This window comes from Malania oleifera, chromosome 2 (assembly GCF_029873635.1).
Source record: "Malania oleifera isolate guangnan ecotype guangnan chromosome 2, ASM2987363v1, whole genome shotgun sequence".
In the NCBI taxonomy this organism is placed as follows: Eukaryota; Viridiplantae; Streptophyta; class Magnoliopsida; order Santalales; family Ximeniaceae; genus Malania; species Malania oleifera.
The window spans coordinates 142116628-142253165 of record NC_080418.1 but is presented as its reverse complement, the minus strand read 5'-3'; the positions used below and the strand labels follow the sequence as shown (position 1 = coordinate 142253165).

Below are 136538 nucleotides of genomic sequence, written 5' to 3'. Positions count from 1 at the left end.
GAGAGGAGAGAGAGAGAAGTTCATAGGGGGGGCTATCTCTCTCTGTGCAGGGATAATAATAATAATATTATTATTATTATTATTATTTAATTAATATTAATAATAATATATTTTATTAATAAAAATAAAAATAAAAATAAATTTAACTATTATTTTTTTTCTTTTTATAAATTCAATTATTATTATTATTATTATTATTATTATTATTATTATTATTATTGAGAATCACCCCACTAATCTTGTATAACCCTTTTTGGGGTTATTACATTCTCCCTGCCTTATAAAAATTTCATCATTGAAATTTGCTGTTCATCTGCTTCTCATCCTTAGAAAAAATACTCCCAATTTTATTTATTACCCTCACTTATGGTAGAGGAATACTGTGTTTACAACGAGGGTTTTGGGAGATTACAACTATTCAAAATTCTCTCAAAGTCATTCATGTTCCAAAATTAAAAACTCTATCTATCCTATGTTACACTATACAAATAAAAATACACAATATTATTCCTTTTATTCTTACTGGCTCAACTCTAAACTCCACTGAATAAGTGTGGATATCTCTGGCGCATCTGGTCCTCTATTTCCCAGGAAGCCTCCTTAATGGCATGGTTGCACCATAAAACTTTTACAAGTGGAATCTTCTTCTTGCGTAGCTCCTGCTCCTTCTAGTCAAGAATTTGCACTGGCACTTCCTCAAAAGCTAAAGTATCACCCAACTCCAATACTTCATAGCTGATCACATGGGAGGGGTCTAAAACATATTTCCTCAGCATAGAAACGTGGAATACATCATGGATCCTAGACAGGATTGGTGGTAATGTCAATCAATAGGCAACTAGACCCACTCTTTCAAGAATTTCGAATGGTTCAATATACCTAGGGCTCAGCTTACCTTTCCTCCCAAACCTTATAACTTCCTTCATTAGCGCCACTTTCAGGAATACGTGATCTCCTGTAACAAACTTATATTCTCGCTGGCGAGTATCTACATAATTCTTCTACTGACTCTATGTTGTTCAGATCCTATCTCTGATGAGTCTGACTTTATACTAAGTCTGTTGTATCAACTCTAGCCCCACTATCTGTCTCTCCCCAATCTCATCCCAATATAACGGGGATCGGCACCTCTTGCCATACAACGCCTCATATGGTACCATCCCAATGCTGTTCTGATAGTTGTTGTTATATGCAAACTTGACCAATGGAAAATACTGCATCCAACAACCTCCAAAGTCCAGCACACATGCTCGCAGCATATCCTCCAAAATCCGTATTGTCCTCTCCGTCTGCCCATCTGTCTGAGGATGAAAAGTTATGCTGAACAACAATTGAGAACCCATGGCCCCTTGCAGACTCTTCCAAAAACGAGATGTAAATCGTGAGTCTCTATCTGAAACTATGGAAACTGGGACGCCATGGAGCCTAACTATCTCCTGGATATATAACTCAGCCAATCTGTCCATGGAGTAGTTAACTCTGACCGGCAAAAAGTGGGAAGTCTTTGTCAGTCGATCCACCACTACCCAGATAGAGTCATGTCCATGCAATGCCAGCGGTAATCCTGTGACGAAATCCATCGCTATATGCTCCCACTTCCACTCTGGAATGCGGAGTGGCTGCAATGATCCCACCAGTCTCTGATGTTCAGCCTTTACTTGTTGTAACGTCAAACACTGATCCACATACCAGGCTATCTCCCTCTTCGTGTTACTCCACCAGAAGGACTCTTAAAGATCTCTATACATTTTAGTGCTACCTGGGTGTACAGTATACAGGGACCAATGCACTTCCTCCAGAAAGTAGCAATTTATGTTTTTCATCCCAGGTGACTTGTTGACGAAAAGGGGTAATTCGTCGACGGTTGATGGCAATTCATCAACGTTTCAATGCCATTGTCGACGATTAACATTGGGTAACCTGAAAACATACGAGCTTCAAACAACTATTTTTCTGTTTGTCTTACATCATTAAATGCTCAATGGCTGAGACAACAGCTAGCTCATCCCTTTGCCCATAAATACTAGCTCTTGCATTTATTAAAGATTGATTAGTGATTAAGTTGGTAGTTGCATCCATTCAAAGCTTTCATAGTTGCTCAAAAACTCTCTTGCTCATTTATTCTTGTCACTTATCATTTGCACAAGAGAGTAGTGTGAGGATTGATATTGTATTATCAACTCAGAAGGAGCATTCATTGTAATCTCTATATTTATTGTGATTGTAAATTGGTTCTAGGTGAATCAGAGGTTCTTGGTGAACCACATTGAAGGAGGTTCTTGGTGAACTCTGTGTATCAACTCTTGGTGAGCATTAGGGACTTGTTCCAAATTTGTAAAGGCTTCTCTATCTTTAAAGGAGATTGGATAGTGGATTTTGCAATCCTTGAGTTGGTCCCAAGGCGTGAACGTAGGCGGGGTACTGAACCACGTTAAAATATCGATGCCAAGTTCTTCTCTCTCTCATCTACTTTATTTGCTCTTGTTATTTACTCTGCAATTAATTGTGATAAAAATCACTTGTATCTTGCCAAGATTTATTGTTTTGTAGAAAAATACACTATCCGTGAAAGTTGTCTATTCACCCCCCCCCCTCTCTAGACACACTCTTGGGCCAGCAATATCTTCCCCTCGCATAGCTGTACTCTCGATCCCACCTTTGATAAAAGCAAACCCAAACTACTAGTTCCTTAGCCTTAAGATTAATCTAGAGATAAATTAATATGTAGTAATTAGGAGAACTAACTGCACCTAAGAAAATAACAAGATAATGGCAACTCTATTGAACTATTAGTATTATTATCATCCCTCGTCATTCCGGAGCCTTCTCCAAGACGTTGCGACACTTATTGACATGTATAAGATAAAACATATTTTCACATTGATATATGCATTTTATTCTTATTATTAATAGTTAAAGTAGTAATCAAGATCTATTAATTAAAGTAACATTTTAAAAATGAAACAATCAAATGATATGTGTTTTTGGGGTGTCTTATCAACTATTATTATTATATCCCTTACTCTTTAAGGTACTTCTTTTAATAGTTTTTTTTTTTAAATTATTTTCTTGGATAAATAGTACCTATTCTAAATAAATTTATTTTATAGTAAGAGTGTGTGTGTGTATAAGGAGATAATGTTATGTTTAATATAGAAGATCATAATAATACACAATCTCCTCTCTTTTATTTTTCTTCTTTATTATTGATTATGTTTTTTTTTACATGATAAATGTTTAAGCATCAATTTGCTCTTTTTAGCCTGTCTTTCTATTGATGCGCCAATAAAATAAAATTGTTGCAAGTAAACTTAAGTCCGTTCTTAAAGATTATGTTAGTAATTATTATATGCAAATAAGGAGATAATACGATCTTACGAACATCAATTACCTTGTATAACTCACGCCAATCCACATTATTTTACTTAAATATTTATTTATTTAAAAGTATGATATTGTTACTTTTATTGCACCTATGCAATATTTTTTCAGCAATCTAAAGATAGAAGTTAATTTTTAGAAATACAATCATAGAGTGGTGTATGTTAATTTTTAGAAATATAGTCATAGATTTAAATATATCAAATTTATTTGAAATTAAGAAAAAACTTACTAGTTGACCGTCAACTAAATAAAAATAATAATTTTAAAAATTTGAAATAACAAATCATAATTTATATAACTATTTATAAAAAAATTATTTAGATTAACGTGACAAGATACATAATTCACTTGCAATCTCGTGCACACATATACGCGCGTGCGCGTGTGTGTGTGTATGTTTATATAAATATATATATAATAAAATATAAAATTGACTACTAAAATAAAAGTGCTATCTGTTATAAAAGATGCAGGAAAATAAATAGGGATGAGATAGAAATTTTACGTGGTTCGGCTATGCCTACTCCATGGGCAGATGGGATCAAAACTTTACTACCTCGGGAGGAATTACAAGATGATTTGGAACCGGCCTTGTACAAAATATCTCTATTCTCTCTATCTCTCCTCTTCTCTCATCCTTTCTATATGTCTACTTACTTCAAGCATTCAATGTGTGTTAAAATGCGAGGGAGAGGGTGCCCTTTTATAGGGCAATAAGGATAGAAATGAATTTATGGTGGCGGAAAAGCGAACGGGTGACAACCGTTAATATATTATGGTTTTCATAACACTCTCCCTTGGATGTCACTCATATATTAACTCCTTCTACTAAAATCTTTAAGATGTCTCATTTCAATGAGATGAACCGATTTTTTGAATGTTGTAGTAGACAAAGATTTGGTGAACAAATCTCCTAGATTATCACTTGATCGGATCTGCTGAACATCTATATCACCATTCTTATGGAATTCATGAGTATAGAAGAATTTTGGAGAGATATGCTTCGTTTTGTCACCCTTTATGTATCCTCCTCTTAGTTAAGCTATACATGCAGCGTTGTATACATATAAAACTGTTGGAATACCCTTGATTGATTGAATACCATAATTTGATTGGATATGAGAAATCATTGATCTAAGTTACACGCATTCTCTACTAGTTTCATGAATAGCTAGTATTTCAGATTGATTAGAGGATGTTGTTGTAACCGTCTGCTTTATTAATTTCCAAGATATAACAATTTTTTCATAAAGAAATACATATCCAGTTTGAGATTTAGCATTGTGAGGATTAGATAAATATCCAACATCTACATATCTTACTTATTGAGACTTGGAATCAAGTGAGTAGAATAAACCCAAATTAGATGTACCTCTCAAATAGCGTAGAATGTAATTAATTTCATTCCAATGTCGTCGAGTAGGAGTAGAACTATTTCTTGCTAGTAGATTTATAGAAAATGCAATGTCGGTCTTGTACATTTGACCAGATACATCAAAGAGTCGATAGCACTTAAATATGGTACTTAAGGACCAAGTAATTCCTACCACCCATCATGAGGTCGAAATGGATCCTTCTTAACATCAAGTGATCACATCATCATTGGAGATCCCAAAGGATGAACTTTGTCCATATAGAATTGTCTTAATATCTTTTCAGTATATTTAGATTAATGAACAAGAATTCCGTCATTTAAATGTTCAATCTGTAGGCCAATCCATCATTAAATAATTAGCAGCTTTAGTGAGCTCTTTAAGAGTCCAAACGAAATTCAAATCATCAACATAAACATCAATTATAGCAAATCCAGATTCTAATTTTTTAATAAAAAAGCATGGACAAATTGGATCATTTGTGAATCCTTCTTTCACAAGGTACTCACCTAATCAATTGTACCACAAGCGTCCAGATTGCTTTAATCCATATAAAGAACGTTAGAGTTTAATTGAATATAAATTTTTGGGTTTTGCTTCAGGCAATTAAATCCTTTAGGGACTTTCATATAAATTTCACTATCCAACGATCCATATAGGTATGCTGTTACTACATCCATAAGACGTAAGCTCAATCGTTCAGCGACTGCTAACCCAATTAAGAATCTGAAAGTAATTCCATCCATTATAGGAGAATATGTCTCCTCATAATCAATTTCGAGTTTCCGTGAGGAACCTTGTGCCACAAGCCTTGCTTTATATCGAGTAACTTCATTATTTTTATTTCACTTATGCATAAATACCTATTTGTATCTAACAGGTTGAACATCTTCTAGTGTCTAGACTACAGGTCCAAAAACTTCTCTTTTTAATAAAGAGTTTAATTATGATGCAATAGCCTCTTTCCATTTTGGCCAATCACTTATATATCGACATTCATTAACATATTTGGGTTCAGTATCCTCATTATTTCTGGTAATGTCCATAGCCACTGCATATGCAAATATGTTGTTAACAACAACTTTATTTTTATCCCACTTTTATCCTGTGTAATAAATTGAGATCTCATTATTATTTCTAGGTACCTATCCCTTTTCAAGGGATGTCTCTTCAGGAGTTTTCTCTTCACGAGATTCCTCTTCAGGAGGTTTCATAATAGGGATTTCATTTTTAGGAGAAACGGGTTTGTGAATGTTAAATAGATTATCCACCTCTGTAACCTCTTCTGGAGTGTTTTTAGATTTCAATTTTATCCTTTTAGGAGTTTTATCTTTTGCACCAATAGGCCGTCCATGCTTAACTAGCGATTTAGGTTCATTAGCAGGCTATTGTCCTTTAAGGACATCAATACATGCTGGAATATTTATAGCAAGTACATGAGATTTTAGTATGGCCTTGGTATTTACAAAAGAATCTAGTAACTGATTTGCAACTCCTTGCAAATATATAATCTTCTGAACTTCAAGTTCACGAATCTAAATAAGATAAATTCATAGCATTTCATGTGATTTCATGTTGTGCTTTAGGCACTGACTTTACTCCCCCTAATGTTGGCAATACTGTTTCATCAAAATGACATTCTTGAAACCGTATTTAAAAAAAAAAATCACCTGCTAAAGGTTCAAGATATCTAATAATAGAAGGGGAATCAAAACCAATATAGATAAGAAACTTATGTTAAGGTCCCATTTTAGTTCTTTAAGGAGGAGTAACAGGAACATATACTGCACAACCAAAAGTTCTTAAATAAGAAATATTAGGTTGTTGCCTAGAAACTAATTGCATGGGTGAAAGTTTATTGTAAGCAGTTGGCCTTATACCAACTAAACATGTAGCATGAAGAATAGCATGTTCCCAAACGGATAAACGCAATTTGGTTGTCATAATTATAGGTCTAGCAATGAGTTGAAGTCTTTTAATAAAAGTTTTAGCTAAATCATTTTGTGTATGAGTATGAACAACAGGATGTTCAACATCTATTCCATGTGACATGCAATAGTTATCAAAAGTTTGGGATGCAGATTCACCAGCATTATCGAAACGAATTGATTTAATTGGATAATCGGTAAAATAAGCTCGTACTCTAATCAATTGAGAAAGAAGTCTAATAAATGCAATATTACGAGTAGAAAGTATAAAAACATGTGACCATCTAATAAATGCATCAATTAAGACCATGAAATATCTAAATGGTCCAGATGGTAGATGTATTGGTCCGCATATATCACCATGAATTTTTTGTAAGAAACTAGGAGATTCAATACTTACCTTTGAAATGGACGGTTTGACAACTAATTTCCCTTGAAAGCAAGCAGTACATATGAAATCACTTGATAAAAGAACCTTCTGGTTCTTTAGTGAATGACCATGTGAATTCTCAATGATTCTACGCATCATTACATCTCCAAAATGTCCAAAACGATCATGCTAAAGTGTAAATAACTTTGGGTCATTGCATTTCTGGTGCAAGACATTATATGATTCAACTACTTTAATCTTTGTGTTAGACCAAATAGTTAAAGGTCTTTCATTCCTACTATGTTTTGATGTTATCAACCCATTAGCTGCTCTCAAGGTCACTAACGTTTCTCTAAGATATGTTTCAGGTATACAGAATGGCATCTGAACCAACAAGCAGTCAAAACAACTCATGTCATGACCAGAAGCACAAGTCTCTCAAAGCATTCATGAACAATAGAACAAATGTACAAAAGTCATCTGAAAAATGAGTGTGTAAAATAAGAGAGATATTATCTTGTAAATATCTTGTACATAAAGTGAAACTCAATACAAAGAGCAAGAAAGGGGCATATCACACACGCACAACAAAATACTAGTAAAGTCATTTTTTAAGTATATAAAGAAACCCCCAAAATGGACAAAAACCTTCTTAGAAACTTAAAAGGTCAAAAATTTAAGAAGGAGGATCTTGTCGACGAACACAGGGCTTCATCGACGAACACAGGGTTCTCGTCGATGAAAAGATACCGAGGGGCATCTGAATTCAGAACCACAACTCGTTGACGAACACAGGGCGTCGTCGACGAATTACATAAAGGACTCATCGACGAAAATATACCGAGGGCCATCTGAATTCAAAACCAGCAACTCGTCGACGAACACAGGGCTTCCTCGATGAACGTCGGGCAGTAGGGAACATTAAATGCTACGAACGGCTATTTTTGAATCTTGTCTTACATTCATAAATGCCCAACAGCTCTCCAGCGTTGACCTCCTCCATTCAATGTATAAATAGGAGAAAATGGCATTTTACTAAATATCTAGAGAAATCATATTGAAATAAGAACATTCATTAGTGTTGTCATCTCTAGGGTTTACTCACAAACTCACTTCCCCTCCTCTTGCTACTCTTAGTATTGCATTCACTCTATTGACAAAGGATCTTGAGTAAGGGGTTTATTGGTTTAACTACGTAAAGGGAGTATTCAAGCTTACACTTAATCTTCATCTACCTTTTTGTAAACAAAGACTCTTTGCGGGCTGTTTTTGGGTGTCTCTATGTGAGCACCTTGTTGAAGCTCTTTGTGAGCTGGTGTGTATTGGCTTCTCCACCCGAAGGAGGATTTTAGTGGATTTTGGGAATCCTTGAGTTGGTCTCAAGGCGTGGACGTAGGCGGGGTGCCGAACCACGTAAATATCAATGTGTTAAGCTTTTCTTCTCTCTTATCTCATTTATATTGTTATTGTGATTTGCTACATTTCCTTTCACACAACAATTTTATGCACTTGCTCTTGGTAAGATTTTTGTGTTTATAGAAAGTAATCTCATCACCGAAGAAAGTCTATTAACCCCCCCCCCCTCTAGACATACTACCAGGCCAACACTTTGTACAATACAATCCAAAAGATAAAGTTGACAGTTTTTCTAAAATTTGTTTCTTCCCAAAAACGATAGAAGTAATATTAAGGAGTTATTTATTGCCTTCATTTGTAGTTTCAATGTGATATCCATTAAGTCTTAAATCTTTAAAACTTAACATATTTCTTTTGGATCTGCTAGAATATAAAGTTTCATCAATTTGTAATAAAGTACCATTAGGTAACTTTATATTAGCTCTTCCGGAACCTTCAATCAAATTTGTAGAACTCGATATTATTTTTACATTTTTTGAAGATATATTCAAGTATGGAAATATTTCCTATCTCGAAGAATTGAGTGTGTTGTAGCACTGTCTGTAGGGACCCGAACTTGGAAAAGAAAAGAATATAAATAAAATAAGAGAGAAATAAAGGAAATGAAAGGAGAAAGAGGAGATGGTTTGGCACAGGACCAAACCATCGACGGTTTGAGTGGCACAGGGAAAATCGTCCATGGTTTTTCTGCAAGGAAACTACCGAGAGCATTTACGAGTATTTTGGTTTGGCAAATGGCCAAACTGCGACGATTTGAGGAAAATCATCGACGGTTTCCTGCGGGGGCAGAGTCTATAAGTTAAGTTTCTTATATTATTTTTCATTTCACACTCATTCCTCTCTCTCTTTCTCTCTCTCTCTCTAACCTACGGTTTTGGGAAGCTCTCTCTCTCTCTCTCTCTCTATTAAGCCTCCCAAATTGATCTTAGGGGTCTTCGATCCTCTCTTCCTCCTCCCAGGACATAGGTCGTCGATCTTTGGCAGATTTGGGCAGCTAGGGTTTCGTGTTCTGAAGGTTTTAGGCACTTTCTTCAGGAACAGGTAAAGGGATTAAGTTATGTCAGCTATTTTTGATATATGAACCGATTAAATTAAAGTAGGTGTTTAAAGAAATAGTATATATGATTTTCTGAACGAATCAAGCATATGAAAATGGTTATTTTGACTATTATATGATTTTGGGGAAAACTAATGTGAATGGGTCAAACATATCCTATTTTCAGTAAAGTATATAGTTTGAGTTAAATTAAACCCTGTAGATGGTCATACCTCTATTTTCAGTAACTTGTATGTGTCCTAGACAATTTATTATGTTTATGATTTATCAGATAATAATTGTGTGGCATGGGAATGGTTTAAAATGGCCTAAATGAACAGAATGTTTAAACAGATATGATACAGTATGATATGATGACTATAATCCGAGATGTGATATGATGAATATAAGCCGAGTTATGATATGCCGGTTTTATACCGAGACAAGATATAGCAGATATTTTATAGAATTATGAACAACTTATGTTTTATATATTTTTATGAAAGTGAATTCATGATTACAATTTTTATTATGTAAATTGTCATATATGATTTAAGAACCCTAAGGAATCATATGATATGTTATGAGCACGGTACTATAGCTATGTTTTGGTAGGGAGTGCAATGCCACTGGGATGATAGTGTAATGATGGATAATCGATTTGTGGTCTGGGTACAATACTACTCCCGATGTAGTTTCGGGTGACCCTTCCAATGCAGTTCTAGGTATAGGGTAGGCATAATCATACTTACTACCTTTTCTGACTTAGCTATGGTCGGCTGGCCAAATGCTAAGTCCAGCCTTGGGGCCGCACAACCCGTCATGAGGGGAAGCATGTCGATGAGAAAGCATGACGAAACTAGTTTAACAGTACAGGGTGTTTCTTTTATGCATATATGGGCAAATTTACTATAAATGGGCTATATTGAGCCAACAATATTATATTCAAAAATTATATATTTTCAGTTATACAGGTTAGTGCAATTTTAAAATGTCAATTCAAATACAATGAAATTATGAAAGTAATATGTTTACACAAAAACTCGTACTAGCAACACTCTGATAATAACCTAATCTGTCTTACTAAGAAGTGTCTCACCCCATTATCCATCTCATTTTTCAGGTTCTACAGGGAACCGTACCTAACTTACTACAGGGTTGGGATTAGACTTTTGGGAGTGGTAGACAGAGTTGATGAGACACCAGTTATTATGTTTTGATATTTTTGGGTTGTTTGATATTGATAGGTAGCTTTATATGTGTATTTTGGGATAGTTAGAACTCTGGTAATGTAATTGAGGTGTTTTCTTCCACTGTATGATTTTGTTATTAGTAATGACAGGCGAACCCGAGATTCCTTGTTTAGGGCGGGTTTGTAGTATTTATGGTATCAGAGTGTTTTTATTTCAAATAACACCCCGGGCCCCCACTCTCGGGTTCGAGGCGTTACACTGTCAACGAAACAAACTTCTTCCAAAGACATATTAGAATCGATTAAAGTTTTAATACAATTCACACTACTACATATATTTTAAATGTAGTGACCCAAAGAATAATAGCATTTTAATAATAATAAGAGGGAGAGAAAATAGAAACAGAAACAGAAGAAGGTAAAATAAATTCAAGAAATTACAAGGACTCGTCGACAAATACAGGGCTTCGTCGACGAGAAAATACAGAGAGAGGTTTTTGGCTGCTCTGAATTTCGTCGACGAATACAAGGCTTCATTGACGAATTTTATGAAAGACTCGTCGACGAGGTGACGTGTCTCGTTGACAAATCTGGCAGTATAAAAGGAGGGAAACTGGGATATTTTTCATTTCTCACGCCGCTCTCTCTCTCTCCTCTCTCTCTCTCTCTCTCTCTCTCTCTCTCTCTACGTTTCCCTCTCCCTTTTCTCTTCAATTCCGGCCCCACCAGTCGCTGAATCGACGATCCAAAGCTACTGCATCACTCCTGGTGGAGTTCTCTGCAAATCTACCGGAGCGGATTGTCAGAAAAACAAAGTTGGATTTCATCCCAAATTCAGGGTAAGGTCTTTTAGCTAGTTTTTGGTTTTCTGATAGTTATAGGAAATGATATAGACGAAAAAATACTTATATTTTGTTCTGGTATATGTTGGTTTCAGGGTGTTTTGTAGGAGGCCATGCGGGTGTTAGGCTTGTATTCCCTAGGGGTTTTCCAATAGTCAGGTAAGGGAAATATGCTATGCTAGGTATTTCTTAAAATACTATACAGCTTATTTAATTATGAAAATTATGTATTTATGTATGGTGTGACTTGTGAATATGAATATGGTACAGGTATATGTTTTACGAATGCTAGTTTCATGATTTTACGAATTTCAGTATTATGATTATACGAATTTCAGTACCATGATTTTATGGATTTTAGTACCATGATTATACGGATCTCAGTACCATGATTACACGAATATCGGTATTATAATTATGCAGTTTCAGTGTTATGATTATTCTGTTTTCAGTATTACGACATATGAATTACAGAACAGTTATGCAGCATCATGGTTATTACGAATACTTCGAAATCATGGTAAATCAGATAAATATGTATAGAAAAGTATTATATGATATCAGACCCTGTTGGACTTGCAGCTACAGAGCACGGTACCATTACTACAGATATTATGTTACTTATTTAGTACAACCACATATTCAGATAATACGTGATAAGGTCGATCACCTAGGCCCTTGAAGAGGTTAGGCTCCCCATCCAGATATGGGTTGAGGTGGGCAGATCGACTAATGGAGTTCAGTAATTTATTCCTAGTTGGCCAGCCAGGGTAAATCCAGCCTACGGGCCGCACAACCCTGTCATGAGGGGGGCAAGTCATGACACACAGATAGCCACAGGGAACAATTTCAGTTACTATTTCATACGTACGGATTTACAAAAACAGGGACCATATTTATGTACACTAGAAGTAATTTGAATTATAATCTATAAAACTGCTATGTTAAGCAACATGGGAAAAAAGGTGGTGTATTTTATTATTGGTGCTGTACTTTGTATTCAGTTATTCATGTTTATATGGAAACAGATTTCAGGATATATATATAGTAGTTCATTTGCCACACACTAGTAATAACATATTTCTCCTTGCTGAGCGTTGGCTCATCCCAGTGTTGATATATTTTTCAGGTGATCCAGGTAGGCGAGCAGACCAGGCTCACAAATAGAGAGGCTTCAGTAGTGCCCTATCAGAAAGTGAGTAGATTTTTGGGAATGTTTTTGTAAACCCTGGCTAGTTGAGGGTATTTTAGGGAACAAAATATATGTGTATATTTTGGGAAAAAAACATGGTAGTACTCTGGTATTTGTATTGTATGATATGGATATGTTTATTCAGTTTATGTTTTTCGTTGCTTAGGTTAATAATTGGGTTTTTCTACAGTATGGTATCAGAACATGTAAAATATTATAGTATGGAAAAAAAAAAAAAACTCAGTTTATTAAGAAGGTCGTTACATTAAAAACCCATTATTATAATTGATCATAGCAACAATAAATTCGATAATTTATCTATTGAAATTAAACTAAATATTGCTTACTTTATATCTTAAAATATTACATCATTATTTTCGTCTTGATTTACAAGGAAATCAACAATATCAAGATAAGCAGAGTTCGATGGTCCAATAATAAGATCTATTAGAACAACATTATCAGCAAAATTTATTTCAACTTCTTTACTCTTTTTCTTTTCTTTTATAAAGTCTTGGTATAGATCTACCAAGTGTTTGGGCATACGACGGGTACGCAACCAATGGTGTTTTCCTCCGCAACTGTAGCATTTATTTTCATGATAACTGGGTCATTGATCCTAATCATTATCCCACTTCTAGGGGTCATCCCTTTTCTGGGGGATTGCAATCTCATGTCGTAGTTAGTGATTATTTCAACCATGCCTGCGGTCTCGTCCTCGACCACGAGATGTATTCATATTCACTTCAGGGAATGGGGTTGAGCCAGTTTGAAGAGTTTGGTGATTTTTCATCAAAAGCTCGTTATTTTGCTTAGTAATAAGAAAACATGATATAAGTTCAAAAAATTTAATAAATTTTCTCTCCCTATATTACTACTGTAAGAGCACATTAGTGGGATGGAAAGTAGTAAATGTCTTTTCAAGCATGTCTACATCAGTAATATTTTCACCACACAATTTTAGTTTCGAACTAATATTATGCAGAGCTAAGTTATATTCACTGATTGTTTTAAAATCTTGCTACCTCAGGCCCAATCATCCATATCGAGCATTCGGTAAAATCATAGTCTTTTGATGATTAAATATATCCTTTAAATTTTTCCATAAGATAAGTGGGTTTTTTATAGTGAGGTATTCAGTGTTTAAGTCTTCATCTAAATGATGACGGAGGAAGATCATAATTTTGGCGCAATCCTGTAAGGATGCGATATTTCCATTTAAAATAGTGTTTCCCAAGTTCATTGCATTTAAATGGATATCAACATTAAGAATTCATGATAAATAATTGTTGCATTTGATATCAAGAGGAACAAATTCAACTTTACTTAGGTTTAACATCTGAATAAATTAATAATAATAAGGCAATTTAGAAAAATAAAATATAAAAACTAAAATAAAACGGAGATAATAATAGACACAATATTACTTCCACCCTTCCAAGGATACTTAAATATGTTTCTTCAGGAACATTATTATTATTTTTTTTCAATTTGTACTCTTCAAGAATGTGATTTTCAATTACAATATGAAAATGGATAATAATTTACCACCTCTTTCAGAGGTTAAATGTACTACCTCATATGGAAGATAAACGTCTCACCTCTTTAGGAGGTCGACTTTAACATCTTTTCGGGAGGTTAAAAGTATAACCTCTTTAGGAAGTAAATATTTACCATTTCTCCTGGAGACTAGATACATAACCTCTTCAGGAGGTCTATCTTGTAATGACCCCGAAAATGTATATACGATTAAAGTATAATAATAATAATAATAATAATAATAATAATAATAATCATTAAGTTAATATCAATACGAATGTGTTTCTTCGTTAGGATTCTTGATTCCATATTTGATGCCTAAAAAAGAACTTATCTTAACAAGTACTCAGAGACCATTACGGTTCAGTCGCTCCCTCGAGGTTGGCCTGATCAAAATGGAATTTCGTAAGATAAATAGGGTAAGCACTATTTGTACATATAAATAAGTACATATATATAAAATAATGTTTTGAATAACATAATAATAATAATAATATAGGTATCATATGCGGGGTCCACTAGATTGTATAGGGCCCACATGAGTCTCGAAGCCGTGTGGGGTTCACATGAGTCCCGAAACTATGTAGGGCCCATAAAATCGTGTGAGGACTATTAGAGTTACGTAGGACCCACTTAAGTCTCGAAATTTTGTAGGGTCCACAAGACCATGTGGGGCCAACATGAGTTTTCGTAATTTGAACTTAATTCTTTTCAAAAATGTATATATACTAAAACATAAATTGAAAATTATAACAATGATAATAATAATGATTTCAAAAAATTAATTAATTAAGCACTCCCATTTTGCCCACATGTACCCCCATGCTCATCTCATGCCTCACATCTCATGCTCATCTCATGTCCATTCTTTGCCCATTTTTTTATTTTAAAAAATTATAATTTTACCAATTTCCCTACACTTTTACAAATTTCATTTTCTTCTTGAAAATTTTCCTATAAATAAGAAGTTTTCGACCTTCATTTTTCACAAAAATTTTTCAAAGGAAGAGAGGATTAGTGAGTGAAAAAATTAGTAGTGGAGGGAGAATTTTTTTTTTAATTAAAATTCTCACTCACCCACTTTTTTCGATCTAATTTTTTAGAAATATTCGTTGTGATCGTATAACAAGATTAAGTAAGAGGTAAGTAAATTTTGATTATGTTAGATTTTTTTTAAAATTTATACTCGAATTTATTTGTAAGTAAATTTTGACTATGTTAGTTATTTTCGTAAAATTCTCCCGAGTTTATTTTTACGCATGTTTAATTAAACTAGTTTTATCTTTAATATACTTGCGTTTATTTTTTAGTTGAGAAATGTTCTAAACCTCTCGGGTATTTTGTAGCTTTAATTTCTATTCAAGAAAATATATTTTTACACGAAAATTGTGTGGTATGAGTTTATTTTTACGTTACATATTTCATGAAAATATGAGTAAAGATGACATGAGTTGATTTTTACGTTACGTATTTCACGAAAATATGAATAAAAATGAGATTTTCATGATATTATTTTAATTGTATAAATTATATAATAAGATGTTTTCAAAATCCCTTATGGCTCAGACGATACAGAAAATTATGAATACTCGGTACCACAACTTAAAATTTAAATGGATTAGAGTACACCCACATTATTTATAAAGTGATTTTATATGGTAGTGAATTTCTCTTGAGTGCACACCTGGGTCGAACCAGGATTTAATAGGGAAAATCTCATTTAATGATTACGTACGTTGATTTAGTTTGGTCAGTCAGTCAATTAAGTTCAGTTTTCGGATCGCACAACACAGTCATGGGGGTAAACATGACTTACGGCTAACAGACCTAAGGGTAATTTTTTTTCAGTATATGTATATACATATTTAATTACGTGTATAGAGTTATTGATGATTTGAAAGAAAAATATATGTTTATGTGAACATGACCATTTTTGTACCTAAATGATGATCTAAAGAAAACGTGTAAGGAAAAATATATAGGTATATAATTAAATATTATAATTATAATTTTAAAGTTAAAAGTTTAATTTAACAATTACAGTATATGATTATAAAATTTTATTGTTGTAGTTGATAAAAGTTTTATGTAAAAATTTTTGAATTCACATTTATTTTAAAAGCAATTTTGAAGTTATAGTATTAAATATTATTTTACGAAAGTATAATATTATGAAAGTTCATTTAGTCACACACTAATAATAATCTTATTTACTTATTGAACGTCGTCTCACTCCAATCGTTATTTTACATTTCAAATGATTTTGAAGAGTATACTAGAAATCTGACATAACAAGTGCATGAGCGGGAATAGAAAGAACATAGTAGAATAAAAATTTAGTATAATACAATTTAGAATATGTTTGTATATTTTGGAATTTTAAAAATTTTCATTTTAATAGTTGAGACATATATTTGTAATAAAACTAATTAGTGCTGTCGTAATAAAAATAATTTAGATTTATGTGCGTCCGCTGAAAAATTTATACGTAAGAACCCACTCAGGTTCAGGTCCTTACATATCTTATATCATCTTTTCTGAAGATTGGCACTCTTTAAACTTTAAAAGACATATTCTCTTCTAGAAAATATTATGCTATTGTGGAGTAAAACTTATAAGAAATAAATTAAATACGATTTAAAGAAATATCTCAGATAGTTAAAGTCTAGTGTTGATAATGTACTATAAAAGATGTAAAAAAATAAATAGAGATGAAACAAAAATTTTACGAGATTCGGCTATGCCTACTCCACGGGCGGATGGGATCAAAACTTCACTATCTCGAGAGAAATTATAAGATGATTTGGAACCAGCCTTGTACAAAATATCTTTCTTCTCTACATCTCTTCTTTTTACTCATCCTTTCTATATGTCTACTTACTTCAACTACGTAATGTGTCTTCAAGCATGCAATGTGTGTGTTAAAATGAAAGAAAATTGGTACCCTTTTATAGGACAATAAGGATAATAAAGAATTTATGGTAGTGGAAAAAACGAAAAGATGACAACCATTAATCTCTTATGATTTTCATAACACTATCACCATATTTTGTTTCTTTTTATTGTATAAAATTAACAAACAAAAAAAAAACAGAAATGAAGCCAAACACAATTTTGTATTGTGTTGGGTTCCGTGCATGCATTAATGTGCTAAGTAATCGTCAGCCAATACGTGAAAACTCAAAACTATTGAAATTTTTGATAGAATGGTATGGTTGACACTGAACAGAACTTTTATGTATATTCGTAAGCACTTACGTCACCAATCAACTGGGTGGCGAACTCCCTGATGCAGGAATCAAACCAGCAGCCGCACATAAAACCCACACAGCACTACAGCAGAATCAGAACACCACACCCAAAAAATTGCAGAGAGAGAGAGAGAGAGAGAATGAGCGGAGCAGGGAAGGTGGTGTGCGTGACTGGTGCGTCCGGTTACATTGCTTCGTGGCTGGTGAAGCTCCTTCTCCGCCGCGGTTACACTGTCAAAGCCTCTGTTCGTGATCTAAGTAATCTCTCTTGCTCTGGATGCATGGTGGAATCTTAAACACCAAACATAATCTTATACCCAGATGGTTATTCATTTTTTTTCTTATAGATTCTGGTGGGTTATATGCATAATCTATTGATATGTTGCTGCAGATGATCCAAAGAGAACAGAGCACCTGCTTAAATTAGAGGGAGCCAAGGAGAGACTGTTCTTGTTCAAAGCGAACTTGCTGGAAGAAGGTTCTTTTGATTCTGTGGTGAATGGGTGTGAAGGTGTTTTCCATACAGCATCCCCCTTTTTTACCAATACCACAGATCCAAAGGTACCTTAATTCATCATTATCATCAATCCCTTCTTATTGTTTTCTTAATTACTTTGCACAACAGATTGGTTTGGATTTGTGTTTATACATTTAAAGTTCAAAGCTCATGCTTATCATACACATGACTACTTTTCTATAATTTCCTTGCAGGCTGAATTGATTGATCCGGCAGTAAAGGGAACACTAAACGTCCTGATATCATGTGCCAAAACCCCATCTGTCAAAAGAGTGGTGGTGACATCTTCCACGGCTGCGGTTTCATACACTGGGAGACCGCGAACTACTAATGTGGTTGTTGACGAGACTTGGTTCTCTAATCCACAGATTTGTAAGGAATCAAAGGTGCCTGCCTATATCTGAATACTATACCAATTCAGTAATTTGAACCAACCGATAATCAAATGCTCATTTCTTATATGTTGAATGTTTCTTGTTTTCTTTCCTTTTTCTTTTCTTGCTTATATATATATATATTTTGGTGGGTTCTTTTAGCTTTGGTACGTACTTTCAAAGACGCTGGCTGAAGAGGAAGCCTGGAAATTTGTGAAGGAGAAGGGCATTGACATGGTTACCATAAACCCAGCAATGGTGATAGGTCCACTTATACAGCCCACACTAAACACAAGTGCTGCAGCAATTCTGAACTTGTTAAATGGTATCCCTTTTCTCATCTTAAGCAATTTATTTTACTAATATAAATTAACATTAATATTGATTGTAATAGTAATATTAAAATTTCAGGAGCACAAACATTTCCCAATGTAAGTTTTGGTTGGGTAAATGTAAAGGATGTGGCCAATGCACATATTCTAGCATTTGAGAATCCTTCAGCCAATGGAAGATACTGTTTGGTGGAAAGGGTTGCACATTATTGGGAAATTGTGCAGACTTTACGCCGGCTCTATCCTGGCCTTCCCCTTCCAGAAAAGTGAGGTTCTTCTTGCCCTTTCCTAAGATTAACTTAAATTTTCGAGGTTGATATCAAATGTTGCAAGTGTTAACTCTGTCCTCCTTCTTGTTGTCCTTGTTGTCATTGTCTATTGTTTTTCATTGTTCTTGTTGGTTTTGATAACCTTGAGCAGGTGTGAGGACGACAAGCCCTTCATGCCAACATATAAGGTGTCCGTGGAAAGAGCAAAAAGCCTGGGCATTGATTTTGCTTCCCTTGAGGCCAGCCTCATGGAAACAGTTGAAAGCCTGAAGGAAAAGAAATTTCTCAGTGCATAGTGTTGGATTTATCTTAGGAAAATTTTCACCAAATCAAATAAATGGTTGATGCCAAATGAGTCCTGCTTGTATGTGTGCCTTGGTTCTAAGTCTCTCGTCATTTTTTAAACTTATATTTGGGTGAGGACAAGTCTTTTATCTTGTCAAGAAGTTTTACTAAACTTACAGTAAAATCATTTCTGGAGATGAAAATTCGAAATTGATGGTGTTTATGACAGTGGTATATTTTCCCAGTAACTCCTAATTAAATGATCTTGGCAGGAAAGCAAAATCAGCATTCAGCAATATGTGAACACATGACAAAAATGGGGATCAATTAATCAAAATAGTGATAGCATCAATTCCGTAGTATACATCATCCCCTCACATTTTATAGTACCTTGAACAATTAATAAATTAACAGTTTGTAACAACATTTCAATATAAAGATACATTCAACAAAATGCTCTTGGTCTTGGCTTACCCAAAAAGCACAATCTAATAACCTGCTGGATTCACTTGTGCATGCAAAATGGAGTTGGGCTGGCAGTGAAATAGAGTTGCAGGCTTGCAGTCCCAGAAACTTCAGCACAGATCCATCATAATTCTGTTCTATCTGTTCTTCCTCGCAGCACCGGCTTCCATAACTTCTGGAAGATACAATGTTAATGTTTCTGGCAGAGCACTTTGTGATTATATATATTATTTTCACAAGACTGAACTGGCTCTTCCACCAGAAAGAAAACTAAAGACCTGCTTCAGATTTCCTCTAGAAGGTCGGGCCTTTATTGCATATCTGCATATAAATACTAGTCGCCGTCTCATCTCCCACTTTGTAATACATGTCTCATTGAAGGATTTCCCATCATCAAAGGTTCCTAAGCAAAGAGTTCATTAAGTTAAAAAGATACTTCAGAACACAGAAACAAAGTAATTCATTTCCATTTTTTAATCAGGGCCATAGAAAGAAGAAAGCAAGATTAATAAACACTGCATCAAGACAAAAATAGCGGTTGCATATCAATATTGGATGCTCTGATAAGTCCAAGAAAATTTGAAATGGATGATCTACCTTCAGTTCAGCCTAAAACCGAGAAAAAAATGCTTTAAAAAGAATAAATAAGCTACCTGTAGAAAAATAAATAAATGAATACATGCAACACAGATTTTGAATCACAAATAACGTTCTAAATACCTTCCCTCATTGAACAACAACAATAAAAAGAAAATAAAGAAAAAAAAAACATTATTTCAAGCCCAAATAAAATCTACTAAAAAGAAGTTATCCTACTTGTTTTTTCTGTCATTATTTCAAGAATAAAAAGTGACCATAAACAGCTCTGTTTTATTATGAAAGCTTTGCTCTATAAATACAGCAACCTCTCTTCTTCTATTTATTTTCCCTTTTTGACAAAAGGAAAGAAGAGTATGATGAAGAAAGAATACAGCATAATCTCAAATTTTTTACCAACAAACAAATTCTTACCTCCATCATTGAATAACGATGTGAAGATCGCTAGACAAACACACACACTGATATCTTCCCCTGGGAACAAAGACACAAGGATCTATCAACACTTGTTTAAGGAAACATTTGTGCACCAATGGTAAATGCAAAGAAGACCAATCCATACTAAACAAAGAGCAGAAAAATATGAATAAGAATCAAGGGACAAAAAGAAAAGGAATGTCAAACACAAATAAAAAATGGTCGCCACAAAATTTTAGAGTAAAAAAAAATGATAATAAAAAGGAAAATGTAACTAATGTTCCTGAAATCTTACAAATGATCCCCATGCAATGGAACTCAAATGCAATATTGAAAAGCAACCAAAACACAGGGGATTGAATAGAAATGTCATGCAAGATACAACATAGAAATTGTCTCATTGGCTTTCTTCAAGCACATCCTTCATTCCGGTGCACCCAAATCCAATCAGGAACACAAGTTATACCAAAAAAGTTTGGCTTTCAAAAGCATTCTGCACTTACCATTATGACAGCAAACCAAAAGACGTTTTCCTTTGCTCAGGTTCAACCTAGCAAAGTCTAGCGCAGCGGGGAGATTGCTTAGCAAGGAAAACCGGTCAAATTTTGAGGTCTGTTCAGCAAAATCTAGAGCGAGTGAAAAAATATTCCAAATAGAAACAATTATAATAGCAAATCCCTATGCATTGATTTAATTTTCTACATACCACAATCAGAAGATGCAAGTGTGTGTCAGCATTTGAAAGACAGGTTTGGACCAGCTCCCGGTCACAGTTCAATATGCAATCAACATTAGTCACATTTGCAGCTGCACTAAAGAATACAAACTCAGAGTAAGCCATACAAACAAGAACAGGGAATCAAAGGTTTTTGGTTTTTCTAAAGATTTTTCTTTTCTAGCAAGCAATTCCAGAAACACATAGGGTACTTTTTATACTTAAGAAATCAAATATTTTGGGCAACTTACAAGCAAATTGGACACACAATTGGAGAAACAAATATAGTTTATGACCGTCCATAAAATAAGTATTAATGGATGCCAATATGTAGAAATTATCAAATCAGCATACCAACTCCAGTTGATCCCACTGCAAGATTAGTTGAACCCAACCAATAAATTGCAGCATCTTCGATAAATGATTTCGCATCAGTTCTAATGTTTGAAATCCCGAAGTGTTGTCGCTGTTCTTCGACCGAAAGTTGGCTAGTGGTCCCTAACAACTTTGAAGGCCTGACAGATACCTGAGGGGCATTCTGTCCCCTCTGAGCATGATATACTCTATCTTTTTCAACTATATCGGCAACCTTCTGGTTACACAAATCAGGCCCTGAGGCAATGAGATCGAAGGCATGATTCCAGAAAAGGTTAGGTGATAAGCCCCTTGCCCAGCTTTCTTCATCATCTCCAGCCCCCGATATATAATTCCAGCTAAACTCTGAAGTTGTCCTATGTTGAACAATGCCATTTGAGGAGGATGCAGAGACGAGTATGATTGGAGTGAAATCCCATGAATCATAGTCAGGTACCTCGTTTAACCAGATTACAGTTCTTTGGGAAATCCATAGAGGGCATAAGGGCTTCTTCAGCAATAACGCAAGGGAGGCAATATCCGCACCACTGGCTTCCAACTGTTTGGTCCATTTTTCTAAACAATCCTCAATAGCTGCTTTCTCTGTTTTGGAAACCCAGAGGGGAAGATGCAAAGAACAATCCCAATCATAAGACATGTGTACTGAAGTTTTTGCATCTTGATTAGAAGTATACAATTCCTGTCAAAATAAGTGGACGCCAGATAGAGAAATACATGAATACCAACCAAAACATACAAGGTGTGACACATTAATGACCAAATATATGGCAAATTCAGTAAATTATTAATCATGACATTGTGTAGAGTAGTGTGCATTGAACGCATAACTAAAGAGTCCAAGAAGACCATATCAACAGTTATAACAAACCCAGCTAAATTCCAACAGATTATTCCTCTCTGTTTTGCAACTTTCTGTTTTGTAACCATTTTTTATTCTCTTTTTGATTCCCTCTGTAAGTGTATATAAAGAGCTTCACATATGAATAAAATAATCACTGCACAGCCACTGTTCATTGGCTTCTTTCATGGTATCAGAGCAGTCAAGATCCATGGAGGTATCCTCTTCTTCTTCTATCCCTGCATCCTCCTCAGCTTCTTCTCTCTCTCACATCATCACAACCAAACTCACCACAGAAAACTATCTTCTCTGGAAAGCTCAGGTTGCAGCATATCTACGGGGCCAAGATCTCTTCTCCTATGTTGATGGATCAACCTCCTCTCTGTCGGAATTTCTCCCTGGCTCTGCCGGACAACTACCTAGATCTAATCCTGCATACGTGGTCTGGTGACGCACTGATCAGCTGGTTCTCAGTGTTCTGTTCTCCTCACTCTCCGACTTGTACTCTCTTCCTCAACCTCTCGAGACCTTTGGTGCTCTCTCTCTACCATGTTCTCCTCTCATTCACAAGCCAGAGAGTTTCACGTCAGATTTCAACTCACCAATCTTTCTCGCGGGGACCTATCCATCTCAGATTTTTTTGGCAAAGTCCGGTGTCTTGCTGATTCCATTGCTGCAACCAGAAATCCATTGTCTGACAAAAAGCTGGTTTCATACATTTTAAATGGTCTTGGTCCCTCCTACGAATCCTTCGTCACTTCCATTACCACCAGAGCTGATCCCGTGTCCACTCATGAACTATATCAACTACTTCTCATCCATGAAAATCGTCTTTCCCACGTCTCCACAGTCACACCTCAGTCTTTAGAACTCTCTGCAAATTTTACCTCTACTGCTGGTTCACGAGGTCGCCCCTTTCATCGTGCTGGTAGACATGGTCGTGGCCGTAGGAGACACTTCTCTCACAATCATGGAACTCGCAATACTGTTAGCCACTCATCCCAGCAATTCTCCACCGCTCGCCCAACTTGCCAGATCTGCAACAAGCTTGGGCATATGACACTTCAATGCCGAAACAGATTCAATCATGCCTTTCAATATGACTCACCTCATGGCAACTTCTCAGCAAATTTCACTGCCTCAGATTCACCTTCAAACAATATATGGTATCCTGACTCTGCTGCCACTCACCATATTACCCATGATTTATCGAATCTAAACCTCTCTGCAGAACAATACCATGGTGCTGATACCATCAAGGTTGGAAATGGCTCCGGACTTCCAATCCACAATTTCAGTGACTCCTCTCTTTCTCCTTCTTCTCCCTTTATTCTCAAAAATCTCCTTCATGTTCCATCTATCACCAAGAATCTCATTTCAATTCTTCAATTCTGCACTGATAATAACTGCTTTTTTGAATTCCATTCTTCTCATTTTTCTGTCAAGGACTCGCAGACAAAGCAAATCCTCCTCACCGGGCCAACTCGTGACGGACTCTATGTTTTTCCTCCCATTCCGCCATCCTCTCCTTCCACTCATGTCAGTCAGCACACCTCCCTCCAGCAATGGCATCGCCGATTGGGTCATCCCTCCTTAGCTCTCGTCCGTCACATTCTACACACCAACTGCTTGAAGTATTGCACCTCTGAAGGCTCCCTCTTATGTCCAGTTTGTCCCCTTGCAAAGTCCCACCAACTCCCCTTTACCCCCAGTCAGATTGTCTATCAGCGGCCCCTTGCATTAGTCTGTTCTGATCTTTGGGGCCCATCCCCCTTTCTATCTCGTTTGGGTTACAAGTATTATGTTTCATTTGACCATATTAAGCATAATCTATCCTTTCAAATGCGTTCAATAGATGCAAAGCCAAAGCATATCAATTAAACAGCAAGTTTCATAAGAACCCAAAAAAATGTCATTCCCTAAGCCTAACCTCTTTAAACCTAGGCCTTTAACCTATTTAACCAAAAACAATACCGTAATCCTTTCCTCCAATGTTGTTTGGATAATTGAAGAGAAAAAAAAGGATTTAATATTATTATACTAGATTGATCTTTTATTTTTTAGTTAGATGGTAAATTTTCTTGACATATTTTTTAATAAATATTCTAAAGTTAGTCTCTTTTCTCACCAAATTAAATTTCTCCACTTTTGAAGAGATTTGAAAAGAAGGTTTCATGGGAATCTACTCTTCCTCTCTCCCTTTCTCTTCATTTATTTTACAAAGTACAATCGAAACCAGTGATTTGGAGACAAAGAACCACCTTTCTTTTCTTCTCTCCAAATCACTCAATCCAAACGAAGTGCACATGATGGAATTTGCAATTTCATCATGCTGTCGAAGGTTCTCACCCGTAAAATATATTTCGCCCCTTTTTCGGGGCTTACTGAATACAAAAAATCAGCTACGAACTGAATCACAAATATAATCTAATATTCAAATCGCCAGCTCTCTATGAAATATAAAGTATGCAAACTGATCAAGTACTCACCCCCACCAGTACAGTGCCATTTTTACGCATTCTGTTAGAGTAATTGGCAATAGCTCGATTCAGAACGCACGCCCAAATGGGTATCGTCTTCGACATGCTGTCCGGAAACCGCTTCCCTTTCCGAGTCGAATCCACAATAATACAACCCCCTTTCTGTCCTACCCATCAGCGAACAAGAAAAACATAAATGAACGTTCCATTCAGAGAAAGAGAAGGGGTTGTGTCGTAGTGTACCGGCAAGGAGGGCGACGTGGAGATTGAGGCGAGAGGTGCTGAACGAGCAGTTGTTGGTGTGGCCGTCGGTGGATTTGAAGTAACAAGAAGAATGGAATTTGGGGGAGTACCAGAGGCCGCATCGGAGGTTGGCAAGGAGGGGAAGGCCCGGCCATAGCTCCGAAATCTCTCCCACGAAAATGGAGTCTTCGTAGATCGATCGTAGAGCGTTGTACAGCGTGTTCTCTCGCCGCTTTATGGTTCTGGAAACTCTGTATATGCTCTGCCTCTCATCCTCCATCTTCGCCCCCAGTTTATAGGGGTCTTGTATAGTTAGGGTTTTAGGTTGAGAAATAGCGTGGAGGAGAGAACTGCCGACGTTCTGTACAGCGGCGAGGCATTGCAGAGAACTTGACCGGGAGGGGATGGTTTTTAAACGACGCCGTTTTAAATTTTGTCAGATCCAAACTAAATTGAAATTGTGTTTAGAAAAAAGCGATTCTATCAGAATGCATAATAAACATTCGTGTCTGGAAAACGATTTCAAGAACCACTGCTCAAAATAGTACACTAAAGCGTGGAATTGAGGGAGTGCAGTATCCCTAAAATCGCGTGTTGAACCTTGAAGTACACATTTTAGAGCGAATGCCGAGAAACTGTCACTCTTAAGAATGATGATAAGAATGCCGAGAAACTGTCACTCTTAAGAATGATGATAAGAAGCTAACGAAATATATATATATACATATATATATATATACACACATAGCTATCCATAAAATTGTGTGTTCAAAGAGCACATTTTGAAATCACTCTTAGGAATGATTGTGAAAAGATGGGACAAACCTTTTTAAAAATCTAAACAATTTGATAAAATCATTTAATTGGTTAAAGTAGAGTAAATTGGAAATTTTCTCCTTCTAATATTTCTTTAATCAACGATACTCAAACTAATGTAGTATAAATAAATATTTTCCAAACTAATGTACTTTGAAATGTCTAATCTTTGTATATCATCTTCTTATTTCTTTCGTCGCAGCTCAAATCCATCGCTTGAAAAGCGCTTCAAAAGTCATCCCCAAAGTCCTCCAATAGTTCTAAATTTGTTGTCACGAATTGTTAAAGAAATTTATAGTCGCTAATTGAAAAATTGAGCAGCATTTTATCTAAGGGTTTAAGCACACTTTCCTCTTAAAATCAAAGCATAAATCTTTAATTAACTCTAGACACCCAAAATAGTTCGGGTCTTATATAACTAAAATAAAATAAAATAAAAGTATTTTATTTATTTCATGAAAAAATACAAATACAAGGGGAAAAAAGGGAAATATAGGGGAAAAAAAACAAGATGATTCAAATATTTACATAACAAAAAGGAAAAATACAATAAAAGAATAAAAGAGAAGGAGATGGCAATCTTTAAATTTGTAGCAAGTTTAAACTTGCAAAGAAAAGAAAAAAAAAGTACACATGTGCAAAAATTAAAAATAAGAGGTGGTTAGCAGTTTAATTTAGAATTGAAATTTTGATTGAGCACTCAAAAGTGATTGGTTAAATTAAATTGAATGCAAATCACTTCTCCAAGCCTATAAATAGAGGCTTCTGAAATAGTGAAGACACGCAATGAAAAATTCATATAAGAGAGACAAGCATACAAGAAATTGAGAGATAGAAAGCAAGGAGTTCTCAAAGTGTGGAAATTGATGATTAAGGTTGCATAAACGAGTTCCAAAGCCAAGATTTGAAGCTTGTGTTTTTAAAATTTAAAATTCAAAATTCATAGTGGAGAATTGCAAGGAAAAAAAAAAGGATTTGAAGATTGGAGGAGATGAAGACCAAATATTGGTTTTTACTTTTGTGTTTTATTTTTTCTTATTCAATCCAGTAAAGGCAAAAAAAGTGTTTTGAAAATGACCCGAGGACTCAGATCCAATCGATGGATCCGATCCATTAAATCGGGTCCATTGACCTAATCCACTAAACCTGGGTTGACCCGACCCATCCGACTGGTGGATCCACAGACCTGAGACCCAGGTCCAATTTGGATATGAGTCCATTAATACTGAAGTTTATTTGACCCAAGTTTCAAAGCCCAGGTCTTCAGCCCACGTATAGGACTGAGCCCATGTCTTCACTTAAAGCCCAATACCCAAATGTTTTAACCCAAATAATTGGGCTAAGCCCAAGTTCATTTTAAGCCAAGACCAAAACCACCACAGCTCGGTAGTTAGTCTAAGACAAAATCCCCTACAACCCATTAGTTAGTTTAAGGTCCCCAAGGCCCATTAGCTAGTTTGAGCCCAATCTCTGTTAGCTTTGGTGTATTCCCAAGAAGGGGGTGAATTGCGTATTTAAAAATTTTTCTCCTATGTCCAATTAACCAGCAGTAGTATTACACAAACTTAGGGTCTTTTTATATAATCATAAACTCAATCAACACATGTACAACATATAATGAATTAAACACAAAACATACATGTGCTTAAAATGAAAGTGCAGAAAATAAATTGCGAAAATATAAAGTACATGCACGATATGTTATCGGGATTTAGCAAATACTGCCTACGTCCCTGCCTCTAACTCACAAGTCTGAGAATTCCACTAATACTCACTTAATGGGTGGAGCGGCACCATTTACAATCAGGTCAATTAATGGGACTAACCTCAACCTACAACCGCACCTTACCAGGATGGTGCACCTAACTTTCCTAACCGGATTTAAACCAGTCCGGAGCTATTCAACAGGGTTAGTCTCCCTCTTCAAGCTCACGCCTGGAATACAACAAATATGAAAATTTTCGTACAAACAAACGCTTCTTACACAAACAAATATGTACTATGATACAATCCAGATAATATGCAAGCATGGATGATAGTAAATATGCTCAGTGCTTAATATTGTGCTAAACACTCAGTCTAATGTAAATCAACAATTAAGATCTAGAGTGTATTTCCAAGTAAACTTTGAAACAAACAATCAATGTAAATCAATCACCACAAGTTTCAAAGTGTTTTAACAATAATATTCAAAATATCGCAAATAAGATTTTCTCAAAATTAATAGCTCAAGAGATATTTGAAAATGTATAAGCTTGTGTAAAAATATTATTACAAATCAAATATCACAAGCTTGATGAGTCTTGCAATCAAGATGCAAAGACTCACTAGCTGTATGGGTATTTCCACTCAAAGATTTATTATTTAAATCGAAGAAAAAACTCTAACTAAGAACTCTCAATAAAAATAACAATCAATGCAAACAAGGAAAATTTTAGCAATATGAATCACTCAGTAACACTCTTAGGAACTTGAACTATCAAGGGAATAGCAAAATAAGATTTTTTTTTTTTAGAGGAAAAAAGCATAAAACGATCAAAATGCATAACTCAGGGGGAGCATTTATCCTTCATGTCTATTAAATTGAAATGCTCTCATAATCTAATATCATATTATGTCTAGATGTTCATATGCACTATCCATATTACTTTAGATGATGATATATATATTTGTTGGACAATTTTATCATATATGGTTTAATGCTCTTGTCTACTAAAAGCATGCTTGTGTTGAAAGCCTCCTGTATGGCGGATGCATTGTATTGTGTATTGCGTGCTAGTAGTGTTTATAGGTTCTCGCATGTTCAAAACTGGATGACATACTGTTTGCGTGAATCCTTTATGCAGGTTAATATGGGAAATGTCTTGTTTACAGACGGCATGCTACCTGATTTTTGTTTGACATTTTCCTAAAATATTCAAGCATTTTCTAAAATGGATGTGCTTGTAAAATCTGTTATTTTTGGACTTCAAATTTATTGCACTGAGCTCAATTTAAATTGAATCATCTGAAGCTTGTGCATATATTTAAATGTTTTGTAATTGGTAGGTGCTTATGAGAAAAGTTGTATTTTTAAACGAAATGCTACCAAAATTTTTCCAAATTCACTGCACACACATCCTACAATCTTATAAAAACTGAATATTCTTGAACTTAGGTTGTGTCTCTAGAACACCATTTCTTGTGCATCATGATTATCTTAAATATGATTTGTTCTAGTTTACTTCACTTTTTTAGCTAAGCTAAAATTCATTATCTTTTGGACAATTGTATTCCCAAAACAATAATTGGTATCAGATTTATAAAAGGGGGTTTCCTTTAAGAAAAACACATATTATGTCTTATTCTAAAAGATAATCTTTTGTGATGCAGTATGTTTATAAGTTTTTAAAACACTTGTGTATTTTGTTCAAATTATAAGTTTAAAGAAGAATGCACAATCTAAGGGGGAGCCACCTTACTTTGAAATGTACGGTTCTAATAAAATCAAATGTATTCAGTGCTAAAATGTTATATCTTGTGGGAATATATAAATTTCAAAAATTGGTAACATCTAACAATTGGTATCTAACAATTGGTATTCTTAAGTCCTTTGTGCTGCATGATCACATTAGCTTATTGACTTTATCAATATTGAACTATTTGAGTTGTTGGATAAAAATAGCTATATATTGATTGTTGAACTCAAAACAGGTCACTTAGGTACAAACTTATTTTAGGAAATGCTCTATTTTCAAATGGCATACTATCGAATTTTTCAAAAATCTTCCCAATTTATCTTTTGTATTTAAATGATTGTTGCCTTCATACTATATTTCTTAGTCCTTTTTGTTGTTGCCAAAAGGGGGAGAAGAGGCAAAATTGCGTACATTAATAAATAATTGAGCTTTAATTCTCTTTATGCATGTAGTCAGAGGGAGTCTTTCTTAGCTGTACCCACTTTTACATAAAGTATTTGTCATCATAAAAAAGGGGGAGATTGTTGACCTAATTGGTCATATCCCGGTTTTGATAATGACAAATACAATTGGTACTGATGTTTGTCATGAGCTTGCATACAAGTTCACTCTACGCATGAAATTGGACAGATTGTTATATCATGATGGCGTATGGTGATCACATGGAAGATTGAAGAATATTGTGATGTATTTGTAATTGTTTTATTATATTATTCATTCAGGATTGTAATTTAATTATGGACTGTACCACAATATGATCTGTAATAATATGCATCATGCATGGTAGAATGATATGCTCAAAATGACCTTAGTTGGACCTTAGGTTCCCACACTTAAGTGTACAAAAGCCCTAGCATAGTTCTTATATTATTAGAGGATATTTCAAAATAAAGAAAATGACCTTAGGTAAAAATCAGAAGGTATTCGGGCGACCAAACTGTTAGCTTTGGTGCAATCCCAAGAGGGGGGTGAATTGAGTATTTAAAATTTATGCTTAGGTTAAACCAAATAAACGATATTACTAAATCTAGGGTATGTCTATGCAAATGCAAACCTAATCATTCACAATATAACATACATGTGCAGTAAATAAATTGTGGAAATGTAAAGAACATGCACGATATATTATCGGGGTTCGGCCAACTGTGCCTACGTCCCCGCCTTGGCCACACCAACACAAGGATTACCACTATAATGCTCACTTAAACAGGTGGAGCGGCACCTAATACAACCAGGTCAATTCAAGGGGCTGACCTCAACCATCACGCCTTAATAGAATGGTGCACCTAACTTTCCTAACCGGATCTAAGCCAATCCGGGACTATTCAACATGGCTAGTCTCCCTCTTCAGGCCCGTACCTGAAAATACAATAGATGTGTATAAAATTTGTACATGGAAATATGCTTCTAGAAAAGCATATGTGTGCACCAATACAGCTCAATCAATAATACAAACATGAATGATATGTAGATATGCTCAGTGCTCTAATGTGTGCTAAACACTCAATCAAGTATGATAATTAATCAAGATCTAGAGTGTGTATCTAAGCAAGATTTGAAACACAATATTCGAATATCACAAAATCATATCAGAGTTTCAAATATGCTAAGTAAGATAAATCAAACAAACTCAATAGGATATTTCAATGTCTAAAGCACAATGGAGTTGTTTGAAAGGCTAGCTTTTTGTAAAAGGATTTTTGCACATAAATTTAGGTTTATGTAACTTGCAACTATAATGCAAGAACCACAACCCTCAAAGTCTTCCAACACAAGATTTATCAAATGAAATCCGTGGAGGGAACTTTAGGTTATACTCTCAAATAAAATCAATCAAACTTTATACCAAGAGAGAGTATTAGCTAGAGAGATTACGCATTATAATCTTATAGAAATACTCACAATGCTTAGAGAAATCAAGATTGAAGAGTATGTGAGTGTTTACAAGAAGTATTTGGCTAATATAGGGTTTTGAGAGTTGAGAAAGTTTTGCACTAATCAAGTTTGCTAATTCTCTCTAATTATGACAAATGAACAAGTATTTATAGGCAAAGAGGATTTTTTGACCGTTGGGGATACAATGGGTATAATTAGAAAAGATTAATGACATTTTAATTATTTTAACCCTGTTAAAAATAGTTAACCACTGTAAAAATTACAGGGCAACCCCAAGAGCACCGGTTGACCACAATGGGTTCGGTCGACTGAAGTTAATATGGTTCGGTTGACCGGGCCAAAAGTGATCTTTAGGGTCGGTCGACCGGACAACCATGTTTGAGGCGATTTTTCAATTTAGCGCGATTCGGTCAACCGATATATTTTGAACTGAGAAGTTTGGTCGACTAGGTAGTTGGGGCATCTCTCGAGGACCCTCGATCTACCAAACCGTTGGCGCTTATTTTGGGCTCGATCGACCAAGAGGTCAACAAGTTGACTCAAAGGAAGTTCGATCGACCGGGCATAAATGAACTCTATCAGTTCGGTCGACCAGATTGTGGTCAAACTGTTGACCTAGTTCGGGTTCGGTCGACCGATAGGTAATGAACTAAGAAGTTTGGTCGACCGAGCCATGGTCAAACTATTGACTAGACACTAGTTTGATCGACCAGGCTAAAAATATACTTGATGGGCCGGTCAACCGAGTGTGCACATTTTGGGCATTTCGGTCCTATTTCATGCAACAAACACCCTATTTAAAATTCTAACACATGCATGTGCAATAGTGAGTGTCCTAGGGTCATTTTTTGGGTCCTTTTGAAGACACCGAAAAAATTCGGTGTCAGTCAATCCAACTAAGGTCGATTTGAGCATACCTACCTGTTGATTAAGGTGTAATCCCAAGAGGGGGGGTGAATTGGATATTAAAAAAAAATTAATCCACTTAATTTCCTTTTACTCACTTCTTATCAATTTACCAACTACTTCTTGTTACTCAATTATGTATGTGTGTGGCAATCCTATCTATGCATGCAATATACTCAATTTAAATATAACGCGGAAAATAAAGAGTAGAGGGAAGAGAGAAGACAAACGCGATTTTACGAGGTTCAGCCGACACGTCCTCGCCTTGAGCAACCACTCAAGGATTCACTAAAAATCCTGCTCCTTAAAGTGGGACGGAGCTTCCCTTACAAACCGCTACTTACAAGAGGTACATTTCCTTCCTTATCCGCTGCTCACAAGAGGTACAGCTTCCTCCTCACACCTGGTTCACAACCCGAACCGTGTTTACAATGAAATCTGAAAATAACACTCAAAACAATGCTTCTAACAAAAGATAATGAGTACAATTCAATTTCCTAGCACATTAACATATGATATAACTTGAAGCTCGTGAATGTATGAAAACGATAAACTCGTTTTATATATGATATGCCTCAACACACGAATCCCTTTTTAACCAAAACTTTCAAGTAAAGATAAATTCAAAACGTTTTGGAATAATCTAGGGTTCTTGGTTCACTTTACAAAAATGCACACTTATATAATTGAAGTGAACTCGTTGGCAAAAACTTTGTCTTGAATATACACTCAATCAAAATCACAACATTTTTATTTCAAGTACTCAACCACAAAACTGAGTATATTAATTTGCAGAAAAATATCCCTCTATTAAAATTATATTTATAAGTATCAAGGATATTAAATCAAGTTCTAATGTATCTAAAGATAGATCCTTTTAGAAACCACACACTTGAATCAAACCTTTTAATGAGTTACACACCATAAAACAAATAATGATCTTGTTTAAAATAGCTTGGTATATATAAAGATACTTTCAAGATCACTCTTTTAATCAAAAACTAGGTTTTTCAATAAGAAGCTCTTTGAGAAAATATATGTATATTTATATACTCGTGAACCAAGATTTAATCTATCAAGTTAGATGAACTTTCTCAAGTAATGATCTCTTAGAAAATTATTTTTTGTACGAAAGGCACACTCAAGATCAATACTTTTCAATACTAGTCAAGAACAACCAATGAGATGATATGTAAAAATCACAAGACTAAAAACTTGAAAGATCAAACCTCAATACTAGATTAAAGTACAGTAGAGTAACCAAGTTCCCTTTGAAAATCTGAATCGATTTGCCCAAGCTTGAAGATATGAGATTGATGTACAGGCAAATGAATAGCACTAATCAACAAACTTGCAACAAGGTGTGTTCTTCTCTTTCTTGTGTGTCTCTCACTTTTCTAGGGTTTAGATATTCATAATATATAGTATATTATCCTTAGAATTAATCTCAGCTGTTGGATCAATAAGATACCTGGCGTGTCTTTTTAATAAAGAACTGATTTTTAGGCTTTCCCGCGAATTCAGGCAACTGAACTCGACTTCAGGCTCCTAAAGTGTCAACTTCAAGTGCCCGAGGTTCCAAGCTCAAGCGACCGAGATACCTCTGCCAGGTTCTTTCTTTCCCATTTAATTCTTCAGACGACTAAACTTAATCTTCAGGCAACCAAAGAAATTCTTCAAGCTACTGAAGTGAAGTTCAGGCTACCGAAGTCCAAATTTTTATTTCCTTTTTCTAATTTTAGAAAATGCTTTGCTCTTTTTCTTAGACCTTTTATAAAACATATTTTTCATGATTTCAAAAACATTTCTAAGTCCATGAAGGTTCCCTAATGATATACATGAAATGCATGAATCCTAAAATCATTCTAAGTTATGTTGAGCCTCAAGATAAATCATACGAAAATATAGATACATGAGTTCTAAATACCCTTTCCCAAGATATTCTTGAACTTTGCCACTTGCATCTTGATTCTCGTACTCTTTGAGTTCCATGGATCTTGCCAAGATTTGTTAACTCTTTGTGCATGCTTAGTGTAAGTCCTGTTCACAAACTCAATGCACAGATCAAATATCAAGTGATTTGTCATTATCAAAACAAGATTGGACTCGTAGAGTCAACACTACCTATAATGCATGATGTAAATTATTACAAGTCATATGGGTGTATAGTTCATAATAAAATTACATCCCGGAATGAAGAAACTAAATAATAAATACAAATGCAGCACAAGGTTCTTCATTCATCAGCACGAACACCGCACGCCATCATGATAATCTATACTTGCATATTATCTGGACTGTATCGTAGTACATATATGCTTGTGTAAGAAGCGTTTGTTTGTACGAAAATTTTCATATTCGTTGTATTCTAGACGTGGCCCTGATGAGGGAGACTAGTCCTGTTGAATAGTTCTAAATTGGATTAGACCCGGTTAGGAAAGTTAGGTGCACCATCTTGGTAAGGTGCAGTTGTAGGTTAAGATCAGCCCTATTAATTGACTTGGTTGTAAACGGTGTCGCTCCACCCGTTAAGTGAGCATTAGTCGAATCCTTGGGCTTGCGAGTTGGTAGGAAAGTTTCTAACACAGGTTCGGTCGCCCGCAGAAGATACGTTCGTTTTTTGTTCGGTTTGCCGAACTCAGGTAAACTTTTTGACTCGTCCACGGTTCTGTCAACCGAGGCAATTTGAACTGTCAGGTTCAGTCGCCCGAATGCCTTCTGATTTTTACCTAAGGTCATTTTTTTTGCTTTAAAATATCGCCTGATAATATGAGAACTATGTTAGCGCTTTTGTGCACTTAAGTGTGGGAACCTAAGGTCCAACTAAGGTCATTTTGAGCATACTATCCTATCATGCATGATCAAGATTATTATAAACCATATTATGGCACAGTCCATAATTAAATTACAATCTAAAAAAAAAATTACAAATACATCACAATATTCTTCAATCTTCCGTGTGATCACCATATGTCATCATAATATAGCAATCTGTCTAATTTCATGCGTAGAGTAAACCTGCATGCAAGCTCATGACAAACATCAGTACCAAGTGTATTTGTCATTATCAAAATCGGAATATGACCAATTAGGTCAACAATCTCCAAAACCCAAAATCCAAGAGTCTCATCCCACATATTGGATTGAGCCCAAACAAAAGCCCAAGTCAATCTCCAGAACCCAAAAAACAGAACCTAACTCAAATTGATTCGAATTAAAGAACTCTGTTTGATTTCGAGAGAAAATAAAGGAAAGTAAGAGAAATGGAACTTATCTTGATCTTGTTTTGACTATGGAGGCTTGAAGGCCTCTATTTCCTTCATGTAGATATGGACCTACAAAATATAAATAAAAACAAAAAACAAAAATAAAATGAAAAATTGAAGGAAAAAAAATGAGAGAAAAGGCATGGTAAGAAGATTAGAAAAAGGATTTGCAAATGAAAAAAATTGCGAAGAGTGAGAGAGGAAAAGAAAGAGAGAAAGACAAGGGAAGAAGAGAGTGAGAAAAGAACAGAGAGAAGAATAGAGTGAGAGAGAGACTGAGAGAAGAAGGGAGGAGAGGAGAAGATTGAGAGAGGAGAGAGGAAGAGAGAAGATGGAGAAGAAGAAGGGAAGAGAGAGAAACAGATTGGCAAAATGAGAGAGAAAGGAAAAATTGGGTTTTTATATGTGAAGATAATGGGACGCGTGTCAAGTTCATATGATGACACGCGTCACGATCTAAGCAAAGTATTTTAGGGGCGATGTGGCCTAATCTCAGTCGTCCAATATGTGTTTTCTCCAGATTGTTGGATTGCTGCCACGTTAGCAACCCCTGTCATTTGTCCCAAACCACTCAGAAAATGCCATGTGGCATAGTGATGTCATGCTAACGTCACCCTATGTCACGAGTTAAGCTTGTTCAGGGCATTATACTTGCTTGTGACTGCTTGTCTAGTGTGCTTGAGATGAGTTTTCATCATGTAAATACTAATGTAGGATTATTTTCTACTAGTAGTGTCTTTATATGCTAAATAAGGCAGTATGACTCCTCAGTCACTTTGATGTTTCCTAGTGCTAGAGTGAGAATGACCTTGAAAGTTCTTTAGGGGAGAGTGAGTGTTCATTAGTTATTGTAAAACTCACTAACTATTGTCAACGTGTTTAGCCTATTTGCCTCCCTAACTAAACACGCGATGTCAACGAAGATGTTGTTAATGAATCGTGTAAATTCAATGTTTATTGCTTGTTCGCCATTATTTTCATGAATGCTTACTGTTTCCGCTGCCATTTGATTGAATGCTAATGAAAGTGTTTCGTGGATGAATGTTGGTAAACGATAAGTTGGTTAGTTAAACAAGAGTGTTTTAACTAGCGCCACATGACCCTTTCACAATGATGTGAAAATAGTCGGATCGTGACACCCTGCTACAATGAATTAAAAAAAAAAACAATAAATAAAAGGGTGTCATGTGTCACCACTTTTGGCGGACACGACAAAAAACTTAAAATTTTGATTACATACGTAAAAAAAAAAAAAAAAGAATTTAGCTAGTGCGCTTGTTTCTCCGAAATCATTTATCAATCTATTATTAACATTGAATTTAATTAAGTATAGATTTTATTTGATATCTAACTTTTTTGATTTTCTTTAATGATTTCTTGAAAAAAAAAAAAAAAAAAGGAAGATGATCTCCTGATTTTTAAATTTTATTATTATTGTTTCTATGATAAAAGGACAGGTGACTTGTTAACTTTTTAATTTGAATATTTTTTTGTTCGTATTTTGCATATAAAAAAGCATGGGATGGTTCCCTTCCATTCACCTTTGGAACAGCTACTTACCTGCATCTCGCATATGATACTCTCTTCTTCTCAGTGAATAGAATTTTCATTTTAGTTCTTGAAAATTAAATTTAAGGCAAATCACCTCACAAAAATTAATATTATTTCATCTTCTAAAATGACTATTTATTTTAATTTTTTTAAATAAATTATTACCTTCATATACAATTACCATTTTATTTTTATCACATTCTCAAATGTGATGTCACTCCATATTTATTGGAATGAATTTTAAAAATGGCATTTACTCATTTTTATCCACTAAAGTAAACAAAAGAATAGATCCCCTAGAATATGGAATTTATGCTCTGACCCCTTTCTATAAAAAAAAATTGCCATCCTAGACCAACTTTTACCTAAAACAATTCTTTTTCTTCATCCTTTTTTTTTTTTTTTTTCTTTTCTAGCCATGAATGGTTACAATTTACAAAAGCAAAAGGTCTTTCAGCGCAATTTTTATTTTTTATTTTTGGCTGGGGTTTAAAATATTCCCTTCTCAACTCCACGTCTGCTTTCCATGAGAATTGATTCTCATTTCTCTCTCTTTTTCCAGGGGTGTATTTGAATGAAACTTGAGCAATTAGTGGATAAACTGTAATATAGGTTAACTAACGGGGTTAAGGTGTAAATTACATATGTAAAATATAATTGCCGGAAAACGGCCTCAACAACAAAAACCTGGCCCACGACGAATTCCCAGCTTGCCGGGCCTCATCGTCGACGACCACGTACATCTCACGCGCCTTCAAGGTCGTGCACCCCACACTCCCATTAACCCCATGCTGGTTTGGAAGATGCCATGACCTTTTTCCTTTTTTTTTTTTTTTGAAAAAAATTCATTAAAATAAAATTAAACTCAAAAGTCTTGTAAGCGTCAAGTCATAATCATCCTAAATTATTTAAAAAATAATTCTTAAGCATTATATTTTAAGTATTAGAGAGTGAATATTTTCAAAACTTTAGAAAAAGTCATTGTCTTTTTATCAAAACTGAAGGGAGATAAGTATCTTTTATCCTAATAAAATATAATTTTATAATAAAAAATAAAAAAAAAATTATGCAAACCTGTTTGAACAAAAAAAAAGAAAAAGAAAGATCCAGTTCATGAGTTTAACTTGTTTTGTGAAGAGCATGTTAAGAAGAAAAATTCATTGAAAAGGATAATAGATAACTAAAAAGATAAAAAAGAATGAGAATACTTTAATTATAAAAATGCCAAAACAACCTTTGCTTTTGTTCCACCATTAATTTTTAAATGGGCTAGCATGTGAGTTCTACCACAAATGTGACATCTACATGTGATGTTCATCAAATTTGATTTTCAATGTCTATAGCAGGAATTATATGATTTTATAATGCTATTGTGATACCCTTTTCTTTAATCTTATGAAAAAGAATGATTCATTTGTGTGATTTCTAAGACATAATCTTAGGCAAATTTAATTAGCTTATGTTGTTTTTATAATAATTGTTTAGTTCAAAATTTTTTGAATTGGCAAGTTTTAATTAGTTAGAAATGATACCGAAATAGAGAAATTTTGCATTTCCAGAGAATAAATTTGAAGTTTTGAATTTAAATTTATGTTCATTTGAATAAAATGTAGTATAAAATTATGTTTAGGTATATTTGAATTTAAATTTTTGCACATTTTATTTTAAGTTAAAAATTTGGCTAGAAGTATTGGAAATGGTATTAAAATAGATAATTATACGTTTGAGGGTATAGATTTCAAGTTTTGAATTTAGTTTTATGCATATTTGGATAAAATGTAGAATAAAATCGACTTTTTTCCCTTTAAAATCAGCACAAATTCAATGCCCTCAAATTCATATTTCCAAACACAACCTATGTGGTATTTTATCATGTTGTATTTTGTTTCTTGTTACTCATGTGATGTTAACTCCACAACATATTACACGATACTCAAATTCATAGGATTCTAATTCAACCCCTAATAAAGTTTTTAAAGTTTGACATGTGATCTTAACTAATTACCTACTAAATTATACTTTTAAAACAAAGAATTACTTTGTTAGAATAAATAATAACCGTTATAGTTTTTAGTTATAGTTATTGTTGTTGCAGTTCAGATTGTTACATTTTATAGTTACAATCACTATAAGAAAAAGATTAAAACTCGATATTTTAACTAATAATTAATTTTTTGATATTATTATTTTTATGATTAGCAATTAAAAAAAGTTAGTATCGAATATATATATATATATATATATATATATATATATATATATATATAGTTTATAACCTCTAAGGACAACTAAATACTTATTTGGTTAAAATATTGAACACTATCTTAAAGTTTTCAAACTATTAAACCAATGAGCATATGGACATGAATACATGATAATCTATCTTAGTATAGAGCTATTATTGCTAGGCTTTACTATCCATGGCTCATGTTAAGACATGTGTAAATTCTTGTCTCACTATAAGAAATAGACAAATTGCAATTGTTCTTATAAAAATATTTTCATTTTCTTCGATAAAAATTAAAAGGGAATAATTAGTTTATGACATTATTTATTAAGCCATATCCACTATAAACTAAAACTTCATGTCTGGTATGTAAGAAAATAATGAAATAAAAAACAATGGAATCAAAATTATCGCTTGATTTTGTTATACTATTCATTTTATTCATTTCTTATATTGTTTCATTGTTCAAACCAAACATGACAAAATGGACGAGTTCATAAATAAATTTTGACTTATTTTTAAAGTTTTATTATACAAACTTTAGAATACACACTCACTCATTACTATTGAAAGTGATAAAATGAGTTAGGAATTAAAATTTAATAAACTTAAATATTCCCAATTGTGATTTATGATTGGTGATTTTTTTTTTCAAATTATTATTTGTGATCTAATATAAATTATTGTAACATAAAGAGATTTTTTAATAAAAAAATAGAACAATTATGGATTTGCTATTTATAGTAGAAATAGCAAAGATTATTTTAAAAAGTTTCTAATACATAAAAAATATTTCAATTGATAGAATTTCTTTGTATTTGATGGACTCTTAAATCAAATGATTACATTTAACAAAATAAGAAAAAAACAAAACAAAAGAAAAAGACTTCAACGCCTTTGCACGCTATTGGCACGTGAGGCCCACGCAACCACTTTCACAGTTCACATTTTACAAATTCAAAAAATTGGGAGAGTGCTTCCAACCGTCTCTGTTGCTCGTGTAGGGTTTGCAGTCTAGAGAGAGAGAGAGAGAGAGAGAGAGAGAGAGCATAGCGTAGCAATGGCGATCACTGCAACTCTCTCCTCCTCTTCTCGCTCCTTAGGGTTCTCCACCTTCAATACCCACCGTTCTTCCTACCTGCCATCATCAGCCGGCGTCGTCACCTTCCGCACTACGACTACCTCAAGCATCCCTACTATCACCGCCGCATTTCTCTCGTACCCCGAAACCCGTATCCGGCACCGGGCAGTGGTAGCTTGCTCCGGCGGTGACGGCATTGACGGCGGAAACGGCTTGAACGGTGGCGGTGGTGGTGGCAGAGGCGGAGGCGGAGGCGGTGGAGATGAAGCGGGCGATAAGAACAAGGCGGAGGCACTTCTGGCGCTGGCGGAGATCGGACGGTCGTTGGAGAGTGTTCCGAAGGATTTGGCGACCGCGATCGAGTCGGGGAGGATTCCGGGATCCATTGTTGTGAGGTACTTTGAGCTGGAGAAGTCGCCGGTGTTCCGTTGGTTGTTTCAGTTCGGAGGCTTCAAGGAGCGGTTGCTGGCGGATGATTTGTTCTTGGCTAAAGTCGCCATGGAGTGTGGTGTTGGAATCTTCACAAAGGTTTCTCCCCTTCTTTCTCTCACTTTTTGTATTTTTTTGGTTTTTTTTGGGGTGATCATTGCAATGTGTTGTGACCTGTTTGATCCGTTGTGTATACTTTATTTTGATATACACAATGTTATTGGACTTGTTACTTAAAAGCTCCATGCTTTGTATTGTTGTTATTATTATAATTTAGTTTTGACTATTTTTATTTATATGATCCTTACATAGAAGTTGGCAATAATAAAGGTACTCTGGTATGGAAGAGCATAGCTGGTATTCGCCAACTGTGTTAGGACCAACCTTACAAAAACTCAGAATATAGATGGAAGTGTCAAAAATAGCTTTTCTTCTCAGATGGGTGTGTCGATTGGGGTGGAGGGGGTTTATGTCTTGGATCTGAACGACAGCAGGTTTGACCCAAATAGATAATTGATATGATATATCAAATTTAAAGTGGAGATAAAATTATCTTCCCGTCTTGTTTTTATATTTTTATGATGCATATAAGTGCTTGTCAAGTAGCATACCCCAGCTAGCAGAACTGGATGCTTGGTTGTTGTCATATATTCGTATCATTTGTGCTTTTCAATTTTCTTTCGGTATAATTTAACTTTTAGCTGGTTTTCGAAATGAGAGAGTATCAACAAGGTGTGCCTTATGATATTAGTGGTATGAAAAATGGATCTATAATTAACTTCATAATTCTTGGGAAATGAGCGTACTTTGAGACAATTGTTTGCACTTGTAAAGGTTCAATACATAATGCTAGCGCAATAAGCTTTACTGTGATTGTGGGTTAAGATGGTGAAGAAGAAACTTGGCGCCTCATGGTTTGATAGAGGATTCAATTCTTGATATTGCTAGATAGAAGTTTCCTTTTGATGCTTATTGCTCCAAAATGCTTAGTGGGAGGAGTTATGTTGGGTGATGGAGTGATGGTTCTACACTCCCCCCCCCCCCCCCCCCCCCGGGGGCCCCTTTTCTGGTATGAAGGACAGCTAGGTAACATCCCTTATTATAAGTTTGGGCATGTGAACAGGAATCCCAGTTTTTAATGTCAGAATGTTTCTATTTTTTGTGTTTCCTTGAAGGTTTCTTGGTAAAGGTTGAAACAATAGAATCATTTTTTTCCTCAAATCGAGTACGCGTGGTTAGTTTTGTATTATGCTTCAGGATTATTTCCACTTGGGAATAAATATTCCTATCATTTCAATAATGAAGCTCAGCCTCAACCTCTCTCGATCACACACACACTCACTAACACAATAAGAATTCTGGTTGTTTACAAGCTATGCCAGGAAACGTTTTTCTAACTTCTAGCTATTTTGCTTTGAGAAAAAGACACTACTTGGAAGACAATTTGTCTATGGCAATGTCTGGAATATGTTGTGTGACTTTTTTCAAACAATATCCAATATTAATATCTTCTTCATTAGGTATGGACTGGAAAATTGTTTTTCAATCAAAAATATATCTTAAGATTGTGCCTAAGAAGAATTGATACCGACACAATACCACAAAATACCAACACTGTGATGCATCAATTTTGAAGAAAATTAGATACAACAGGGCAGGGATACTCTTATTAACTAATATATGTGTGTGTGTATGTGTGTGTGTGTGTGTGTGTATAACTATATATCTATATATATATATATATTCCTTTTATATGAGAAATATTGAGGTAATTTTAAGTTAAAATGAAAGATATGCATCTTTCCTGCACATTCAACAAATAAATCCCAGGTACAGAATTAAATTTATACATTCATTAGCTACATTCATATCATAGAATAATCAACACAAAAAAAGTTGGCCCAAAAATGAAAAAGAAAAAAATAACACGGAACATAGAGAGGCAGTCAGACAGAGAGCTGAGAGGTTCTCTTCTGCCACACATTGCTGATGCTGGGTGATGGCTCATTTAGAAATTAAAAGCACAAGATCAAACAGAGAGTGCCTGATCTGTCAGGAGAGAGAGAAGAGAGAAGCTCAACATACCAGTAGGCTCGAACTGAAGAAGGAAAATATTTTTCAATGAGACATTCCTGCTGCCCCTCTGATCTGTCACTAATCCAGTGACTCCCTTTGTTGCTGGTCCAGCAGTGCAAGGAAGATTGGAAGGTCTGCTGGTGCTAGGCAGCGAGGGGCTAGGGCTCAAACACTACTGCCTCCATGTTTGTAGACTCACTTTTGTGTGTTTTTGTGTGTGTGTTTTCTCTATGCAGTCATATTAAAGAGAGAGAACAAAATGCAGCATTTTAGGTCCCGGCTGCGTCTCAAATGTGTTTGAAAGCAAAAAAAGATTAAGGGGTCATTTGGTATCACTATAAAAAATTATGAAAACAAAAACCAAAAACGAAAACTAAAAATCAGAAATATAAACTAAAAACCGAAAACCAATAACCTGTTTAACTAATATTCTAGAACTAAAATAAATAAAAATTTTGATTAAACAAAAGCTTATTTTTGTCCATAAATCAAACAACAATTATATGATATGATTAAAATAATAAAAGTACAAAGTAATATAAATTAAAAATACTATAATAAATTATAAAATTTATTAGAATTATTTCACTTAATTATTATATTTCAAAATTCACTTTACAATAACAATTCTACTGTATATGACAATTGAAATATAGTAAAAAAATTTGTAAATGGTTTTGTCATTTTTTATTTTTTTTTAAATTTATGGGCATTTTTATGTTAATTATATTTTATATTCTTATGATCATTTTATTTTAATTTTAATTGAAAAGTATGGATAAAATGAAATATTTAATTAAAAAAAAGTTAATACTAAAACATTATGGCAACAGGTTGCCAAAACAACTGAAAATCATGAAATCTGGTTTTCAATTTTTTGGCAAACAGGTGAAAGCCGTAAACAGTAAGTAATAGAAAATTGGCAATGTAGACATGTTTACATAATATGTTCCTTTACTTTGAAGAAATGAAAAGCGAAACAGGCCCTAAATTAATTTCTGACAAGTGTCTGGCTGTGTTGGGCATGTGTTGGTACCCCCAACATGTTTACTTACACTTGGGGTTTCCAAGAGTGTCGGTGTTTTGTATGATTGTGCTGTTGTTGAATTCTCACTGGCTTCTTTTCTGTCATATCCTATTATATGTCACAAGATATGCACCATTTTTAGGTTGGAATGTGTCTATTTACATCAATATACCGGCCTGAGCCCAAATATGATGGCTTTTATGCGTCTCTAGGCTCTTACTCATGGGATTATGCCCAAACAGGTTAGTAAAAATAACTTGGTCGAGCCACTTCTGAGCACACCAAGAAAAATTTTGTTCCACTGTATCAATTATCAAGCACAAGGTGAATAAGGCATAATTTGTTCTGCTCGATAATTACTCATTAATTCACATCTATTTTGGAAGTATCACTGATTTTATTTTTTCATGGTTAGTTCTGTTAAGCCCACTTCTCTTATCCCCTTCCCTCTGATGTTTCCAATTTTCTGAAATTTATTCTGGAACTAAAGTTCAATCCTCAGTGAAAAAATTCGGTTTATTTCTCAGACTGCTGCAGAATATGAACGCCGCAGAGAGAATTTTTTCAAGGAGCTGGAAATTGTTTTTGCAGATGTGGTATGGCTGTTGTCATTATAATTTCTTATGAACTTGCACTTTTTTTTTTGGTTTTGTTTCTGTGCTTTTGAGGCTGAGATTCCTTTGCAACTGGTATGATTGAAATGCTTCAGTTAGTGTGTTTGCTTGTCATACCTAATTGAAATAATTTAATGTATATCATCTATCTACATATTATGCATATAATGTAATTCGTGCAACTTGCATACTCTCATGTGTATGCATGGCATCTGCTTCTTCTTCCAAGCTCGAGATAATCATTTTGAGTGTATTTCCAGGCATGCAAAAGCATAAAATTTGTCAAATGGCTGCATGTTGCATGAACTACTGCTAGATTTGTTACTATTAGAGTGAAAACTTCTTCTTCAGCTTAATTTGTCATTTCAAAGTTTTAAGATTCTCTTTCTGTGAACTCCATGAGGTTTCGAACTCTGCAATTGGATTTGGGTTGTGCCCCTATGTATCATTTCAATGCATCCATTGATCTTTGGCTGTCAAGATGAGTCCAGTGCTCTATATAAGGCATTTTTAACAAAACCAGATCCACCAAAATTTGAAGGGCTCAATGATTCAGGATCTCATTTAAAATCCTATTATATCATTGTAAGGAAGGTTTGTACACTATCTGACAATTTGATTTGCATTATTTCACATTTAAAAAAAAAACTTTTTCCCATTCCTCACAATGATATTTGCATGGTTAGAAATGTAATTTGGGGGTTGAGATTGAGACTTTTACCTCATTAACTCATTTTCAAATGTGTTTAGATTGGTTAATTATTTGGGAATTCTTAATTTAAGGTAGTTGGCATGACACTCTGATGCAGGGGCAGCCATGGAGAAATTAGAAGAGGGGAAGGAGGAGGGAGGAGAGAGGAGATACTAGGGGGGAACTCATGTTCAATTCCAATTCAAATTCGTCAACAACTGCCTACTGCATGGCTTTCAAGCACTATTTTTAAGAAAGCCTCTTCGCATGAAATTGCATATAAACCCCTAAAACTACATTACATAATAAACAAACCCATACTTTACACAAATATTACAAACAAACCCCCAAAATACACATAATACTATACTAATTATGCTAAATGCATAATAAACTACTAATTAAACCCAACAATTATCAATCCAATTCTTCTTAAGTAGTCTCCAACATGGATCTTCCCAAGGTCTTGCTTCTTGTTCTACATTTACTCTCCCCCCGTTAGAAAAAAATTGGCCTTGAATTTTGAAATGTTGGAGGATCAAAATGGAGAAGCAAACGTGGACTTTTCGAAAGCCAATGCTTGAATGAGGCAAGAACTCATGTTCCATTGGCAATGCCATAGACTTGAGAATTAGCATCAATGAACTCATTGAGGATGACAAACTCTACAATAGGAATGTCTGAAGGATTTTGGATGTCTTCAAACGCATTCATTGCTTTCATTGCCTTGTAGTGTCTTCAAGTTGAGTAACTTTGACATGATCAGATTCTTTGTCCTGGTTGATTGGTAGAGTAGGCTTCAAAATGATTTTCGTTCCTTTATAGTAGAAGACATGCGTTCTCTTGTCCTTGAGTCACACCCATATCTTCCAACCGGGGAGTACTTGGCCAATCTTCAAAGGTATGATATCACACCACACATTAGCCTAATATTCACCCATTTGGATGAACCAAACATCTCTCGCAAACATTTATAATAAGAGTTATCAACCCAATATATCACAGAAGGCTCTGGGTGAGGTTCTGGATGAAGCTGCATTCGAGTGACTCCATTTATGGAAACCGCATTCATTTGACATCTTCCATCAATGATGATTTTGCTGACCTTTTCTCTGCATTTGAGCAAGGTGCTGAAAAGCTGGAAATTGTGCCAAAAGTTTGGCAAATGGCATTCCTTTTTACTATAATTTGTCACTATGTCACTGAATTTATGCATATATATGCTGCACCTATATATATCACCAACAGCCCTTTAACTCAATTTCCCACAAGCCTTACTCCCAATTTTTCAAAAACTATCTTCAATTCACCTTTATATTGATTGTCCTGCTGAAATGAAACAAATTCACAAAGAAAACTCACAAATTACAACAATAAAACCTGATTTTTAATGCTGGCAGTGACAATTTCTAGGGTTTCATGCCAAATTATCATCCTTGCTTGAAATATGTTAGGTCCACAAGCAAAATATCTCCTTGCAGATCAAAATATTGCTTAGAAAACCCAAAATATCGTGGCTGGAGCAAATTCTCGCAAAACTGGAACCAGGAGATGACTCAGGCAGAATCTCACTTGTAGGTCGCTGGCGCGTGGGTCATGTGGGTTGCTGGCATTGAGTGTTCGGCGATGAAACTCTGTTTGAGGGAAAATCAAGGAATGAGGAGTTCAATGGTGGGGGTCAGGGTGTTCGAAGAGCCAACTGTCGAAGATGTTTGGCCGATGTGTGGGGGTTCCTCTGGTGGTCGAACATCAATGAAAACTTGAAGGTGAGGGTTTCAGGTGGTTCTATATTCAATGGAATGGGTGGTGTTGCAGGAAGGGATATGGAAGATGGTTTTTTGAAAAATGGAACATGCTGGGATTTCTGAAAATTTTCAGAAACTGGAGAACTGCTTTTTCATTTTTTTTTTTTAACTGAAATTTCAGAACAGAAATTATGAGATGAGAGAGTTACAGAGAAGGAGAGATTAATGGAGACAATGGAAGAAGAAGAAGAAGAAGAAGTAGAAGGGAGAAAAACAGAACAGAGAAGAAGGGAGGATTAATACAGCCAGAGAGTGAGAGAACAGAACAGAGAAAAGAAAGAAGGAAAGGAAGAAGCAGAGAATAGGAGAAGAGTGAGGGAGAATGGGTCGACTGAAAGATAGAGAACAAGAAGAGAAGAAAGAAGAAGAAGCAGCAGATAGGGAGCGAGAAGTTACAGAACAGAGGAGAGAAGGACAGAAGAAGAAAATAGGGAGAAGGACAAAGCAGAAGAGAAGAGAGAAGGGAACGATGGGGGGATTGAAATGGATGGAGATCAAAGTTGGGCTCTGATACGAAATGATGCAGGGCAGCATCAATGTTCTGCAGCCATGGAGAAGTTAGAAGAGAGTAAGGGAAGGAGAAGGGAAGAGAGAGGAGATACTAGTGGGGAACTCATGTTCAATTCCAATTCAAATTCATGAAAAACTGGCTACTACATGGCTTTCACACACTATTTATAAGAAAGCTTCTTCACATAAAATTACATATAAACCCCTAAAACTACATTACATCACAAAAAAGCCCATACTTTACACAAATATTACAAACTAGCCCCCAAAATACACATAATGCTGTACTAATTAAACTAAATACATAATAAACTACTAATTAAACCCAACTATTATCAATCCAATTTTTCTTAAGTAGTCTCCAACATGGATCTTCCCAAGGTCTTGCTTCTTGTCCTACATCACACTCATTACATGAAGTGTGCATATCCAATCCCAAATCATCTCCCACTAATTTTATTATCTTCCAATTACAAGATACATAATTCTTTTGCAAGATTTTTTGTTAATTTTTAATGTTTTAGTTAGATTCAATTAACACCTTTTTCTGTTGAATAATTGAATTTGCCACAGCAGCATGATATAGCTTAATGTGATTGGTAACAAAAGTGGTAGAATAATAAGTCTTAATGATCATTTGGACACTTACAGAGAAGTGGGTTTCCATTTTGGCTGAATTTAATTAGTGCTAATAATAAGTATTGAAGTAGAAAAATGCTCGAAGTCATTAGTACCATTTGGTTGTATTTAAATATAAGAGCTTATAGAAGTGTTGATGAAATAGGTGGAGTTTGGATACTCCTTTTTATTAGTGCTATATGAATTTATATTGATATATTTCATATGATTTATATGCTGTAATAATTAATATTTAAGATTATTAATATTTTCTAATTGATGATTTAATTAATATTTATTTCAATTAATATTTTTGATAAACATTAAATATTTTCTATTAACTAAATAATATATGATTACTGTTTTTAATTAAAAATAATTTTCTTATTAATTTATATTTATGTCAATGATTATTATTTTTTAATTAATAATAATTTACAAAGGAGAGGGTTAAAGTGGGGGAGAGGCAATAGTGCAAAGAGGGGGAGGAGGCAGTGGCAGCTTGTGGAGGAAGAGGAGGAGGAGGAGGAGGAAAGGCGGATCTGGTTGGTTGGAGTCAATACCACCATCTGCAGAGCACTCTGCCATGCACCACCACATCTGATTGTGGTCACTGCAATCTGCAAAAGAGAGGTCACTGCAATCTGTGGCGCACCGCTGCCATCGTTCATTATAATTGCAAAATTGCCACCATCATCACCTTTTTATTTTTGTTGTAATCTAATTATTTATGCTTCACTCTACAGGCAATGGCCATAATTGCTGATTTCATGCTTGTTTATCTCCCTGCACCTACTGTTTCTCTCCGACCACCTCTTGCTGTCAGTGCTGGTGCCATTGCTAAGTTTTTCCATAGCTGTCCTGATAATGCATTCCAGGTTACGGTTTTTTCCCAAATACTGATGCATTGAATTGAATATTTTGCAAGAATTGTTTCTAGGAAGTGATAGGGTATATAATAGTGAGTTATGATCCTCAAATCTTGTCTATAGGTTGCTCTGGCTGGAACATCATATTCACTTCTACATAGAATTGGTGCAATAGTGGTAGGTATATGTTTTATAAATTGTTGACCTTTTAATTATAATTCAGAAATTGAGCATTAGAAATGAATTCTTGCGCTTAACGATCTCTGAATTTGTTATGGGCAGCGTAATGGGACAAAGCTTTTTGCTGTTGGCACTGGTTCATCACTGGTAAATTGATATTTTCTTTATTGGGATATTTTTTGATATACGTGTGTATATTTATACATACATACATACATACATACATATACATATAATTTTTTGTTTGATCATTTTCTACTGAAAACTGCTGGAGATTGTCCCCCCACCACACAAACCTAAAAGTGTGTAGTTGTTGGTGGCTACTAGCCTTTTCTTTTTTAATCAGCAAAGAATACTTCATTAAAGGGAATCAAGGGGATGCCATCCAAGTACAAACAAACAATAGGAAATCATCTGTTCTACTGGGTATTAAGAAAAATAAAGAATTACAGGAGAGTCAATAAAAAACAATCCATATGCCAACTAGTAATAGTAGCCATCCAACATGCTAGGGTGTAGTGATCCTTCAAATGCTTTCTTATATCTTTCCTCCACGCATCTAAATATGGCAAAATGAATGAGGGACAAAGCTTTCCTCTCCTTCTTTCTAGAGCGGGATCATTTCCAAGCCCATATCCATCCTCATTACTTCTATGTCTTTCTCAATCAGAGAAATGTTCAAGTTGACTTTCTTTCTTGTGTGCCTGTGTTGTTTGCCCGTTGAGGCTGGCTTTATACAGCGCTTTATCCTATTGAGGCTGTCTTCATAGAGCACTCCATCCTGTGTTTCCTTACCCTTTTTTTTTTTTTTTTTTAAATTTGTTTTTGTCCTTGCATACTAATTTTACCAATGCAGTAATGGATGTCAATTTTATCCAGGTCGGTACAGTGATAACGAATGCCTTAATTAATGCACGGAAGGCCGTTGATAAGTCTTCTGCAGATGAAGTGGAAAATGTGCCAGTGTTATCCACCAGTGTGGCCTACGGTGTGTATATGGCTGTTTCCAGCAACCTCAGGTATGTGGTTTTGCATTGATCTCTGTTTGTTAGGCTTATATTAGGAAAGGCTGCATGCACCTTTGTCTGTTGATTCTTTATTTCCTATAAATTTACTTCTTTAGGAGTGTTGAGCAGTCAATATAATGCCTAATTTGAATTTTAATCTGTCTGCTTGCATTTTGTTTATACTTTTGGTCAGGGCTGGTCTCTAGGTGCATCAATAGGTAATGTGCACAACTTTTACTAAGGCACCTCCTTCCTTCTTTTCTCGTGTGGAAAGAGAGAAGAAAATAAAGAAACAGATTTATTGTAAACAACTTTGCCTGCATAAGTGTTTACACTCTACACAGCAGAGAGTAAAAAAAGTAGGTACAATTATGCAGCACAGATTTGCAAAATTACAACACATTTATTAAGCTGTTTTTGTCCACTTGGGAATTGCCTTAGCCTAACAATTTGTTTTGGAAACAATCATATAGGAGGTCTCATGTTCAAATATTAATTGAGAAAGTGGTGGGGAGGGGATTGAGAAGGGGTATGAGGGACCTGATTGTGTGTTGCAGGCCTAATAGGCGTCTTGATGAACTAAAAAAATTCCGTGGATTTAAGCATCAACTCAAATTAAAACAAAGGGAATGAATGAAAATTACGTTTACAAAACTTAATCCATGAGCATAGATTCAAACTTAATCAAAATCACACCGTCTTTACACACGATTTTCAAGAAAAATCCCATGATTAGTCCAAAATAAAATATCCTCATCTTGACCTGTTTGTATCCCGAATGACAAAAATTCATTCTTATTTTGTACCAACTCCATGTAAAATCCAGACCTGTAAAACAATAGATTGTTGGAAACTTGTTATATACCAATAGAATGTAAATAGTTTTGAAAAAAATATATTTATTTTTGTTTCTACTCCAGAAAATTTTTCTCCTTGTAGGATTGTAAGATTATCAGTACCAAAGAAAATTAAATTTTCTTGTATCAATGAATTTGTTTAAGAAATAAAACTCTCTGATATAAAGTATTGGCACCAGCTGTGGCTGCTAAGCAAGCAGTTTGTACAGTTGTGTGCCAGTAAGGTTACTTGGTTCTTGGATCAGTCTTGGTTGCTGACGCATGTATAAAATCTTTATCAAAAAATTAAAAAGATAATATACAAATGTAGATTTCATGTAGTTGGGGGCAAAAAAAAAAAAATTCATTTATACTGAAGATATTGCTTGCATTTTCTGATCAAAACTGTAGTGCATGAATTATTATATTGAGCCTATGACAATCAAGATGAAACTAATATAAATCAGTATGTTTTCCCAAAGGTATTTAAAGGGGAAAATACACTTAGACCCCGCTTTCTTCTGCATCGACCCAATCTATGATATTATTGGAGTGAAAAAAGGGATCTAAAGAAAAGTAATCCCTTTGTATGTAAAAGGTCTCAAAATATTTTGGGATAAATACCAATTGCAAGGTTTGAGACGACCTAAGAAAACACTTGATCATAATCAACTTTGTAAGCCTCCTTGGGTATTGAGCATTTACCTGTAACAATTGAATACCTTGCAATGAGTAGTTGCAACTCTGGAAAAGAGAATGCGGTAAATTTTTTCATTATAGTGTCCTAGGCATATAGAATGCATTAATTTTATAAATAATAATTTTTTTTAATTAAGCTTAAATTATTTCTTTCGTTAAGTTTTTATTGGGTAGTAATATGTAAGAGATGTTATGTGAATAGTTAAAGATTGCAATATATAATATGTGCTATTTTATTAATGTATCCCATACTACCCATGCAATCAGATATAGTGTATTTTTGTTTTATATAATTAATTATTTAATTTCTCAAAAATTTATCTCTTTTTTTATTCCTACAATTCACTTAATCTTTTTCTATGTGTTAACATGTTATTTCTTTTGTTCTTTTTGTCATCTTAGTGCACAACAATTTTTTTTCCTTTTTTTTTCTCCCTTATAGGTATCTTTGCTACACATATAGTAAAATTTATCAATGATAATATTCCTTACACTTATAAGGGAAATTTTGTCTAAAAAAAACTACTAATAACTCGTATAAATTACAATAATCCGTTAGATTTAACATTTTTTGTTAACAAGAGGGATTTTTTGCAACCATGAAGTTTTTTTTTTTTTTTTAAAGGGGGGGGGGGGTGTAAGTGTCGCTTTAGAAATTCACGGGGGCATTTGTGGTAGACACTATAGTTTAGGGGGTTTAAGTGTATGTTTCCCTATTTTAAATTGTCATTAATGAGAGCATAATTTTTCTATACTGAATGGTTCCAGGACGCTTGTGTTCCAAGGAAAGGATTGTAGTTATTTGAGTTTTCTTCCCTTATAACAAAAAAAAGGTATAGGTATACCGGCCTCCTTTTAGAAAACCTAGCTAAAACGTATCTTCATCAACTTAATGTTTGAATAAATATTAGAGTATATGTCTAAATGATGGATATCAAACCCCAGTTCTATTTGAAGCTTGAACAAATAAATGATTTTTTGTCAAGCAAGCATTCCATTTTAACCAAAAAAAAAAAAAAGCATCCATGTTACAAATTTGATAAGAATATTATTATTGACAAAAATTAGATGATTTAGACCATGTAAATGAAATTTTGGAAAATAAAAAATAAACATTCGATGCGTATTACAATTTCATTATTCACTTACTGCAATTTGTATTTACAAACCTAACTTTCAAGAAAATAAAAAAGCTTGAAATCACTTAGTGAGGAGAAAGGAGTTGTGCGAAGATTTTGTTTCCTCTCTAAATGCCCTAATTCATCTTCGGGTTCCTTTGGTATATGTGTCTCCTCACTCTGGAAAAATCTCTGAAAGGTGGACAATGTTAAAGCCTCTTGTTTCCAAGGGAGCTGGGAAGAGTTGGGTCGTTGAGTTCACCTGCAATACCTTTTAATCTTTTAGTGCATGGCACAAGTGTAAAGTTGTACAACACTAGCAGGCCCATAATATTTACTTATTCCATCCCTTCAAAATGGACTCTCTTCAATTCTTATTTTGATTTTAAGAGGAAAGGTGCCACTTGGAAGTTTATTAGAGTGAAGGTAATAGGGGGTAACTGATAAAATATGAAGATGTGTAGCAATACTCAACTATAAAATATGCATACAACCAAGCAGGTGGGGAAATTTTTTTAAAAAATTTGAGATATAATATAGCAGGGATATGTTTACAGTTATGCTCACGCACAGATCTTTATGTTTTACTATGTTTTATTTAAAACATATATAGCAAGTATCAAAAGTTTTAAATAGGAAATTGAACAGGTAGAATTAGATGGATATGAAGGGATGCTATATTTCTCTGTCATCCCATGTGTTGAATTCATCTTTAGAAAATTTTTATTAAAATACTTTAAAGGTTACCAAGCAAATATTTTCTGTTCTCCAACTACATATTAAGAAACATTAGCTTGTCCTGGGTTTGGGAACATGTACTTGAGGCTATGGATTTGGAATTTTGCGAATTGGACAAAATGCAATATAAACTTTTTATTGAGTTTCATCAAGGTCTGCATAAATTCAAATCCACAAGGCTTCAAACCTATGCTTCACCTCTCTTTTGGGTTTAACTTGTCTTTTGAGCTTCACTTTGGACTTTTTCTTTGAGTGTGTTTGGTGTTGTTTCATATTCACAATGCTAGTGGAGGGTTGTGTTAGTATAACTTCTTGGTTGTTTTTATCCTTCGGAGGATACCCTTCCCTGGTTGAATTTAATCATGCAATTGTGAATGAATCGGTCTTTATACTATTTTAAGGTTTATAACGATAAGAGCTAGGTTCGATCATAATGCCACCAAGATTCTCATGACTCACTATAGGTACAATGTTCTGTTAAGGTTCTGAGTAGAAATTACAAAGTTGAGGTTTCAAAACAAATGTGCTACGTACTAGAGGTTGCTCCTACTTCTACGATTTGGAAGTCTACTTTTTCTTAATTATTGTGCAAATTTCAAAACCATTTTTTTTAAAACTAAAAAGGACTGATGTGGAGGGGCTGGAGAGCTCTGCTTTACTAATATGCTTGTAGGTGTATCATTTAGTGAAGAATTTCCTTTTCCCACCTTACTACGAGGCCAAGACCTTGGTGGCATCTAGGTTGCTTTGTGTATCCACCACATGGAGCTCCTCGATCACTAGAATATTGTTCTAAGGATGGTTCTTTCTTCAACAGGTACCAAATATTGGCTGGTATTATTGAACAGCGTATTTTGGAACCATTACTACATCAACACAAGATTCTACTGAGTGCACTTTGCTTTGCTGTACGGACGGGAAACACTTTCTTGGGTTCATTGTTGTAAGATTCTTTTCCCCTCTTTTGTACATAATGTAACTTTTCTGTTATAGAACTTATTTTTTCCTGGCAAGTGGTGTCTCATCTCGTGTTTTTACAGGTGGGTAGATTATGCACGATGGGTAGGGATTCAAAAGAGTCAGGAATAGATCAGAGTATGTATTCTTGTTTTGCGTGATATTTTAAAATGGTGGATTTGTGTCTCCCATTCTTGTAACATTTCATAAAAGGTCTAAATGGGTTCTTTCAGTTCATAGGTGTGCTATTGGTCTTATAGGTTTCTTGTTTGTGTATCAATATTTGAACAGCTTATTTTCAGGCTGGAATTTTTTTGGGCAATCTTTTTTTTGCATGAACACCCAAAATAAATTGACGGTTGAAAATTTTTTTTGCAACATATATGATAGTAATGGTTTATGGAGTTTAAGATGTATTGAAGGACCTTTTTATTTATTTATTTATTAAAATCCAATTAACTGATCCGTTTGCCTACTTTGAATTCTGAACTTTTCTCCTGCTCCTCTTTATTTATGGGCACAATTATGCTTTCAATTATATAAATTATGTGGTTTTCTGTATATTTTCGTTGTGAAAAATGGTTTCCATAAATAAACCTGTTGGACATTATGGTATGGTGAAAGTTCTCTACAATGACCAAGTTAATCAGTCTTTCAATTCTCATCTCTGTTTGGTGTCTTAAGCTTTCTATTGTTCCATTCATTTTCATTGTTTCAGGCAAACTCCCCCACTGCTCCTGCAGTCATAGTTGGTTGCGGTATAATGCTTTGGGGTCTTCCTCAGCATCTGATTCCCCTAACACTGTTTCATTATCACCGAATGAATGATCCCTCCCAAATGTGTCGACAGTCATCTTTCTCCTGAATCCTTACGAGTATTGTTATTCGATCTAAGCACCTTCAACTCATCAAGAACTGCTTCATAATCTGCTACATCTCTTGTGACCATTCACCTCATCTATACCTTTCATCTTTTCCCCTCTTCATGGGAGTCTAGGAATCATACAACAGGACATCAATGTCCGTCCCTGTAAGCCAACTGGAGCAGTTAAGATTGCCATAAGCCAAAAAAATGAAAAAGAAAAAAACACATTCTGGTAAAGTGTTGGCGCAAATGATCCATATTTCTCGGTCATCAACTTTTCCTGAATTCTTTGCCCAGGGAATCTCCCACAGGGCATTGCCTGATTCTTTATGCATCCTCTTCTCCATCTTGCCGTGCCCTCTTTCCACGATTGACATCACTGATTGTGACATGAATGTTGATCTCCATTTGTATTTTGTAAAGCGCCCATGAGTGATTATCATACCCATCAAATTAGCGTTGTCACTTCTTGCAATTGGCATTATTTGCCTGTTTGTGAGGCAAGTGGTAACATTAATCACGATCATTTGTGCAGATAACACTCTACAAATTATGGTTGCTAAGTTGGATTAGATTGACCACACATGTTTTCCAAACTAGCTCCTCCATATTACAAGTGTTGGATATTGTCACATAATAAGTTATAAAAAATTCAATGTGCGCTGTTCATTTCTATGAATGGTACGACAGATCTTGTCTTTGTTAATGAATCATATTCAAAGTGTGTGCTATGGCCGAAACTTGAATAAGGGTGGAGGAAGACCAGGGGAGCTGGGAGAACGCTGGAGACAGCTGGCGAGCACTGGAGGGAATTAGTTGTACGTGTGAGTTTGGCTGAGTTACCGTGTGGGGGTTGGGCTGAGTCCTTGTGAGCCAAGATGTGGAAGTCAGGCCAAGGCACTGTGGGCCAAAGCCCATTTTATCTTTTATTACTTAAAGAAAAAGCCCATATGGGTATTCTAGAAGCCGGTTGTTGGAAGTTGTTAGGGTATGTAGTTGCAAGTGGGAATGGGGGGTGGCTAGAGAATTGGGAGTCTGTTTTGTTTCTTTGTTTCTTTGGAGAGTGGCTCTCTCGAATCAGCCAACCTGTAACTTCATTTCCATTTTTATTGCATTCAGTATTCATTCATTCATTCATTCCATTTTCTTATTGAAATTCATCCAATCATCTAGCTCACGAGATTCATTTCAGTGTGCTGTTATGTGAATTAACATAGAGTGATGGATTAAGCCATAGTTGATGCAAATAGGGCATGTTGGATCTTCTCATGGCTAATATGGCATTCTAAATTGAACATAAATTATTTTTACCCGATGATTTATATATATAAAATACTGAAATCTTGGATCTGTGAACTCAATTGAAACTAAGATCCATCAAACCATTGATAAAGATAATCGGGTCGAAAAATCATTTATGTTCAATATATATATATATAGTAATCAAAGGCATACGGTTCAGTGACTAATCCACGGGCTAAAGGGGTCAATAAATCTTGTTCACACCTTAACATTATAAACTAATGGCTAGCAGTTCAAGGTCATTGAGCCCACAATGCACGATGATTATAAGAAAGAGAAATTCATTGTTCCAACAAAATATATGGATGGAGTGGAAAGTGGGAATATCATGTCAGAGAATCAATGGAGCTAAATGAACAACTATGCAACCTTGGACCATCTGTCATCCACCAACTTTTGCTTAAAAGTACCATTGTCAGGTAAAACATTCATTTCTTCAACCATATCATCCCTCCACCCTAAATGAGCTAAGGCTTTTGAAATAGATTTAGAAATGGTAGTAAATGATAGAGCAGTAACAAAACAATAATAGGAGGGTGATAAGGAGTCATAAAATAGATAGTTGGAAATGGGGTGTTGAGGACATGTGCGTTTACCTTTACGAACAACAATAGGAGGATTAACATCATGGGAAGTATGATCATCAGACGAGAAACCAAAGGCGTGGTAGTAGAAGCTAGAGGGGCCTCTTTTCCTTAGAGTTGCCGTTGTGAATACACCTGCAAATTAGGATGATCAAGGCGATGAGAAGGAATCGAACTACTGGAGACTCAGATGGTTGGTTCGGCAAGGACAAAAACTTAGAATCTGGAAGATTATGTAAAGGAAAAAACTCATTGAGCTTGGAAAGGTTCAATGACTGGGTGTAGTAAAGTGTATACTAAAAGAAGGTAACATTGGCGGAAACAAAGAAGCGATGCAGCATAGGACTATAACAACTATATCCCTTTTGAGTATATGAGTAGCCTAGAAAGACACATTTTATAGCACAAGGATCCAACTTATCCACCCTAGGAATTAGTTGATGAACAAAGACACACACTCAAATACACAAGGAGGAATAGAAAATAAAGGTGAATTAAGAAAGAGAATGGAGTAGGGAATTTTACCACTAAGAACAGAGGATGACGTTCTATTGATTAGATAACATGTAGTAAGTACAACATCTCTCCAAAACACTTTAGGTACATGCATTTGATAAAGTAAGGTGCAAGTGATTTCAAGATGTCTATTTTCCCACTCTACAACTCCATTTTGTTGAGCAATGTGGGTACAGGATGATTGATGAACAATACCAAACTAAGTCATATAAGTAGTGAATTATGCACTAAAAAACTCTTTTGCATTATCACTTCGAAGCATTCAAATTGACAAACCAAATTGAGTCTTTATTTTAGAACAAAAGGCACAAAATACATGAAATAACTTAGAACGATCTTTTATTAAATATAACCAAGTGATTCTTGAATAATCATCTACAAAGGTTACAAAGTACTAGAAATCTAACTTAGACACGACTCCACTAGGACCTCAGACATCTGAATGAACTAACATAAAAGGGCTTGCAACCCATTTATTGACTCGGGAAACAAACAAAACACGATGGTGCTTTACTAACTGATAAGACTCATAATCGATACTAAACATAGAACTCAAACTAGGAACAAGACATTTTAACTTTTAATGAAAGATAACCCAGGCATTAATGAATTTGGATAAGGTATGGCCGTAGTAGTGTAAGCAATAGAAGGAGATAGCAGCTCAAAGTGATAGAGTCCACTAGTTTCATGCCCTCTACCAATCATCTTCCTCATCTTCAAATCTTGAATAACCACAGAATCAGGAAAGAATGTCACTAAACAATTCATGGATTTAGTAATTTTGCTAACAGTCATAAGATTGAAAGGGAATTTAGGAATATATAAAACCGAAGAAAGAGAAATAGAAGAAGTGGGATTTACAGTCCCAATTCCCTTGAATGCAGAAGTAGATCCATCAGCAAGAGTGACACAAGGTAAATTTGCAGTATATTGAAGAGTGGAGAAAAAGCTATATATATCTATGATATGATTATTGGCAATAGAGTCTATGACCCAAGGACTAGGATGAGAAGTAATGGATGACAGACATACTGTGTGATTACCTATTTGGGCAAGAGATGCAATGGAAAAAGAAGCTTGTTGTGACGCTTGATACCGTTGGAACTTGGAATGCTCTTCCTCTGACATATAGATAGTATGTTGCCCTCCACTCGACCCTAAAGGTGAGGAGTCGATGGTGGCTGCATGGGCTACCCTCAAAGGTGTGAAGTCAGTGGTGATTACATTGGCAACAAGTGAAGGTCTGTCGTGAAGATCCCAACACTACTCAATAGTATGATTATTCCATCCACAATGAGTGCACTTGCAAGGAGTACCTCTGCTTCATCTGTCTCTACCACTATGATCCCTTGAACCACCACGATAACTTTTATGGTTGTTTGGTAGAGAACTAGAATCACTTTATGTACCATAGACTGTACTCTCGAGCCAGATGCAAGAGTGGGAGAATGCGTGCTAAAGGGAGCACAAAGGACATGAGAATAAGCATCGGCAATTGACAGCAGCTCGCCGCTACTGAGTATCTGGGACCGAACTGTCTCAAACTCAAGTCTTAAGCTTACTAGAGGACAAAAAATTGTCATCTACTCCCTCTGCTTCTACATCTCACAAACATCAGCAGTTATAGGTTGCACGGCGTTAAGCTCCTCTTGAATATTGTTCATCTCTCTAAAATAATATGCAATGCTCCTATCTCCTTGTTGTAACTGAAAGTACTCCTGGGATAAATCATACATACGTGTAATGTTACTAGCGTATAAAAGTTTGACATAATCCTAAATCTCCTTGCATGTATCTAGATGCATACACATCCGTACAATCTGTGGCTCCATCGAATTCCCATCCGTACAATCTGTGGCTCCATCGAATTCCATAAAGGAAAACAATCAAGCCATTTTCCTAAATGCACATGGTTTTTCTCTTCTCGTCAGAACAATCATAACGAAGCAAGTGGTCAGATTTCCTTTGGTGAATTAGTAGAATTTGAAGAGGGTATGATAGGCATGGGTCAACTCGTAGTCAAATATGAAGAAAAAATAGCGGATGATATAAATTTAGCATTCTATCGAAAATTGACTTTATGGTATAGACATTTATGACCTCCCCCTCTATGCCCTAGGTTCAAAGCCCTGCACGCTCTATGTTTGGGGGATCTACAAATTCTTCTTGCTTATTCTAAAACTTTCCAAGGTCCACCTCATGGCATCCAAGTTAAGAGAGATAAATTGAACAAGTATGGTTGCCCCCTATTAGGATGTACTATTAAACCTAAACACTTCTTGATAATGGAATTCATGGACAACCAATGAGAATGAGGGACAGTCATACTAAAGGTTGATAACGGGAATTGAATTTTATGAGATCTAATCTCCCGTTGTTCCTTAGTAACTCAGTGGTAGAGCGGTTGATTGTTATCCTACTAAATAAATCCGAACAACTTTATACCATTGAATATAGTTCTTTCCATCCAACTTTTGAGTCGTTATTTATGGTAGTAATGTAGGAAACAAATTTTTGGGATTCATAGATTGCATCCCAACACTCACAAATAAGCAACCACACCAAAAACAAGAACGGTAAAACCAATCAGGACAATCACAAACTATGTGAAGCACCAAAACAACCATGGACGAGGTGAACAACTCACCAATGGATATAGCACTGCCACAACCTCATAACTGAACATACAAACGCTGCCACAACTCCAAAAAACTCACAAGGAAGCCAACCTTCACAAACCCTAAACAAACATTAACGAAATACTACAAGTACATGGTTGAAAAAGGTTGAATTTTTAGCAAAAAAACTAGCTAAACAACTTGATAATATAATCTAAAGAAGGAATTAGAGCATGGAAGAGGGGGGAAAAAAAGTGGTTGGTACTTCACTCAAGCGCTGGCACATGGGGTCATCCCTGTCATTTGGCAGGCACGTGAGGGTGTGTGGAGTGTCCTCTAGCAATGAGGTATTATGGGGTGGGTGGTTGAAGAGAGGGGCGGGGGGGGGGGGGGGGGGTTTCTATTTATGAGTGTGTGTTTGGTTTTGTGAAATAGTATGGAATGGTGGTCTGGGAAGAACAGTCGCAGGAATGGTGCTTTCCAGCGATAGCTGAGGGAAATAAAATTTAGATTGGATCACACCTTGATACCATGTTAAGTTTTGATTAAAATAAATAACCTAACTTGAAGATAGGTCTCTTCCTCTATTTATAATACAAAATAAATACATTCTAATGACAATAATATCCTTACTATCTTTTACTAATTAGCATACTAACACACTCGACAATAATAATACTAAAAAACATATATAACCTCTAACAGTTCCAATAGAATATATGGATGGAGTGTAAAGTGAGAATATCATGTCAAAGATTCAACAGAGCTACATGAACAACTATGCAACCTTGGAGCACTAGTCATCCACCAACTTTTGCTTAAAACCCATAAATGCAGGGTACAAAATTATACAAAAGTCCAACCTTATGTTTAGAGAGGTCTTGAATTTGAATTTGGATAAGATGTAATATAAAATTGTATTAAAATTTGTCCAACCCCATTCAAATTTAAATTTAAGGTCTAAAATTTATGCTCCCAAACATAGTGTAAAAGACTTTAAAGAGAGAATAATTGTGTGTTTTTTGGTTATATGGTTTTTTTTTGTGAGAACATTTAAATCATATTTGAATTAAGACAAGTTTTATTATGTGACAAGCCACATGTTAGATGAACATTAAGTGATGTATGTGTGTGTTCTCAAGTGATATAGCAGTTTAATGACATCCCAGCCTTACCACACTTCTTCCCCCTGTCCATGCCACCAACATGACTTCAATCCTTGACCTCCCTTTTGGGAGTGGGGTGATGAACAATTGTACGTAGGCATAGTTCAAGCAAAGTCTTATTTCATAGTTATATTACGTTTGGTTAGTGAAATGAAAAGAGGTATGAAAAGAAAGAATGAAATGAACATTTGAATAGAAAGTGTGATGAAACCAAGTGATAAGTTCAATTTTAATTTTTCTAATTCCATCCCATTCCTAGATGCGAAACATACAACAACAACAATAATAATAATAATCACCATCATCATCTCATTGAAAAGATAAAAGTAAGCTAATCAAGCACTACTACTATGATGAATTGTACTAACTAGGTTATACTAGATTCTTCATGATAGAAATCTTTATGCGTTGCCGAATTTTTTGAATAATTAGATATAATAGTTAAGAGTGTTCCCTATCCTCATTATTATCTCTCTCATCTTTCTACAAGAAAAAAAAAATGAATAGTAAAGCAATAACTACAAGGGGGAAAATCTATTTTTAGACTCTTGCAAGTGTGATGCATAAGATAAAAATGTGCTAATATCCCATGTTATGCATTAGATTGTTGTAAAAGATGTAGAAAAATAAATAAAGACAAGAAAAAAATTTTACATGATTCGACTGTGCCTCCTCCACAATTGGATGAGATAAAAATCCTCACTATCTCGGGAGGAATTACAAGATGATTTGGAACCGGTCTTGTACAAAATATCTTTCTTCTCTCTATCTCTCCTATTCTCTCATCCTTTCTATATGCTTACTCTCTTCAAGCATTTTTTTTGTGCATATGTCAAAATGTGTGTGTGTGTGTGTGTGTGTGTGTGTGTGTGTGAGAGAGAGAGAGAGAGAGAGAGAGAGAGAGAGAGAGAGAGAGAGAGAGAGAGAGAGAGAGAGGACCCTTTTATAGGGCAATAAGGATAGTACATTATTTATGGTGGTGGAAGATGAAGGGGTGACAATCATTTTATTTTTCATAACACTCCCCTTTAGATGTCACCCATATATTAACTCATTCTGCTAAGATATTTAAGATGTCTTATTCTGATGAGATGAACCAATTTCTTGAATGTTGTAGTAGGCAAAACTTTGGTAAACAAATCTGTTAGATTATCACTTGATCGGATCTGCTGAACATCTATATCATCATTATTCTGGAGTTCATGTATATAGAAAAATTGTGGAGAGATATAATTCGTTCTGTCACCCTTTATGTATCCTCCTCTTAGATGAGCTATACATGCGGCGTTGTCTTCATATAAAACTGTTGGATTACCTTTGAATGATTGGAGACCACAATTTTCTTGGATATGAGAAATCATTTATTTGAGTCACACACATTCTCTAATAGCTTCATGGATAGGTAATATTTCAGAATGATTGGAGGATGTTTCTGTAACCACCTCCTTTATTAATTTCCAAGATATAGCAATTTTTCCATAAAAAAACACATATCCAGTTTGAGATTTAGCATTGTGAGGATCAGATAAATATCCAACATCTGCATATCCTATATATTGAGACTTGGAATCAAATAAGTATAATAGACCCAAATCAAATATACCTCTTAAATAGCATAGAATGTGCTTAATTCAATCCACCGTTGCTGAGTAGGAACATAGTTGCTAGTAGATTTATAGAAAATGTAATGTCGGGTCTTACACAATTGGTCAGATACATCAAAGAGCCAATAACACTTAAATATGGTACTTCAGGACCAAGTAATTCCCCCCTCCCCCTCATCATGAGGTCAAAATGGATCCTTCTTAACATCAAGTGATCACACCATCATTGGAGATCCCAAATGATGAATTTTGTCCATATAGAATTGTCTTAATATATTTTTGGTAAATTTAGACTGATGAACAAGAATTTTATCATTTACATGTTCAATCTATAGAGCAAGACAATATTCTGTCTTTCCTAAATCTTTCATCTCAAATTCTACCATTAAATAATTAGAAGATTTAGTGAGCTCTTCAAGAGTCTCAACTAAATTCAAATCATCAACATAAACACTAATTATAGCAAATTCGGATTTTGATCTTTTAATAAAAATACATAGAAAAATTGGATCATTTATGAATCCTTCTTTCACAAGGTACTCACTTAATCAATTGTACCACATGCGTCTAGATTGCTTTAATCCATATAAAGAACGTTGAAGTTTAATTGATATAAATTTCTGGGTTTTGCTTCAAGCAATTTAAATCCTTCTGGGATTTTCATATAAATTTCACTATCCAATGATCTATATAAGTATGTTGTTACTACGTCCATAAGACGTATTCTTAGTCGTTCAGTGACTACTAGCCCAATTAAGAATTTGAAAGTGATTTCATCTATTACGGGAGAATATGTCTCCTCATAATCAATTTCAGGTTTCTGCGAGAAACCTTGTGCCACAAGCATTACTTTATATCGAGTAATTTCATTATTTTCATTTCGCTTGCACACAAATACCCATTTATATCCAATGAGTTAGACATCTTTTGGGATCTGGACTATAGGTCCAAAAACTTCTCTTTTTAATAGAGAGTTTAATTCTGCTGTGATAACCTCTTTTCATTTTGGCCAATCACTTCTATATTGATAACATTCATTAACAGATTTAGGTTTAGGATCCTCATTACTTCTGGTAATGTTAGTAACTACTACATGTGCAAATATGTTGTTGACAACAACTTTATTTCTATCCCACGTTTCTCTTGTGTAATGATTTGAGATCTCATTATTATTTCCAAGTACCTATCTATTTTCAAGGGATGTCTCTTTAGGAGTTTTCTCTTTGGGTGATTCCTCTTCGTGAGGTTCTATAATAGAGATTTCATTTTGAGGAGAAACGGGTTTGTGAATGTCAAATGGATTATCCACTTCTGTAACCTCTTTTGGAGTGTTTATAGATTTCAATTTTCTCCTTCTGAGAGTTTTATCTTTTGTACCAACAAGCCTTCCATGCTTAAATTGAGGTTTATGTTTTTTAGTTGGTTGTTGTCCTTCAAGGACATCAATACGTGCTAGAATATTTGCAGCAGATATATGAGATTTTAGTATGACTTTGGTGTTTGCAAAAAAATCTGGTAACGAATTTTCAATCCCTTGCAAATGTATAATCTTCTTAACTTCAAGTTCACTTTATTTTATGCGAGAATCTAAATAAGATAAACTTATAGCATTCCATGTGATTTCATGTTGTACTTCAGACACTGATTTGGCTCCCCCTAATGTAGGGAATATTGCTTCATCAAAATGAGAATCTTGAAATCGTGTCTTAAAAAAATCACCTGTTAAAGGTTCAAGATATCTAATAATAGAAAGGTAATCAAAACCAACATAGATACCAAACTTACGTTGAGGACCCATTTTAGTTATTTGAGGAGGGGCAAAAGGAATATGTACTGCACAACCAAAAGTTCTTAAATAAGAAATATCAGGTTGTTGCCCAAAAACTAATGACATGGGTGAAAGTTTATTGTAAACAGTTGACCTTATACGAACTAAACATGCAGCATGAAGAATAGCATGTCCCCAAATAAATAAAGATAATTTGGTTCTCATAATCATAGGTCTAGCATTGAGTTGAAGTCTCTTAATAAAAGATTTAGCTAAACTATTTTGTGTATGAGCATGAGCAATAGGATGTTCAAGATCTATTCCAAGTGTTATGTAATAGTTATCAAAAGTTTGGGATTTAATTCACTAGTATTATCCAAACGAATTGATTCAATTGGATAATCGGAAAAATGAGCCCATAATCTAATCAATTGAGAAAGAAGTCTAGCAAAAGCAATATTACAAGTAAAAAGTAGTGAAACATGTGACCATCTAATAGATGCATCAATTAAGATCATGAAATATCTAAATGGTCCAAATGGTAGATGTATTAGTTTGCATATATCACCATGAAATCTTTGTAAGAAATTAGGAGATTCAAGACTTATCTTTGAAATAGATGATTTGACAATTAATTTTCCTTGAAAGTAAGCAGTACACATGAAATCACTTGATAAAAAAATCTTCTGGTTTCTTTAGTGGATGACCATGTGAATTCTTAATGGTTCTTCGGATCATTACATCTCCAGGATATCCAAGACGATCATGGTAAAATGTAAATAACTTTAGGTCATTGCACTTCTGGTACAAGATATTATATGATTCAACTGCTTTAATCTTTGTATAATATAATCTAAAAGATAAAGTAGACAGTTTTTTTAAAATTTGTTTCTTCCTAGAAATAATAGAAGTAATATAAAGGAATTTTTTACTGCCTTCATTTGTATTTTCAATGTGATATCCATTGAATCTTAAATCTTTAAAGCTTAACAAATTTCTTCTAGATCTGCTGGAATATAAAACTTCATCAATTTGTAATAAAGTACAATTGGGTAACTTTATATGCTCTTTCAGAACCTTCAATCAAATTTGTGGAATCAAATATTGTATTAACATTTGTTGAAGATATATTCAAGTAATGGAAATACTTCCTACCTCGAAGAATTGTGTGTTGTAGCACTATCAGCTAAACAAACTTCTTCCATAGACATCTTAAAATCAATCAAAGCTTTAGGACAATCCACGCTCCAATACATATTTTAAAAATTCATTATTATAATTGATCATAGCAACAATAAATACAATAATTTATTTATTGAAATCCAAATACAATATTGCTTACTTTATATCTTAAAATATTTCTTCATTATTTTCGTCTTGATTTAAAAGGAAATCAGTAACATCAAGATAAATAGAGTTAGATGGTCCAGCATTAAGGTCTATTGGAACAACATTATCAGCAAAATTTGTTTCAACTTCTTTACTATTTTCCTTTTCTTTTATATAGGCTTGGTATAGATCTACCAAGTGTTTGGGCGTACGACAGATACGTGACCAATGACCTTTTTTCCTCCGCATCTGTAGCATTTATTTTCGTGATGTCTGGGTCGTTGATCCTAAGCATTACCCCTCTTCTGAGGGTCATCCCTCTTATGGGGAATTGCAGCCTCACATCGATGCCAGTAATTATTTTGACCACGGCCACAACCATGTCTGCAGCCTTGTCCTCAACTATGGGATGTATTCATATTCACTTCAAAGAATGAGGTTGAACTAGTTGGACTAGTTTTGTGATTTTTCATTAAAAGCTCATTATTTTTCTCATCAATAAGAAGATATGATATAAGTTCAGAAAATTTAGTAAATTTCCTCTCCATATATTGCTGCTGTAAGAGCACATTAGTGGGAATAAAAGTAATAATTATCTTTTTAAGCATGTCTTCATTAGTAATATTTTCACCATATAATTTTAGTTTCGAGCTAATTTTATGTCGAATTGAATTATATTCACCAACTATTTTAAAATCTTACAACCTCAGGTGCAACCATTCATATCGAGCATTTAGTAAAATTTCAGTCTTTTGATGGTCAAATCTATATTTTAAATTTTTTTCATAAGATAAGTGGGTCTTTGATAGTGAAGTATTCAATCTTTAATTCTTCATCAAAAATGATGACGGAAGAAGATCATAGTCTTTGTGCGATCCTGCAAGGCGGTATTTTCATCTAAAATAGTGTTTCTCAAGTTCATTGCATTTAGATTGATATCAACATCAAGAATCTATGATAAATAATTGTTGTCTTTGATATCAAGGGGAACAAATTCAACTTTGCTTAGGTTCGACATGTGAATAAATCAACAATAATAAGGCGAATTGGAAAAAAAAAAATGTAAAACTGAAACAAAACTGAGACAATAATACATATAATATTACTTCCACCATTACATCGGTACTTAAATATGTTTCTTTAGAAACACATTATTTTTTCCTCAATTTATACTCTTCAGGAGTATGATTTCAATTGCAATATGGAAATGAGTAATAATTTACCACCTCTTCCGAGGATTAAATGTACTATCTTATCTCGAGGATTAACGTCTCACCTCTTCAGGAGGTCGATTTTAACATCTCTTCGGGAGGTTAAAAATATATCCTCTTCAAGAGATAAATATTTACCATCTCTTCTGGAAACTAGATACATAGCCTTTTTAGGCGGTCTATCTCTTCGAGAGATTGAATATATAGGCGAGAGATTTAAATATATAGCCTCTTCATGTGGACTATCTTACCATCTCTTTTGGAAATTGGTACTCTTTAAACTTTAAAAGACATTTTTTTGTGGAGAATATTATACTCTTGTGGAGTAAAACTTACAAAAAATTAATTAAATATGATTTAAAGAAATATCTCAAATAGTTAGAGTCTCGTGCTAATAACGTGTTGTAAAAGATGCAGAAAAATAAATATAGACTAGACCGAAATTTTACGTTGTTCGACTATGTCCACGGGTAGATGAGATAAAAAATTTCACTATCTTGAGAGGAATTATAAGATGATTTAGAACCGGGCTCGTACAAAATATATTTCTTCTATCTCTCATCTTCTCACATCACTTCTATATGTCTATTATTTTCAAGCATTTTTTGTGTATATGTCAAAATGAGAGAGAAAAAAAGAACCCTTTTATAGGACAATAAGGATAGTACATTATTTATGGTGGTGGAAGATGAAGGGGTGACAACCATTTATATTTTTCAAAACAGAGATTTATTATTTTACTTATAATCGTTAATCATGAATATTATGATACTGTACATACTTATTTAACATTAATTCATAATTAGAAATTTTTAGATAAAAAATTCTCAATAGAGATCTTTGAGATACATGTTAAGACTTAGTCTATTACTTCAACTTCAAATATGCATTAAGATCATTAATTCGGCAAAATCTCTCTTACATGTTGGCTAGTGACGCTCATCAAGATACAAGGGGCATGAAAAGATATGTAAGGAGAAAAATGCCATATGTACCACCTGAGAGCGAGAGAGAGAGAGAGAGAGAGAGAGAGAGAGCTAGAAACCATATATCTATACATTGAAAAAATATAATTCTGCTGTTTGGTTATTCCGTCTAGTAATACAAATTTCTGAAGCAAGAAACAGTATTGATGCCTAAACGTTTTCCTGATCTTAGGTAGAACAACTAAATACAGCTCCACTACAATTCATTCATAAAAGGGAAATGATCAAATGCTATTTTTTAAAATTAATTCCCTACAACAACACTTGGATGTCTCAGATGCAATCAGATAGTAATTCTGACTTGAGTATAATTACTTTCTTCCGAAAATGAACAAAAAATATTATGGATCTCGAAGGCCATCAAAGGACTGGGTCTTCCTCAGGTTCCAATGGAGGCCATCATGGATGCTGCGCAAGAAGTCATTGGTGGAATCAACTTGACAAGCAGTAGGCACAGGCCATGGAGCCATGCTGCAGACAAGTGCATCCCCAGGTGCTAACTGTTTTCTGTCCTTCCCATCGAATGACGCCCACGCATTACTTCTGCTATTGAATGGCACTTGCACTCTCAAGGTCACATACTCCGGTAGTATCAGAGGCCGAAAGGACAAGGAATGAGGGCAGATTGGTGTAAAAAGAATGCCTGGAACCTGTAATTTGTAAATTATTAACTTCTATGATGCATCTTGAGTAGCTATGTTGGAAATAAGTCGGATAATAAAATTTCAGAAACTTGATTTTAGGTGTGTTAATGAAATAGTGACAGTTGATCATATTTTAAATCCACGGTATGTGTTTGTTGCATCAAAAGAAGGTTATGATTTGAAACAACTTTCCAGAAAAACAGTGTACAACTTCCCCGAGAAAACATCATCCAATACTCAAGTAAAATGAAGTGAGCTCTTTCAAATACATAAGAGAGAATATTTGCAAGGTGACTACCCAATCCTCTTTTCATCATTTTCTATTGACTCAATTTTTTTGTTAAATAACAGGCCATGATGTAAGATTGTAAAATAAAAGCTTAGTAGTTGTACACACCGTTTTGTTTCTCCTTGTACCCTTGGCCTTATCTCTTTTTCTTATTGGCATTGTCTTGCAGACTTAAAATTGTTATCAGCATCACCCCTAAGATGCAATTGGATTCCTCCGCACAACAAAATCATCTTTCCAGGCTAACAAAATTCGATCCCTAACACTTTCAAAAGATCCTCTCCACTTCCAGTTTGTCATTATAATCTTTATAGGCACCGTCTCTTATCTCTTAACACCATAAAAGAACCTTCCTAGACACAGCTATCCAGCTCTAATTGTACGCGCATTGTCATCATCATCATTAGCTCTATTGGCAATGTCTTCACCATCCCTTGCTCATATCTATCCCTTATTTCGTGTCCCAAATTACAACAACTGCATTCAGTACATTTTAGTCTTCCTTAGTACATTACTTCTTAATCCTACAACAAAATTTCCAAGTCTACAAGGTTTGCCCCTTCTCCATTTACCTAAGTTTAACCTAAGTCTGACAATTCTCAACCAAACTTGTGAATCAGCTGGATATTGTTTTAGGCTTAGGTGGGTTCACTGAGCTGCAACAAGCAGCTTTTGTCTATGGGCTGTTTTGATTAGATTTGGACTGAACCCATAGACTATACCATTCATTTCCTAGGTATTTTTTCCCCCAATAAATATATATTATAACTTTTTAATTGTTCACTGATATTTATGTCACAATAAAGAAGGCTACTAAAAACTCCTTGATTAATTGAATTATTTATTTAATAATCAAAACAAAAAAATTATTTTCTTGACAAAGTTCCATAATTTTCTAATTCAAGGTAGAATCTTTAAAGGCGTAGCCACTTCCATTAGCATGGTTTGAAGCAACATGGTGTTTCTTGCATCCCTTTGGTGCTCGTCAAATGAATTCTTTCACCAAGTTTCTTTGGAAATGTTGGAACGGGATTAGTTGGCATTGCTTTATTAGAATTGTCTCACGATACTTACTTTATTTAGCTATTTTGCTTAGACTAATGTGATGATATCTTGTTCTCCCTATTTTTTCTTCTCATTTTTGCATTATTGTCTTCCTTTAATATAATTGTTCATATAATTTATTTTTATTTTTTTTTTGGTCGCCAGAAAAAAGGTTGGGGTGGGGGGGGTTACTCCAAAATATAAATTAAGGAATAAATACATTTGGAATAAGGAAAGTACAGCACATGTAGAAGATAAGATAAAGAGCACCATTGAGATGGTTTGGCACTTGCAATGTAGACAAAATAATGCTTGACTAACAAAGAGTGAATTAGTTGCTGTTAAAGGTTGTAGAAGGGGGAGATGATACATTTAGAATAAGTAGAACTGAACTGAGGTAATAGAGATAAATGAAATGCAGCTAAGACTCTTTGAATGCTTTCATGTAAACCAAATAATGCTCTTGCGAGAAAATTTGATTTGGTTGATGTTATGGTTCTATGATGTGCTGAGGCCTACCAAGAAAAACTTGGATTGAGGTACTATATAAGCATTTAGCAGCACTAACTTTGAATGGATATTGCCCAAGCCAGTGCAAAATGATGGAAACTTATTCCTATAATCACCCCACCTACTAGGCCTTAGGCTTGGAGATTGTTTGTTTCAATGAATTTGGTGATTCACAAGCTATGATTTGGGATGAGTACTCTTGGGTTTAATTTCTTAGTTAAATTTGACTGCAAAAAAAAAATGGTGCTTGAGTTGGTTTCCCAGATTAATTTAAATGAAATATGGTTTTCTTTCTTATTTTCGCATGGAATTAAAAGTGCTTACTTTGCCATGAAAGAAGAATGAAATAGAAAATTGGAGGTTTTCAATGGACTCTTGGCTTTACTGACCTTGTCAATTTGTATATAATTCTCGAAGCCTAAGTGCATGCTTTTCAGTGGAAAATAATTTTCATTTTCCATTTCCAATGTTCCAAAGAATTACAAAAGCACCACCCTATTTTCCAATCTTCCAACATTTGTATAGAAAAGTGGAAAACATGTTCTTGTGTGCATGTATGTTCGTGTCAAATATACTTTTTCTCTAGTTGTAATGGATGTATTAATCCATTTAGCTAAAAGGAATTATATACTTTAGCTCAATCATCAATGAGTACCTTAAGTTTGAAGAATATGATCAACTAATTTCATCTAATTTGAGGAAAACTTAGGCCCCGCATAGAACTTGGAAAAAATTACGGATAGGAAAGGAAAATACAAAGGATATCATATTTTCTTGTTTGGTTATCATGTAAAGTGAGAGAAAAATAAAATTATACCTAATCAATGAACAAAAAATTTATTTTGAAACATTATTACTGTTTGATTTTTCTTAGTTTTAATCTTAATCCTATGAGAACAAAAATTCATTTTTAATAATATTTTACATAGGGAGAAAATATAATGGAATATGGGTTTCCTCATTTTCCTTTCCTTTCACCAAACAAAATCCTAGATCCAGACAGACCATAAATGTTCGAGATAACAATCTCAGAAAATTTAATAAGCCGACATTGTAAGAAAAACCAAAATACTGCATATTCAGCTTTTGATAGCTGAAACTTGCTTAGCTTGTGCACTAGAGGATGATTGCAAGTATGAATGTATTTAACAAATCATAAATAATGGAAGAAAGAAGATGCTGTCAAAGTGTACCTGTGGATGGACCATTGAACCTCCAGCTGCCAACGAATAAGCAGTGCTCCCAGATGTAGTTGATAAGATCAATCCATCCCCTTGCACGCATGTTACAAAGTAGTCGTCACAATAGCATTCCAAGTTTGTGAGGAACGATGATATTCCACGATCAATTGTAACCTCATTTAAAACAAGGATAGGTTCTTCAGTCTCATATTCAGTTTTGGCAGCTTCTCGAATAACATGGCACTGCAGCCGGTGCCGTAACGTGATACTAATGGGACCCCTCAGGATTGAATCAAGATATTCTCTATAATGTTCGCTGTCTGAAGCATTTTAAAGATTACATTGGGTAGACATGGGATAGGCACTACATTATTTAATTAATAAAAATATTTTCTTTTATGATTAGAATCAAAGAAAAATGAATCATGCAATAGAAAGCCAAACATGTCCAGAAGAGATATATGATAATATCATTACTGTCTTGTTTGAGAATGGAAGACTTTCAGATAAAAATCAAGGATACGAAATGGGGTCATGAAGCCCAGAGACCCTAGAGAAAATGGGACGACAGGAGGAACTGGCCCTTTGAACATTGATGCCGCCTGCAAGAAAGATGCGGTTGGTAATTAGTAAGTGAGATTTGAATGCGAAAGAATTCTTAATGAAATAAAATTTTCATTCTAGTGAGTATTTCAATGATTCCAGACTTCATTGAAAGTATAAAAGTGAACCCAACTTTTGTTGCGAGAGATACTTTTGTTGCTAGGTGTGATAGAGATAAACTTGAATAAAACCAGAGACGACACTTGAAGTTCAAGTTTTAAACTTCAACAGATTAATCCCGCTTTCAGAGTTAACTAACCTTGACACGGTGTTGAAATATTACTAATCCCAAGGCAAGGTGATGAAGAAGATAAAAAAGCTGGCAACATAAAGACATGGTATTTGCTTGAGAAAGTAACCATATCTATAATTGAAGGGAATTTTACTGTTTTGTCAATTCCAAAAGAGACAGCAGGGCGCAAACACTAGGCATCTAATTGTTTTAACCTTCTTTTTGGTTTCCAGGCTGTTATTGAAAATGTTGAACTGCTTAACCAATAAGAACCAAGGTCTTAAATTTCAATTTCAACTCAAATTTCGAAGCTCTAAAAGTACGGAAATTTCGACGAAAATATCGATTTCGATGTCAATTTCGATTTCGATTTGAAAAAATAACGGAAATTAGTAGTAAAGTATGGAATTCTTTGTGAAACTTTAGAATTGGTTAACAAACATAATAATATAAGTTTTAGGACTAATACATCACAAATTAAATACAACTAAGTTTTGTATGAGGTAGAAAAGTTGTAAAATAGTATGTGTATCAAACATATTTGTAAGATAATGTACATTAAACATATTCAGTTAATACAAATGAAATTCATAAATCATTATTATTTATTATACAAATAATGATAATTTAGACATGAATGGTTAAATAAAATGTTACTGTAAGTTATTTTTTTATATAATTTCAAAAGCACTGGTAATATCTTTTGTTTTGATAAAATTAAGATAGAAATTTCACTAAAATTTGATCGTATAGTTAAAATTGCGACAAATTTCGCTAAAATTTTGAGATTTCAATAAATTTCAAATAATTAGATGAGATTTCAACGGAAATTATGCAAAACGGAAATCGACTGGCATTTCGATTTTGAGGGTGACAGAAATCAGAAATTTTGATGGAAATTTCTACAATTTCGTGGAAATTATCATGATAAGAACACACAAACAACAGCAGAAACAGACAGCTTAAACACAGACAGTTTGCAGCAATTAACAGTCTCTAGAGATTCTCTGGTACATCTAAAAATTAAAGGGTAACCCTTAGGTGATTACATTATATTCCTCCACAAGAAGAAGGGGAAAAAAAATTTTGGTCCTGTATCATAAAACGCTAAAGATCTGTCTTCTGTTTTGTAAAATATCTTTGTTAGTAATTTCTGAAAACTAAGTGTTAAAAAATTTGGTGTGAATCCATTTTCAATAAACAGTTAAATTCTGTTTTCTAGGTTTAGAAAGACGTACTCCAATAGCAACTGATGACTAGGCAATGAATTTTCCAAAAGCAAGTAATAGATGCAACAGAAAATAAACATTTCAATGTTTAAAATAATTTCATTATTCTTATCCAGCTATAGAGAACTGAAATGCATGTACCCAAAGAACTGTTCCATCCCCACCAAGAGTTACAACAAGATCAACTTTCCTGTGCAGGAGCAATATTTCCTTGTCTGTAGAGTAATGAGCAACAAACAAAATTTATGATTAGGAGGATTCAATCAGAGCATAAAAAAATAAATGCTATTAGAAAAGACATGTTTTCATGATCAAGTCAGTGACACATGAAAGATTTTTCTCTTAGATAATAAATCCTATTCTTGAGCCCTCAGCTAGTGGCTTAAGCTTTTTTTTATTTCCGCAGTCAGCAAACAGAAAATTTATTAAATGGAGGCATCAAGGGGATAACTCCGCATGTGAGACCTAATTTTTTCACACACAACCGGTCCCAAGCCTAGGTAAAGGAGGAGGGTTGTGTTTGGTAGATGACAGCCAACGTAAAATTTGTAAGACCATTATGATCTGAATCCTTACCGAATATTTACTAGGACGTCCCTTATGAGCGACGTGTTGCACTTGCACCACCCGGGTGTAGCAAAAAGTGGGCAAGGGTGGGTTAGGTCATCGCCCCAAAGTGATGCATTTTGTCGGTGCTCAAGTACGATGTTAAATATGTGAGGGTTCCTCCATCATTTTGGATGTGGGCAGGTAAAGAATCTAGTTCAGGAAACTAGGATTAGATTAGTAACTTAGAATGTAGGGATACTTACGAGTAAAAGCATGAAAATTGTAGACACAATGATTAGAAGAAAAATTAATACAATTTGCCTTAAAGAAACTACGTAGGTGGGGGAGAAAGTTAGAGAAATTAATAAATCAGAATTTAAACTTTGGTACACTTGGAAAAGAAAAATATAAGAATGGAGTACGAATTATTGCAGACAAAAACTTAAAAGATAGCGTTGATGATGTAAACAAAGTAGGAGATAGAATAATAAAAATCAAGATGATATTAGACCAAGAGATAATAAACATCATTAGTGCTTATGCTCCTCAAGAAAGCTTCGTAGAAAATCTTAAGAGATAATTTTGGGAAGATATGGATAGTATTATACAAGGCATACCAGGGACTGAGAAAATATTCATAGAAGGAGATCTGAATGGACACGTTGGAAGGGATAATAAAGGTTATGAGAGGATATGGATATGGAGACAAAAATGATCCTGAGGAGATGATCTTAGACTTAGCTATGTCATATATTTTTATTACAATGAATACTTGCTTTAAGAAGAAAGAAGAACATTTAATAACCTTTAAAAGTGGACAAAATAGAAGTCAAATAGATTTTTTTTTAACTAGGAGGGTAGATCATTTATCATGCAAGGATTGTAAAGTTATTCCAAGTGAAAACCTAACGACACAACATAGAATCTTAGTGTTAGATATATGTATTAAAAAAATGGAAGAAAAAAGATAAAATAAACCAGTGTAAGAGAACTAGGTGATGGAACCTAAAAGGAGAAAATATAATAAAATTTAAAGATAAAATGATCAAAAATGGAGATTGAACAATAGAGGATGGGATAGATACAAATACTCTTTGGAGTAGATTAGCTAGCTCTATTAAAAAGATAGCAAAAGAGATGTTAGATGAATCAATGGGAAGATTCTAGAATAGTAAAGAAAGTTGGTAGTAGGATAAAGATGTCTAAAAATCCATAAAGACAAAAAGAATTTGGTATAAAACGTGGCAAAAATGTAGAAACATGGATAACTTTGAAAACTATAAAGAGATGAGAAAAGATGCAAAAAGGTCGTTAGTGAAGCTAAATACAAATCATCTAATAGTTTGTACAAAAGATTAGATACAAAAGAAGGGGAAAGAGATATATTTAAATTTACTAAAGCTAGAAATAGGAAAAGTAAGGACTTAGGAAATGTAAAATGTATAAAAAGTGAGGATGATATTGTCTTGGTTAAGGACGAAACATAAAAAGATAGATGGCAAAGTTACTTTAGTAAGTTGTTTAATAAAAACCAAACAAAAGGCTTAAAATTAGAATTGACAAATGAGGGAAAAAAAAAACTATAAATATGAGATTTATTCACAAAATTAGAATTAACGAAGTTAAGTTTGCACTAAAAAAGATGGAAAATGGAAAAGCTATAAGACCGAATAACATCCCAACTGAAGTTCAAAAAAGCTTAGGTGATAACGGAATTATATGGTTAACTAAATTATTTAACACAATTATAAAAACTAAGAAAATGTCAGATGAATGGAGGAAAAACACTTTAATACTTATATATAGACATATTCAAAATTGTAATAACTATCGTGGAATTAAACTTATGAATCATATGATGAAATTGTGGAAAGGGTAGTTGAACAAAGATTAAGGCTAGAAATGAAGGTTTCAGAAAATCAATTTGGTTTTATACCTAGGAGATCTACCACAGAATCTATATATCTTTTAAGAAGATTAATGGAAAAGTTTAGGGAACGAAGAGACTTGCATATGGTATTTATTGACTTATAGAAAGCATATGATAGAGTACCTAAGAAAGTTCTATGGTGGGTTTCAAAAAAAAAAAAGAGGTGTAAGTAATAGGTATACAGATGTCATGAAGGATATGTACGATGGAGTAATGACTAGTGTAAGGACTATAGAAGGAGAAACTAGAGAATTTCCAATCACCATAAGTGTACATCAAGGATCTGCTTTGGACCCTTATCTTTTTTCTTTAGTGATGGATCAACTGACTAAGAGCATTCAAAATGAGGTTTCATGGTGTATGTTGTTTGCAAATGATATTGTATTGATTAATGAAACTAGGGGCGGAGTAGAGGCTAAGTTAGATTTATGGAGAGAAGCTTTGGAATCTAGAGACTTTAGGATAAGTAAAAATAAGACAGAATATATGAAATGTAATTTCAGTAATAATAGGAGGAATATTGGAGACAAAGTTAAACTTGATGATGAAAAAATAAATAGCACTTGTAGATTTCGATACCTCGAATATATTATGCAAGCTAAAGGAGAAATTGAAGATGATGTAATACATAAAGTTAAAGCAGGTTAGGTAAAATGGAGAAGTGTTTCAAGTGTGCTTTGTGACCGTAGTATACCCTTAAAATTAAATGGGAAGTTTTATAGGATGGCTATAATGTCAAATATTTTGTGAATGGTCGAATGAATTGACCTTGAGTTTTGTATATTATATATAGACTTTACGAGAATGCTATACATGGAAAGTAAATAAGGTCTAGCATGATTCTAGCCCTATACAAGTAAACTATAATTTGTCAAACCCTAAAAATGTAAACTAAATATATGCTAACTATACAAAATAATGAATTGAAATATAAGAAAATAAATGTGAGCTAAAGCAAGGAAGGAAATCTTTTGCTTTGCTGTTTGTTGTTCTGTTGACAGCCCCCCTCAAATTGATGTGGGTTGACCAACAAGCATTAATTTGCCACTTAGGAAGCAATGTCAATGACGAGTAAGAGCCTTAGTGAAGATATCAGCAATTTGTAATTCAATGGAAATGTATGGAAGAGTGATAAACACGAGTTTCAAATGCTTCACGGATAAAGTGAAAATCGACCTCAATATGCTTTGTGCGTTGATGATAGCCAGGATTGGCCGTGATCTCAATAGCACTCGTATTATCAGCATGTAGAGGTGTAGGATCGGTCTCAGAAAAATCTAGCTCAGCAAGCAAGCCACGAAGCCAAAAAATTTCAGAATAAGCAAGAGACATCGCCCGGTATTCAGATCCCGTTGATGACTTAGAAACTTTGTCTTGCTTCTACTCTTCCAAGAGATCAATGCATCACCTAAAAATACACACCAACCGATGATGGAGCAACGTGTATCCACACAACCAGCCCAATCAGCATTGCTATAAGCAGCAAGGCAAGTAGAATTGCCTGCAAGGAAGAATAAACCACGGGCAAAAAGTGCCCTGAACATAGCGTATGATCCTACGGACTGCAGCCAAATGAAGATGACGAGGAGTCTGTAGAAACCGGCTGACTTGCTATACAGCAAAAGAAATATCTGATCTAGTAATGGTGAGATAGACAAGACTACCCACCAACTTCCGGTATAAACTGGGATCAGTAAGTAAGTAACCCTCCTATTTGCGAAGCTTGACATTTAATTCCATGGGAGTATCAACAGAAGTACCCTTCTGAAGGCCAGTTGTGGCCACCAAATCACTAGCATACTTATGTTGATTGAGTGAAATACCTGAGGGACTACGATTTACCTCAAGACCAAGAAAATATGTGAGAGACCCAAGATCTTTCATATGAAAGGACTCTGAGAGATGAGTCTTAAGTTGAGCAAGTAAAGTAGAATCGGAACCAGTAATCACAATATCATCAACATAAACCAAAAGAACAACAATACCCATGTCTGATTTCTGAAGAAACAATGAAGTGTCATACTTTCTCTTCTTGAATGAAAATTGTAATAAAGTGGTGTGGAATTTATCAAACCAAATCCTCGGAGCTTGTTTGAGACCATAAAGAGAACGACGAAGCTTACACACGTGAAGTTGGAGAGGGAAACAAGCCCGAGGGTGGCTTCATATAAATACACTCTTCAAGATCCCCGTGAAGAAAAGCATTCTTGACATCCATCTAATGTAGTGGCCACTCACTGGAAGCAGCAATAGCCAGAATCGTACGAAAAGTAGTCATCTTAGCCACAAAAGCAAGGGTCTCTTCATAATTGACACCATATTCCTAATTATTTCCAACTGCAACAAGGCAAACTTTGTAATGATCTAGACTTCCATCAGATCGGACCTTGATTGAGTAAACCCATTTACAACCTAGAGGAACAATGGTGGGAGGACAAGGCTCAATGTCCCAGGTGTGATTGGCCTCTAGAGCGGCAATTTCTTCTTGCATAGCTTGTCGCCAACAATCATGCTTGGCAGCGTGTGAGTAGGAAGTGGGAATATCTAAACAATGCAGCAGTAAGAGCTGAAACAGAGTTACTAGAACTTGAAGAGGGAACCCATACCTGTCCAGGGGTACAAACACTCTAGTAGAGGGACGTACCAGAGGCTCTAGAGGTGCTGCAACTGACTGAATCTGGAGTGTGGTACGATCAGATATCGAATGAGCTATTGGAAGAGACTCTGGGCAGGGGCGCTGCGTATACACAATACCAGTTTAAAATGAGAACTAACTGGATGAGGATCCGAGAACTGCTCCTCAAAGGAGGGGAGAATCATAGTAGGATAGAAGGGTACAGAGGACACAGGAAAGAAAAGTTGATTTTCAAAGAAAATAACATTCCTAGAAATGCGTGTACAATGTAATGTAGGATCATAGCAAACAAATCCCTTTTGACACACATTGTATACCAAGAATGCACATCGAACAGATTGAGCAGATAATTTATGTTGCTCATGAGGAGGTAGATGAACAAAACATACACAAGCAAAGGTATGGAGGTTATCGTAACTAGGTTGCTTAGCAAATAAACGGAAATAGGGAGACTTAAAGAGTAGGGCTTGAGAAGGTAAACGATTAATCAAGTAGGTAGTAGTTTTCAAAGCCTCAACCCAGAACAAGGATGGAACAGAAGATTCCAGCAAGAGAGTACAGACCACATCTAGGAGATGACGATTTTTCCGTTCGGCTACTCCATTCTGTTAGGGAGTAGCAGGACATGAACATTGATGAATAATGCCTTTAGAAGCTAAAAATTCCTGAAACTCAGTAGACACATATTCACCACTAGAATTTGTGCATAATGTCTTAATAGTAGTAAAAAATTGATCGTCAACATACGCTAAAAACTCAGTGAAAGTACGAAAAACCTCAGATTTAAAGCGAAGAAAGTAGACCCAAGTAATTATGCTATGATCATCAATGAAAGTCATATAGTATTTAAATTTTTCACGTGAACTAACCGAGGAAGGTCCCCAAACATCACTATGGATAAGCTCAAAACACTAAGAAGCTCTACTAGCATGCAAAGGGCAGGGAAGAGTTTTACTTTTACCAAGTTTGCAAGAGGCACACTCAAGAGATAAAGAAGAACGTTCTTTATTACCAAGTGAACCATAGTTCAATACATGAGATAAGATCTGATTATTGGGATGACCTAAACGACGATGTCACACCATACTAAGATCTGAAACATTATTATAAGCAAAAGACTTAATAGAAGAAACTGGAGAACGTGCTAAACAGGCAAAAGTAGTGGAAACAAGCGCCCCACTTTAGGTCCCTTCGCGATCAGCTCCCCCATTACCTGGTCCTGTATAACACAACCATTACTAGAAAAATTAACAACACAATTGTTATCGACTAATTGATCAATAGAAATAAGATTCATGGAAAGCTGAGGAGCAAAAAACACACTAGTGAACTTAGAAGAGGCATCTCTGACAGCAGCTATTGGCAAAGAACTGCCATTGGCAGTCTGAATAGTAGATTAACCAGCGTAGGGCTGAACATGACACAATGTAGTGGGATTATTCGTCATGGGATTAGAGGCACCCGAGTCCACATACCAGAGATTAGTAGAATTGTTACCTTGGAGCCCCATTGCTGATAATGCCGAAATTAGCATCTGTTGCACCATTTCGGGTGTGCAGTAATTCGTTGGAGGAGGTGCAAGAACAAAGAAATCACCTGAAGAAGAGCCAAGGGCTGCAAAAGTCACTGTGGGGGGTACACTAACAAAAGTCTGTAATGCGTGGGCCTGACGATTCTGTGGGTGGATACAACATTCTTTGATAATGTGACCCTTTTTCTTACAATAAGAGCTGAATTTCTTGGAACAATTAGCAACGATATGTCCAAATTCGTTGCAGCAAAAACAATGCAAAGTGCTAGAATGGGCAAGCGGTCCTCGTCGTTGAACAGCATAAGCCACAGGGACAGACCCAAAACTACCATAAGATTATTCCAAAGTAACTTGCGTACTAAGCCGCTGTTCTTCACGAAGTAACTCACCAAAACAAACATCCAGAGAAGGAACAAGAGAGCGATTCAGCAAAGACGAGCGAACAGATTCATACTTTAGATGGAGTTTCATAAGAAACTGATCATGACGACTAATCTCACGAAGACGTTGAATAATGGGAAGAGAAGCCACAGGAACATCCACAGTAACCAAATCAGAATATTCATTCCAAAGAGTCAGAAACCCCAAATAATAGTCTTGTATGGAACAATTGTCATGTTGAAACATGTCAATCGCATGCTCTAACTGAAAACAATGGGCACCGTTATCGTGATGATATACTATTTTTAAATAAGTCCACATGGATTGAGCGGTGCGATAAGGTCGCAAGTTGGGGACAATATGTGGCTCAACTGAGCAAAGAAGTCAAGACATAATCCGAGCATCAAGCACAGCCCATGAAGGACAAGCTGCTGACTCCTTGGATTTATCAGGATTGGGCGCACAATCTGTGCCATCAATATGACCCCAAAGATCTTTTCCCTTTAGGAAAAGTTCAAACTGAAAAGCCCACATAGAATAATTGTTGCCCATAAACTTGGCACACACAGGTGTGGATTCCATGCTAAATAATGGAGAAAACCGAGAAGCCCAAAAAAAACGGATTGTGTCAAAAGAAACAGACCACCAAAAAATCTAGAAGCCCAACATAAACAATGTGGGTACAAAGAAAAACCAAGAACAACCTCCCTGCACTAAAAAATTAAATCTTGAACCAAAAAACTACACTAAAAATTAAATCTTGAACCAAAAACTTGATGTGCCGAGAAGATAAGTGCCAAAAACAGCAATAGAAAGCTGTTGCCTGCTTGCCGAGAGTCACAAACAGCAACAGAAACTGGAGAAATAAGTGCCAAACCAGAAACCTGCTGTGCTTGCTTGCCGAAAGTCACAATAGAAAATTGTTGCCTGCTTGCTGAGAATCACAAGGACATAAACTGGAGGAATAAATGGCAACCCAGAAACCTACTGTGCCAACAGCCACACAGCCACAGAAGTACCCAAAGAACAAAGAAAAATTCCAGAAAAGAAAACAAAACCACAACAGCCACAAAACCGAGAAGACAAAAAATCGAAGGGGAAAAAAACTAGCAATCAGCTGGCTCTAATACCATGTCAAATATTTTGTGAATGGCCGAATGAATTGGCCTTGAGTTCTATATATTATATATAGACTTTACAAGAATGCTATACATGGAAAGTAAATAAGGTCTAGCATGATTCTAGCCCTATACAAGTAAACTTTAATCTGTCAAGCCCTATACATGTAAACTAAATATATGCTAACTATACAAAATAATGAATTGAAATATAAGGAAACAAATGTGGGCTGAAGCAAGGAAAGAAATCTTTTGCTTTGTTGTTTGCTGTTCCGTTGACATATAAGACCAGCTATGCTATATGGATCAGAATGTTCGGCGACAAAGAAACAGAATATCCAAAAAGTAAAAGTTGACGAGATAAGAATAATTAAATTGATGAGTGGTACAACACTGAAAGATAAATTAAAGAATAAACATATTCGCAGTAAGTTAGGTGTAGCTCCTATAGAAGATAAGATATGGGAGGAAAAATTCAGATGGTTTGGGCACTTGCAATGTAGGTCACATAATGTGCCAGTGAGGAAGAGTGAGTTAGTTACTGTGAGGGATAATGGAAGGGGTAGGGGTAGACCTAAAATAACTTGCAATGAGATAGTGAGTAAGGATTTAATATCACTGAATTTGTCAAAAGAAATGGTCCATGTTTGCATAAATTGGCGGGAAAGGTATCATATAGCCGACCCCACCTAATGAGACTTAAGGCTTTGTTTTGTTGTTGTTGTAATCATCAAGGGGATGGCATCCAAGTACAAAGAGGATTACAAAGAGGTCCCTCCCAAGACCCCAAGATGCCAACTAGGGACCGTTGCAATCCAATGGTTCATGACCATTTGAATAGGAGAACTAGTTCCTTCAAGGGCTCCTCTATTCCTTTCTATCACGCAGCTCAGAAAATAGCAAGAGGAATGATGGAGAGAGATTTCCTTCCTTCCTTATTTGATTTGATCCCTTTCCAAGTCCACAATTCACCTTCTACCATAGCTAGTGACCACTTTTGTTTTGCAATAGAGATGGCTAAGTTCCATAATTTCTTGGTCCATGAACAATGCAAAAGGATGTGATCAACTGATTCCTCCTGCTCTAGGCATAAAAAGCATCTATTAACAAGAGAGACCATTTTTTTGAAGATTGTCCTTGGGTAAGGATCTTCCCAAAGACTAGCTTCTCATGTAAAAAAGCAACCTTTGTAGGGGCAGCCGTTTTCCAGATAAGTTTCCAAGGGAAGTTTGAGCTGCTCTCAGCCAAGAAGCTAAGGTGTTTGTAGAAAGAGCTGAGTGTGAAGTTCCCATCCATGCTAAAAACCCAATTGGACTCATCAAAATTAGCTTAAGTGGTTCCACTTTCACAATATAATATTAGAACTTGATTGGCCTCCTACAGGCCTTGACTTGACCTCCCCATTATAATGATTTCACAAATAGTAAAATGTCAGTCTATGCTTTATTCACGGGTTGAAGCCCAAGGGATTGGCACATGTGGGGTCATATTAGATGACAAATCCTATTATTCAGCTCTCACCTAATGCCCAAAGCCATTAGGTCGGTTCCTCAATATTTGCATGGGATCTTCTCATGAATTTTGGGAAAGTTGCTCTCATTCAAACAATCATCCAGAGCGGTAAGCATGTAACAAGAGCCCCACTTGAGTTGGGATTAAATCTTGTAGCTCACTTACTCTGATGCTCAACAAGCCTAAAAAAAAGCTTTGTAAAGTTCCAAAATTCACCATGGATGTTGATGTACATATGTAAAAAGCAACACCATATCATGCAGACCCTTTAGGCAGCAGTCAGACACAATATGATCAAAACAATATCTGACCAAATTCAGGCATAAAATGATTGCATTAAATGTATTAGATAGGATTAATATGTTCTGAATGCCCATAATTGATAGATTAGATAGAAATAATACATTTTTGAGTGTTTATAGTGGTAAGACTATCACATAATTTTGAACATCATTCATAACCAAAAACATCCTAAATGAGCCATTTCTATTTGTGGTGTGTATAATTCCCATGTCGATTCAACATTATTATTTTTAGTTCATTGATCTGCCCAAAGCTCAACATTGAAAACAAAAACCTCAAAACTTGTCTCTCAGTTCCTCCACTAAGAATTAGTATCTTTTATGTAACAATAAAAACAACAATAACAAGCCTTAGTCCCACTAGGTGGGGTCGGGTACATGAATCCTTTTCTGCCAATTCACTCGATCGAGGGAATTTTCCTTCGCTAAATTTAGAGCTATTAGATCCTTCCACACTATCTCATTCCATGTTATTTTAGGTTTACCCCTACCCGTTCTAATACCAATAACAATAACTAGCTCACTCTTCATCAGTGGTGCACTAATTGGTCTGTGTTTCAAATGCCAAAACTATCTAAGCCACCCATCCCTTATCTTCTACCAGTGCTATGTGTCACGGGCTAAGCTTGTTCAGGGCATTATGCTTGCCTATGACCGCTTATCTCGTGTGTTTGGGATGGGTTTCCATCATGTAAATACTAGTGTAGGGTTATTTTCTAGTATTTATTTCATTGTAAGCCAAATAAGGCAGTATGACTCCTCGGTCACTTTGATGTTTCCTAGTGCTAGAGTGAGAATGGCCTAGAAAGCTCTTTAGGGGAGGGTGAGTGTTCATCAATCATTGTAAAACTCACTAGCAATTGTCAACGTGCTTAGCCTACTTGCCTCCCTCGCTAAGTACAACATGTCAACGGAGGATTTGTTAATGAATTACGTTTGCTTCAATATTTACTGCTTGGTTGCCACGGCTTTCATGAATTGATAATTATTTCCGCTACTATCTGATTGAATGTTAATGAAAGTGCTTCGTGGATGAATGTTGGTAAACAAAAGGCTGGCTAGTTAAGCAAGAGTGCTTTAGCTAACGCCGCACGGCCCTTCACAACGGTGTGGAAAAGGCGGACCGTGACATTTGGTATCAGAGCCCAAGTCGGTGACACTTGGTGAGAGCCCAAGGTTGAGTTGCTACGTGAATTCGATTGCCTTCGTTGTTGGGTTTGGAAAGCTTTGGTAAGTGACCATGGCACCAAACAATGCTGAGAGGATCAGCGTGCTGGAAGCACAGGTTGAAGAGTCAACCAACACTATGGCCGCGGAGGTGGCCCAGATGAGAGAACTTGTTGATGAAGTGAGGGGATCACAAAAACATCAAGCAGGTTTGATAGGCGACATGTCAGAGGACTTTCGCCACACTGTGGAAACTTTGCAAGCCCGGATGGCAGATCTGGATGCAAAGGTAAATGTGATGGTTCTTGCTATGGGGAACTCCAACACTCCGGGAGTTAGCAAGACCAAGGTGCCAGAACCCAGGACGTATGGGGGTGCCCGAGATGCCAAGGAGTTAGAGAACTTCTTGTTTGATTTGGAGCAGTACTTTCGCGTTGTGAGGATGGCCTCAGAACAGGCAAAGGTGGATACTGCGACCATGTACTTGGTTGGTGATGCCAAACTGTGGTGGCGTACCAAGTACAGAGAAATTGAAAATGGAAACTGTGTGATTGATAGTTGGGCAGACTTGAGGAGAGAGCTCAAGGCCCAATTCTTTCCTAAGAACGTTGAGTATAATGCAAGGAGAAAACTGAGAGATCTCAAGCATACGGGGTCAATCAGTGAATATGTGAAACAATTTTCTGCTTTAATGTTGGATATTCGGGATATGTCGGAGAAGGACAAGTTGTTCTATTTTCTTGAGGGGATGAAACCGTGGGCAAGGATTGAACTTCATAGACAAAGAGTTCAAGACTTGCCTACCGCACAAGCTGCTGCAGAGCGCTTGACAGACTACGCTGGTGATGAGACCGCTTCGTCCAAACGGTTTGGCGGAGAGGGAAACAGTGGGAAGTCTTTTAAGAATGGCAAACCCAAGAGTGGGGGAGCCGACTCTAAATCATCAACCTCACAGGAAGCTTCGTCGTCTCAAGGGTTCAACACACCCAATGGAAAAGGGAAGAGTAAAATTGAGTGTTTCTTGTGTCGAGGTCCTCATAGAGTTTTTGAGTGCCCTCACAAAGCATCACTTAATGCCTTACAGGCTTCCATTGTAGAACAGGCAGTGGAAGACGATGGGAAAGAGGACGATGCCCCAAGGGTGGGTTCAGTGCAATTGGTGAACGCATTGGAAAAGCAGGCAAAAACACCGAAAGTTACACGAGCAAAAGGGTTAATGTTTGTGGACTTGAGGATAAATGGGAAGAGTACTCGCGCTATGGTGGATACGGGAGCTACTCATAATTTTGTTTCGCAGTTGGAAGCAGGAAGACTCAACTTATCCTTAGAGAAGGATACAGGACGCGTGAAAGCAGTTAACTCTGTAGCCCAGCCTACTCTGGGAGTAGCCAAGCAAGTGGCTATAAAGCTTGGACAGTGGGAAGGTCATGCGAATTTCACAGCGGTGCCATTGGATGACTATCCAGTCATTCTAGGAATGGAGTTCCTAATGGGGACGAGGGCAGTGCTGATGCCTTCGGCTGGTTCCCTGTGTCTGATGGGAGATCACTCGTGCATGGTGCAAGTCGTTGCAACGAAAGGAGACGAAGGGAAGTCCCTTTCAGCCATACAACTCAATGAAGGATTGGGTAAGGGTGAGCAGACACGTCTAGCCACGGTGGTGGTAGACAAAGTAGTAGGCCAAGAGCTGGAGCCTACGACCATCCAAGCGGTGTTGGATGAGGATAAGGAGGTGTTGCCGGATAAGCTGCCTCAAAATTTGCCTTCACGACGGACTGTGGAGCAAGAGATCGAGTTGTTATCAGGAGTGAAACCACCTGCTAAAAGGCCATGTTGGATTGCGCCTAGAGAGATAGTAGAGTTGGGGAAGCAACTTGATGAAGTGGAAGCGGGATGTGTTCGCCCTTCCAAAACACCGTTGGGAGTATCGGTGTTGTTTCAGAGGAAACATGAAGAGCATCTACGGAAGGTGTTCGACAGGCTGAAGGGAAACAGTCTGAATTTGAAGAAGGAGAATTTCTCTTTCGCTCGGCAGAGCAACAAATTCCTTGGTCAAGTCGTTGAACAAGGTCGTATCCGGAGGGGTATGGAGAAGGTAAGGATGATTCAAGAACAGAAGATCCCCATGACAGTGAAGGAGTTGTGTTCCTTTCTTGGCCTTACTAGATTCTGCAAGAAGTTCGTTAAGGGGTATTCGCGGAGAATGACTCCAATGACAGGACTACTGGGGAGGTATTATTGGCCGCACACGCGGGATGATGTGGTTGATTATACCAAAACTTGTCTCACTTGCCAACAAGACAAGGGGGAGCGGAAGAAGTATGGTACTTTCATAGCCGCACCAAAGTACTGTTCGGCAGAGGGGACGACACAATTGTTCCTTGTGACTGTTGTGAAACATTGGGGTGTTCCCCAAGTTATTATTTGTGACCACGATTTAATGTTCACCGATAACTTCTTAACAGAGTTTTTCAGGATATTCAGGTCACATCTTGACATCTCTTCGAGTTATCATCGACAGACAGACGAACAGATGAAGAGATTCAGAGAGCTGCTAAATGAGTACTTGTGCCATTTGGTCAATGTCAACCAAAAGAATGGCGTGCAACTACTTGATGTGGCTCCATTCTGTGGCAACGCCCAAAGGCGCTCAACAACCAAAAAGAGCCCTATTGAGCTTGTTACAGACTAGCTGCCGCTGTTACCTCACACAGTGGGCGAGCCGTACAGACGAAAGAGTCCTAAGGCGTACATCTTCACCAGCGAAGGGAGAAAGAATACAGAGTTTGCCCAAGCCTATCTGGAGAAAGCTTCTAAGCAACTGAAGAAGTGGGCAGATCAGGAGAGAAAACCGCAATTTCATGTCAATTGCCTCAAGCCATTCAACGCCAACACCAACGACCTGAGCAGAAGTCAGTCAAACAGCGTAGAGTTGAAGACAGTGCAACCTGACAGACATGATGTTGAAGAGATCCTTGCAGACAGAAAGTTCCTATCCTCAAGGAAGAAGCGGCAGAAGTTCCTAGTGAAGTGGAAGTGCCTTGATGACAAAGAAATCAGCTGGATTTCTGCGGAAGATTTGAAGCCATTCGTGGACAAAGTTGAAGTGTACCTATCGCCAAAAGTCTACGAGGACATCGTCCGCATAAGTGGGGGAGAATGTCACAGGCTAAGCTTGTTCAGGGCATTATGCTTGCCTATGACCGCTTATCTCGTGTGTTTGGGATGGGTTTCCATCATGTAAATACTAGTGTAGGGTTATTTTCTAGTATTTATTTCATTGTAAGCCAAATAAGGCAGTATGACTCCTCGGTCACTTTGATGTTTCCTAGTGCTGGAGTGAGAATGGCCTAGAAAGCTCTTTAGGGGAGGGTGAGTGTTCATCAATCATTGTAAAACTCACTAGCAATTGTCAACGTGCTTAGTACTTGCCTCCCTCGCTAAGTACAACATGTCAACGGAGGATTTGTTAATGAATTACGTTTGCTTCAATATTTACTGCTTGGTTGCCACGGCTTTCATGAATTTATTATTATTTCCGCTGCTATCTGATTGAATGTTAATGAAAGTGCTTCGTGGATGAATGTTGGTCAACAAAAGGCTGGCTAGTTAAGCAAGAGTGCTTTAGCTAGCGCCGCACGGCCCTTCACAACGGTGTGGAAAAGGCGGACCGTGACACTATGCCTAACTTACTGCAAATATGTTGGTTCCTTAACTTATCCTTTAATGTTATGCCACTCATCCACCTTACCCCTCCCTTAGAATATCTTTTATGTGATTAACATAAATATAAAAAAGCAACTCTTTCAGCATGGTGCTTGGTCAGGATACTACTTCATTAAATCTGAAAAAACATGACAGAAAAGGCATAACATTAAGATAAATAACAAATCCATACACTTTCTTGTCTTCAGCTTAATCCCCTGCTTGGCTTTAGAGTTTTTGAACAGTTGAAGTGCTACGACTCTACTAGTGATCTAGGACAAGAGGCAAGACCTTGGGAAGATCCTTTGTTTGGGAATAGTTAAGAAGAATTGGATTGAGGATTTTTAGGTTTAGTTAATAGTTTATTATGTGTTTAATTTAAGTAAAACAGTGTCATGTGTATTTGGCAGCTTGCTTATAATATTTGTGTATCTAAGGGAATGTTCGTAAATGTAATGTAGTTTTATGGGTATAAGTGTAATTTCATGTGTTTAGAGACTTTATTATAAATAGTGTGTGAAAGCCATGTTGGATTTGAGTTTCCCCCTTGTATCTCCTCTCTCCTCTCTTCAATTTCCTCCGATCTCTCCCATGGCTGCAGATTCTTGATGCTGCCCCTGCATTTTTTGGTGTCAAAGCCCAACCACGATCTCATTCTTCCATTTCAATTCGCCCATCCTTCCATTTCATTCTTCTTTTTCCCCCTCTTCTTCTCTTCTTCCTTCTCCCCACTCTTCTGTAACTTCTCTCTCCCCCTCTGCTATGTCCTCTTCTTTCTGCTCTCCCCATTCTTCTCTAATTCACTATTTTTCTCTGCTGCCTTGTAATTCTATTCTATAAATCTGCTTCTTTTTCTATCTTTGCTGTCTATTCATTCTATTCCACAAATCAGTTCTGTTCTGTCCCTAGCTCTCCTTCTCTTCTTCTCCCTTTTTCTAATTCTCTCTCACAATTCTCTCAAATCTCTCCGACTTTTGAATTCCAGTAGCTGTCCTACATCAAAATCAATGCAAACCATTTCCAATTTTTTCCAACCTTGCTTCATACCAGCTAATTCCAACAACTGACTTCACCATCACAGGAAAATCTCAAAAAGTAGAAACACTGTTTACATGTAACTTCCAGGAAATTATAGTCGTGCCATAGACTTCAAAACACTAATTTCCTGGAATAATTTTGCGGACATCATCACCATCATCAAAAAAGGAACCCCTCAAAACCCTTCCCGCTAAAATTTCATCACCATCAGACCATGCATGTGTTTTTACGCTCCACCACTAGATTACCCAGCCGCAGACCTCTTCAAAGTCCAGCCTAGCTGGAGTTATTTTGACACACCACCACCACCACCACTAGACTTATGACTCCCTGATCTACCAGTAGCCATAATTTCATTGCCAGAGGAGCCTCATAGGGGACTCATGCGCCACACACGCCGGCAACACGTGTGAGGAAAACTCTCAACCTGTCCTGCATTTTCCAGTTTCACAAGAAATTGCTATAGATGCAAGATTTTGGGTTTTTTCCCTGATATTTTGACCTGCAACAAAAGTGTGGACTTGATTATTCACAAGAAAGTGTGGTAATTTGATGCGAAAAACAAGAAATTTTTGCTGCCAGCATCAAAAATCAGGTTTTATTGCTGCATTCTGTGAATTTTCAAAGTGAAATTTGTTTCACTTCAGCACAACACTCAAGATTAAAGGTGAATTGAAGATCGTTTTTGAGAAATTGGCAGTACGGTTTTCGGGCAATTGTGTTAAGGGATTTTGGTGATATATAGTTACAATATATATATGAATAAATCCAGCAATATGGTGACAGCTTACAGGAAAAATAAATGGTTTTTTTTGTCATACACAGGACATAATACGAAGCCATTCCATACCTTTCTTAAGTTTTGGGAAAAAAGTCTACAAACTCATTTTTGATAGAAGATGTCCTATGAATGTGATTTCTAGAAATGGAGTTATTCGTATGCAACTCCACCCAGAATCCCATCCAAAGCCTTATGACATATCTTGGGTTAATAACTCTATTTTACACGTTTGTGAAATAAGTTCACTTCCTATTTAAAAGGGTGACTATTTTGATAATGTTTCATGTGATATCATACCTATGAATATTAGTCATGGACTCCTTGGTTCTCCATGGTTAGATGATTTGGGTGAGACTCAAGGACTTGAGACCGTCTTCCACTATAATGGTAAGAAGATCACTTTGAAGCCCACTCCACCAATCAACCTAGACAAAGAATCTGCAAGAGTTACTCAGCTTGAAGATGCTACAAGCAAGAAAATGAATGTGGTTTGAAGATATCCAAAGTCTTTCAGACATTCCTATTGTTGAGTTTGTCATCCCAGATATATTCATTGATGCTAATTCTCAACTCAAGTCTATAATGCTGCCAAAGGATCATGGTTTCTTGTATCACTCGAGCGCTGGCTTTCAAAGAATCCAAGTTTGCTTCTTACTTCTGATCCTCTAGCATTTCAAAATTTGAGGCCAAATTTTTTCTAACTAGGGGAGATTTGATGTAGTACAAGAAGCAAGACCTTGGGAAGATCCTTGTTGGAGAATACTTGAGAAGGATTAGATCGAATATTGTTGGGTTTAGCTAGTAGTTTACTATGTGTTTAGTTTAATTAAGATATTATTATGAGTATTTGGCGGCTTGTTTGTAATATTTGTGTATATAGGGGGCATGTAATATAATGCAGTTTTAGGGGTATATGTGTAATTTCATGTGTTTAGAGGCTTTTTTATCAATAGTGTGTGAAAGCCATGTTGTAGGCAGTTGTTAAATTTAAATTGCAGTGAACATGAGTTTACCCCTTATATCTCCTCTTTCCTCTATTCCCCTTCCTATTCAATTTCCTCTGACCCCTCCCTTTGAACATATTCTGGTTTTTGAGAATAGGGAAACAACAGGGTGTTTGAAACAAAGATTCCTCAACAAAAAGATAAACTATTCAGTTCAAAAAAGTCCCATTCTATTGGTTAAGAGCAGAGGAGGATCTCAGTCATATTTCTAACATTAGAGTTTTTATGGTGTCTACCAATTGGTTGGTGGGTTATTATTAGTCTGTCATTCTTTTTTCATTTGCTTCATTTTATTTCTTACTTCCAAGAATATTTAATAACAACACTTTACTTATAAAAAGCAAAAGCATGTTACTTCCTGATAACTTTTGGGAACATCTAAGAGACTTAAGGTTATGCATTTTAGATGTGGTGCAAGGTGTTGGAGCTTTGTTACACTGCTTGACACTACTTATTTCGACATGGATGCAGAGGAAGTGGCACAACTATGCCAACAAGAAGCAGTGGGCATGAGCATTGAATGAGAAACACGTGTAGTGTTTGATCCAAAATTATTAACAGTGACAAGGCCACAATTACTTTTTGCATTCTTCCTTGTAATTAAATGATCACTAATTTTTAGATGGCCCCATGTCACAGGTGTGTAGTAGGGAGATCTTGGCCATATTAAGGATAACTTAGGCTTCAAACTTGTTACGTGTCATTTCAAGCACAGAACTATGATGTCAATAGGCCAAAGTAGACAATACCTCAATGGAGTTGGGTGAGACTGTTACATTTAGTATCAAAGCCACCTTGCGGGTACTGCCATGTGGATGGATCATACACCTCCATGTATGTCCCATAGAGGTGTGGGCCACTCTAACGAGGATGCCAAAGATTACACTCTGGGGGAGTCTATCACACTCCCACATTGGGCGTGTAAGAGGGAGTCACCATATAAGGATGGTTTAGAAGTCAACCTTGTGAGACACCTTTTAAAGGACAAACACATGAAGCCAATGGGTCTAAGTAAATAATACCTCGCCGGAGTTGAGCGAGACAGTTACCCCGTGCATATTACATTTTCAATTTTCTTTCCAATTGGGTTTGTTTGGAAGCATGGATTGAGCCTTAAATTTGGATTTGTGTGTACAAAACTCAAGATAATATTGCACAACATTTTGTTTAAACCAACACAAATCCAAATCCAAGGTCTCAACTCAAAGCTCCCAAACAAAGGTTTTCTTTTTTTTTTTTTTTTTTTATTAAGGACAAGAATTACAATCTAAAAGAAAATGACAAATCTTCAAGAAAAAAACAATAACAAAAGAAATAAGAAAACTAAAAAAGCCCCTTTTTAACCCCTTATCATCATAATTCACTTAATACAAAAACAACAACAAAACCAAGCCTTAGTCCCACTAAGTGGGGTCGGCTATATGAATCCTTTTCCGCCAATTTATGCGATCATGGACCATTTCTTTTGATAGATTCAAAGACATTAAATCCTTACTATCTCCTCCCAAGTTATTTTAGGTCTACCCCTACCCCTTCTACTGCCCCCCACAGTAACTAAGTCACTCTTCCTCACAGGTGCACTATAAGGCCTACGTTGCAAGTGTCCATACCATCTGAGTCGTCCTTCCCTTATCTTATCTTCTATAGGAGCTACACCTAACTTACCACGAATATGTTCATTCCTTAATTTATCTTTTAATGTTATACCACTCATCCATCTAAGCATCCTCATCTTGGCAACTTTTACTTTTAGGATATTATGTTTCTTCGTCGCCCAACATTCTGATCCATATAGCATAACTGGTCTTATAGATGTCCTATAAAACTTCCCTTTCAATTTTAAGGGTATTCTACGATCACATAGAACACTTGAAGAACTCTCCATTTTACCCAACTTGCTTTAACTCTCTGCATTACATCATCTTCAATTTCTCCTTCAGCTTGCATAATAGATCCAAGGTATCGAAATCTACAAGTACTATTTATTTCTTCATCATCAAGTTTTATGGTGGGATTTAGAAAAAAAGGGTGTATGTTGTAGGCATACCGATGTCATTAAGGATATGTACGATGGAGTAATGACTAGTGTAAAGACTATAGTGTACGATGTAGGTAATAACCTATTCACTTAATAGGTTAGCTAATTCTTGCTGAACCTTCTTTGCCTTCCTTTTAACCCTATATGAATGAACTTTGCTACCTCCAGCAATTGTTGAGCTACAGAGTCATCCCAATTTATCTCCTCAAATGGGGTGGACAAAATCCCATCCTTAACATTGTTGTTCTTCACCCATTCCATCATATCCTTGAAGATAGGAATACCCCTCCAAATCTTTCATCAGTAGTAGAGGTACATACAACAAATCCTCAAGTAAAAGCAGACAAATAAGCCACGTTTATTTTTGAAACTCCTCTAGAAGCAAAGCCACCATCCCAGTCAAAATGACTAGTGTCATCACTATCACTCTCCAACATATCACCCTCTAGAGGGGGTTCCTAAGAAAGGAGGAGAATTTTGTTGCACACATGTAATGGACGTTCTAGAGAGGCTCCTAAGCAATTCTCAAGAAGCTCAGGCGTGGATTGTGGTAGGTGAAGGTATTATAATGGTTGAAGAGATTCCTAGAATTAATGGGAATCCAAAGAGTTGGGGGGGGGGGGGGGGGGCTTGATTGTTCAAGTCTCTAAAAGTGCCCTTTTGAAGAATAATCAGAGGTACTTATAAGAGAGGCAAAATTTTGCAAGGTGTCACCCTCCAATAATATATTGACATGTCAATGATGACATGTCTCAATTAATGAAAAAGATGGATTTTTTAACAAACTCAGTCATGAACATGGTTAGGATGAGAGGAAACAAAAGGGGGCAGGTGTCATAAATGACATGCAAACGCTTGAGCAACTTATGAAAAGGCTAAAAGGTAGGGACCCCCTTTAGCAAACCTTGACTCGAACCCACCAAGACAAAACACCAGTATTGGTAGAGACCCCGCCACATCTCTATAGCCAATCCCAACATGCACCACCAATATTGACTTCCTGCAAGAATGCAAACATAATATAATTAATACTTATTGTACTTGAAATGCACATTTGAGTTTGACATTGATCAATTCAACAATCAAGGGCAAAGGGGTAATTTTATGCATTTACACACCCCCATTTTTCTTCTCCTTCCCTTTGCTAACCCCCTCTTTTGTCTTGCCTTTATAACCACTCAAAGATTCCGCATAAAATTCCCTCATCATAATAATTTTTTTTAGTTCACCCATCAGAATCACCTTGCTTGGAATCAGAATATTTTCCCCTATCTACAACCGTCTATAGTCATATATTTTATTAACACTAACATTTTCACACGTTCTTCCCTCCCCAGTAACCTTACCCTGTATCATCCCCTTTACCCTACCATGAAAACCTCCACATACTCTTCGCAATTCTCCAACCAAAACCCCACCCCCCACCCCTGAAAAACAGAACAGAAAAAAAAAAAAAAAAAAAACAAAAATCAACATTCACCAATGGATGTTTACTGTTCTTGGCAGCCCTCTCCCACTGAATACACAGTTCAGCCAGCCTCCTGCACTCACCTGAACCATTGCCATTGTGAACTTGCTTCTGCCCTGCAGCATGCACTTCATCATTAACCCCAGTCTGCAAAGAAGATGTACTTGATTGCTTCTTCCCCCACTGGGAGACAGACATATTGGGGCTGCAAGAATGCATACTTCCAAAAGGGATCTCCAACCCCTGTGCTGTACCCCTTTTCTCCTTACTAAAAGTACAAATGTGCCAGCATTCCTTTTAGTAAATTATAATACTGAGGCTGAAAAAGATGCCCACCAGATTCTAAAGAAAACCAGGCTGGTTCCTTGGAAGCCCCAGAAATGGGCATTGGCTCTAATTGCTTCAAAATTGACTCTCCCTTCGGGCATCTTCTAAGGCTCTCCACAAATCAGATCCTCAAATGGACCCTGCCTTTAGTCAAATTCCACTGGGCAGGAAATTGGGGCTGCTCATAACTTAAGATGAGGCCTGTTCACTCAGCCAGCCACCTCATATCCTCTACTGTCTAAATTTGGTCCAAGTCCAAAATATTTGTCAAGCACCCCAGCCCACTCCACCCCACCTTCAACACTCCCAGCCACCAAACAAACTGTTGCGCCTCCATCATATTTGCTTTGGTCTCCATACGGAGATGCTGCCCTGCCAGCATTGGACGAAAAGGCTGTTTCTGCATCTGCTACAATGCACAACCATAGTTTTTCATACATCTCATTCTTCTCTGCTGTCACTACTTGACTCCATGAATGGATGCCCCACTGTAATCCTTTGCCTATATGGAAAACCCTCAACAATGCATAGAATTCCTCACGGACTCTCGCCACCAATCCCCTTTTGATCCAACAGGAACAAACACCAAAAAAGATGTTCCTTTCCGTCCCATCCCTAGCTCTAAGAACATCCCAAACTTCGTTGGTTGAAATGTTGAATCACCGACGACCACCAATACCTCACAGTACCAACTCTATAACACTTTGATATCCCCTTCCAGCCTGCCAAAAACTGACTTGGCTCCACCCTAGACCACTTCGCCGTCACCAATAAAAGCCTCATCCACAGGTTATGAGTTGGGTTACATTCGAGAACAAGCAAAAATCTCCCTTTCTCACTTCAGCCAACCTCAGATCAAAGTTTTCCCCTTCAATCTGAATAGATCAAAAATGGTCCCCTCCTTGCATAGCCTGCAGCATCCATAACACCTATAAGGGTTTACTCAAGGAGAGAGGAGAGAGCAGGGAGGTGCATGAAGAGACCATGTTAAACAACTTCCCTTTCCACTAATTGTTTGATTTGCTAACATTTTCTTTAGCATGTTAATGATTGCATCAAAGGAAAGACAAAAGATAAAGACAAGTTTCTGTGCATATGCAAAGCTTTTCTATGAACAGAACCCACAGAAAAATGAAGTCTTGAGAGTTCTAAATGTTCAAGCTGAAGAACTAATTGAAGATAACATCATATGAAAGAAAGAATGAAGAGAGAATCATACAATTGCTATTAAACCAATACTGTCTCAGTTGATGCTTCGAAAGGATAGAAGGTTTACTACTTACCATCCTTCCAAGTTTGCACAGAATTGAAGTAAGCTGATTCTGTTAGCAGTTCAACTCTCACACGTGGTTCCACAAAAATTTCTAACTTCTTCTGCTCTTTCAACCATCTAAGAGTGGAAAAAGAGGAATAAGGCAAAAATTGATGTTGCTCAAATTTTATCTTATTAGGTTGCAAGGTGTAAGAAACAAATATGATAATCAAAATTAAACAGCAACATACATAAGCTTTCACCAATTTTTTTCAAAAATATAAAATGAGACTTGCACAGAATTAAGAAAATCATTGCCATAGAAAAATAATTGATATTATTTTCTTCCTCTACTCCTTTCTGATAATTAAAAGACTCTACAAAAAATTGGCCAGCTACCTTTTGGACACCTGATGCAGCAACCCCCACCATGGTTGCTCACCCCAGAGCTTGCCCTTACCACTCGACTATCCTATGAGGGATGAAACATGATTGATAGTACAATTGGGCAGGTAGCAAAAAATATTGCTTGCAGTACTCTTGCTAGCATCTACATAACATGGACACTTCCACAAAGTAGCCTGTCCATGTCAGGCACCTCGCACTCCTTCGCACTCCTCTATGCTTCTTTAAACCAATTTAAACACAATAACTGGAATATTGTAATCAAAAAAAAAAAAAGGGCAGCCCGGTGCACAAAGCTCCAGCGTATGCAGAAGCCGGAGAAGGGGCGGACCACAATGGGTCTATAGACTTCCATTTTATTTTATTGATAAGAGTAATTAAAGTAATAATTAATTTAGAACTTCATAATGTTTACAATAGAAAGAGTAATATGTTAAAACTTTCTCTAGACATACAGTGTTTAATGTCATAAACAAAATTTATTTGTCACATACAATATCTAGTATTTATATGATAAAAAAGCATCGAGTCCATATCATGTCCATGTTGTATCCTACAGTTTTAGAGTTTGTTGTGCCCCATGTCAATGTCATGTCACGTTCATCCCCCTCATGTCCCTGTTTCCAGGTCCATTTCCATGTTTCATAGATTCATCTTCATAATCAACAATATAAAATATGTCTTTATTATGGCCTCTAGTCTCACATCACAAAGTTATAAGAAAATTCAGCACGAGTTTAATCAACATTAGTTATCAAGCAAGTAAATTCATGTTAAATGACAAGAAATACTAAAATAAAATTTCTGCTGATTTTCTCCTATCATAAATAGATCTATTGCAAATTAAAATACAGTATGAACAGTAAACTTCCATAATTTTCTAAGTGCACTAAAAGCAACTCTTTGAACTCTAAGGCCATCCCGTCCATATGCCAAAAGGCATCACATAACCCTTTGGGGAGTCCAAAACTACAAACAATACCATAGTCCAACTTTCACATAATTTCACGCATGCAGTTTTGTCACTTGTGTATCAAAAAGGAAAAAAACAAAGTAAAATCCCTCTTATGCAATCAATCATGAGAAAGATACAACTTCTGCTCAGGAACAATGATAAATCCAAAAAACATCTCTAAATTCAGTCCACAAAAGCACAGAGTTCTAGCAAAGCATATTCAATTGGAACAATAATGTGAAACTGCAGTTTGTGAATCCTTTTTTCCATATTTCAGTGCACGGAACCATTGGCAAAATGCCGCAATAATGCAGCAAAGAACACTCCTCATAAAATGAGGAAGATTGTCAACTAAAACAATAGAAATTCTTTCATGATAGCATCTGCTTCACGAAAATCTCCAAATTATAATGAATCAATTAGTGTAGAAACAAGTATCCTATTCTAATGCCTTTGTTATTCCAGATTTTACAAGGCAAAGCTAACTCCACAATGGAGACCAAGTTATCCTATTATAAGAGTTGAATGGAGAATTACGAACCTAAGTGGGAATGACAACAGTATAGGCCAAGCTTAATGTGGGTAAGTGTCTCTTTCAGGTTAAACTTCCACTGAAACTTAAAAGATACAGCACAATAAAGAAAAGGAAAAAATAAATAAAAAGCTAAGCAACCATTTCAATGAACATCAATTACAGGAACAATTGAATTTATATTGAGAATATTAAAATTGAATATTCTTTCAAGCACCATAAAACCTTAAGTAATTGTGCCATGATGACAGAAGAGTACATACTAAGAATGAGAGATACTGATAAAACAAGAAGACACTGCAGCAATTCTCAACATTTTGAAATACAAAACTAGTTCATCATGGGAAATGAAAGCTCATGATTTAGCTAAAAACCACTCTTGATTATTGCAGCACCTTACAATTTTAAAAAGCTTAAGTCTAGCATGATACTGACCGCAGCTAGTATTTTAAAGTATTTCTTTTAAAATTGCACACATCTGAAAACCAAGCCTTATTAACTAATCACACCTGACCATTTCTGCACATAAAATTCGAACAGAAGTTGAATTTGGTTTGGTCAAAATAAGCACAGTCTGTGGGGGAGATTGCCACTTCAAAGAAATCTGAAAATGCAAAACGAGTCTTCAATTATAAAATTCCATAAAACACATGTAAACCAATCATAACGATTAGACAAACAGAATATTTGGAAACTTTTTTTCATATTAAGGGGAAAATAAATTTAAGAAATCAGGTGTATGCACTCTTGAAATAACTCAAAAATGGGGCAACGACAGCAATTGTAATACCTGTTTACTGCTGCGCTCTGCAGTTGTTATATTTCCTCTTTCAAAAGAGACAACGTCATGCTTATGCTGATCACTTTTCTCACCTTTGCTCTCCCATGAAAGTTTAAATGAGGCCTGTCTCAGGAAACATTGACTCTTTAATTATTTATTTGGGGGTTTAGTAGCACAGGTTACATGGCATAATTGGAATGTCTTGTTTCTCTCTTTTTCTCTAAAAATTATGCATGTAACACGATTCCCGGAAGGATTTTATGGTATGTCGCTATAACTCATAATAGTCACATTTGTAGCAATAAAACCATGAATTCTACATCTAAGCTTAACAGTTCTGGCTGAAAGCCATCTATAAAGTCTGTAGCACTTTTTTTTTTTTTATAGAAAAGTCTAGCGCTTTTATCAAATAGCTATAGCTTAAGGAACATTGGAAAAAGTAACCAATCCTAGCATGGCATTTACGTTTGTCAGGAATGATGCTTTAAATAGACACATACTATTAATCAACAAGCATTGCAGTATAGCATAGCCATATGCTCAGCATTTGGAAGATATACAAGAAAGTACCTTTCTCCTAATCCTATGCTGAACCACCTCAGACCCAGAATCAGCCTCCCCATCCCGAAGAACCTCATGGGAACAAATTCCATGTTTTCCACAACACCCTTCAGATTGCTCATTGGCTCGATGACATGATACAGGATGGTTCACCAAGTTTTCTTCCCCATTGCCATCAAACTCATCACTGCGCTTGTCACATAAAGGCCCTGTATTCAAGCCAGAAATCTCTTCTAATCTCTTGGTTGATAAGTTACTCATTGGAGCCCAAGAAAATTATTAAAATGAGTGTGCAATTGAAGAAAGAAAATTGAATCTTCTAACTCTAATAATAATTAGGCATAAGAATTAACACCAACTTAGGCATAAAAATAAAAACTCAGTTTGATATCCATATATTTTACTTTTCGTTTATCACCAAATATGCCACAACAAGGCTTGTTCATAAACATGTAACATCCTAAAAAATAATTATTAATATTTCTTTTTTCATTTTTTAAGATAATAAAATTCCTATAAGAGGTCTCAGCAAAGGAAGGAAGATGCCACCCAAAAACTCTTAAAAAGAATCTCCTGAATGCTAGATAATTCTTTTTTCATTATTTCAAGATTATGAATTCTATAATTATCACGAAAGAAAAGAACTATTTCTCCCGAAAACTAATAAATAACCTCCTGAAAGCTGGATGATAAGTAGTCCACCTTAACAAATGCAATCAGGCTCCATTTCACGAAACCAGGAAAGGGTTATACTGCATTCACAAGGTTTCTCATGGACATGATTGTAAGATTACTAAGCTATATTGAAAAACTTATAGAACATGAACTGAATAAACCATGGTTTTAAATTGTGGCTGCAACCGTCATGCAACATTCCAAATACTGTTACACGCAGCTAAAAGAGTGGGAATAAAAATCAAAGCCGCGCCGGCCGCTACGGACCACTACCATTATGTAATTGCGACTACTGCCATTAAGGAACTGCTAACAGCACTGTTACCAAAAAAAATAAAAACTAATTTTACATTTTCACACTTTTTCTTCTCATTTTCCTCTTCATAAATCAATCTCGATAAGCTATGTGAAGAGAGGGAGGAGAAGATAATGATGAGGATGACAATGATACAAAACTACCTATTTTTTATAGTATTCATAAGATATGCAGGAATTAACAATTTGATAAATGTTATTTTGTTGAAAAAATATTTATTTTGATAATGTTAGTAAATTTATTTTTCTTTTCAATATTCTTCAACTTCAACCTTCCTTTTCATTTTTACTTTTTGTTATGTTCAAGTTGTTAATACTTTCTTTTTTCAATGACAAATTTTATGATTATAATGTTACAATTTAAAATATAACTTGTCAGTCTAAATTTATTAAATTTTTCATTACTTTAACTAATAAAATTATAGAAAACTCACTTAATTTATTATATGTTTTAATTGCCTAACATATTAATGGAGTTATGATTTTTTTTATTAATTAATTTATCACAAATATGATTAATGAGAAGTGAGAATATATATATATATATATATATATATATATATATTTGTTAATATCAGTTTAAAACTGTCAATTTTTTTAACATTAATAAACAATATGAGTAAGTTGGACTAGTGGATCCAAAATACAGTAAAAGCTCTTGAAGAAGGGATAAGAGCTTAAAACCAGCAATCATACCAATATATACTGATACACATAAGGTTGTGTGTGCTTGGAAAAATATTCCCAGCCTTTACACCAACTCCCCACTAAGTAATACATAAGGTTGTGTGTGCTTGGAAAAAAATTCACAGCCCACTTCCCACAATGTAACGTCCACTACTTTCACTTCCCTCTACACCTGTTGCCTTTATGTTAGTAACACGCTACCACTATTTAAAGCCATGGAATCCACGTGGCTAGATTGCCCTCCTTTCTTAAAGTCCAAAAACAAAATAGAACAAATAAGGATCCCACACTCAAATCATTCTAAAGAAGTGAGAATACATATATTTGTTAATATCAGTTTAAAACTGTCAATTTTTTTAACATTAATAAACAATATAAGTAAGTTGGACTAGTGGATCCAAAATACAGTAAAAGCTCTTGAAGAAGGGATAAGAGCTTAAAACCAGCAATCATACCAATATATGCTGATACACATAAGGTTGTGTGTGCTTGGAAAAATATTCAGAGTCTTTCCACCAACTCCCCACTAAGTAATACATAAGGTTGTGTGTGCTTGGAAAAAAATTCACAGCCCACTTCCCACTATGTAACGTCCACTACTTTCACTTCCCTCTACACCTGTTGCCTTTATGTTAGTAACACGCTACCACCATTTAAAGCCATGGAATCCACGTGGCTAGATTGCCCTCCTTTCTTAAAGTCCAAAAACAAAATAGAACAAATAAGGATCCCACACTCAAATCATTCTAAAGAAGTGAGAATACATATATTTGTTAATATCAGTTTAAAACTGTCAATTTTTTTAACATTAATAAACAATATAAGTAAGTTGGACTAGTGGATCCAAAATACAGTAAAAGCTCTTGAAGAAGGGATAAGAGCTTAAAACCAGCAATCATACCAATATATGCTGATACACATAAGGTTGTGTGTGCTTGGAAAAATATTCAGAGTCTTTCCACCAACTCCCCACTAAGTAATACATAAGGTTGTGTGTGCTTGGAAAAAAATTCACAGCCCACTTCCCACTATGTAACGTCCACTACTTTCACTTCCCTCTACACCTGTTGCCTTTATGTTAGTAACACGCTACCACCATTTAAAGCCATGGAATCCACGTGGCTAGATTGCCCTCCTTTCTTTAAGTCCAAAAACAAGATAGAACAAATAAGGATCCCAGTATCCCATACTCAAATCATTCTAAAGAAATGAAACATTATAAAGAAGAAGATACCAAAAGACAGCATATAGGGTATTTCCCAAAGCATCTCATGTCTAAAATTTAGTGGCCAAAATTTTCAACACATAAACACCAAAAGATGCTGAGAGAAGCCACAAGTAATCCCAAACCGAAATTGGAGTGTCAACTGAAATAGTTAACACTTAATGAACAAGTTAATTAATCTTATTCAGTCCCATATACTCTTAAAAGGAAAACAACTATTGTGATTTGTTTGGTACCACTTATTGGCAAGCACTGAATCAGAATAATAATTTGAGGCCGTAAATCTAGAAAGAAACATATAGAAAAAGGAAGCTCCCTTTGAATGGGAAAGCCACCCAAATCATCCCCCACCCATTGTCATGGGCCGAACACTTCACACCTTGTGAAGGGCCGGGCGGCACTAGCTATAGCACATCAGCACTCTTGCTTAACTAGTCAAGCAAAAGTATACCGTGGTTTACCACAAGAACACATTCACAACCATCGAATACAAAGTAAGTGGAAAAAGCAAGCAACCATGTAAGCAAATGAGAATCACATGGTAAACTGTAAAGCAACACAATTCATTACTAACACCTCCGTAAGCAACATGTGTTTCGTGAGTGAGGCATGTAGGCTAAACACATCTACAAATGCTAGTAAGTATAACAATGACTGATGAAGACTCACCCGCCCTTAAAGAGCTTTCTACACTATTCTAGCTCTGGTATAGGAAACATAAAACTGACCAAAGAGTCATACTCCCATTTTACAAAAGGCACTACCAGACTCGATAAATAAAACCTGTACTGCTATTTACATGATGGCTATCCATCCCATGTACACAAGTCAAGAGGTTCTAGGCAAAGCATAATGCCCTGAACAAGTTCGGCTAGTGACACCCATGCACAGCCTCAATTTTGTAGGGGAAGAGCACCAGGCTCTCAGCAACATTTTTCACTACTGGAAAACAGTTTTACTTTCCATTTCCAGTTTTTCAAATAATTACAAAAATGCCACTTGTTTTCAATTTTTCAAAAAGTTGGAAAACATATTTTTTTTCTTGTTTTCTGAATTTCTTATATAAACCTTGAAAAATTGAAAAATAAGGTGGCATTTTTGTTGTTTTTTGAAAATCTGGAAATGGAAAATTGGAAGCTATTTTAAACAACTAAACGGGCCCTTAAGAACCCCCAATTTAAATTCCGACGTGAACCAAATTCCTTTGAAACAATGAGAGAAGCTCCTCACTATCTCATCCATCGGATGGACCACCCTTAGAAACCACAAGTACAAGAATGTACCAATTGCCAAATGCTATTGCATCTAAACAGAACCTCTAATGCCACTCTAACGAAAGACAGTCCAGGAAATATCAGGCATTCATTCTCAAAATGATCAAGCAATATCCCATTTATATATGTGTGTTTACGTATGTATTTGAGTTTATAATGATCCTGTCAATCCTCCAATGCAATCTCATGTACTCATATGTCAAATTTTTTTTTCTAATTAAGATAAAAACTTAAAAAATGGTATAAAGAAATTAAATAGGAGGATTCTAGAATATTCTGTTTATTAAAATCAACCAATCAACCTAAAGTAAAAGCTGCCTTTCAAAACGTTTCAACCCTTTAAACCACCAAATCCCAACCATGTGCTGACTTTTACTTACCCCCATGCACTTTGTAGCCCAACCATGTGCTGACTTTTACTTACCCCCCCTGCACTTTGTAGCCCAATTCAATTCCTCATTGCAGATTATATGCAGTTAAAACATTTTTTATTTCTCTTCTTCTTCTTCTAAATTTTTTGACAAACAAAGATTTTGCTAACGCAAGAAAGAGAGATGATACAATGATGCATGCTGCTGCTCCAGTGAAGAATAGTTAATATTGTTAGTTGTCACTTGTCATTGTATTTGTTAATTATCATTATATAGGTGTCATTATTATGGTCTAGTCAAAGTGTGTCATTTCCTATATCCAACTTCATTTACGAAGTTCATTTATAAGATTTTTTCAGTCTAGAGAAGTAAGAAACAGCCATAGACAAGAATTGTCATTTTCCTAGGCACATTTAATGTGCAAGTCATTCATGTGTCTATGAAGATGCAGTACAGAATTTTTCCTTTCCATTTTGCTTATCAATTCTAATATGCTCAGAATTTTCCTGAGATCTGGAAGTGTGAGTTCAGGATTCATTCAGTGGCTTCCTTCCACCAGAGCATTTCCCCGCAACGGCACATGAGTATCACTTTTTGCCACTAAGTCTCCCTGTAATTTCTAATCTGACAGATCCTGCAATATATTTCCACCACACTTGCTGCATCACATTCGCATCAGAGCAGCTCCTTCCTTTTATTGCTACTAGAAGGAAGACCTTGGTTGGTAAAATGGGTGATATGGCAGTAGCACCTCTAATGAAGAGCAAAAGAAAAATTGTGAAAATATTCAGATGAAGGATTATTGGCTGCAGAAGACTTAATTTAGAACGAGATTGTAGAAATCCCGAGTATCTTGGAGTGATTTAGGGTATATTTATGTAGAGAATTGTATATTATTAAGAGAGATTATTCTAGGAGATTGTTTCCATTTTTAGCATACCCGATTGTATTATAAGTAGTGTATTAGCTTGTACAAAGATTTATTCAAGAAATACAGAAATTATTCATTTTGATTTCATGGTATCAGAGCTAGGAGATTAAACCTAACTATCAATGGAGGAAACCGCAGGCCAAAGTAGAGGTTCGATGGTCTTTGAATCTCACGAGGGTGAGAACGAAGCTATCTCCACCATATGCTCAACTGGACTCGACAACTCATCCTTCCAGCTCATGGTGGAGAAGATGAATGGCAAGAATTTTCGAGAATGCACACAATCGATCAAACTTGTGATCGATGGCAAGGGAAAGTTGGGATTTCTTACCAGCGAGACACGAAGACCTGCCCCAAACAAAGCTGCCGCCCTTCAAAAATGGAAATTGGAGAACTCCATGGTCACAGCATGGCTGGTGAACTCCATGAAGCTGTCGATCAGGAGGAGTTATCTTTTCCTGCCATCGGCGAAGGAAGTCTACTCCGACGCCAAGAACTCCTCCAACACTCTATATAGCATTTCGCACAGGCAATTGCTCAGACCAACCGCACCCGTCCCCATGGATTCCTCTTTGTCACCGGCATCGTCACTGCATCTGGCCATGGCCACCTTGATCGGTGCCTCCGTCATGGCCATCTCCGCCTTCTACATTCACAAGCGCAGCGTCGACTAGGTCCTCCGCCGCCTCATTGACATCCGACATAAGCTTCCTCCTGACAACGCGGTCGAGAGGAGGAAGAAGAAGAAGAAGAGGAAAGAATGGAGCGAGACTTTGACGTTTTTGGTTCCGACAGAGAGATTGGGATTGATGAGAAAATGTTAAGGTAGGGTCTATCTAGGTTGGCGGACTAGACCTCGTTTAGTTATTATAGAGCTTTGTCTTCCACAAATATTTCTTCGGGTTCTTTAGCCCAAAGAGGTAATTTTTTGCAAGCCTTGAATATAACCTCTAGATCCAAAACTCCTTGGATTATTGATTCTAGTGCCTCTAACCAAATGACCGATGCCTATCATCTTTTCTCATCATATTCACCCTGTGCTAGAAATTTGAAAGTTAAAATTGCAAATGGATCACTCTCGTCTATCACAGGCAAAGGCAATATCCGACTCTCTGACTCCATCACACTAGAGTCCGTTCTTCATGTTATTAATTTATCCTGCAACTTACTATCCACTAGCCAGTAAACTAAGAATTCTAATTGTTCTGCTAAATTTCTTCCCTCTCATTGTGTTTTTCAGGACCTATCATCCGGGAAGACGAATGGCAGTGCTAAGGAGTGTGAGGAAATCTACTACTTTGAGGAGGCTAATGTGAGTGAACAATGTCAAACTGCTATTTGTGATTCTGCATCTGTTTCTAGGAATAGTGAGATTTTGTTATGGCATTCTAGGATGGGTCATCCAAATTTTCAATACTTAAGACACTTATTTCCTTCCATTTTTTCAAATAAGACGTCTTCTGATTTTCAGTGTGAGATTTGTGAACTTGCAAAACACCATCGTAATTCCTTTCCAAAATCCACATACAAACCATCCAGACCTTTTACTATGATTCACAGTGATTTATGGGGGCCCCACACTCTCTTAATCGCACTCACACAAAATGGTTTGTTACTTTTATTGATGATCACACTCGTATTTGTTGAGTTTACCTGTTGAAAGATAAAACTAAAGTCTATTCTATTTTTATCAATTTTCACTCCATGATTCAAACACAATTTCAAACTCACATTCAAATCTTGCGTACTGATAATGGTACAACATATTTCAATACTATATTGGGAAATTATCTTCAAGAAAATGGAATTATCCATCAAATTTCCTGTGTGGATACCCCTCAACAAAATGGGGTTGCCAAAAGCAAAAATAGGCATATTCTTGAAGTAGCTCGGGCATTGATGTTCACTACAAATATGAAAAAATATTTTTGGGGTGATGCCATTTTAATAGCTACATATCTCATTAATAGAATGCCTAGTCGGGTTCTTTCTTTTGCCCCTCCTCTCCAAAAATTCCAAGAGTATTTTCCCAACTCTCGGCTCAACTCCAATCTCTCCCTAAAAATTTTTGGGCGTTTTGCATTTGTACATGTTCATGCTCACAATAGGGATAAATTGGAACCTCGTGCCATTAAGTGCATTTTTATTGGTTACTCTCCTACTTAGAAAGGCTACAAATGTTATGATCCTGTCACAAAAAAATTGTTTGTTAGCCTTGATGTCACGTTCTTTGAAACCACTCCTTACTTCCAAAAGCCCTCTCTTTAAGGGGAGAATTGGAGTGAAGATCGGTTCTTTGATTTCTATGTTGATGAATCTGTGCCATACACCGAGTCTATCAACACCACTACACCATTCCCTGATCTATCACCTCTGTCATGTACAAAAGACCACTTAAACTCAAGGGGAGATGTAAAAAAACAAAATAACAAGAAGATACTTGTTTACTCAAGGAAGCTAAAATCAAAGAACAGGGAGAATCTCATACCTGAGGCACCAAGAGAATTGGAACCGGTGATAGCTCCGCGCAACCATGAGTCCACGCCCAATCCCGATCAGGTAATAAATCCAAATAGCCATGAGCTTCCTATTGATAATTCTACACCTGATGACATCAATTTACCCATTGCTTTTAGAAAACAAACTAGGTCATGTGCTCTCTATCCTTGGTCAAAATACATGTCTTATAAAATTCTGTCTACAGAGTATCATGCTTTTACCTCTTAACATTGATAGGATAAAAATTCCAAAGAATATCCAGGAAGCCTTGGAGATTCCTGAATGGAGGGAAGCTGTCATGGAGGAAATGTGGGCCCTGGAAAAGAATGGAACTTGGGATGTTATGAATTTGCTAAGAGGGAAGAAGTCAATAGGCTGCAAATGGGTCTTCACGGTGAAATATAAAGCTAATGGGATAGTTGAACGGTATAAAGCTCGTCTTGTTGCAAAAGGGTTTACACAGACCTATGGCATTGACTATGCAAATATGTTTGCACCGGTGGCAAAATTGAATACAGGTTGGGTCCTCCTGTCCTTGGCAACCAACTTGGATTGGCCACTTCAGCAACTTGACATTAAGAATGTATTTCTAAATGGTGAGTTAGAAAAAGAAGTCTACATGACGATACCACTAGGTTTTAGTAAGAAAGGTGAAGAAGACAGAGTATGTAAACCCAAGAATTCCTTGTATGGACTCAAGCAATATCCTAGAGCATGGTTTGACAAATTTGTGAAGGTGATAAAGAACCAAGGATATCAACAAAGGCAATTAGATCACACTATGTTTTTCCAACAGTCTGAAAATGGGAAAAAAACAATTTTGATTGTGTATGTTGATAATGTAATCCTAACTGGAGATGATACAATGGAGATGGAAAGATTGAAGAAAGTCCTAGCCGCTGAGTTTGAAGTCAAAGACCTGGGACAAATGTGGTACTTCTTGGGAATGAAAGTTGCTAGATCAAAAAAGGGTATCAGTGTCTCTCAGCGAAAGTATATCCTTGATCTCCTAACCAAACTGGCATGCTTGGATGCAAACCTAGTGAAACCCCAATTGAAGCAGTAAAGAGAGTTGAAGACTGCGAAATATCAGTTGAAAAGGAAAGGTATCAGAGATTGGTTGGTAAACTAATCTATCTATCACATACTAGACCCGACATCGCATTTGCAGAATGTATGGTAAGCCAACAAATGCATTCACTAAAGAAGACACATCTAGAGGCTATGTACAAGATTCTCAGGTATCTCAAGGGTTCTCCAGCCAAAGGACTCTTCTTCAAGAAGTGAGAAAACAAGGAAGTAGAAGTTTTCACAGATGCTGATTGGGTAGGATTAGCAGAAGATAGAAGGTCTACCACCGGATATTGCACCTTTGTATGGGGAAATTTGGTGACTTGGAGGAGTAAAAAATAGAATGTAGTGGCTCGAAGTAGTGCTGAAGCTGAGTTCAGGGCAGTTGCACAAGGGATATGTGAAGGTTTGTGGTTACGGAAACTTTTGAAAGAACTACAGTTCATGGTGAAATTCCCTATCAAACTCTACTGTGATAACAAAGCAGTCATCAGTATCTCTCTCAATCCAGTTCAACATGACAAGACTAAGCATGTAAAAGTGGTCCAACACTTTATCAAAGAAAAGGTTGAAGAAGGAACCATTTGTATGACTTATGTGCCTACCAAGAAACAAATAGCAAACATCTTTACCAAAGGGTTAGCCCGACAGAGTTTTGATGATTTCATCTGCAAGTTGGATATGATCAATATTCATGATCCAACTTGAGGGGGAGTGTAGAAATCCTGAGTATCTTAGAGTGATTTAGGGGATATTTATGTAGAAAATTGAATATTATTAAGAGAGATTATTCTAGGAGATTGTTTCCATTTTTAGCATACCCGATTGTATTATAAGTAGTGTATTAGCTTGTACAAAGATTTATTCAAGAAATACAGAAATTATTCATTATGATTTCAGAGATGCACAGCAGAGCTTTGCAAGTTAGTCATTGACAACAGCAGGTGCAAAAATATTTTTACTGAATTAATGGGGGAGATATTGAAGCTTGAAATGGTGGTGGAATACCTGCAGCCGCATCGCATTATCTGGTCTAATAAAGGGAAGGAAGTAGTAGTCACAATAAGGTGCATTGCCAATTTTTCAGTTGGAATCTTTTATAAAGGATGCACCTGATGTGATGAAGTACCAAGGGACACATGCCATTAGTCTATTTGGTGGTGGCGAAATAACCAAAGTGATGTCCATGAGAAGCAAAACAATACCTACCTTTCTATGTCAAAAATGGTGATGAAAAGAAGCAACTAATTTAGAGCCCATGAAGGACGTTGATGTGACAAACATCAAGAAGGATGAAATGCAGGCAAGTAGTTTTGATAAAACAACCCACACATCACTGAAAATGAGGAGGGCTTAATGGTGCTACCAAGTGCTTCCTCAATTGAAAATCAAGTTATAGAACATGAAGCTCTTCATACATTTACTCAACCTGCACCCATGAGTGGTGTTACATCAAAAACAAGCTGCATGACTAATGTTAACCCCGCATTCATGAGATTAGTATTGAATTCTTGGGTCAACTTGGAAATCCTTGGACTAACTTAAAAGCGCTACTGAAGACGCTGCACGTATCTTTCTGGGTCAACACATGCAAATTGTCTTGAATTTAGAATTCAAGAAGTGATTAGAGAATGAAGCCAACAAGAACAAGAAATAATACAAAAACCAGAATAAAAAATAATCCTCTTCTATTAATATCCTACACAGAAGTCCACCAGCCATTGCTTCAACCCACAGATGTCCTCAAGAAAGCCACCAAAGTGAATAGAGAATGAATCCAACAAGAAACAAGCATCATTCAATCCTTCAATGCATGACAAAACACATCCTCATAAAAACTTGGTGGATCTTACATACAATACCAAGATTTCCCACTTTAACATGGGGTAATTAGATTCTTAGCAATTAAAACTGGGTCAAATCTTGCATCAACGTCACAGTTATTGGATGACTGGACAGCTAGGATAGAATTTCAAAGCCCAAAAAAGGAGCCACAGGCCTCACACCAGTCAAGAAGCCTTTTTAGAACGGAAAAGAGTTCTAATAGTGTTAATCTTATATTTACTATATGCTGCTCAATTTGAGTTTTCCAATTTTATGTGGGGAAGTTTCTCACTGTGTAGCTTTACTGCTGTTATCGCCTGGCAACTACAATTCATGCTATTGTAGTAATGGACCACTTAAGGGCTTTCAGAATCCTTCTAGTATTAGTTTGATTCAAGGGTTTGTGTTAATTGTTGCTTGGGATTCATAGTTTATTAAAGGTTATAATAATCTCTTTTGTAGCAATGAACATTCTATTGAGAATACAACTTCAGAATTTAATTACAAGTTGTCTCTTCTGCTTCTCACTCTTCATCTTCTCAATCTTATTTTATCCTGCCTTTGTCTTATAGCTGCAAGTGTAGAGCAAGTACCTTCAAATGTACACCTATTCTGTTCCCTCCAAATTTCCCAGCAGACAAAACATGGAAAAACTGCTTTTATCATTGCCATTGTATTATTTGGAGAAGCCCAAGTCCACCAACTTTGAATCCTTGGACAAATTTCATTACCTGAATGGAATACCCATAATCTGATGATAATGATCCAAAATTTTAGTAGCAAGCTCATAAAAACTAACCAAATTATCCAGGTTCATTGTTTGGATAGGTTTAATAAGAAAAACAATCCAGAACTTGACAATAATAAGAAAAACTCATTTGCAAGAAGATAGGTATGAAGTAAAATTTCAAGGGGAAAAGAAAAGAAGTTAAAGGAACCTCTTCATGGAAGTTAAGGCAGCAATAAAAACCTCTCTTTTATTTGAGAAAGAGTTCCATGGAAAGATTAAAGCAAACAGCTCCAAGAGGCAAGATGTAATATCATTCCAATATTGGAATGACAACACTTCAAGTAAAACATCAAGATTAAAAAGGGGGAGCTAAAAACTAGTAAGTGATACTAAATCCAAACCAAATTGCATAAAAAAAAAAAGTGAGCCACAAAAAGTGTAGAGAAAGATGTAAACAAACTTCTTTAGAAAGGAAAAGGGAGATGGGAAGCTTGCATATGTGAAAAACATTTTAGGTGAGATGGACGCAATTATACTAGTGATGTTAGATGTCATAGATTATAGATGCAAGCGATGAAGCTCTTTGTTGACATTCTCGGGGAAAGTAAAGTCCTCTTCATTCATGAAGAAAAGAATTCCCTCCCTTGATTCATACGATGTTGCCTCTTGCAATCTTAATTTAAATTCTTCTGATGCAATCTGAATTTTCCTTACCTGCTCCCATTGCTAAGTTGACACACTCATCTAAGGTCCACTAGCAAAAATTAAAGATTTGTTTTGACAAGGGCTTCCAAGAAATAAAATTAGTGACATGCTTCAAAAGAATAGACTAACACATCTAACTCCAATTATGTTTGTATTATGGGCAAAATGTGATCACTTCTTTCTTCATCATTGAATAAGTTGTTTCTTTATTGCAATGTGGCATATCCTATTTACAGTCCATTGGTTCATTAGGCTAGTGATAGTGAGGTGCCTCACAAAGATTTTACAACCATTTCCTCTGTTATGGAAAGCAATAGTTATTGGTTACAAAAGAGCAGGACTGTAACCTCCATTTGGAAATAAGGAAATTTAGGGAAAAAAACTATGCAGCAAAAAGTGATGGCTTCAAGTTCAACTGCTGAAAATAAGTCTTCCATCGTCAATTCCTCTGATAACCTCAACCTCAAAGACATTAAAAGGGGCGCCTACTCACTCAATTCTTGGATAACCACTTCAGAAGGTAGGGATAGCCAAAACTAAGCAAGCATACACATTCAAGATGATACCTCATGATATATGCCATTTGTTTCCCTAGCAATAAAATTTGATTATTTTGACTCCACCAGGCATAAAAATAAGCAAAAACTAAGACAAGCTCCAGTAGCTTTTCTTCTTCAATATGTATGATCCATCCAAACCCTAACTTTGGGCACCAGGTGATTTTAAAAGAGAGGGAAACGCTATAGAATTAAACAGCTTTAACAAAAAAAGGCAACACACACACACACACATACACACACAGGGATTGCAGGAGTAGAGAAGACGGAATTTTTTTCATTTTATATTTTTTAATAACAAAAGAAGAGATTTCATTAGTATGGAGGAATAATAAAAATTAAGGCCAGATTTTCTCAAAAGAAACCAATTTTGTGGTACTGGATCAACAACAGAGAGAAGGGGGGAATTGTAGAGGAATTGAAGCGTCTTAGGATAAGAGAAACTAAGATGGTATATATCAAATGTAATTTTGCAAGACATGAATAGAAATGGAGGATTAACATGAGCTATGGGATCAATCATCCAAAAAAGCGAGAAGCGAACTGTAACTTGACCACTGACCACAAAAGTAAAACAAAAACGAATGAAGCAGGTGACTACTTCCAAAGGGTTTTGAAATTGAACACCTATTCATCAAAATCATAGAGAAACCATTATAAACAATAGCAAGGCCATTAATCTTTTATACTACCAGCAACAATCGAGAAATCACTGGCCCATATAATGTGCAAATCAAAAATAAGAACACTGACATATATTAGTGCAAATACATGACAAGACAGAACAATAAATGAAATGTGCAACAAAGACCAGTAATTGCCCTAGTGTGATTATATAATTAAGTTGAAGGGTCAATAGGGGGAAATAACAAATGCAAAAAAAAAAAATTGTCATCTAAAAGGGGAAAAAAAAAATTTTAAGGCAGTGTAATAATTATAGAAGAAATATATAAATTCATGAAAGGTAGGAAACCTCTTTGCTCCATCCGTAGGTTCCTTTCCCTCTCCAATTCATATTTACGCTTCCACTCAGCTGCCTCAGCCTGAGCTGCAGCCTTTGCTTCAGCAACTCGTCTTAAAGCCTTTGCAACAGCTAAACATAAGTTCAGCAGAAATAAGCATAAAATTGTACACCAAAATCAGGCTAAAGCAGATAGCCCCACTGACGACATAACAGTTTCAGGGATTAAAGCATAGCCATACTTCTCAGAGCTTCTGAGAACTCTATAAGATGGTCATCAATTCCCTCCACAGGAGGTTGTTGAATAAGTTCCTGGACTGCTCTCTCTGAATTACACGCAGAAAGTAGATCCATAAATCCATTCCCTGGTTGTGTGCACGAAACACTCGCATTTCCCTGCCCAACAAAAGTTCTATCAGATAAAAGGCTTGAGAATTTTCTGGACACGAAACAAACTACCAAAACAGTGCCAATATAACATGCTGATTCCCGTTAAAATTTAAAATAAAGAATGATTTCCACTAGAGTATTTGCCATGCCATATTAATATATTTATATTAAATGAAAACATATATATTAACTAAAAAAAACATATTACCATCTGACTTCCTTCACAAAAGTTCATTATACTGGAAATGCATCAACAATACATCCTACTGTGTTAGATCGCCACTTCGCCTAAAATCTTAAGTTGTTAGATTGTGCCTCAACAATATATCAAGCCTAAATACTCCCCCACACGTGCAGCTCAACAGTACATGAAGAGATAAACAAACGATAAACAAACGTCAGCAATAAGACTAGAACGCAGGAGCTCCTGGCCACCACAGTATGTTAGATTACCATTTCACCTAAAAGTTTGAGCTGTTGGTTCTCAGACAACAATGTATACCATGCCTTAACATACTGATCATACAAGCACAACCAGGACCTGGATAGAAATAGCGCTGCTTAAAAATTCATACAAAAGGCAATCTGAAAAACAAGCGCATACATAAACTAGTGGAATGAAATGACACCACCTTAAAATCCATACAAGTGAGAAACATGTGTCATAGCAGAGCGTCCTAGTGAGCATCGATAACAAAAGCACACATACAGATCTCTCTATTAAAGTTGTTAAAGATTGAAAGCGGCTTGCACTTATCATGAGGTACCTAAATGCTACTCATTGTTTTTTCACACCAACATCAAAAGGATTCTATAAAATTACAAATATATGGTGTCCAACATGTAACCCTAGGCAATTAGGTATGAGCAGCATATGCAATAAAGGGAGCATTTTGTTTTGTTCCTCAGCTCTCCAAGGATGAGGTGATGTAACAAAATAACACGTTCTAGATCTCCTTTCATAAGACGGAGAAGATCTACAAATATATAAATAGCTCATGAAAGTGACTCTTCCGCCACCATCAACTGGTTGACCAAGTTACCTTCAGGCCCTTGAAAGCTATCGTATTTGTTTAAAGACACCGGGATCTTCTAATGAGTCCTCATCTCTTAACACGGACTTCTGGCCCTTGAAAGATATCTGATTAAAGACACTGGATGATTGTTTCATCTATGATGCTATCCTTGTAGGAGTCCTCATCTCTTAACACAGAATCAAATACATTAGCAAAACAGGGAAGCATCAACCTTGGGGCACTTGGGCCAATGACATGGTCAACGGAGTAACTCTTTCACAACATTTTTAGCAAAGCTTCCCCCCTCCCCCCCCTTATGTAATCAGTTTGGAAAGCTCTTTCAAATTTTTTTCTGCTTGCTTCTCACTTATTTTCCCAAAAAAGGTGGGGAAACACAACAAAACAAGAATGCATATGTAAATAAATAATAATTATGATGTTGATGACAACAAGGACAATAAATTGAGTTTGATTAGTCACTTTATGTCTTTTTTATTCAAATGTTTCACAAAATCATTTATAAGTTACCAGTAATGAATGGAGTTATCCTATATTTTCCCCCAAAAAAAAGAGTGGGGAGGGGAGATAAAAGATAGTAAGACACTAACCTCCCCTGAGGTTTTAAAAATTCCAAAGACCTCAAGAAAACCACAAACCTCCCTTGAGATTTGCCAAAAAGACACAAAGCTTCCCTTGTATTTTGCAAAAAGACAAGTCTTTCAAGGGGTGTAAGTGTTCCAAAAATCAAATGTCAAGGGAAGTCTATAACATTCTTAAAACCTAATGGGAGGTCCATGGGATTTTTGAAGCCTCTGGGGTGGTCCCTATCTTTTTGTCAAACCTCAAAGGAGATCAATGTCTTTTGCAACAGAAAAAAAAGATCTAAGTCTATTTAAGAAATAAAGACACTGTGCATAGTGGCATGTTTTCATAATTTTCTTCTCTAGTTTCATCAAACTTTGGCAATTCAAACTTTAAATTCTTGTTTATCTAAAAGTAATTGTTAATAGTTCTTTTGGTCATTTAGCACTATTAGTATGTGTTAGTGTTATGTTAATAAGTGAGAGTTCATAAGGGTATTATAGTCATTGGAATGTACTTGAAATATATTATAAATAAATGGGGAGAGAGTTCGTTAAGGGTATTATGGTCACTGATATGTACTTGACATATATTATAAATAAAGGGAGAGACCTATCACAACCTTACGCATACTAGTGTATTTGCACTTTTTAAGCTTTCGACCCTTCTTTGTTTTAACCCACCATTGATAGAAAAATTATGTGTGTGAGTATTTATACTTTTTCATTATTCTTATGTGTGATAAATTAATTAATAAAACAAAATACATTATACACTCTATTAATCAATTGAGCACATAAGATATATGAATAAGACAAATACACAATAACTAGAAAAGAAAAGAAGGTTGAAGTTGAAAATTATAACAAAAATATCAAATTGCTAATATTATCAAAATAAATATTTTCTTAATAAATTAATACTATCAAATTGTTATTAATGAATCTCTTGTGAGTATTTAAAAAAAGTAGTAAATTTTTGTATGAGTATCATCCTCATTATAAATTTTCCCCCTATCTCCCCATTGTATATTGAGAATGATTTATGAAAGGGGGGAAAAACAAAAGTGAGAAGAAGAAAATAATTTTTTCCATAACAGTCCTATAGTGATTCCGTAATGGCTGTAGCAGCCTTTATGTAACATTTGTGTTCTGTAACAGCTGCTACAGGCGTGATTTCCCCCCCTCCCCCCCCCCCCCCCCCCCCCCCCCAATTTCGCACTGTGTAAACAATATTGAGAACCCAAGAAAATGCTATCTAACGATCGCGGCCATTATTTAAAACCACGCTTATACCTTTATCAAATGTGTGTTCCTAAAGTGTTTTAGAGTGACTCACTCCCTACCATCTTATCAACAAGATGTCATCCTATGTTCTTGGAGGTAAAATCCCTACTTTATTCTCTTCCCAAATGCTCTTCTATTCCTTATATATTCAAGTGTGTATCCTTTGTTCATCAACTAACCACCAAGATGGATAAGTTGGATCCTCGTGCTATAAAACATGACTTTCTAGTCTACTTGAGCACTCAATATCATTGTTATAGTCCTACTCTACATTTACTTTTGTCTTTGTTGATGTTACCTTCTTTGAGCCTACACCATATTATCCTCTGCCCTAAGTGCTTCTAACTTCAATGAGTATCTTCCTCTACCTAATCTTCCAATTTCTAGTCTGCTATCTTTGCCCAGTCATCCACCTGTGTCTCCATATAGTTTAAGTCCTTCTCATCGTCTCAATCATTCTAAATTGCAAGTGTATTCATGATGACAACTCAAGGGAAGAGAGTCCCCTCCAACTTCTACTGCTACGCCTTTGATTTCCTTGTCTAGTGATCCTATTTCCCACGATATTAAGCCTCCCATTGCTGTCTAGAAAGGTAAATGCACATGTACGCAACATCCCATCTCTAAATTTGTTCGCTATGACCTCTTGTCACCTTCCTATTATTGTTCTATTACTACTCTATCCTTTATTGCTCTTCCTAAATCCATTTCTAAAGCTTTAGCCCACTTTGGATGGAGGAATGCAATGGTTGAAGAGATAAGCACATTAAGAAAAATGATACTTGGGAATTGGTATCTTTTCCTCCTAATAAATTTGTGGTTGGTTTTGGTTAGGTATATAATCTGAAAGTCAACCCAAATGGTTTTGTGGCTTGTTTGAAGGCACATCTTGTTGATAAGGGATATATTCAGGCATACAGTTTGGATTATTTAGACACTACCCCTGGTCACCAAACTTACCTCAATACATCTATTCATTCCCTTTATCACCACTTATCACTAGCCTCTGCCTTTACATTATTTAGATGTGAAGAATGCCTTCCAGTGCGGCGATCTTTAGGAGGAAGTTTATATGGAGCAACCACTTAGGTTTATTGCTAAGGTGGAGTCGAACTTGGTATGTTGGCTCAAGAAATCATATATGGTTTAAAATAGTCTCTTGAAGCATGGTTTGGTTTATCCAATGTTGTAGTACTTACGTTCAACCTTCAATGGTGGGCAGTAGATCACTCTTTTTGTTTTATCATCATACTCCATCTGGTGGGATTCTGCTTATTGTGTATATGGATGATACTGTGATCACCAATGATGATGATTGAGGTATCTAAGGCCTAAATCATTTTCTATAGACTAAGTTTCAAACCAAAGATTTGGGACCATCGAAGTACTTCTTGGTTATAGAAGTATCCAAATCTCGTATGGAATAGTTCAGTCACAAGGAAGTATATCTTGATCTTTCAAATGAGACTGGGCTATTCGGATTCAAACTTGTAGATACACCTATGGATCCTAAGTTCCTAACAGCAAATTAGTGTCACATATAGATGATTTTTTGTCTGAACCATGACGGTATGAGACTAATTTGAGAGTTGAGTTATCTCACAATTACTTGACCCGACCGAATATATCTTTTGCAAAGAAGTGTTGTTAGTCAGTTTTTGAACTCTTTTGGGACAAGTCAATGGGATGCAATAATTCGCATCTTGAGATATCTCAAAGGTGCACTAGTGAGAGAGGACTCTTAAATCAAGATCAGGGTCACACTTCTATTCAGGGATATATAGATGCAAATTGGTCTAGGTTGCCTTCATACAGAAGATCCACGACTAGGTACTGTATCTTTGTTGGCGGTAATTTGGTTTCCAGGAAAAGTAAGAACTATAGTTGCTAGGTCAAATGTTGAGTCAAAGGATAAGGCCAGGCTAACACTATATGTGAACTTGATTGCTTGAAGAACATGTTGGAAGAATTAAGTTTTTCACATTCACAGTCTATAGAGTTCATATTTAATAATCAAGCTCATATGGCCTCCAACTCAATCTTCCATGGTCGGAAAAAACACATTGAAGCTTATTGCCACTTTGTTCCGGAGAAACTTGTGCAAGAAAGCTCATTACAACCACTCATGTGAAGTATGATTTGCTACTTGCTGACTTGTTCACTAAAGCTTTGGGGGATGCTAGTTTCAAATTCATTTGTAACAAGCTAGGAGCATATGATATCTGTGCTCCAGCTTGAGGGTAACTATTAATGGTTATTTTTGTCAATTATCATTATAGTATATGTTAATGTTATGTTAATGTGATTAAGTAAGGGTGTTATAGTCATTGGTATGTACTTGACATATATTATAAATAGAGGGAGAGACTTATCATTGTCATTAAGTCTTCCGTTTCACTCAATACTTCAACAGTAATAAAACAAATCCAACATCATTGTGCAATTGCAATAATGAAATTAAAATTTTCAAATTTATTTATGAACTTTCTAATTTTGACTTGAGCCAAAAATCATGAGAAAAAAAAAAGAAATAACTAAAATGACATTGCAATTGTCATTGCAAAGAATGAAAAAAGAAAATCCAAAACAACTTTACAATTCTCAGTTGACTTAAGCCATCGATTTAAAACTAAGAAGTCAAACCATTAGCACTAATTTACAAGACTAAATTGTTCGAAACATGTTTGTAAGGGTAAAGATGTATCTAATTTTGGCTTTCCTTTTTTTTCTATAAGAAATTTTTTAACTTTCTTAGTAGTAACCTTTTTTTTCCTCCAACATGATCATTTTCACTTTTGTATTTACAATTTTGAAATTACTAATTACCACAAATGCATTATTAATTGGGCATAGCAACATCTAATATCCAATTTAGACACAAAGTGAAAATGTGCGAAGATCTCCAAAGATTAGCATAGAACATCCATTGCCAACTTGTAAATGCACAACATTGTGATAATGAAGATCATCACTTTCACTTAATTTTCAAATAGTTCTTCATAACCGTGTCAATTAACTCTCACTCGAATTAACTCTCACTTAACACTCCTCTTCCCTCACCTCTACCACATGCACTCAAACAATTTAACCAAATCTAATTTTATTCTTGATATGCATCTAAAGAAAATTTCCATCTTTGTTGTCTTCTCATTCTCATCAAGCAATGATTGTACAGAATTGCACAACCACATACAACTATATTTGATGAACCATTTTTTGAGAATGTGAAATAGCAGTTCTACTACACTTTGTATGATGGCTGTCTATGCAAAGTGAAGGGAAAAAACGTAAGGAAAAGAAGGGATCCCAAAACAAACTGATTATGCAAGTCAACATCAAACATAATTTTTAATACACAACTATATGTAAGTTCCCCAACCTTCCATCCATGAAGCACAACTAAGAATCATAATTCCTTAAAACTCATTCAGAAGATGTCCATGGACATCCTCCATCCACATATCAAAACACAGAAGAAAGGTATGGACATAGTTCTCAAGGTTTAAAATTATATTCACCAAGTAATCCAAACTTTAGGCACGTTTGGTGTCCAGATGCCAATGCAATTCTACATATGCCCGCTGATGAATACTATTGACTTTTTTACACGTCATTTGAGAAAAAGTGTGCAATATAACAGTGCTTTAATCTTCCAAATTCAATATCAGGGTTTTTGTTTACAGTCAGTCGCCTAGATAATCATAGAAAATAAAATTTAACATTCCATTCCAGCTTATAATAAATAAGCAACCCCAATGCACAAACCTCCCACACGAAGTGTCTGGAGAGGGCTTCTCATATGCAGCCTTACAGCAACAATCAGAAAGTATGTTTCTGTGAGTTGAACTTGTGACCCTCTGGTTTGAGTGCAAGACGCTTACCATTGCGTCAAGGCTTCCCCTCCCAGCTCTTAAGAAATGAAAAACTAAATAAACTGGGCCAGACAACTGTACAAGGCTTAATGAGCTAATTTAACTTCTATTTTTTAGGACAAAAATAACAGATATATATATATATATATATATATAGAGAGAGAGAGAGAGAGAGAGAGAGAGAGAGCGATCTATCCTATACCCCTTTTGCTTGTCTTTTCCTTCCATATCTCAGGAATCAGAACACCTGATAGGTACCAAATTCTCTCCCTAATTAACACTTGATCACCACCCTTGCATGCAAAACAAAAATCACCAACATTCCAACTTCCACTTCATCAACCAGAGTGATTTCACCACACCGCCATATCAATCAAATAAATTTTCCAAACTAACACCACAGTTTCTCAAAACGGAATTGTCCTTAGCTAAACAAACCACTTCAAATTCAACAAGCTCTCTATAAACTACAATAGTATCAGAAAACTATGCCGAATTGCACGAACATTGACATCAAATAAGGGAAAAGGTGGAGAAAAAACACACACAACACCTCCAATCTCAACTTCACCAAATAAAGGGAAAAAAATGGCACTGATCAAACTGAGAATAAAAACTACCAAACAATCTAAATTCAAGACGAACGCAAACCCTAATTTCAAAGAAACCATCAATGAAAGTCAAAACCATCCAAATCGAGCAGCAAACAATTATATTGAGAGAGAGAGAGAGACAGAGAGAGAGAGAGAGAGAGAGAGAGAGAGAGGGAGAGAGACGGAGCATACATTGCACTTGAGCTCGCGAGGAGACATGAGGCAATGGAGATGGAGACGGAGACGGAAAGCAAGAGAGAAAGAAACAGATCCTTAAGGCTTCTGACTCTGAGAATTGTCCCTGATGCACAAATGACACGAACCAGGGTAGTTGGAACGAACAGAGCCTATATAGTCCACATAGAAACATTACACTAGAGAGAGAGAGACAGAGACAGAGAGGTAGCGAATGAAGATGGGTGGTGGGCCCCAGCAGAAACGCGTGGCGAGTCCACGACGGAGGCGAGTCCATCACATGGCCATGGTCAACCCCCCATCCCAAACAAATCACCCGCAACGCCATTGACCATTCCCAATCTCTGTAAAAAAAGTAAAAAGGTAAAAAGGTAAAACAAGTTTAGGAGGAGGACTACTGTAGATCTCAGCTGGTTAATTTTATTTTACTGACAAGCAAAACTTTTTTATTATTTTATTTATAAATGCAAGTTATTTTAGAGCCCATAGTGGTAATTTTTTATATTATTTAATTTCTGAAGTCATTTTCAATAAAGATATAAAATTATTTTAAAGTTTCGTATAAATTTCGAATTTTATATTTAGATAAATTTCAATATAATTTATATTATATCTTATCAAATTCAATACAAATTTAAATTTAATGTCTTTACGAACGTAATATAAAAAATTTTGTTCAAGTTAATTTTAATTAACAAAATAATTTTGAAAAGAATTTAAAAGTAGGAGTGTCTTTTAAAAAAAAGATAATTGAAAAAAATGTCATGCTCTGGTAAGAAAAATAGTGGTCCACACTAAAGACAATAGTTAATAATAGATAACTTTATTATTTCGTATTTTTTAGATTTTTGTGAGTAAATAAAATAATTTAAGAGAAAACTTTTGAGTTAGAAATAAAATGGAGAGACCAAAAAGGTCTTCTCTAAGTGTAACAATTGGCAGTCTAAAAATGTTTATTGTTTAGAAAATATCAAGATTATGATGTAGATATTTTAGGAACTCAAAATTATAAATAGTTTATGTTTTTTTTTTTATTTTTCAAACCAAGCAAGGAATTGTGAAGATTGTTTAAAAACTCAAAATTTGAGTTTATCAAAACACACGTATAAAGGGCAGTTCATTACATAAAGCTCCCACGTATGCGGGTTAGGGAAAGGGACAGATTACAATGGGTTTATAGTATGCAGTCTTACCTTACATTTTTGCAATAGGCTATTTCTACTCCTTGATTAAACCCGTGACCCGGTCACACGGTGACAACCTTGCGACACACACACACACACACACACACACATATATATATATATATATATATAAAGTATTATTTCATTGAATAATATTTTGTGAATATTAATAGTTTATTTGAATTAAATATTTTACTTGAAAAAATGAAAGGAAATAAAAATGAGGAAGAAACTTATTTTCCATTATGTTTTCATTCTATATTAAATTGTATTAAAAATGAAAGTTTATTTTTATATGAATAAACATTAAAAATAAATAAATATTAATGATGTGTAAATCAAAATTTTGTTATTGAATTTGATATATTTTTTGTTAGCCTAACTGGCTACATAATCCTAATTGTCATATTTTGATGATAACAACTCATTAATGGTTTTTAGTTCAACTAATCATTGCATATTAATTTGTGATAGGTTTAAGTGGCAAAATCACATAGATACGGGTTTTGTGCAAAGATCAAGCGAACATTATCATGGGCAAAAATCGAGTAGACACTTAAATAGACAAATATAAAAAGGACACTCAATCGGAAGAGCTTAACCCCAACCATCAAAGCAATCGTAAAGTCATATATATAATGGGAAGTGTTTAAGATAGTGTTTATTGTAACTCTTGTAGTTCTTATTCGGTAAGTTTATTTAGTAATAGTTGAGCAAATTGCATGTGCATACTAGTCTATAAGAACATATAGGCTTTCACCAAGTAATAAATTTAATACTCATGGTTTTCAGAGGCAAAACAAAGAATTTGATAAAAATATCGTACACTCAAATGTATTTTTATGTGGGACAAGTTCTAAATCATATTAGCATTGTATTCTTTTAAAGACTTGGTCCTGATTGGGTTTAAACCTCTTTTATGCACCTTAAAATCAAGATATTGAAGAAATAGGGCAAATCGTTGACGGTTTGGTAAAGTGCATCAATAGTTTCGGGTAAAAAGCTAAATGACTTTCTTGTCCAAGGAAACCGTTGACAGTTTGGAAAAAATCGTCGACAATTTGTATCGAATTCTAAACCCCAACAGCCATAAAATGGCTAGTTTTTAAATTAAACAATATTTTATTAAGCCAACGACCATATAACAGTTAGTAGCCCAATTTGCCTATAAATGCAAGTCAAGCGATTTGTTTAATGATTTATCTTAGTGATTAACATTTAGTTATTATCATTCCCAAACACACTACATTTTTATTCATCATTTTTACACTTAATCTCTCTCTTGCTCTCTAATCATGTGTTGATTTATTACTTGAGAGATTTATGTAAAGATTTTATTGTATTACATATCCACTCATTAAAGTGTGCTATGTGATCATAGAACACTCTTAAAATTGAAAGAAAAGTTTTATAAGACAGCTATAAGACCAGTTATGTTATATGGATCGAAATGTTAGGCAAGGAAGAAACATAATATCCAAAAAGTAAATGTTACCGAGATGAAAATGCTTAGATGGATGAGTGGTATAACATTGAAAGATAAATTAAGAAATGAACATATTCCTGGTAAGTTAGGTGTAACTCCTATAAAATATAAGATAAGGGAGGTATGACTCATATGGTATGGACACTTGCAATGTAGGTCTTATAGTGCACCTATGAGGAAAAGTAACTTAATTACTGTGGGGACAGTAGAAGGGGTACGAGTAGACCTAAAATAACTTGAGAGGAGATAGTGAGTAAGATTTTAATATTTTTTAATATATCAAAATAAATGATCCATGATCGCATAAATTGGCAAAAAAAAATTCAAATAGTCAACCCCACTTAGTGGGACTAAGGTTTGATTTTGTTGTTGTTGTTATAAAGGAAAGCTAAAATCCACAAAAAAGTCCATTCACCCCCCCCCCCCCCTCTAGACTCGACTCTAGGGACAATATTTTTCATTTTCTTTCTTACTTTCCTTGTTAACCAAACATGAAAACATGAATTTCTTAATATTTTCCTTTCATTTTCCTGATATTTTTTGAATCCAAAATAAAGTCTTAAGGATTGCATTGAAGTACAAAAAAAATATATCAAAGAATGATGATTAAAAATTGTCTTTTATTTTCTTAATTAGTATAATAAATATAAATATTAACTGTTTGGTACGCTTATTATGTTGTCACATTAAGTATTATAATCAATCTTATAAATTAAATAAAAGAATTTACGAATGAGTTAATGGAGTCAAATCTCGTTAATTAATTTGTTATTTTTTCTTACTTGCGCGCACTAAAAAAAGAGGAATGAATAATAATATATTTCATTGTAAGTGTAAAAAGAACATAAATAAATAAATAGAAAGTAACAAAAAAATTTAAAATATAAAGGGGCCGCTTAAATTAGGGGTCAAAAATATTTTATATGTTTATTAATCATTCCATGTTTCCTAAAGACAAAATAAAAAGTTAACTTTTCAACCTAATTTATAATATTTCTTTCAAAATATTTAAATATAATTAATTTTTTTTATAATTAATGTCAAAAGTTGCACGTGAAATAATGTTCCTTTCATCCTATTAATCTCAAAAGTATATGCTTAAAAATTTTCTACAAAATCTTAAATCTTACGCCATCTATAAAAGCATAGCACATATTTATATTTATTTATTTATTTATTTATTTTTATCCCTAAAAAAGTCTACTAAAGTGAAACTACTTTACATGAGATAGATTTTTATTTTCTTATTTTGGTAGATTGAATTAGAGTTATATAAATGAGAAGCAGTCCATCTCTATATTGTATCTTCCCACATATCAAAAAAATTAAATATAATACGTTTGTTTTAAAAATTATATCCTTTGTGGAAAATGAGATAGTAGATTTATCATATTTTTTGAAATTAAGATTTAATATTAATAATTACAAAATTTTGCATTTAATCTATTAAAAAATAACACACTTAAGTCTATTATGAGATTTTTGAATTGCGTTAATAGTCTAAAATGGTAGAGATAGGTAGGTGTTTGGATTAAGAATTTATTATGAAAAAATAAAAAAATTAAAAATTTATTTTTCACTAGATATTTTATATTAAATACTATAAAAATAATATTTTATTTTGATATAATAAAATTAAATTTTAATTATATACAAAATTAAATTTTATTTATTAATTTAATTTTCCTTTTTTTTAACATAGGAAGAATTTATCAAGCCAACAAAATCACAGTGGGCTTATCGGGACTTTCTAATTTCTATGTCGGACCCATCATCGATTACCAGTTCCTCAACCACTTCCTTGCTGACGATAATTTCTTATTATCAAATTGGGCCCGCATATTCTGAATGGCCCAATCTTCTCAAAATTTGACTTCAAAGTGGACTTTTAGGGTGAAATGATTGGAGGGCAGGCATGGCGAAGGAGACAGCACGTGAACATAGCATAGCTCTGTCAGATGTTTAAGTCAAAGTCCTCCTCAAAGTCTCTAAGCCATTAACCATCTCTCCTTCTGCGTCTCTTCCCTCAGTGTTCAACTCTAAAAATTCTAAAATGAAAATCTTAAATTTTAACTATTAAAATTTCATTAAATTAATTGCATCTACTTAATTAGATTTTGATCGGATGCCGTGACGAATTAGGCAAATTACTAGATGAATAAATTATAATTTATATCCGACTCTAATGGAATTTGTGATGATTCGTTTTGATAAATTCTTAAAACTTTAATAAGCAATCATAAAAGTATAAAATTATATTACTTAGGCAATTAAATGTTTAATAATCACTCACAAATCATAATTCATTTTTTATTTTTCAAATTATGAATTTAGAACTTTTTTTTTAATCGCAATATTAGGTATTTGGACTTGGGTTTGAGTAAAGGCACAGGACATACCAAGTTGTGTAATCAAAGTGAAAAAATTGAGAATGTGAGGTTAGAGCTTAACTAATTGGGCTTTTGCTTAAGGATGAGTGTTCGTTCGATTCGGTGAATTTAATTAATTAACCAAATTAATTGAAAATTTTTGGTTAAAAAAACTAATTAACCGAACTGATCGAAATTTCAGTTAAAGATTTAAACCGATTTAATATTTATATATATATAATATAGATTTTTAATGTATATAAAATATAAATAATATAAATAGTATGTGGAAAATTTATATATATATAATATATAAAAAATAACTGAAATTTTAGTATATATATAATATATAAATTAGTTTAATATAATATATAATTATTTATTATTAATTTATACTATTTGGTTAACTGAATTAACCGAACCCAACAACCTAATAAAAAACAAAAATTCAACGAAAATGAAAATCGAACCGAATCGAACCAAATAAATTTTTAATTCAACTGAACCGACAGAATTTGCTTGATTAACTCGGTTTTAACCAAATTATGCTTGCCCATACTTCTGCTAATTATGTTGATGCTCAATAAGCGTGAATGTATAAAATTATTATGGATATAGGAAGATTAATTGTTAATAAATTGACATATATGCATCGGATAAAACCCAATATCCACCAATCAATCCATTTAAGGGCAGATAATTTTTTTTTAAATCATATTCGATTTATTTAACATATACAGATCAATTATTAGTCAGTTTAAGTGAGTCGGATTCAACTCAAATTAATAAATTTTCATCCATTTTGCTAAGACTAACTAAATTTATTGCATTTGCATATTTGTAAATTCAATCATGAATTTATGCAAATATTATATCTAAACATAACTCTGCACCATTTTCTTTTTTAAAAAAATAATAATAAACAAGGCTCCTATTTATTGAGGTTAAAGTGTCAATCACATAAAAATGTAATTTTCCAAAGCGATATTTCTTAAATTTTGTAATCTTTATTTATTTTTTATATATTTAAAGAAAAAGTATCGATAAAAAAAATTATCTTTCTATTTTAAAATAATTTCTTTATAGATAAGAACTAAAATCTTCAAGATGTTTTGGGTAATTGAATACACAAGTGAATAACTATTATTTAAATACGTGATGACAAGAGTGTATTTCATATTTTATATATATATATATATATATATATATATATGTGGAAATTCTTATTCGTGATGCAGTGCTCTTAATTTATATACGCCCATTTCAATGTTATAAACTAAAGATTAAAATAAAGTTAATCAAAATTATAATTTTTTATGATTTAAAAATTGATGAATGGAGATATCATCCTCAATCTATTATTATAAATGAATTATACAATCATTAATTACTCAACCCTCTTTTGTTATAAAAGAATTCACGGTATTAACTCTAAGTAAGATTCATGGTACATGAATTATTTTCTTAACTACGAATTTAATAAATGAAATAATAACAATAAAGAAATGATAAACAAATTACAATATTATTTATTACCAATTTTATTTTATATGTTGCATGGATTTATTATGTTTCCAATTTTGTTTGATGGATAACCATTAGTGTAACAATTTTTTTCTAAGTTTATTTTTTTTAAAAAGGGTATGATAAATACTTTGAATTTAGTCCATAATATTTTTTGAGACCCTTCTAATAATTAGGGTTAGGGCATTCTTAAATCCTCTATTAGTCTCCAATGTAATTGAGGGCATTCAAAGCCCTATCACTAATTAATTGGAGGACAAGGAGAGCCATTGAGTCCATAGGTCAAGGTTAACTCCTAAAATTAAAAATTGATGGTTTCTTGGGAGTGCCATCATCAATGATCATGATAATAATAATAATAATAATAATAATAATAATAATAATAATAATAATAATAATAATAATATAACATTAATGCTATACATTCAAAAAATATATATATATATATATATATATTAACAATGAATAAATGTTGAAATTTTAATTTAAAATGAAAAAAGAGATTGAAATTGAACTCATATATGCAAATAACCAATTTTGTTTGAGTTAAATTTAAATAAACTCTGACATTTTTCAATTAACTTAAAAAGAAGGCGCTCTTTTGATTGATTTAAAATTGAACTAATTGATCGGTTCAACCAAACTAATCAATTGGTTTTTCATTTTATTATTTATTAAATTATTTTCTATTTTTTAAATATTAACAAATTGTTTAAAATATTTTTTATTGTTGAAAATTTTTCAAAAATTGGAAAAATTAGGAAAATGCTTTTCATTTTGGGAAAATTTTAATAATTTTTAAATTTTAAATTTATTTTACATTTTTTATTCAATTTATCTTGATTAAAAATTTTGTTATTTTGAGTAGTTTAAAGTGATTTTCCCCTAAATAAAACTATTTTGGGGTTCTTTCTTTTAATTTATGATTTAGTACGATTTTTAGTTAATTTAATTTACTTATTTGAAATTTGCCTCATTTTTAATTATTATTCATTTGTTAAAAAATTTGCAAAAATTTAGATAAAGTGTCAAAAAAAATTTAGTTTTTTCTTTAGCATTTCATTTGAGGTTTAAAAACAAGGGACAAAAAAAAGGTTTGAAGGTAGTTGACCTTGCCATTTGTACATAATGTTCTTTTCTTTGTGAGCATGAGATATTAAAGTTGAGTATGAGTCAATTTAATTCATATGAGGACGGTTTTTGTTTGCTCTAGATAAGTAGTATACTCGTTTGATCAATTTGATTGGATTTGTGGTATGATGAGTTTTTATATTGAATTTGAATTGTGGATGAATTGAAATGAATGAAAGTAGAAAGAACTATAATTAGTTAGATATATGTTTTCATTGACATTTTTTTGTTTGTTTTTTATGACGTGGGAACTCCAGCTACCGACGAGCCCTTCGGACTCCCCGGTGTGGCACCAAATCCCTGGGACAGCTACCTTCCCCCCTAAGGTGCATAAGATATAATTGCAATAAAACAACAATTTTATTTTTGCCCTCTCCCTCCATTTTATTAATCAAATATAATTCAGAAGATAGATATATATATATATATATATATATTTATTTATGGATGTAGTAAATTTTTAATGGATATATATACAGTGTGTATGTGTGTGCATATGTATAGGGGTGAGCATTCGGTCGATTCAATGAATTCAACTAATTAACCAAAAAATTTCGGTTAAAAAATCTCATTAACTGAACCAATCAAAATTTAACATTTTGTAGTGATCCTAAAAAAATTAATTAATTATTATCAATTAAATAATATAATATAATAATATTATATATATATATATATATATATATATAATGGATGGATCAGGAAGTTTCCTGATCCATTCAAATTGAAATTTCAAAGCCCCCCTAAAGGTCGTACTCTCTCTCTCTCTCTCTCTCTCTCTCTGTTGACCTTATAGGTCATATTACGTTATAATTATGACAAATACCTTGATATTTAATGTCTACCAAGTTTGTGTGCAGGATAATGCTAGCAAGATCATATTGATGGCATGCGACAACTTGAAGAAGAATGAAGACCCTGACATATTTACTTGTTGTATTTTCATATTCGGGTCTGTAATATTTAAATTCAAAAATATCTATAATAATCTACATATCATGCATGTAAGACTATAAGCTCAAGCCCTTAGGGATCACGTTGACCGACGCTAAATTTTTTTCGGCAAGCAAAACAACCTTAGAAATACCCTAGGTCCCAACACTTGCACTTAAGATAGCCCTTAATATCATATATACTATCAAGGGAAGAAATTGAATTGAAATAGGACGTAAAAGGCTAAATGAATGAGGTTTCGGGCGACCGAACTATGGTGTTCAAAACACCTTGGGCGACTGAACCTTTGACTAGTCAGAAAGTTGACTTGACTTCAGGCGACCGAACAAAAAATGACCATAGCGTCCTCGAGCAATCGAACCACCATTCTGAATTTTCCCAACAACTTGGCAGCCCGAACTCTCAAATTCAAATATACGTCGAGCTACTGAACACATGAGTTCAGCATACAAAACTTTAGACCGGGCAACCGGATCGCGAACTTCTAGAGAATCGCCTCGGTTCAACAAACCGAGCCTATATTCGGGTAGCCAAACTTTAAAAATAACTTTTCTGAGTGTGTCTGTTTGGGCGACTGAACTGTGGATTGGGCACCCGAAACTTTCGCGTTGTTTTATTTTTTACTACAGTTAAGAACGGTTAAACGGGGTTAATTTTTGTAAATGATTTCAAAACAATTTTAATTATTATCCCTATGTCCTCAACAGTCATAATTTAGCCATCTTCTATATATAGGGACTCATTTGCAATGATTAGCACAAGATTAGCAAAATAGATTAAGCAAAATCTTTTCAAAACTCTTAAGCTTTATTTTGCTATACAAACCTTATACTCTCATACTATACTACTTTCTTTGAGAAATCTAGCATTGTGAGTATTTTATTGTGTTGACTCTATGAGTCTAATCCGGTTTTGATAATGACAAATCACTTAGTATTTGATTTGTGCATTGAGTTTGTGAACAAGAACTATATTAAGCATGCACGGAATGATAACGAGTCATGGAAGCCTTAAAGTAAAACACACAAATCTTGGCAAGATCCATGGAACTCAAAGAGTACGAGAATCAAGATGCTAGCGGCAAAGTTCAAGAACATCTTGGGAGTAGGTACTTAGATCTCGTGTTTTTACATTTTTGTATGATTTAATTTGAGGCCCAACATAACTTAGAAAGACTTTAGGATTCATGCATTTCATGTATATCATTAGGGGACTTTCATGGACTTAGAAATACTTTTAAAATTATAGAAAATATGTTTTATAAAAGACCCATGAAGGAGAGCAAAGTAGAATTTTAAATTAGAAAAGAAAAATTCATAAAATGGGGACTTCGGTTGACTGAACTTTAAGTTTGGTTGGCTGAAGAATTTCCTCAAACTTCTGAAAAATAAGTTTAGTCGTCTGAAGATTTTTGGGTGAAAAACATAAACTGATAGAAACACCTCAGATGACTGAACCTTGACCTCGGTTGTCTGAATTCGACACTTCAGTCATCTGAACCTTGACCTCGGTCGTCTGACCCTATGTCTAGGCTATTTTTTCGAAGGATAAAAGTGACTTCGGTCGTCTTGGCCCTAGACCTCAGTCGTATGAACTTGCTGGAAAGATTGAAAATTTAATTTTTATTGTGTAAACACACGAGCTATCTTTTGATCCAATGGCTGGGATCAATTCTAAGGGTAAGACACTATAAATACTGATTATCTAAACTCTAGTACTGTGGCTAAACACAAAAAAATCAACATAAAGCGAACACATCTTGTTGAAAAGAAAACTGAGATACTTGAGCTGATTGTTGTACGTTTGCCTACGCTCTAGATTCTACATATCTTCTTTGGGCAAATCACCTCAGAAAATCAAAAGGGATCTCTATTATACATCTTGTACTTCAACTTGGTTTGAGGTTTGGTTATTACATTTAGTTTTGTTAGAGAATCTCATATCACCATCTGTTTTGATATATTTAGAGAAACTTGATATTGAATTTTCACATTCATATAAAGATCATTTTTGACAAACTCAATACTTGAGAAAGTTTTTATTCGATCATTGTTTAAAGAGTGATCGTTCAAGTGTGTTCAAAGTCAAAACGTGATTTTTGGGTTTCTTTTAAACTAGTTGATTAGATATCTTAAAAAGTGCATAACTAAATCTATACATATTGAAGGATATTTTCTGAAAATCATATTTTAAGTATTTGATACTTGGTATTCTCATCACATAGATACATACATATATATATATATATATATATACATACATACATATATATATATATATATGTATATTAGGGTAAATACTACCAAGATCACATCGTCAAACTCTTGAGAGAAATATTGTTTTAACAAAGTGTGTGTCAAATCTTTGCAATCTACAAAGTTCTCTTTATATTCAAAGATCTAACCTAAGATCTCCAAAGCATTGTTTTTATACAAGCATTTTTAGGAGAATTGATAAAAAGGGGTTTGTGTGTTAAAGCATATCATACATAAACGATTATATCGTTTCATACATTCTGAGCTTTAGATTTTATCATATGTTAATGTATTAGGAATTTGAATTGTAACTCGCGAGCTTTTGTTTTGAAGCATTTTTTAGTATTTTTACAGATTCTATTGTATTCACAATTCGATGTGAGAACCGGGGTTTGAGGAGAGAGTTGTATCTCTTGTAAGCAGCGGAGTAGAATTGAGTTGTGCCTCTTGTAAGTAGCGCATTGTAAGGGAAGTTCCGTCTTAATTTAAGGAGCAGAGATTTTAGTGAAATCTTTGAGTGATTGCTCAAGGCGAGGACGTAGGCCAAGTTGGCTGAACCTCAAACTGCGTTTGTCTTCTCTCTTGCCTTTACTATTTATTTTCAGCACTATATTTAAATTGTTCGTATTGCATGTGTATGTTGAATAATATTGCACACCATTAATTAAGTAATAAGAACTCATTGCTAAATATACAAGTAGGGATTAAGTGGTAAATAGATTTAAATAATTTTAAAATACCCAATTCACCCCCCCTCTTGAGATTACACCTAATTCAACATATTGATTATTCTATATTGCTAGAAACCCTCACTTACTCTTGTGCTTGTGATTTTTATTTGAGGATTATGCAAATGAGTTTTTCACTTGATTTTATTTGATAAATCTTTGGTAAGGAAAATTCTTAGAACTAAGTGGGTCTTTGCATTATCATTGCAAGACTCATTAAGGCTTGTATTTTGTGTGTGCAAAAATATTTTTACAAAATCATATTGAATATTGCTTTGTACTTTGATATTGAGAAAAACTATTTTTAAGATATTCCTAATTTCCATTGGCTTGAACCTTTGAAACCCTAAACTAAGATTGAGATTGTATCATTACTTAGTTTCAAAGACTTACTTGTAGGTATACTTTTTGTGCTTGATTGAATATAGACATTACTTTGAGTGTTAGCACACAAATTGTACTGAACTTATAGTTCATATATGTGTAATGTGCATTGATTATACTGTACTGTACTGTAGTACATACCTATTTGTGTAGAAACACTCTATTTGTACACCAAATTTTAGTTGATTGTTGTATTCCAAATGTGGGTTTGAAGAGGAAGACTAGCTCTGTTGAATAGTCTCGAGTTGGTTTAGATCCGGTTAGGAAAGTTAGGTGCACCATCCTGATAAGGCGCGATTGTAAGTTGAACTCAGCCCCGTTAATTGACCTGGTTGTAATCGGTGCCGCTCCACCCGTTAAGCGAGCATTAGTGGAATCCTCGGGCTTGCGAGTTAGAGGCGAGGACGTAAGCACAGTTGGACGAACCCTGATAACATATCGTGTGTGCACTGTTTATATTTTCGCAATTTATATTCCTGCACGTGTATGTTATAGTGCAAATGTTGCGTATGATTTAATTTCCGTATCTTACATTTATCTGTGCATTTGAGTTTATGTGTATATAGACAACCATTAGGTTGAGTATTACTGTTGTCAGATTAGTTGAACCTAAGAAAAAAAATTTAATTTTTCAATTTACCCCCTTTTGGGAATACACCAAAGTCAACTCTCTCTCTCTCTCTCTCTCTCTCTCTCTCAGTTTCTCTGTCATTTCTCAGTCAAATTGAAGAACGTGCATCATTCCTGGGTCCCAACTCCGCTCTTCAATGATTTAATCGGAGAAATTTCATCATCCACACGCCGTAGGCACCACTCCAAGGTTAGGGTAAGTGGATTAGATTATATCAGGTTCTTATTTTAAAAATCTAATTGAATAAATTTGAGTATATGATTATAAGGATATTATTTCAGTTTTTATTTTAAAATTTAGCCGATTAAATTTGAGTATATGATTATGGGAATACTGTGTCAGTTTTTATTTTAAAATTTAACTGATTAAATTAGAGTATATGATTATGAGGATATTATGTTAGCTTTGATTTAGAGTTTTTCAAAATATGTTGGGGATTAAATTTAAATATGGGGAGTTGATCACACCTATATTTTTTTTTTCATCTAAATCTACCATATATATACTGGGGATTAAATTTAAATATGGGGAGTTGATCACACCCGTATATTTTTTTTTATCTAAATCCACCATATATATATATATATTTTACAAGCAAGCTATGAAATTTTAATTATTATATAAATTGTGTGGCATGAGTTATTTTATTGCATAATTGAGCAAATTTGGACTTTTATGGTATTAATATTTATTACGTGATTTATGGCAAATATTAAGGCAATTTTATTACAATTTTATTACACCAAGATGTGCATGCAAACATAAACTCTTGACTTAACATTGTTCGGTCAACCAATGTTAAGTCTAGTATTCGGATCGCACAACCTGTCAAGGATGCATTGGGCAGAAGTTGTTCTTTTATACATATTTGTATATTTATGTGACTTTGGCAATTAAATAGACTTATATGTTTTTTGGAGAAAAATATGTGTATTTATTTAAATATGTGTTTTAAAGTTTATAAATGCAATTTCTAGTATAGTAAAGTCATTTAAAAATATTATTAAATTATTTATACACTAAAGCTCATTTTAGCCACATACTGATAATAATCTAGTCCTTACTTACTGAGAGATGTCTCACTCTAATATTTCAATCATATTTCAGGACGTACCGAAAATAAGGCCTAGCGAGTTTAGATGCGGAGTTAGATATATAGTTTAGCGTAAGTATTTGTATGATATTAGTTAATTTTGTTTTAAATTTCACGTGATGTAAATAATGTGTTTTGGAGATACCTATGTAAGTATGGTGGTTTAGTACTCTTGTATGATATTTGAGATTTTAGATTGCTTCTGCTGCTTGCATTGAAAATATATTTATGGAAAGTGACAACCTGAACCTCACCGGTTTGGAGCGTCAAAAATTTCAGGTCGTTACACATTTAACCGAACTTAAAGTCGACTGAACCTAATTTCAGTTAAATCGATTAACCGATTTAATATTTTTAATATATATAAAATATAGATTTTTAATATATACAACAACAAAACAACATATATATATATAAAATATAAAAAATAAATAAAATTTTAGTATACGTAATATATAAAATATTTTAATATATAATATATATAATTATTCATTATTAATTTATACTATTCAGTTAATTCGGTTAACCGAATTAACCGAACCAAAAAAACGAACCAAAAATTAAAAATAAAAATTTAATGAA

General features: G+C 35.1%; 4 protein-coding genes across 9 annotated transcripts; 2 read left to right on the top strand and 2 right to left on the bottom strand.

Annotated features, from left to right (window-relative positions):
* Positions 1-17593: 17593 nt before the first annotated feature.
* LOC131149716 (phenylacetaldehyde reductase-like) lies at positions 17594-19510 on the top strand. The gene is made up of 6 exons (XM_058100411.1): positions 17594-17781; positions 17915-18084; positions 18235-18426; positions 18577-18739; positions 18826-19012; positions 19167-19510. The coding sequence occupies exons 1-6, from the start codon at positions 17664-17666 to the stop codon at positions 19309-19311; spliced, it is 975 nt and encodes a 324-aa protein (XP_057956394.1). The 5' UTR covers positions 17594-17663; the 3' UTR covers positions 19312-19510.
* A 98-nt stretch (positions 19511-19608) lies between these two features.
* LOC131149715 (tRNA A64-2'-O-ribosylphosphate transferase) lies at positions 19609-25819 on the bottom strand. 2 transcript variants are annotated; one of them, XM_058100409.1, is made up of 7 exons: positions 25431-25819; positions 25197-25354; positions 21849-22548; positions 21486-21586; positions 21283-21391; positions 20777-20836; positions 19609-20168 (listed from the first exon to the last, which is right to left on the bottom strand). In XM_058100409.1, exons 1-7 carry the CDS (start codon positions 25708-25710, stop codon positions 19999-20001), a joined length of 1578 nt encoding a protein of 525 aa, XP_057956392.1. In that variant the 5' UTR covers positions 25711-25819; the 3' UTR covers positions 19609-19998. The 2 variants fall into 2 exon arrangements, with proteins under 2 accessions (XP_057956392.1, XP_057956393.1); XM_058100410.1 differs by having other exon boundaries at positions 25197-25349; positions 25431-25563.
* Positions 25820-40487: 14668 nt separating this feature from the next.
* Positions 40488-55185, top strand: LOC131147970 (protein RETICULATA-RELATED 4, chloroplastic-like). Its single transcript, XM_058097671.1, has 8 exons — positions 40488-41159; positions 44691-44759; positions 49148-49279; positions 49394-49447; positions 49553-49597; positions 50330-50469; positions 54666-54791; positions 54889-55185. The coding sequence occupies exons 1-8, from the start codon at positions 40611-40613 to the stop codon at positions 54935-54937; spliced, it is 1164 nt and encodes a 387-aa protein (XP_057953654.1). The 5' UTR covers positions 40488-40610; the 3' UTR covers positions 54938-55185.
* Positions 55186-68802: 13617 nt separating this feature from the next.
* LOC131147968 (NAD(H) kinase 1) lies at positions 68803-122402 on the bottom strand. Of its 5 annotated transcripts, XM_058097666.1 has the most exons (13): positions 122215-122314; positions 114882-114961; positions 114526-114679; positions 114296-114415; positions 111924-112061; positions 100468-100667; positions 99907-100020; positions 99626-99720; positions 97256-97362; positions 74628-74701; positions 72946-73024; positions 72435-72742; positions 68803-69404 (listed from the first exon to the last, which is right to left on the bottom strand). In XM_058097666.1, the coding sequence occupies exons 2-13, from the start codon at positions 114906-114908 to the stop codon at positions 69096-69098; spliced, it is 1725 nt and encodes a 574-aa protein (XP_057953649.1). In that variant the 5' UTR covers positions 114909-114961; positions 122215-122314; the 3' UTR covers positions 68803-69095. The 5 variants fall into 5 exon arrangements, with proteins under 5 accessions (XP_057953649.1, XP_057953650.1, XP_057953653.1 ...); XM_058097667.1 differs by lacking the exon at positions 114882-114961 and having other exon boundaries at positions 122215-122398; XM_058097670.1 differs by lacking the exon at positions 111924-112061 and having other exon boundaries at positions 122215-122306.
* Between the last annotated feature and the right edge of the window lie 14136 nt (positions 122403-136538).

What these genes read in the sequence shown, in the direction of transcription:
- LOC131149715 (XM_058100409.1), bottom strand. Translation starts at nt 25,710, where the DNA reads ATGGAGGATGAGAGGCAGAGCATATACAGAGTTTCCAGAACCATAAAG. An exon ending in ATGGCACTGTACTGGTGGGG is followed by an intron (nt 22,549 to 25,196) that starts GTGAGTACTTGA and finishes TTATTTTGACAG; the next exon opens with GAATTGTATACTTCTAATCA. An exon ending in ATCGTTATTCAATGATGGAG is followed by an intron (nt 20,169 to 20,776) that starts GTAAGAATTTGT and finishes CTCTTTGCTTAG; the next exon opens with GAACCTTTGATGATGGGAAA.
- LOC131147970 (XM_058097671.1), top strand. Translation starts at nt 40,611, where the DNA reads ATGGCGATCACTGCAACTCTCTCCTCCTCTTCTCGCTCCTTAGGGTTC. An exon ending in ATAGAATTGGTGCAATAGTG is followed by an intron (nt 49,448 to 49,552) that starts GTAGGTATATGT and finishes TGTTATGGGCAG; the next exon opens with CGTAATGGGACAAAGCTTTT. An exon ending in GCTGTTTCCAGCAACCTCAG is followed by an intron (nt 50,470 to 54,665) that starts GTATGTGGTTTT and finishes TTTCTTCAACAG; the next exon opens with GTACCAAATATTGGCTGGTA.
- LOC131147968 (XM_058097667.1), bottom strand. Translation starts at nt 122,241, where the DNA reads ATGTCTCCTCGCGAGCTCAAGTGCAAT. An exon ending in GAATAGGTGTACATTTGAAG is followed by an intron (nt 100,668 to 111,923) that starts GTACTTGCTCTA and finishes GCTTGAATACAG; the next exon opens with GGCCTTTATGTGACAAGCGC. An exon ending in CAGAGCGCAGCAGTAAACAG is followed by an intron (nt 99,721 to 99,906) that starts GTATTACAATTG and finishes TTGCATTTTCAG; the next exon opens with ATTTCTTTGAAGTGGCAATC.
- LOC131149716 (XM_058100411.1), top strand. Translation starts at nt 17,664, where the DNA reads ATGAGCGGAGCAGGGAAGGTGGTGTGCGTGACTGGTGCGTCCGGTTAC. An exon ending in AGCCTCTGTTCGTGATCTAA is followed by an intron (nt 17,782 to 17,914) that starts GTAATCTCTCTT and finishes ATGTTGCTGCAG; the next exon opens with ATGATCCAAAGAGAACAGAG. An exon ending in AATTCTGAACTTGTTAAATG is followed by an intron (nt 18,740 to 18,825) that starts GTATCCCTTTTC and finishes TTAAAATTTCAG; the next exon opens with GAGCACAAACATTTCCCAAT.